The sequence below is a fragment of the Sturnus vulgaris genome, chromosome 21 (genome assembly GCF_052056855.1).
Source record: "Sturnus vulgaris isolate bStuVul1 chromosome 21, bStuVul1.hap1, whole genome shotgun sequence".
Classification (NCBI taxonomy): Eukaryota; Metazoa; Chordata; class Aves; order Passeriformes; family Sturnidae; genus Sturnus; species Sturnus vulgaris.
This window is the reverse complement of record NC_142263.1, coordinates 7714155-7848943: the sequence shown is the minus strand read 5'-3', so window position 1 is coordinate 7848943 and position 134789 is coordinate 7714155. Positions and strand designations below refer to the sequence as shown.

At 48.5% G+C, this 134789-nt stretch overlaps 5 protein-coding genes and 1 long non-coding RNA gene across 9 annotated transcripts; 3 read left to right on the top strand and 3 right to left on the bottom strand.

Annotated features, from left to right (window-relative positions):
• Positions 1-4368: 4368 nt before the first annotated feature.
• On the top strand, positions 4369-6153 carry LOC106862531 (fibrinogen-like protein 1-like protein). Of its 2 annotated transcripts, none has more exons than XM_088176943.1 (2): positions 4369-4447; positions 5420-6153. In XM_088176943.1, exons 1-2 carry the CDS (start codon positions 4390-4392, stop codon positions 6052-6054), a joined length of 693 nt encoding a protein of 230 aa, XP_088033069.1. In that variant the 5' UTR covers positions 4369-4389; the 3' UTR covers positions 6055-6153. The 2 variants fall into 2 exon arrangements, with proteins under 2 accessions (XP_088033069.1, XP_088033068.1); XM_088176942.1 differs by having other exon boundaries at positions 4375-4447; positions 5414-6153.
• A 16848-nt stretch (positions 6154-23001) lies between these two features.
• On the top strand, positions 23002-25846 carry LOC148221517 (glutamine-rich protein 2-like). The gene is made up of 8 exons (XM_088177241.1): positions 23002-23049; positions 23220-23426; positions 23673-23795; positions 24037-24111; positions 24417-24581; positions 24738-24853; positions 25449-25514; positions 25777-25846. The coding sequence occupies exons 1-8, from the start codon at positions 23002-23004 to the stop codon at positions 25844-25846; spliced, it is 870 nt and encodes a 289-aa protein (XP_088033367.1).
• Positions 25847-36354: 10508 nt separating this feature from the next.
• LOC148221516 (uncharacterized) lies at positions 36355-37457 on the top strand. Its single transcript, XR_015807937.1, has 3 exons — positions 36355-36469; positions 37080-37145; positions 37408-37457. It is a non-coding gene; the product is annotated as an uncharacterized LOC148221516 (long non-coding RNA).
• A 3943-nt stretch (positions 37458-41400) lies between these two features.
• On the bottom strand, positions 41401-44523 carry LOC148221515 (glutamine-rich protein 2-like). Its single transcript, XM_088176899.1, has 6 exons — positions 43773-44523; positions 43504-43616; positions 42828-42893; positions 42473-42538; positions 41938-42079; positions 41401-41768 (listed from the first exon to the last, which is right to left on the bottom strand). Exons 1-6 carry the CDS (start codon positions 43878-43880, stop codon positions 41646-41648), a joined length of 618 nt encoding a protein of 205 aa, XP_088033025.1. The 5' UTR covers positions 43881-44523; the 3' UTR covers positions 41401-41645.
• A 45-nt stretch (positions 44524-44568) lies between these two features.
• Positions 44569-55203, bottom strand: LOC106860238 (E3 ubiquitin-protein ligase RBBP6-like). The gene is made up of 10 exons (XM_088176900.1): positions 52404-55203; positions 52111-52180; positions 51013-51051; positions 50503-50539; positions 50338-50382; positions 49285-49373; positions 48993-49163; positions 46048-48482; positions 45861-45962; positions 44569-45611 (listed from the first exon to the last, which is right to left on the bottom strand). Exons 1-8 carry the CDS (start codon positions 52567-52569, stop codon positions 48401-48403), a joined length of 699 nt encoding a protein of 232 aa, XP_088033026.1. The 5' UTR covers positions 52570-55203; the 3' UTR covers positions 44569-45611; positions 45861-45962; positions 46048-48400.
• A 137-nt stretch (positions 55204-55340) lies between these two features.
• On the bottom strand, positions 55341-131339 carry CLIP2 (CAP-Gly domain containing linker protein 2). Of its 3 annotated transcripts, XM_088176898.1 has the most exons (17): positions 131237-131339; positions 114799-115019; positions 94777-95315; positions 84810-84934; positions 80272-80485; positions 79184-79381; positions 77931-78034; positions 76347-76407; positions 71972-72076; positions 69513-70457; positions 67036-67093; positions 65627-65710; positions 65066-65222; positions 64450-64609; positions 63418-63603; positions 59814-59876; positions 55341-59332 (listed from the first exon to the last, which is right to left on the bottom strand). In XM_088176898.1, the coding sequence occupies exons 2-17, from the start codon at positions 114908-114910 to the stop codon at positions 59321-59323; spliced, it is 3123 nt and encodes a 1040-aa protein (XP_088033024.1). In that variant the 5' UTR covers positions 114911-115019; positions 131237-131339; the 3' UTR covers positions 55341-59320. The 3 variants fall into 3 exon arrangements, 2 of the variants coding, with proteins under 2 accessions (XP_088033024.1, XP_014743498.2); XM_014888012.2 differs by lacking the exon at positions 71972-72076; XR_015807886.1 differs by lacking the exons at positions 55341-59332; positions 59814-59876; positions 63418-63603 and having other exon boundaries at positions 64472-64609; positions 65634-65710.
• Between the last annotated feature and the right edge of the window lie 3450 nt (positions 131340-134789).

Here is a 134789-nt window from a genome sequence, read left to right as displayed (position 1 = left end):
TTCAGAGGCAAAGCAAATAATTTGGTGCCAATAAGCAATTGCCTTAAAATAACCACAATTCACCGTGCAGTGTTTCCCCAGGGAATGACGTTCTTGGGGCATCTCCACAGAGCTCAACTGGTGAGTAAATACCCAGATGACTTTCACCTCCTGGATGGAAATCAAACACCAGGCATAAATCACTCTCTGCAGAGTGGACATTGAGCTCAGCAGCCCCTGGGAACCCCACAAACCCTTCAGGGAAGAGGTGCTCCAGTGTTCCTGGGAAACTGTGCCCTGAACTTCAGAAAGTTCCACTCCAGTGCCTCCTGGCACCCCTGCCACTGCCACTGCCACGCTGCCCTTTGTGCTGCCCCACGCCCTGTGCCCCCCCTGGCACCAGGGTGGCCCTTGCAGCAATCACAAGGGGGTTTTGGGCACCACGAAGTGCCACTGATGTAAAATGGTCTCACTTCAATCCCCTCTCTGCTCTAGGAGTACTTACACCATGAATGTCTACAGAACATGGCAGAGCTCCCTTTTCCCAGGGATGGATGCCTGCAGTATTCTGAATTGTGAGGGCTCAGCAGCCCAGCAGCCACCCTGGGCTGGACAGGCAGGGTTTTTGTCACAGACTGTGTCCCTGCAGTGTGGGCACCTGGTCATGGACCCTCCTGTGCCTGACCTGCTGTGCCTGAGGGCTCAGCTGGGCTTCTCCAGCAGCTTCCAGCCAGCTTTTAAAGGAGCTGTGGCCCCTGTGAAGATTGGGATGAGCAAAGCAGGCAGGGGAAAGGTCCCAGAGAGGATTTCTCCAAACACCCAGCTCTATCCTGGGCCCCCAGCTCCTGTTCAGTGTATTTCATAGAAACACAGAATCCTGGAAAGGTTTGTGTTGGAAGGTTTCTTCAAAGATCATCTTGTTCCATCCCCCTGCCATGGGCAGGGACACTTTCCAGGTGTCCATAGACCATGCTGCTCCAAGCCCTGTGCAACCTGGCCTTGATCAATGTTGGATTCTGGAAGAGCCACAGTTCTGTTTGCTGCTGCATGCCAGGCTGCATCTGCAAAAACGCAGCCAGGAGGGTGAGGGAAGGGATTATTCACTTCCACAGGTGAGACAGCAGGGTTGTGTGGGGGTCCCCTGTGCAGAGCAGCAGCTTCAGCTCCAGAAGGTTCCAGCTAAGAGCACCAGGACAGCTGGGGCAGGAGTACATGGAATATGTGGAGATGCTGAGAAAGATGGGATTGTCCAGCCAGGAGAGAAGGCTGAGATGGGATCCTGTGGCTGCCTGGAGCTATCTCGTGGAAGGGTGAGGAGTCAGGCTCCTCAGAGCACTGTGTCTTGCTTTGGATCCCTCATTGCAAGAAACAAACTGGAACAAGTCTGGAGGCCACTGGAGGCCACCAGGCTGGTTGGAGTCCTGGAGCTCAGGACATGTCAGGAGGATTGGAGAGGACTGGGCTTGCTCCACCTGGAGAAGAGCAGGCACAGAAGGGGTCCCATTGCTGACAGCAACCAACTCATGGGAGGACACAGAGAACATGGAGCCAGATTTTCAAGGAGGTCCATGATGGTGGGATGAGAAGCAATGGATCAAAGCTGGAACGTGGAAATTCAAGTTAGAAATAGAGCTTTGCTTTAACATGAGCTTGATCCAATGCTGGCACAGGTGTCCAGAGAGGGGCTGTGGGATTTCTCTTCTTACAGGTGTTCAAGACTTGACTGAACTTGACTTGCTTGAGCATGGTTTGGACCAGATGGCCTCCACAAGTCCCTCCTAAATTGTTCCATCACCCTGTGATTCTGTGACTCTCCTTGGAGGTGCACAGGGTCATGAGAGCCATCAGACACAAGGAGAAGGAATGGAAATTAGATTTTTAAAAAATCACCCTGAGTGTGTTCAAAGACAGGAAAAAAAAAAAAAGAGAAAAAAAAGAAGAGAAGCAATGGGTCTTCCATTCCCTAACATTCACAACTGACCCAGATATCCCTAAACAGCCCATTCAAGTTTTCACTGTTTTGGCACTGAGGCTAAGCCAGAGGCACCCAGAAGTCCTCCAGGTCTTGGATACCCTGTGTCTCCAATTCTCTGCAGACCCCCCTCCCCAGCCCTCACACCTTAGCACTGTCCCCACACAGCCAGCCCAGCTGGGGGGGATTTGTCCTTTCAGGGTTAACAGCTGTCGTGGCCCTTGTGGCTGGTGGTCTGTGCCACCTTGGGCCCCTGAGGTCAGTTTAAACTCAGCCCTAGACCTCCAGTCCTCATCTGAGCCACACTGGGAGCTCAATGGGGGTCTCCTCCCTCTCTGTCCACTTTTTCTGGATGGATTTAGACTTTGTGGATGGTTTGATTCCTGGATGGACTGCTCACATCCCTGCCATAGAATATTTCCAGCCCTGCCCTGTGTCTCTTCATCAAGGATCCTGTTTCCAGCTGACTGCCTCACATGGAGCCCACACTCAGCCCTTTCCACCCTGCTTGGACCTGGCAGGACAGACATCTCCTCCTCAGCTCACCCTTGGCTCCCAACCTCTCACCATGCTGGCAGAGGTGACATTGAAGGGTTCAGATGGAGCGTGATCATAGAATCACAGAATTGTTAAGGTTGGAAAAGACCTCTAGGATCAGTAAATCCAACTGTGAACCCAGCATCACTGTGTTCACCAACAAACCATGTCCTCAAGTGTCACATCTACGTCTTTTCTGAATGTTTCCAGGGATGGTGTCTCTGCCACTGCCCTGGGCAGCCTGTTCCAGTGCTTGGCAACATTTTCCATGAAGAAATGTTTCCTAATATCTAATATACAACTCCCCTGGTGCAACTTGAGGCTATTTTCTCTTGTCCTGTCAATCCAGGAATCCCTTACCAACGATCCATTATCTTGGAGAGGTCTGGATGCCACTGTCCATCAAGGAATGCAAATGGCACTGCTTGATTTTCACAGGATGGAAAGTTTGGTGGGAACCTCAGCTTGACCCTGGATTGCTGTGAACTGCAGGTGTGAAGCTGTGCCATGAAAAAAAAGTCTGATCAGAAACCAACACAGAAGAAGAAGGTAGAAGGGCCACATCTTTATCTTCTTAAATTTGACCTGAAAAGGTTATGGAGCTTCCTGCACCCTCTGGCAGGAAGAACAGCTCCCCCAAAGCATTTGTCTAGAGAGCATTTTGATCCAGAAGACGGAGAAACTCCTGGTCAACATTTCTGGGACTGAAGGTGGATCTGCAGGGACTCAGCAGGCCAAGGATAGGCATTGGGAAGGAGAGTGGCAAAGGGTCCCATAGACACCAGTTTGTTAACTGGAGCCCTTGCTCAGGGTATGCATGGGGTGCCAGGGGCACTGCAGCCCTGGCTGTGGGACACTGGCTCCAGCCCAGTGACTGACCCTAAAACCTGCCAGTGAAGAGTTAGTGAGCAGGCACCTCTCTTGAGGACCTGTCCTCAGCTTTCCAAGGTCGTGCTTGGGACTGGTCACATAGCCCTCTCCTCCTTGGCTATTTTCTGTATATCCTTAAAAAGCTGGGTCTCTCCACTTCACTTTGATCACAGCTCTCCAGATTTTGCTCCAAGTGTGCAATTCACATGTAGTGTTTATGTAGGGACAGTCAATAACTGAAATTTCTCAGCACGGAGGGGGTTATTCTGTACCTCTCTGGCTGGAAGGACACGTGTCCCTCCCCTCAGTTGTGCTGTCATGGGATCTGGAAACTGCTCGAGTCACAATCTGCAAGTGCCTCCTTGTGCCTCTACAAATGATGAGTGTGAGCACACATGGGTGTGTGCAGCGCCTATAAAGGCAGCAGGGACAGCTGGCCATGGGAGGGTGCACCCCTGGGTTCCTGCTCTGTGCAGCTGTGCTGTCGTGATGGGTGAGTTTCCTGCTCAGGTACACCTCACTCCGTGTGGTGCTGGGCTCAAATGAGACCTCACAGGTGAGTATGCAAAGGCACAGAGGATGATGAGCAGGACAGCAGCTGTGAGTTTCCCTGGGAGCAGGAGAGGTGCCAGAGCAAAGCACCAAACAGCACAGGCTTGGTGCCAGCCTGTGCCAGCCCCAGGCTGCCTGTGCCATGAGTTCCAACACCCTGTCAGGGGAGGTAATGTGGGGACCTAAGCTTCACCTTGGTCCTTTCCCTTCTTGAGCAATGCATGAGGCGTGTGTGGCTGCTCAGGGATCCTGTCCCAGGCGTGGTGGCATCTCCCCAGGAGCTGAGTGAGTGCAGGGTGTAGGGGGGTGCTGGTGGCCAGCACACAGGGTTTGGGCTTGTGTGGGTCAGGAAATTTCCTCCTGCCTGCTTGGGAGCAGTGCAGTAGGACCCATGGTGATGGGCACTTTCCTCCCCAGGACTCCAGGCTGGGACCCCCTGGCTCCAGCGGGACCTTGTCCTGCTGCCCACCCTGGTGGCAATGCTCCTGCTCTGTGCCAGCGCTGGCCCAGCCAAGCCCACTGCCAGCCCCCGGAGCGGTGAGTACGGGCACGGGGGGGGCACTGCCTGGGCACAGAGGGGCACAGAGGACACTCAGCTCTGCTCTGTGCCAGGGAGGGTGGGCAAACACCCACAGGGCTGCACAGCACAGGAATTCTTCACACACACAAGCCCTGGGCCATGGCTTTTACAGCCTGACTGCTGCCAGGTCACCTTCACCCCCTTGGTGGGTCCGTGCTCAAACCAACAGGTTTTTGCCAGAACGCCACAGCTTGGAAGGATTGCTGTGCCATGTTTGTGAGGCTCAGTTCTAGGAGAGGTCCTCCTAGCTATTTGGCTTTTTGTTTAGCTATTGTTGGGTTAGGAACATCCCCTTCCTCCCTTTAAGGGAGGATTACACTACCTGCAAGACCCCAGAGTTTCATGGGTTGAATTGGAATTACACCAAATTGTCTCCCATCAGATACAAACCAAGAAAAACAAAATAGATTGCAAATTAGTTTGGCTAGTAAGTGAGAGATAAATTATAACAAGCTGGGGGAAGAGACCCCTCTAAGACTAAGGCAGAACTAAGCCTTCTTATCCAATGCCAAGGAAAGGCCCCAAGAAAAACAAATTTTCATTACACATCATCATCCAGTGGAGCATTTTGGATACTTCTGGTCCCTGCAAGAGCTGCAGCTCAATATGGCAAGGGAATATGGGCCAGACATACTTAGAAGACATCATTGGCAATCCTGGAGATTTTATCACCCTTCTTTCATTGGCAAGATGTATTAGAAGGCTCCAAATTAAACAACAAATAATGAGAAATAGGTTCCAGAGCTCTTACAGAGGCTGCTGGCTCAGACACCTTCAGCTTCCCTGAGGATGAGCCAGTGGAAAAGCCACAGACAGAACCACTCCTTTTTGTCCTGAGTCCTCACTGATTTTCAGAAGCTCCTTGTTGTCTTGATAGACTCATGGACCTTGTCTCTCCCCCCACCCTGTGTTTGCTGCTGCAGCCTCAGGGTTCCCCCCAGACTGCAGCCACCTGCACAAGAACAGCCCCAGTGGTGTGTACGTGATCCAGCCAGCCCGCTCCCCGCCGCGCGTGGTCTGGTGCGACATGGACACCGAGGGCAAGGGCTGGACCGTGGTCCAGAGAAACTCTCATGACACTGAGCTCAACTGGAAGCAATCCTGGACCACCTACAAGTATGGCTTTGGGAACGTGCACAGCGATTACTGGCTGGGCACCGAGTACCTGCACCTGCTGACTCAGCAGGGCACCTACAAGGTGCGCTTCATAGTGCGGGACAAAACCAACGTCACCCACTACGCCGAGTACGACATCTTCAGAGTGGAGAGCGAGGCCAGCGGCTACCCCCTGAGGCTGGGCCGCCATTCTGGTGATGGGGATGACTACCTGACCCTCTACCACCCCAAGAAGGGGGGCATTCATGACAACATGAAGTTCAGCACGGTCGACAAGGACCAGGACCAGTACAGCGGGAACTGCGCCAAGAGCTACGGGGGGTGGTGGTACAACAGGTGCCAGAACGTCCTGCTCAATGCCAAGAACTACATCGTCTGGCCAGGGTTCTGTGACAGCGGGGACTGCGCATCCTCCCTCATCCTGGTCAAACCCACAGATGTGTGCTGACCACGCCCAGCCCCTGGGAGTGAGGGGGTGCCACCATCCCCAGCTCAGTGCCCCATTCCCATGCCAGTCCCAGTGCTCTGCTCTGCCCACAGCTCCTGTTCCCCCACCAGCCGAAGCACAGCAGCTCTGGGGCTCAGGAGCCATCGCCCAGAGCGCTGGGCCCACGGGCAGCTTTGTCCAGTGCCATGATGCTGGCTGGCACTGGGGCACAGGCACTGGTCTGGGGTGGGTGCACTCGCCCCCATCCTGGGGAGGGGGACACGGTGCCAGTTCCCTTCCCCTGCAGTCGGTGAACCCTGCTTTGCCCAGGCCCTGCTCCCTCCCTGGGCCCCGCACACCCCACAGCTCTGCTATCCATGGTGGGAGGAATCAGCTGCAATAAACCCTGGAGCCAGACTGTGCTGCCTCATGTCTACCTGCACACAGTGTGGGGGGATCACTCTGTGTCATCTTCAGGATGGCAGACTTAGGGGGAAGTAAGTGTGTTGGCAATATTCCTTTCAATGGCTTGTTTCTGCCACTGCACACTGGAGTGTGGCTCTAAGGCTACAATTAGCCAACAGGGCCAGCAAACCCTGATCAGGCAAAACCTCACTCAGAGTTTGCCCCTGTTCATGGCCGGGTGGTTGCTCTGTGCTGGGAAAGAGAAGAAACCACCACAACCTGGAGTGTGGAGAGAGCACACTCTCCCTGAGGGTGTGAGTGATGTGGGAGAGTCAGTCCCATCATTCCTGCTGCAGACAGGGAATGTGTCTATGAAGTTCCCTTGTGATGCAGGGAAGTTTGAACTTGGGGCTTGAAAGAACCCACAGCTCCTCTCCTCACTCTGTGGAAGGAAAGCTGAGCTCAGGGAAGGTTTGTGGCTCGAAATGCTGAACAACATGGGACTCTGGAGCCAAGGTCTGTGACCAGGGTCCCAGGGCACCCTGGACAGCCGTGGCAGGTGCATTGCTCCTGAGGAGCTCTCAAGGAGCATTCTTTGGCAGCCTTGGAGGCAGCACTGCTTCATGGGAAGAGGGAGGTACGAGGGTGCTGCTGGTTGAGAAAGGCTTCCCACTCTGAGGTGACTTAAGAGTAGCACATCTGGACTAAGAGATATGTCTGCTGGTTCAAAAAGGCCTTGGTGCTCCAGTCTGGATGCACAACCTAACAAAAGGGGAGAGACTGGACAAAGGCTTGGGGCTCCTGGTAAAGAGCATTCTACCCAGCAGCCAGCCCTGGGTGATGCTGAGCTGCATTCCTGGGTCTCTGTTGGAAAGAGAATAGTTGCACTCGACGATCCCTGTGGGTCCCTTCCAACTCAGAATATTCTGTGAACCTCCTGCTCTGTTCAGCACTGCTAGACCAACATCCTCCCTCTGCTCAGCATCGGGGACCACATCACAGGTACCGTGTCCACTGCTGAGCTCCCCAGTGCACAAAGTTATCACTGCACTGGAGCAATTTCATACAGACCCAAGCTGATTCAGAATCTTGAAATTCTGGGATCCCTGCCATGTCAGGCTGTCTCAGCCCTCACACACACCCCAACCATATGGTGCTGTGTGGCCTTGCAGTGCTGCTGTTCCTTTCCACTCTCTCAGGTCCCTCCCAGCATCCACAATGAGGCAGGATGACACTGCTCTGACTTTCCAGCTCATGGCTGGCAGGGTTGAACTGACCTGATGCTTCCCTCACACCCTCTGCTTGCTGGTGGCTGTGTGATGCTACATTCCCTTTTTGGAAGATCCCCACCTTGGAATGCAACCCTCTTCTTTGAGTGAAAGTTTTGTCTCTTATTCCTCATTTGAGTTTTATGAAAAAAAATTTCCTTTGAAAACCTTTTCTTACTGCACCAGAAGCCTCAGGTGTGCTTCTGGCAGGAAATAAGCAGCAGTTACAAGGCATTCCCAAATAAATGAAGGACACTATGCAGGTCTGAAAGTGATTTTATTCTGCAGGATGAACACAAACTGCAGCAGGGATGTCTTGTGGACATGGTCTACCCTGGGCTTCATATAGCTTAGGTTAGGTTAGCTGGTGATGATGGATATTTTTTCTGCTGAAAACATCTGTACCCACAAAGCAAAAAGAGCATAAGACCATGCTGATCAAGAGGATTTTAGGTTTCTGAGCACAGAGCTCTCTCTCCAGAAGAAACATGCTTGATACCACAGCGTTTATAAAGATGCATTCTAATAATATTCTCTCCCAAAACCCACCACAGGTGAATGGCCAGAGCCAGGAGCTTTGCTGCTTTTCAGGACAGGAGGAAAACAAAGCAGTTCTTGATATAGAGGAACAACCCTATTCTGGCCATGTGGACAGAAGGGGGCAGGAGCTCTAGTGGTATGAAGCTGGTTTGATGAGGATGGCCGAGGCTCTGCAGTTCCCCTTGCACAGGCTGCCCCATGTCAGGCCCCCCCTGACGTTCAGCTGCACAGAGTAACACGCCGAGTACCACCACCCACCCCCATAGCGTGAGGCACAGTTCCCTCTGTAAGTATCCTGATCCCGATCCTTTGTGGAGAACTTCATGTTGTTGTGCACTTTCCTGGGATTGTCTGAGTCCATGGCATCCTCTGCTGTCCCTGAGTGCACTCCCAGCCGGAGCCGGTAGCCCTGGGACTCATCATCCAGGCTGAACAGGTTGTAGTCTGCGAACTTCTTGTTGTTTGAGGCATCCCAGATGACAAACCTGACCCGGTAGATCTTCTGCCTGGTGATCTGGTGGATGTACTCGGTGCCCAGCCAGAACTCAGCGTGCACGTTCCCAAAGCCGTGTTTGTAGGTGCTCCAGGACTCAGCCCAGGTGATATCCGTGTCCTGCCGGTTCCTCTGGATGACGGTCCAGCCCCTGTCTGCCCCTCCCAGCTCGCAGTACACCATGATGGGGTGCAGTCCCGTGGGCTGGATGATGTAGACACCACTGGGGCTGTCAGCAGGGACCTCGCTGCAGTCCCTGGGCCAAGCTGGGGCAGGACAGAGGGGGATAGAACAAAAGCCTGGGCATCAGGACAAGACTTTGGGCAAGAGGGAGTTTCATCTGGCCAGAGTACATGGGGCATAACCAGCTCTCCCAGCCCAGAGAGGTCTGTAGGTGAGAGTGGATGGTCTCAACCCTCTGTTCCTTTTCCATGTGGAAGACCAACAGGAGTCAGCCCCACTGAAAGGTCCCAGACTGACTGAGCTATGCTGATATCAGTCCAAGAGACTGAATATGGGCACCAGTGGGTTCCTTTGGGTCTCCTGAAAAAGGGTTTGTGCCACTACAGCAGGGTCAAGCTGGGAGGAAGGTGAAGAGGACCTAGCCCCTACATGTGACTAAGGGAATGGGGAAAAATGATCCCTTCAAGCACAAAGCCCCTTCCCAGCCTGCACAGTGCACACACACACAGATACACACACAGAGAGCACTGCAGCCTGAGCTAAGCACACCTTCACCCTCCTCCAGCTGTGCCAGAGCTAGGGACAGTGCACAGTCCTGCCCTACCCAGACTGCCTGAACACGTGCACACAACACCAGATGCCCACAGGATGTTACCTACTGGTTCTCTTCAGAACACTCGAATTGTTGGAAGGAGATTTCTTGAAGGTGTTGAGAGTTTGTGTGTGCACAGATTGGCCTGGTGCAGCGAAGATGAGCAGGGAAGCAAGGAGCAGAAGACACTGAGCTGGTAGAAAGGGACAAGAAGAAAAGAGGAAACGTGACCATCCTTCCCATGGTGCCACCACTGCTGTTAACACGAGCCTGTGAGGTGCAGGAGGGCAGCGAGCACACTGGGCAGCACCAGGCTGCTCCCTGCAAACTGCAAAGCTTGCCAAAGGGGAAGACAACCTGCCCTTTTCCCCTTGATCTGCTGGGGACAAGTCAAACATGGGGTAGTTTTGGGCAGAGCAAAATACCCAACAGCTGCCTGAGCCAAGTTTCACTCCTGGTGCCTGGAGCAGGGGCCTGGCTGGGGTGAGCCAGGAAACAAGGGATGAGCAGCTGGTGCTCAAAGAGGTGGCAAGTTCTCAAGGGCACCAGTGCCACTGCTCCCAGAAGGGTACAAGAACCAGTGCATGGAGCCTCTCCCTCTTGCTGAGCTGCCCGAGCTTTGTTCTCCCCGTGGATAGCAAGGAGCACCCACTGCCCAGCCTGTACTCACCCATTGCTCCCTGTGGAAATGCCCTCTGGAGCTGTCTTGGTTTAGAGCTCTGCAGGCTGCTGGCACTGAGGCATTTGTAGTGCCCTCTGCACTGGGCGGGCTGAGTGGGTCCTACCCCCCTTTTCTGCTGGAAGAGATCAGGTTGGTTTCCTTTGTGCATCAGCTGAGTTGGAGGTGCCTGGAGGTGGTTCTGGATTGCAAAGAAAATAATTCTCGTGCCAGCAAGAATCCTTGGAATGGTCTCTTCTGTGAGTGCTTAGTGACTTGGATGGAATTTCCCCTGGGAACAGCATATTTGCAAACTTTGAAGAGTATTGCTCAGTAAACACTCAAATGCCACAGTCACCAGCCAGGTGGAGAGCAAACACAGGTCTGTCCCTGCCTCCCACCACTGCAGCTGGTGCTGCCAGGTCGAGGGGCTCTTGTTTAATCTGCTCCAGTCCAGCCCAGCCTGGCTTTGGGTGGGGCAGCAGAGCAGCCCCAAGATCCTTTTGTGGGGCAGTGTTTGGAGCAGCTGGTTCTGGTTCTGGGGCACATGACACGAGCAGAGGGTCGTGGTGGAGGGGTCTGTATCTGGGGGAAGCAGGAGAAGTCTTGACTCCCCAGTGGGACACAGTCCTATCCTGCAAGGAAGCAGCTGCAGGGCCTGATGAAAGGTTTCTGTAAGGCAGATGAGACAGTTGTGGCCTCTGGGCACTGGGTTTGGGATGCAGGATGAGAGGACAGCAAGTGTCAGCCCAGGAATGGAGTGAGAACAGGTGGATGGAGGGCAGCAACAGGGATGTGAGCATGTACAGAGATATACAGCATATCCTCTAAGCATGCGTGGAGGAAAACCAGAGGGGATTGAGTGTGCACAGAGGGGTGGTGAGGGATATCATGGTGGAACCCATAGGAACTGAGCACCCACAGAAGGGACAGTGGGATCTGAGCATCGATGGAGGTCAGCAGAGGGAATCTGTTGTGAAAAAGAAGGATGTGAGCTTGCCTCGGGGTAAAAAGTCAGCACTAAAGAGATGCTGAAAGGACCAAAGAAGATCTGAGTACTCGAGGAGGGGAACAGATGAGGTCTGGGTGCAGACAGAGGGAAATGGAGGGCACAAGTGTGTACAAGGGGAAAAATGGCAATGATCTGTTCATGCAAGGAGAACAATAGAGGAGTTCTAAGAGAGCACAACAAGGGGAGTGAAGAGGATATGAAAGCAGCTGGATAGGAATGGAGTGCATCTGAGAGTGGTTGGAAGTGTAGAGATTGAGTAAGAGGGGATCCAGAGAAGCACTCAGAGGGAACAGAGGGAATTTGGAAACATGCAAAGATAGAATGGTTTGGTTGGAAAACACTCAGAAAGAATAGCAGGGACAGGCAGTACACAAAAGAAGATCTGATACAATATCTGGCACGATAAATCTGGCTGTGTTCAGTGGGAACTTGTGAGATCACAGATTCCCTGTAGTGCAATTTGCCAACATGGTCTGGCCCAGTTGAATAAAAACTTATACAATCCAGGTTCACAAATAGTGTGGTTTAGGGAAGGAACAGGAAAGCAGATTCAGGACTCTTGGTGACAAATGCACTAACTATGGAGTGTTAATATGTATTATGACAGAAGGGATAGTAACAGGGATCTATTAGCTGTAAATATGTATTGACCCAGTTATATACACATAACTATTCCCAGGTCTGTTCCAATGCAGTTGGAGGTGTGAAGCTCAACCAGAGGCATCCCTTCAGGGGAGAAGGAGAGACATTGTCCATCTGCTGATCTCAAGCAAGCAGAGATGCTTCCCCACCTCTTTTTGCCCTGAGATCCCACTTCGATACCATCATTTTTGGCCAGCTTTGCTCCAGACATTGTTCCATTGTTGGCCCTTGCTGGAGTAAGAGGCAGCCAAGGGACCCATCTCTTCTATTTCTCCACCAGTCCCATTGATTCTTGACCAACTTAAGGCAGCTCTAAAGCAATTCTGTCAAGTTACTACCTTTCTCCCCCATCCTGCACTGTCACCATCACTGACAGCTCTGCAGCTCCAGCTGCAGCTGGAATGTCCACCCAGGGAAAGGAAATGCTGCCCAGTACCTGGTTTTAATGCCTGCAAGCCCAAGAACCCAATATTTCTATCACAAGCATAATCCAGCTTTTCAGAACTCTGTATTTCTGTTTCAAGACTATTCTCGTCCAAACACCCAGCTCAAGAAAAGTAATTGCAGAGACTTTGGTCCTCTAGGGTGGATCCATGTGATTAAGTCCCCCTGAATCCAGGGATCCGGAATCCTCTCTGGTACCCTGATGTCCACGTCTGTGGCTTGTGTGACGGACACAGAAGCGTTGCCAGATGGCCCTGGGAGACAGAAGAAGGAATGGAGAAAGGGGGAGCAGGGAGGACACCCTATTCCCATTAGGGTGTATGTGGGAAGGACAGGGACACATGGGGCATTTGGAGGGCTCAAGGGGCAAATGGGGGATCCTCAGAGCAGCTGATGGGCCTAAGGGTGAAGCTGTGGTATCCTGGGGTAACTGGGGTAACTGGTGCCCCCAAAGGGACAGCGAGGGTTCTAGGGAGAACAGGGGAAAGTTGCAGGGTTTCAGGGCAATTAGGGAATCTGGGGGAAGACAGCCTGGAGTGCTACTGGGTACAAGGGAGAGATTCTGGAACGGGCCAAAGGACAAAGGGAGTCCCAGGAGACATGGAGGGTCCTGTAAATTTAGGAGTCCTGGCAGTCTTTGGCCCACCCTTGGATACCTGGGTCCCCCTGTACTTGCAGGGAATCCCAAGGGACTGAGAATCCAGAGGGGATAGAGAGGACCATGCTGGTCTGTGAAGAGCTCCAGAAGCAAGGGAAATTTTAGAATACAGTTCACCAGGTCAGGAGTACTCACATCAGGAGCAGAATGAATGCTGTGGAGCCAGCAGCCACAGCCAGCCCCAAGACTGGAAAGGGGGGCCGGGTGTTCTCATCATTGAGCGAGTGCAGCACAGTGTTGAACACACTCTGGAGTTCTTTCTCTTCCTCCACACTTCCCTCTGACACTGTAGGGACCCAGGCCCCTCAGGTCATGGGGCCCTGCACCCAGGGATCAGCTATCCCTGCAGCTCTTGCTCCAGCCACAGACCTCCCTGTCCCCACCATCTGGGGGACCCTGCTCCACCCATATGCTCCCAGAGGAGTCACATGCTCTAATCCACCTGTCCACCACGAAGCCAGGTGTCCTGGCACCCTGCTCACCCCCCTCCCGTGCACCCAGGTGTCACAGGTGCCCCTGTGCTCCACACTGCTCCCTGCCCCAGGGCACTCAGGTGTCCGGGCTCACCATTCAGGTAGAAGAACTTGCGGATAATGGGCTTGGAAGGTTCCCCCAGGCTACAGGCAACGGTTCCTGGAGCAGGTTCCTCAATGGTCAGGCTGAAGGGCTTCTCTGGATTCCCCTTCAGCTCCTTGAACAGTGTCATGTCCTGTGTGCGCAGCTGGGGCAGGGGCACACATCAGCAGCAGGCACACGGGACTGTGCTCATGCACACAAAGGCACCTGTGTCCTGCACATCCTTGACATGTCCCCTTCATGCTTCTTGCAACCCTTGCTGGTGCAGGTGCACACACCTCCCATCCCACATGCACCAGGGGTGTACACAAAAGTCACTTCCTGCACATGCAGGAAGAACTTCCCTGTGAGTGTGGTGAGGCCCCGGGGAGCAGAGCATCTCATCCCACACAAAAGTTTATCTGCTGTTTGTTAGCCAGTCAGATGACTCCAGCAGGACAATCTGTCTTGTAATGAGTTATTTCTGCTCACTGGGTTAACACCAGTCTGGCATCTCCCAGCTGCCAGTAAAGATCTCACTGTCAAAGAGACGTGGAAGATAAGCTGGATTTCTGACTGACAGCAAGTCCCTTTACACTGTAAAAACCACAGCAAACTTCTGCAAAGTAGAAAGCTTCTATACATTTTCCTGGAAATGTGTGGAGTTTCTCCCATGAATAGGGACACCTATTTCCCAGCTAATCCCCCAGGGGCTGAGTGAAGGAATCTGTGTACATTATTGTTGTTTTGGTGGTAAGTTACATTTGGCTCCTATTCAATACTATTTCTTTTGCTAGCTTTAATATAGATACCTTGATAGTTCACTTTTCTATGTTATGCTGTAATCTACAAGTATTTATTTTAGTTTTATACTGTGCAATACGTAATTTTGATTAAGATCTTTCATCTATTATGCCTGTTCATTTGCTTATTATTCGCTTTTAGAAATATATCTGATTTGCCATCATTAGGACTTGTGGGCCAGAATAATTCCTAAGATTTAAACTGTTGCCAAATTCTGAGGCTAAGGAAGGATTTACCTTCATCTGAACCCATCTCTCTGAAAGAGTCTAAATACACAAAGGAATCCTTGTGTAGAATCCCAGCAACAGGGCTTCTTTAATAAACTTTGTCTGAAGCTTCCACTCTCCCCACGACCTGGGGAGACCTGTGCCTGGCACAGTTTGCACAGATAAGATGTGGCTGCCCCATCCCTGAAAGTGTCCAAGGCCAGGTTGGTTGGGGCTTGGAGCAGCCTGATCTTGTGGAAGGTGTCCCTGTACACCTTCCAGAGGATTGGAATGACATGAACTTTAAGGTCTTTTTCAACTCAAACCATCCTGTGATTTTATGATTCTACATGTGCACACATGGATCTGTGAACACACATCTGCCTGTTTCACATGAGCAAGCATCCTGCGTGTGCTTACACAGCTGCCACTTCTAGCACACACAGCTGCTGTGGCAGCAGTCACTACACCTGCAACAGCGCCCCTCAGAATGTCCACTCACCCCCTTGCAAGACCATGTGCAACTCACATTTGGGACAAACAGCCAGGTGACGGGCAGGCCAGCGGGGATGCTGAAAGGCACACTGCAGTGCAGCACAATGGTTTCATCTGTGTAGGTCAACAGGTCCTGCACTGGGAGCATTGACAGGCTCATGAGCTCACATCTGACATGCACTGACAGAGATGGTGGTGCTGCTGCGCTGGCTGCAGGGATGGGAGATGTACATTTGGGCAGGTGTGCTCAGTGTGGGACCATGGGTGAGAAATGCAGGGAGTCCCCAGAGATTTTTGTGGTGAAATCCTGTCTTTTGGATCAACTTTGCTCACTATAATTTAATTATAATATTGAACACACCTCCATCCCAAAAGCTGCCAGTGTATGACCACTCTTGCTGAGCACACATTCTGCATTTTTCTAGCCTACACCTTTAAAAGCAAAGTTAGACCATTTGACCTCAATCAGTACCAGAAGTATGACCGGAGTCACTCAAGTGCCACCAAACATAAAAAATAATACAGAAATAACCTAAGAATGGGGGGAAGTTGAGGAAGATTTCCTTACCCTCAACACAACAGTCTCTCATGGCCCCATACCTGGACAGTCCAGGGCAAACTGGCAGTCCTCGAAGCGGCAGGTTGCACACTGGAAGACACGGGCAGCTAGCTGGAATCCTGGGAAAGAGAGACTTGGTGGTCCCAGGGAAGTGGGAGATGTACTAGGAGACAGGGGAGGGCAAGACAGACTGACAGGCACTCACCACAGGGTGGGATGCAGGCTGGAACTGGTGGGGAGGAAGCAGCGTTAGACTGGGCATCACTGGGGACCCCCATCCTTGTAATGAGCTGTCAGGATTCAGCCTGCCCAGCCCAGATGGGGTCCCTGGGAGTTTCTCTAGGATAGGGGTTCCCAGGGTGGCCACATACCTTTCTCCAGCTGGCTCAGCTTCTTCCAGATTGTGTCGACAGCTTCCTTCAGAGACTCATTCAGGTATTCTGGTGTGTCCCAAATGTCCAGGTAAGACAATGTGCCCTCCCACTGGTCCCTATAAACCTTTCCCAGACCCCACAGATCCCTTACACAACTCACTTTGTCTCTATATATCCCGCCTGAAGTCAGATTCATTTCAGATTCATTCCCAAATATCCCCTCAAACTCCCCAAGAAGCTGTATACCTTGAAACCCATATGGTCTCGGGATGCCCCAAATATCCCTTTACAGCTCCCAGACTTTCATATATCCTATATTTCACCTCCACCCCATCCCTCCTCAAGGCCTCCCCATCCCACTCCCCTTGTCCCACGTCTCATGTCCCATGTCCAATGTCTCACATCCCTCATTCTGCTCACTCTTGTCCTTTTGGTCCTCTATAAGATGCATAGCATCTATGACGATTTCCCGAAGTTCCTCACGCTGTCCTGACCCTGGAACCAGTACAGGGACACAGGAATCAGTACAGGGACACAGGAATCAGTACAGGGTTAGGGTTGGAGTTTCAGGGATGGGAAGGTCCAGTTAAGTCTGGGGCTTTCTGGGGATTCCTGGAGTCCTGAACAAGATTTAAGGAATACCGGGAAAGGTCAGGTGTCCCTGTGGATTCCTAAGGTCCTAGGTAGGGCCAAGGAGTCCCCAGTGTGTCCTTGGTCACAGTTGGGTGATTCTCAGCGTTCCAGGCAGGTTTGGGATTCCCAAAGATCCCTGGGGGCCAAATCAGGACTGAGAAGACCTTGGCGTGGCTCTGAGTCCCAAGGATGCTTGTTTGGGATGGGTCCCTAGGGTCCCCAGCTTTCTGGGATCCTGCTCAGTGTCATTGTGAGGGCCTTGGTTGAAATGGGAAACCCCAGAGGGCTCTGGGGTGCTGTTCAGGGTGGGGATCCCCTTTGGGCTGGATGTCCCTGGTGGAAAGGAGGGATCAGTCAGGACGGACGTCCTTGGGCAGGATCTCTGTTGAGTTTGGTGTCCTTAGGGACTCATGACATACCTACAGTGATGGAGGCAAGTGATTTAGCAGCCTCAACAATGGCCTCATGGCATTTTTTATGTTTGGGGTGGTTGACATAGGCCCCAGTAATGTAACTGCAAAGCCGTGCCCGCTGAAGGGGGGGCCCAAAGCAGAGCAGGCAGGGGTGCACCTCAGGGAGGCAAAACATCAGGACCCACAGCCACAAGCCAGCGTTTCTAGGGTGCCAGGGGACTAACATCAGCATCAGGGCCACAAACCACCACTCCATGACCCTAAACCTAGCACCCAAGTGCTGGAGTTCCCAAGACAAAGGCAGAGTTCCAAGATGGAACCTGGGCTCCTGGGTCGCCAGGGAACCAGATAAGGGGGGAGGCCACACTCTCACCAGCCACACTGACCTCACACCAGCCAAAGGTGTGGGCAAAACCCAGCAAGGAATGTGTAAGGCTCACGTTTGAGCAGGAAGGGCTGAGCCAGCCCAAGGTTACAGCAGCACTGCTGCCAAACATGGCTGGGACTGTCTGCTGCTTGTATGTGTGTCCTGAGGAGATTCTTCTGCCTCTCTTCTATATTGAATTCTCGAGTAGAGGGATACAGACCTGATGTGATGTAAGGTATTAGATCATTCAGCTTTCCAAAACAGAGGGGGAGAGAAAGAGAGAAACTACAAAATATTATAATTAACTGCAAAGCAAAGGACTCAGAAAGAAGCTGTTGGTTTTACAGGGACAAGAGTCCCTTTGCAGGGGACTGATGCTTCCCCTGATGCAGGAAGCAACACATGAAAATGATTGTAGGTGAAAAACAAGCATGAGACTGAAGATTCGTGTGAAGCTCCAGTACCACTAGAAGGCAGAAGATGCTGTAAGAGCTGACTCAACATGTGCCAAAACATTTAATAAATGCAAGTTCCTATTTCCATCCAGCTTGCAAATGTTTGCTCTTGTCCCTCTCCTGTTAATGAGCACTGAGACAGTGACCCATGGCACTTGTAAGTTTAAAATGCATGTATGTTTTGATGCTATCCTGAAAAGAGAAGTTCCCAGGCTGAGAAGTGGGAAGGGGAGCACCTTATCAGCCCCAACATAATGTTGCAGCATTCAAGAACTCCTCTTCAAGACCCAAAGCAGCAGCACTTCAGCACCTGTTTCCCATTTTGTATCATCGGTTTTGCACTGGAAACTAACAGTTTGTGTTGTAGAAATGTGTACAGAAGAACTGAATTGGCTGTAAGCCATTGTCAGGAAAATTAATCCACCAACACCAGAAGTTTATGTCCAAAAAGGAGACAGAGGAATCCTGTAACTTTATTTGAATGAAGGGAGAGGCCATGGGGCATTCCCCTGAGATCTCTCAAATTTTTGGAGGACACAGCCTCCTTTTTATCCCAATTTCCCGGCCACATTCCCCTCTTTCTTTCCTCATTGGCTGAGGTACTTGAGAGGTAGAGACTTCCCAGAACACCTGATACCCCTCTAATGTATAACCCTCTTGTGATAAATATGATCCACGCTAATTCAATTGTAACTATATTAGCAAGATTGTATTTAGATCAATGGAAGACAATTGTTACAGAGGGGGGAGATGGGTGAGACAGGACAAAGGACATCCTCCAGATGTTGGGAGTCGATGAAGGAAGTTGGAAGGGAATAGTAGAAGGACGTAGGTCTGACAAGCAGCATCTAGAAATAGAAAGTTCCGACCTTGAAATGGGCCAAAATGGGATGATTCCAGGCATGGGACTCAATTAAAGCCTTGCTATGGAAAACATCTGCTCAGTCACACAGTGCACCTGCGCTACCTGCAGGTCACACCTCGGTCACTGACGAAGATGATGAGCCTTCACCGGAAATAAGACCCTTAAAAGGATGAGAGACCCCCTAACCCATTAGTAGAGCATGCGCCCTACGACACAGTGACGTAGATTTTAGGAATAGAAACTAGGAGGAGCTTTCTAGAAACTTCTGTAGCCTACAGTATATAAGTGGGATTGTTAGCCTGGATGCTTTGGTACGAGAGGAATGGGAGCCACTCCCCGTATCCCCGGCTGGGGGGGCCCTCCCAGGTCGATTTCGCTTGTGCTTTATACGAACCTCAATTATACTAAATTACTTACTGCCAAATTTTACTTATCCTAAATATATATGTATTCAATACTTTGACTGTATTCATATCCAATATTTTGATTGTATTCATCTCCAATACTTTAAATGTATCCATTTATAATTGTTACTATTAAAAATTTGCTGCTACATTTAATCTTGTTGCCTGATAAATTGGAAAAACAGAATATCATTCATAACACTCTTTTTACTTTTAATTCTTATGAAATGCATGTTTTTTCCCCACTGCTTCTTTCATCTTTCAATATCCAAATTCATTATCAGCAAACCTACAGCTTTTCTATAAAGGCTAATATCTTTTTTTCCATTCATCAATCAGTGGAATCCTTCCCATTGTTTCTTTTATCTCTCAGTGCTAGTCTTATTTACCAGCAGACCCACAGCTTGTTTGTAAAGACAAATCCTTCATTCCTCTCATTAAAGAACATTTCAGGGAGGTTTGCAGCAGCCAAAACACACATTGGTGCTGCTCGGTGGGGCCTGCGGGGCAGCTCTGCGGCTCCGGGCCTGCTGTGGAAGCGGCAGCAGCACCGCAGAGGCCGCGGCCCTGCCGGGCTGGGCAGCCACGGGCACATCCCCAGGGTGCCGGGCTGGCCCTGCCGGCGCTGCTGCTCTCGGTGCCGCTGAAATCCTCGCAGGCAGCCCCGAGCCCGACTCAGGAGCCGCCGGGAGCCGCTGTGCCTTCATCTGTGCTCGGCGAGATTGCCAGCTCATGTGTCAGCTCCCTCGTCCTCTTCCTCTCTCCAGGGGCAGCATCAGGGGCTGGCCCAGCGGCTTTCCTCCCGCACGGCTGCAGCCCCTTGCCCAGAGCTCCCTGTCAGAGCTGCTTTCCAGCCGGGCACCGCGGCTGTCCCGCACCCGCGGCTGATCCTGCCCAGCGCCGGCCAGGCCCTGGGGTGGGCCCGGCCATCCTGGGCAAGAGCAGCTCCCGAGGAGGGGAACACAGGGGGACATGGGGGACACTGGGGACATGGGGACACAGGGGAACATAGGGGGACACAGGGACATGGGGGACACAGCTAAGATGTGCCACAGAGGAGTTGCAGGAGCCTCCCATATTCACATCTGACAAAGAACAGCAGAAGGTGGCTGACACGGTCAGGATGCAGGAACTATATTCCCTTCCCATGTTGTCAGGTTTCCCAGTCCTTGAAAGGAGATTTGAGAGTCCTCTATGGTTTATTTCCTCCACTGGCTCATAAGTCAGCTCTCATCCCCTCAGCAAAACATCACTGCCATAGAGCTTTGAGGCAAGAAGGACTAAGGGTGAACAGAGCGTATTTTGAAAAGGGGCAGGTGGGGGTGGATGGCGGGTGTTGAAGGGAAGAACTTTGTTTGTGTTCCCCCACAGCCTTGGGGACACTGACAGGAGCAATTTCATTGTCTTCTTTATGGACTGTCCAGCTGACATAAAACCTGACTTGCAGGCAATGGTACAAAAGCTTCACCCACAGAGACTCTTTGCCCTGAACTCCAGAGGAGAAAGGAGTCTGTGCCTCAACAACCCTAGAGCTCAGCGAGGTGCTCATGGGGGTCCTCCTGCACCTCTGGCATGAGGAACAGCACCCCACTGCTTCCCTGGCAAAGGCTGATCCCAATGGATGCTCCAAAGCAAGCCTTGAGTTTGCTGTGCCAAACCACCGAGTCAAACAATGTCTGAAACCCAGGTGAAAGCAGCAGGTTTGGCAATTCTCTCACAGGGACTGAGCTCTGTGGGGCCGCTGGCCTCTGCCCATGGGCTGCTTTGGGGATCCTTTGGTGAGGAAACAAAATAAATGTACCCTTTGGACTTCATCTGGCGCTTTGTGGTTGTTCCAGTGCCCTGCCCATGGCAACTCACACTGACAGTTCTCCTGCACAGCAAAGCAAGGTTTATTGCCTACTCCACAACGCAAGAAGAAACTAAGCACATGACATACCACAGAACAGGACAGTGACACAGAAGATGAAGAACTGGCTCAGCTGTATCTCAACTCTTAAACTGATTCAAAGAAAAATAGTGAGGCTTCTACTGTCCTGCCAGCAAGTCTTTCAAGCACCTTTCAGTCACTAATGGGGCTCCAAAAGGGCTGGAGAGGGACTTGGCACAAGAGACTCCAATGACAGGACAAGGGGGAACAGCTTCCCACTGCGAGACTGCAGGCTTAGATCAGGTATCGGGAACAAAATCTTCCCAGCGAGCCTCATGATGCCTTGGTACAGGTTGCCCAAAGAAATTGTGTCTACCCCATTCCTGAAAGTGTCCAGGGCCAGGCTGGGTGGGACTTGGAGCAACCTGGCCTAGTGGAAGGTGTTCCTGCCTGTGGGAGGGGATTGGAAAGAGAGGATCTTTGAGGTCCCTTCCAGCCCAAGACATTCCATGACTCCATGACTTCATCAGTCGGTGACCCACTGCCTCCATGGTGGGGTGTGCTGCCTGGCAACGGGAGTTGTGATGAAGAGGGGCATGAGCAGTGCAGGCTCCAGTCCTTTGACTGGTGTTGAAGGCAGAAGGAGCCTGCTGGCTACCTATTCTTTTTATCGTTGCTTTTGCTCATCCCTGACAGCCCCAGCTGGGCAGGAAGGCTTGTGAGCAACCAGGGACAGAGTGTGTGCAGACATGGCAACATCACTGGACACACTCAGCCTCTCCCAGCTGTTGGATCTTGCCATTGGGGCACCCGAGCATGGGACCGTCCATTTTGCAGCCATGCGAAAACTGCTGGAGGCCGTGCTGGTGCACCTGGATGTGCAGTACCTGAGCACCCAGGAGCCGTGGCCAGGCCAGCTCACTGGCCCCTCACTTGCCAGTGTAGCTGCTGAAGTGAAAGAAATTAAGGAGAGGTCCGAGGTAAAGTCTCTTCCAGCCCTCTGAGCATTCCCTACCAAACAGCCCCTCCTGGCTCCCTCAGACAGCAGTGCTTGGCACTGCCCTCACTGCCCAGGCACAGGCTGAGCCACTGGCAGCAGCTCTTTGCCATCTGGATGGGCTTCAGCACTCTGGCACTGAGCCAGGCTGCAGCAGGTGGCACCGGGACTCTTCCTGCTGACCTGGCTGTGCCATGGGCTGCCCCGGGCAGGGTGGGACTCTTTGGGGTGTGGCTGCCTGGCCATCACCTCTGACATCCCTTTTTTCCCAGGTGGTCCCTCAGGGTACTGGAGTCATGGTAGAGGCCAAGAAGAAGTTCCCGGAGGAGCAGGACAAGGTGAGTGAGAGCAAGTCGTGGGTCTGAGACAGCAGCCAGTACCCTGGGCTCTGTCCTGGCAGGATGCATGGAGATTGCTGCCTGCAGAGCCCTGCCAGCCCCCACAGGCCCTCCCTAGGGACGGACTCCCACCACCCCTCTCTACTAGGACACTCTCTCCATGGATGTCCGTGAGGAGATTGAAAGGATAAAGTCAACACAGACACACACGGCACAGAGGATTAAGGAGTTGGCTGCCTTGGTGAGCTACGGGGTGGTGTCACCTTTGGGCACTCATGGAGGACTTCAGTGTGGCTCCATAAGCCCAGGGCTTGGAGTGAGGGGCTGGGGGAAGGATGGAGGGCCCTGGGGCTTTCTGTGCAGCTGATGTGTCTCCATGCTGGGACAACATGATGCCTGTGCCCTGACTCTACTGTCACTGGCCTTCCCAGGTGAAGAAGCTGGAAGCGGACGTTAAAAAGCTGAAGGAGGATATAGCCAAGTGGAAAGAAGAGATCAACAAGGAGATGTCTCAGCAACTTGAGTAAGAGGACAGAAGTGGGTTTCATACCCTGCAGGGCTCCCAGGGAGCCCAGGAGTCTGGGAGCATCCCAGACCATTTGTGGGCACGGGACAATGCCAGAGCAGCCCTGCAGGGATAACCCTGCCCTTGTCCCCATCTCACTGGCCAGGGCTATGCAACAGGAGATGATGCATGAGCTGCAGAAGATGGAGGAGCAGCAGGAGATGAAGAATACCATGCTGGAGCAGCTGCTGACTGAGACAGCCAACCAGCTGAATGAGCAGGTGAGGTCCTGTGGGAGGACTCCCAGCACCCACTGGCTTGGTGCAGAAATCCTGGTGGGGTTCCCAGCCACATTCCCCCAGTGGCTGGGACCACTGAGGCACACAGCACGCAGGACTGTTGGTTCCATTCATCCCATCTCTTGAGCCAATTCCCTCTGCTGTTCCTGCAGCTGGCTGAGATAGGGGAGATAGCGTGGACCGTGCAGGCGGAGCAGGAGAGGGTAAAGGCAGAGTGCTCCAGTTGCACCTTCGACATCAATGTGCAACTGGGGGAGCTCCTCCAGCGCTGTGAGAAACTCCAGGAGCAGGTGGACGCCCTGGAGTCACGGCAGATGGCCATGGGCAAGCCTGAGAAGATGAGGAGTAATTGGGACCAGGTAGGCAGCTGGCAGCATGGGGGAGGGAGGACATGCAGCAGCTGGATCTGCTGTAGTGTGGGGGAGACGCAAAGTGCCCCAAATGAGCCTGGACCATTCAGCTGCATGGGCAGAAATTAAAGCCTTGATGCAAACGTCCTGTTGACATTGAGGGCTCGTGGCCACAGGCTGAGAAATGTGGGTTTGCCCCTTTGGAGCACCCAGAGCCCTTTGGCCAGCATCAGATGTATTTCTTCCATGGAGCAGAACACAGAGCTGACGCAACCCAAGCGTGACACAGTTGTACAGATGCAAAAGGACTATGAGCAACTCAGCATCATCTCAGGGAATCTCCAGAAAGACTGTCAAGAAAAGCAGAAAGCAATCGAGGTGTGTGGCTGAAACTGCTGTGGTATCAGAGCATCCTCCAGGCTCTGCTTTTGACTCCAGGCAGGGATCACAAAGAATCTGTCTCCCTGCCCTCCTGCTCACAGCACTGTGCTGGTTCCAAGTGCCTTTCCTCAAGGTTTTCGGGTAGGGGGAGTGGAGTGTTCTCCTGCTTCCTGAGGTGTGCCCCAGGAGGCAGCTCCAACCCTGCTGTGGTGTCATGGGTTCCTTTCTGTGCTGAAAGATGCTGTTCCAGTCTCTGGAGAAGCTGCAGAAGGAGAAAGCAGATGAGCAGGACATGTTGGAAGCAATAGACGTGGTACAGTCTCGAGGGGCCTCTGTGGCAGCCCAGGGGTTCCTGGGCAGGGTGACAAATGCCCCTTGTCCCTTGGGGGCTGGGTGGCAGAACTGGCCCGGGGGAGGGAGGATTTCCTGAGCGTGTGGGGTCCCTCGCCCTTCAGATGGTGGGACCAACCTCACTGGGGTGATCAGGGGCCACAGCACCCTGAAAGGGGCATGATGGTCTGGAGGAAGCACTTCTCCCTCTGGCCCTCACACGTGCTGGCCCTGCCTGTTGTTCCTCAACCCTTTCCCCACTGCTCTCCTGCTGTTCCCCTGTGCTAGAAGGCAGACAAAGCTGCCTTGGGCAGCAAAGTCAATTGCAGCCAGTTTGAAGCAAACATGGAGCGACTGCATGAGAGAATGCAGGAGTTACAGAGCCAGATTTCAACCCAGGAGCAGCACTGGAACCAGGTGCAGCACAAGCTCAGCTTTGTGGAGGAGGAGAAGGTGAGGGGTACCTTGTCCCCCACCATGAGAAAGTGGCACCTTTGGGATTTGACAGCCTGAGGCAGCATCCCTCTGAGGATTCCCTCCAGGCTTTTCCCGGGAGACCTCCCCATTGCATCCCGGGGCAGTTGGCTGAGACTGTGCTCCTGTTCACAGCTGGACCGCCAGGAGCTGAAGGATTTCAGTAACCAGATGGTGGAGACCTGGAACAGGAGTATTGAGGAACTCAAGAATTATATGAAGGCGGATGATAGTGCTGCTGGGATTAAGAAGTGAGTGCAATGGAGATTCTGATGGCTTTGTGGACATCGATGGTCCTGCTCCCTCCAGCTGTCCCAGCCAATGCCATGGCACCAATTTCGCTGCTCAATGAGCCATGGGGAAGCTGATGAAGCAGCTACACCTACTCCTTCCAGCAGCAGCAGGTTCCACACAGCAAAGGAGGCACGAGGAGGGGGCACCTGCAGGACAGAGGTGTGGGTGCAAAGGCTCCCAGAAGCCAGGGTGGGAGATGACAACTCCTCCTCGCAGGCACGGGTGTGACACACACACACACACACACACACACACACACACACACACACACACACACACACACATGTGGCACTTTGGTGCCAGAGAGGGGCTGAAAGCACTGCAAGGGCTGGTTGGGATGGTGACAAGGGTTGCTGTGTCCTTCACCTGGCATCAGCCAGCCGGTTGGGGATGGGGAGAAACAGGCTCAGCAGCCCACGGCTCACTCTGCAAACGCCAGGACTCTGTGCAGTGATGGCCGGCAGCTGGCTGCTGCCAGCGAGCTGCTGCCTGTGTGCAGGCAGGGCTGTGGCCCCAGGAGCTCTCCCAGCCCTCTCCTCTCACCCTCCTCAGGCAGCTGCCAGTGCCTTTCTCGTGCCTGTCCTGTGACCGCATGCTCACCATGCAGGTTCCTGGCCCGTGAGTAGCACCAGTGCATCGGGGGCAGTGGGGCTGGGATGGGGGGAGATGGGTGCCAGCAGTGACCCGCTGTGCTGGGCACAGGGGTGACAGTGTCTGCTTGGGAGGGTCTGATGTGGGGAGCCCCCTCTGCAGCCCTGCCCATCAGCGGGGGGTGTGGGGACTCACCCCAAGGGCTCCAGGCAGCAGGATGCCATGGGCTACAATCCTATGGGTCTGGGAGTGCTGCCTGTCACTCACCTGTGTCTCCTGCCCTCCCCAGGCACCCCATGACACTCCCATGCTTGCAGCCACTGCCCCCCATCAAGGAGTCCCAGCACGGCCAAAGGTAGGGGCTTTGAGGACACATTCCCGGTTCTGGGAGTGCAGGGTAGCCCTGCCACAGCAAGGAGGGCTCCTCTTTGTCTGGGATAGGTTTTTTCATCCTGCAGCAGGTGGACAGGAGCTGGGAGGGACGTGCCCCTGCAGGCAGCACCCCAGTCCCCTCCCAGGCACAGCAGGGTGGAGCCTGGGTTATCACAGGGCTGGGCACTGAGGATGCTCTGCCCCTTTCCACAGGAAGCCAGTGATCCATGGCAGTGTCCCCCGTGTGCCACAGAGCCATGGAGACCATCAGAGCAGCACTTTCACAATGTCACCTGTTCAGGATTCTTTCCGGCGCAAGGCAATTCTGCAAGGACTTGAGCCCCTCCCCAACAAGGTAGCGATGGTGAAGGCAGGGACATGGCATGTGCAATGGGGGCTGGCAGGGTGATGCTGAGTGTCCAGGGTGAATTCGTACTTCCATTTTCCCCAGGGAGAGATGGCTTGGGAGGGTTGTTAGGGAATGCTGAATTGGGCCCCACATTGCAGCCAGCTGCTCTCTCCTTCCAGCCCAGAGTGACCCAGCTGCTGGACAGTGGTGGACACACCTCGAGGGGCCAGAATGACCAGCTTCCTGTGGGGATCAGGGCACAGGATGAGTCAGGTATGGCTCTGTTAGGGCATGGGGATCAGGGGCAAGAAGACACTGTTTGTCTGCTGGGTCTGCACCTGGTCCCTGGGGGTCTGTGGCCAAGCAGGTGACATTCCTGCTGATCCCTCTTGGGCTGGCAGAGCTGCCCCAGATGGGGACAGCCCCTGGCAAGTGGGGGCTCACTCACCGTTGCTCCTCAACCCTCAGGCCCTGCTGTCACACGGGATCACCGGCCGGGCACGGCCCCCCATCACATCTCCTGGGCACCTGGGCTGCTCCAGCCACTCCAGCCCCGCCGGGCAGCAACAGCCCTCAAATAGCTGGACAGGACTGGGAACCCAGTGCTCCACCAGGGACTCCTCCTCAGCAGAGAGGAAAGTCTGTGATAATGGCTGTCAGATAAATCACTTTTTCGTTTTGTTATGTTAATAAAAAAACCCTTCAAAAATAGTGGCAGAACCTCTTCCCACTGTCACTGAAACAATCAGGATAAATCAAACTGTCTTACACTATTTATAATATTAGGAATCAGGCATTCCTTTATTCCCAGCACTGGGTGCATGGGAACAGCTGCACTCAGCATGCACATTCACTCTAAACTTTTTGCAACATATTTTGAGAAAAGAAAACGAATGCTCATTGCCTATAAATCACATCATTCTCTTAATTATTAATATTCTATCTTCCATTTGTTATTGATTTCTCAATTCTCATGCTGTTGCCAGATGAAGAACTGCTTGCTCCTGGCTGGCTAATACTATGCTCATTTTGCCAAGTCATTGGTCTGTGGAACCACACCATCAAAAGTAGGATAAATATTTACTAAGGAAGGGAGTAAAACTACAGTTCATTGAGCTAAGGTTTTGCAAATTAAAGAAACAGGCCTGGTTCTTTACCAATTTTTCTCCTCATTTGCAAAGAAGCACCAGTTCACCAGGTGGTCAGATATGAGTGTGAATTCACCAACCATCCAGGACCACCAAAGAGAATCCCAGGGCAGAAGAATGCTTGTGCTAAGGGGAGGGAACGTATGTGAATTACTCTGGGGAAATTATCATCATATATATGTGTTTTCTGATAAAAATTCTGAATAAGATGTAAAATATATTTAAATATTATTTATGTTAAATATATTTAAACAATAAATTAAATAAATACAATAAATAAAATGTATTTAAACAGGGGCTTTTCCTGTACACAGCATGTATACCATGTGCAGCAATCTGTACATCTGGCATTGCAACAAAGAATGCCTAATCCCTAGTATTAAGATTAAAGTGTTCGTTTCTTACTGATTTTTGATAACAATGTTAATTAGTCCACTTTTTTGTCTTTTTATTATTTTTATTTTTTCCCAGATAGAGTTTTCAGTACATTAAAAGCTGAATTCTCTTTGTTAGTTTCTTCTTTATCTCTGGTTTCCACAGCTTGTCCTCATAATCTACAAATTCTGCATCCTTGCTGTCCAGTTCTCAGCACCATTTCTCTACCCCAGGCTTTGTTCATTGAAGTGCATCAAGGTTGTTTTAGCAAAACTTAAAAGTTTCAGTGATTTTCCCAAACAGTGTTCCACTAACAGCAGTTTGTGGAAAACCTTGCTACATGCTGCAGTGGAAAACTGCACTGCTTATGGTTAATTAAAGGAATTATTAAATGAGTTGATGAAAAATAATTGGAATAGTGAATTATCATTTCCAGCAACTCTCCCCTCTGAAAGTGATCTTAATTACTTCTTTTACGATTACTTCCACTTAAATTATTGAATATTCAGAAAGACTTAAGACACTAAAATGCAATAATTACTATTAAACTACCTAATAAAACTTTTTGGCAAAACTGACCATATTTTAAAGCTAGGGCGATTCGATTTTGCCAGCATTTTATCTTGGGCTTGGTATTCTGGGGTTACATTTGAAACGTGTTTTGGTGCAGCAACTATTAGGATGCTTTTCTCTGCCACCTCTTTAGCAACTTTATCTGCCAGTCAGTGTCCTGCATGAATTGAGGTATTTCCAAAGGGATGAGCTTTACAATACATGAGAGCCATTTTCGTTGGTAACTGAACACTTTCTAGTAGTTGTCTGATAATGTCTCCACCTCTGACAGGAGATCCTTGTGCTGAAAGGATCCCTCCTTTGTTCCAGAGAGTTCCATGGGAATTTAGAATTTACCCATTTAGAATTAACCCATATGTCCCCCTTCTTCCCCTGAGACAGTTCCAGGGTGCCACACAGTGAGGAGCTCAGCCTTGTGTGCAGAGGTGTGAGAAGTAATGGGATGGCTTTGATTGGGCCCTACTGCACACCCAAATTTCTGCTTTCCTTTGCTCACAAAATTGCTCCCATCTGTGAACAATTCCCAGCCCCAATCTTCTAGCAGAGTATCTCCTCTGCTTCAGTAAAGCTCCTCAACAGTTAGAAGACAGTCCTGTTGTAAGGCTTCTTGACTTTCTGGTACAGATTCCAGAAACATGGCTGGGTGCAAGGCAAAGTAGTTGTTTTCAGTTCCACATCATCCTGATCCAACAGGACAACTTGATACTTAAACATTTGACTTGGGGATAACCAGTTGCCTCTTTTATGTCCTAGAAGAGAGAGGATCATGGGTGGAACATCAACAGTTCTTTTCTGGCCCATTATCCATTCTGGGTTTCTTGTATTAAAAGGACAGTTGCTGCTAAAGGTCAAAGGCAGCCAGGACATGCCTTAACTTACATTGTCCAGTTCTTTGGAAATATATCCTATGGCTGTTTGCCATGTCCCCAACCTCTGAGCTAACACCTGTAGTGCAAGGTGTCAGTGTTCATGAACAAACAGCTCAAAAGGTTTGGCCAAGTCAGGTAATCCCTGTGCAGGGCTGGCGTTAGAGCTCTCTTGGAGTCTCTGAAAGCCTCTGGCATTCTGGAGTCCACTGTAGGACCCCCTTGGGGGGTGTAGCACCTCCTTGGGGTTTCTCAGGGCCTCATATAAAGGTCTTACCCATAGTGCAGAATTAAGAATGCACCAACCACCCATTCCTAGAAATGTTCTTGCAAGCAGGCCTTGGCTCTGGGATTTGGCAAATTATCTCTGTCCTTTTCGTTCCAAGGCTTTGCAGTCCCCAGGAAACGGTGACCCTCAGACACATTACACACTCTTTGGCAGTTTGGGCCTTCTTCTTGCATCCCCTGTAACTGGCTTGTCCCAAAAAGTTCAGCAAACTTAGAGTCATTTCCATGCATCCAGCTTGAGTTCCTGTAGCAATTAAAAGAGTACCTACATACAGTAGCAAAGTGCTGTCTTCATTCTCCTTTTCCCATACCTGCATCTCTTTTGCCAATTTGTTCTTGTCTTGGGGTGACAGTATGATGCTGTACCCCCTACTGTCTGCTTTATGCCCAGACATGGCTCCTCTAACTTTCAGCTAGGTCCGAGAGAGGGGAGGAAAGCTGGTGGAATTCTTTCGGTTTTCACACGATCCTCCCCCAGGTTTGCTCAGCTGTGCTTTGCAGCACAGACAGAGGGAGCACATCCCTGCTTTTAGCCAGCTTCTTGTTTGTTAGCTGAGGCAAGAAGTTTTCCCGAGGCTGTGGCTTCTTCTTCTGGAGCTGTTCAGCTTTGCCCCGGTCCAAAACACCCGAACACTGCCGGGAGCCCTGGGATGCTGCATCCCAGCTCCAGAGCTCAGGAGGGGCCGAGCCACACCTACAGAAACAACTCTGAACCCACCAGCTTTCTCCACAGCGAAAAGGTTTTACTATCCACCGTTATTCATTCTTCTTCCTGAGCCTGCATGCACACTGTGTGTTAAATAAACACTTTCCTCCAAGAAATTCCATTTTCTTGGGGAGGGAATGCCAAAACCTGTTTCTTTTAGAGCAGACGTTAATTTCAAGACATTTCCTCCTAACTTGTCTCAAATTGAGACAGTTCTCAAACAATGTGGGGCAATTTTTGAACCCTAGAGGAAGAATGATCCACTTTAATTGGGTTTCATGGCCCATCAATGAACTTTCCATTCAAAGGCAAACAGGAGTTGACTTTGAGTTTCAAGGCAATGCAGAAAAAAGTATCCTTAACATCCACAACTGTGGACTCATCAGGACTCATCAGATTCCTTAACTGGGGTTAAAAGGGTCTAAGGACTTGCTACCTCTAGGTCTAAGTCTCACACTATTTCATTGACAGCTCTGAGATCTTGTACCACCCTGTGTTCATTAGTACGTGGTTCCTTTACTGGCAGGAGGAGAGTTCTATATTGTGACCCACATTCCCTTCTTGCAAAATCTAGCAACTCATTCTTCTAACCCACTTCTAGCTTCTAATTTCAAAGAAAAATTTTTCTGCCTAACCAGTCTTCTGTCAGGCCTCAACTGAAGCCTTACTGGTTGCACTGGTTTTGATTTCCCTGCAATTTTGTTGCTCTATACCAACAGTGACAATGTTTTCCACCTCTTCTGGGATTCCCTCTATTGCATTTGGTTGCATTTTAGCAATATAAAAATATGAGCCTCCAGGGCTTTACTTTCAGAAATACAGAATTGTATTTGCTAATTTTCAAATGTTGTTTGTGAATTTGTTGTACTAAAAGTATCTCTTCCTAACAAAGGCATTGGTCATTCAGGCATATACAGAAACTGATGTGTTAACCACTGCCTACCTGTCTTGAATTTTAAGGGTTGGAAACATGACATATTTTCTGTCTTCCTGGGGGCAGCAATGACAATTACAATATCTTGGCTAAAGGTTCCTTTATGTGTATATAGTACAGAAGAAATTGCCCCTATATCCACCAATCTACCTGTTCACTCCCCAGTGTCAGGGTGACCAGGGTTTCAGCTGGGGATGACTCCCCTGCTTCCCTCCATTCTTCATCTAATGTTTAAAAGCCCTGTGGCCTGGTCAGGAGGTGCCTGTTTCTTCCTGGGCAGTTGCACTTCCAGTGGCCTTCTTGCTACCATCTCACACCCTGATTTCTACCCAGAAGCCTTCCTGGGTGCCCTCCATCTCTTGTTCTGTAACTCGCCCCTGGGGAAGGAGTTTTGGGCTCAGTAAAGCTGCTAGGAGTTTCCTAGTCCTGCTTTCCTTGATGTTCTCTATGTTACTGTATACTTTTCAAGCTGTTTCCAATAATCCATTTAGGTTCCTGGAATCTTCCCCCTCCAGTCTCATTCTAATATCTGAAGCAGATTGTCCCACAAATAACACTGCTAACTGTAAGGCATCTCCCTCCCTTTCAGGATGCAGATCCCTATACTTTCTGGCCACACCACAGTGAGTCACTGGTGAAAATCAGAAGGGGATTAATCTTTACTTTGAACTACTTGATATGAGTTTTGATGTATCTATGGCTTTCAGAATAGCATGTTTTATCCCAAACATAACTAATCTTTGATATCGAATCAATAATTGTCTCTGAGCTGGGTTATTTGGATCCCACCAGGGATGTGCAGGAGGGAAATATTGATCCACTATTCCCTGCTGAATGTTCTGAGCATGCCCTCTCTCAGCCTCTTCCCCCATTTTTGCCATTACCACGATTCCTCTACCTGCAGTAACAGGGCGTCTAAAACTACCTTAATAACATCCCTGGGGTCTTTCCCTTGAACTCACTGGATTAGGAGATCGAATCATTAGTTTAGCAAAACTAATTTTCCCAATCAAACACTAAAAATACCACCCTGTGAAAAGAAATTTAGCTGCCTAAGAGTTGAAATAAGACTGCTAAGAGTTGGGTGAGAGTTGAACTTACACTGGTAAAGACTAATTTTAAAAATTAATTAAAAGTTATAAAATTGCAACCCCTTAAACTGAACATCACTGCCATAGAGCTTTGAGGCAAGAAGGACTAAGGGTGAACAGAGCGTGTTTTGAAAAGGGGCAGGTGGGGGTGGACGGTGGGTATTGAAGGGAAGAACTTTGTTTGTGTTCCCCCACAGCCTTGGGGACACTGACAGGAGCAATTTCATTGTCTTCTTTATGGACTGTCCAGCTGACATAAAACCTGACTTGCAGGCAATGGTACAAAGGCTTCACCCACAGAGACTCTTTGCCCTGAACTCCAGAGGAGAAAGGAGTCTGTGCCTCAACAACCCTAGAGCTCAGCGAGGTGCTCATGGGGGTCCTCCTGCACCTCTGGCATGAGGAACAGCACCCCACTGCTTCCCTGGCAAAGGCTGATCCCAATGGATGCTCCAAAGCACGCCTTGGGTTTGCACCAGTGGAGGAACTGGCTTAGATGGAACACACATCTTAAACCAATTAAAAGAAGAACAATGAGGCCATACTCTCCTGGGAGACCCTGGAACACTTTTCAGCAAATGAAAGGACTACAAAAGGGCTAGAGGTGAACCTCACACTGAGAGAGGAGAGAGATAGGGAGATAGAGGAGAGAAGCTGTGTCTGCTGCACTCCTGGAAGTGTCCAGGACCAGGTTAGATGGGGCTTGGAGCAACCTGGTCTAGTGGAAAATGTTCCTTTACCTACCCCTGACAGGGGGTGAAATGAGATGATCTTTGAGGTCCCCTCCAGCCCGAGGCATTCCACGACTCCATTGACCCACGACTTCATGAGTTTGGTCCCACTGGTTCCCAGGAGTGGAGTGGGGTGTGTTGCCTGGCAACGGGAGTTGTGATGAAGAGGGGCACGAGCAGTGAAGGCTCCAGTCCTGCAAGGGATGAGGAAGGAGGAAGGAGCCTGCTGCTACTCATCCGTTTTCTTATTGCTTTTGCCCATCGCTTCTATCGGCCCTTTTGCACATCCCTTTTGCTCATCCCTGACAGCCCCAGCTGGGCAGGAAGGCTTGTGAGCAACCAGGGACGGAGTGTGTGCAGACATGGCAACATCCCTGGACACACTCAGCCTCTCCCAGCTGCTGGATCTTGCCATTGGGGCACCCGAGCATGGGACCGTCCATTTTGCAGCCATGCGAAAACTGCTGGAGGCCGTGCTGGTGCACCTGGATGTGCAGTACCTGAGCACCCAGGAGCCGTGGCCAGGCCAGCTCACTGGCCCCTCACTTGCCAATGTAGCTGCTGAAGTGAAAGAAATTAAGAAGAAGGTGGAAATCAAGTACAAAACCGAGGTAAAGTCTCTTCCAGCCCTCTGGGCATTCCCCACCAAACAGCCCCTCCTGGCTCCCTCAGACAGCAGTGCTTGGCACTGCCCTCACTGCCCAGCCACAGGCTGAGCCACTGGCAGCAGCTCTTTGCCATCTGGATGGGCTTCAGCACTCTGGCACTGAGCCAGGCTGCAGCAGGTGGCACCGGGACTCTTCCTGCTGACCTGGCTGTGCCATGGGCTGCCCCTGGCAGGGTGGGACTCTTTGGGGTGTGGCTGCCTGGCCATCACCTCTGACATCCCTTTTTTCCCAGGTGGTCCCTCAGGGTACTGGAGTCATGGTAGAGGCCAAGAAGAAGTTCCCGGAGGAGCAGGACAAGGTGAGTGAGAGCAAGTCGTCGGTCTGAGACAGCAGCCAGTACCCTGGGCTCTGTCCTGGCAGGATGCATGGAGATTGCTGCCTGCAGAGCCCTGCCAGCCCCCACAGGCCCTCCCTAGGGACTGACTCCCACCACCCCTCTCTACTAGGACACTCTCTCCATGGATGTCTGCGAAGAGATTGAAAGGATAAAGTCAACACAGACACGCACGGCACAGAGGATTAAGGAGTTGGCTGCCTTGGTGAGCTACGGGGTGGTGTCACCTTTGGGCACTCATGGAGGACTTCAGTGTGGCTCCATGAGCCCAGGGCTTGGAGTGAGGGGCTGGGGGAAGGATGGTGGGCCCTGGGGCTTTCTGTGCAGCTGATGTGTCTCCATGCTGGGACAACATGATGCCTGTGCCCTGACTCTACTGTCACTGGCCTTCCCAGGTGAAGAAGCTGGAAGCGGACGTTAAAAAGCTGAAGGAGGATATAGCCAAGTGGAAAGAAGAGATCAACAAGGAGATGTCTCAGCAACTTGAGTAAGAGGACAGAAGTGGGTTTCATACCCTGCAGGGCTCCCAGGGAGCCCAGGAGTCTGGGAGCATCCCAGACCATTTGTGGGCACGGGACAATGCCAGAGCAGCCCTGCAGGGATAACCCTGCCCTTGTCCCCATCTCACTGGCCAGGGCTATGCAACAGGAGATGATGCATGAGCTGCAGAAGATGGAGGAGCAGCAGGAGATGAAGAATACCATGCTGGAGCAGCTGCTGACTGAGACAGCCAACCAGCTGAATGAGCAGGTGAGGTCCTGTGGGAGGACTCCCAGCACCCACTGGCTTGGTGCAGAAATCCTGGTGGGGTTCCCAGCCACATTCCCCCAGTGGCTGGGACCACTGAGGCACACAGCACGCAGGACTGTTGGTTCCATTCATCCCATCTCTTGAGCCAATTCCCTCTGCTGTTCCTGCAGCTGGCTGAGATAGGGGAGATAGCGTGGACCGTGCAGGCGGAGCAGGAGAGGGTAAAGGCAGAGTGCTCCAGTTGCACCTTCGACATCAATGTGCAACTGGGGGAGCTCCTCCAGCGCTGTGAGAAACTCCAGGAGCAGGTGGACGCCCTGGAGTCACGGCAGATGGCCATGGGCAAGCCTGAGAAGATGAGGAGTAATTGGGACCAGGTAGGCAGCTGGCAGCATGGGGGAGGGAGGACATGCAGCAGCTGGATCTGCTGTAGTGTGGGGGAGACGCAAAGTGCCCCAAATGAGCCTGGACCATTCAGCTGCATGGGCAGAAATTAAAGCCTTGATGCAAACGTCCTGTTGACATTGAGGGCTCGTGGCCACAGGCTGAGAAATGTGGGTTTGCCCCTTTGGAGCACCCAGAGCCCCTCTTGCTCAGTACGACATTTTTTCTTCCCCGTAGAAGGACCAGAAATGGCTGCGTAACATGGAGTCCACGGTTGTAAAGATGCAAGGGGACTGTGATAAGTTCAGCTTTGTTTCTGAGACCCTCCAGAAAGACTGTGAAGAAAAGCAGAAAGCAATCGAGGTGTGTGGCTGAAACTGCTGTGGTATCAGAGCATCCCCCAGGCTCTGCTTTTGACTCCAGGCAGGGATCACAAAGAAACTGTCTCCCTAAAGAGACATCACTGAGCCTATTCCAAGTGCCTTTCCTCAGGGTGTTTGGGTAGGGGGAGTGGGGTGTGCTTCCTGCTTCCTGAGGTATGCCCCAGGAGGCACCTCCAACCCTGCTGTGGTGTCATGGGTTCCTTTCTGTGCTGAAAGATGCTGTTCCAGTCTCTGGAGAAGCTGCAGAAGGAGAAAGCAGATGAGCAGGACATGTTGGAAGCAATAGACGTGGTACAGTCTCGAGGGGCCTCTGTGGCAGCCCAGGGGTTCCTGGGCAGGGTGACAAATGCCCCTTGTCCCTTGGGGGCTGGGTGGCAGAACTGGCCCGGGGGAGGGAGGCTTTCCTGAGCGCATGGGGTCCCTCGGCCTTCAGATGGTGGGACCAACCTCACTGGGGTGATCAGGGGCCACAGCACCCTGAAAGGGGCATGATGGTCTGGAGGAAGCACTTCTCCCTCTGGCCCTCACACGTGCTGGCCCTGCCTGTTGTTCCTCAACCCTTTCCCCACTGCTCTCCTGCTGTTCCCCTGTGCTAGAAGGCAGACAAAGCTGCCTTGGGCAGCAAAGTCAATTGCAGCCAGTTTGAAGCAAACATGGAGCGACTGCATGAGAGAATGCAGGAGTTACAGAGCCAGATTTCAACCCAGGAGCGGCACTGGAATCAGATGCAGCACAAGCTCAGCTTTGTGGAGGAGGAGAAGGTGAGGGGTACCTTGTCCCCCACCATGAGAAAGTGGCACCTTTGGGATTTGACAGCCTGAGGCAGCATCCCTCTGAGGATTCCCTCCAGGCTTTTTCCGGGAGACCTCCCCATTGCATCCCGGGGCAGTTGGCTGAGGCTGTGCTCCTGTTCACAGCTGGACCGCCAGGAGCTGAAGGATTTCAGTAACCAGATGGTGGAGACCTGGAACAGGAGTATTGAGGAACTCGAGAATAGGTTGTCGCGTGACAAAGCTGCTGGGATTAAGAAGTGAGTGCAATGGAGATTCTGATGGCTTTGGGGAGAATGATTGACCCGCTCCCTCCAGCTGTCCCAGCCAATGCCATGGCACCAATGTCGCTGCTGAATGAGCCATGGGGATGCTGATGAAGCAGCTACACCTACTCCTTCCACCAGCAGCAGGTTCCATACAGCAAAGGAGGCACGAGGATGGGGCAACTGCAGGACAGAGGCCTCCCAAAGCAAAATGGGGATTTGGGTGCAAAGGCTCCCAGAAGGCAGGGTGGGAGATGGCAACTCCTCCTCGCAGGCACGGGTGTGACACGCAGTGTCCCAGAGCTGGGTGGTGCCCTGCCCTCCTGGCCGGGCACACGGGGCACTTTGGTGCCAGAGAGGGGCTGAAAGCACTGCAAGGGCTGGTTGGGATGGTGACAAGGGTTGCTGTGTCCTTCACCTGGCATCAGCCAGCCGGTTGGGGATGGGGAGAAACAGGCTCAGCAGCCCACGGATCACCCTGCAAACGCCGGGACTCTGTGCAGTGATGGCCGGCAGCTGGCTGCTGCCAGCGAGCTGCTGCCTGTGTGCAGGCAGGGCTGTGGCCCCAGGAGCTCTCCCAGCCCTCGCCTCTCACCCTCCTCAGGCAGCTGCCAGTGCCTTTCTCGTGCCTGTCCTGTGACCGCATGCTCACCATGCAGGTTCCTGGCCCGTGAGTAGCACCAGTGCATCGGGGGCAGTGGGGCTGGGATGGGGGGAGATGGGTGCCAGCAGTGACCCGCTGTGCTGGGCACAGGGGTGACAGTGTCTGCTTGGGAGGGTCTGATGTGGGGAGCCCCCTCTGCAGCCCTGCCCATCAGCGGGGGGTGTGGGGACTCACCCCAAGGGCTCCAGGCAGCAGGATGCCATGGGCTACAATCCTATGGGTCTGGGAGTGCTGCCTGTCACTCACCTGTGTCTCCTGCTCTCCCCAGGTACCCTGAGACACTCCCATATTTGCAGCCGCTGCCCCCCAGCAAGGAGTCCCAGCACGGCCAAAGGTAGGGGCTTTGAGGACACATCCCTGGCTCTGGGAGTGCAGGGTAACCCTGCCACAGCAAGGAGGGCTCCTCCCTGGGCCAGGACAGAGGAGACTGGGAGGGCTGGCCAGGGCAGGGGAGCAGAGAGCAGCTCTGAAGCGTTAGGGCTTGTACCAGGTCTGGGGGGTTTTGCAACCCTCACCTTGCACTGCCCTGTCTGGTCCTCATCGTCGTCCCAAGGTTGCTGAAAGCACATCTGATGAGTTATGTCTCTTCATTCTGAGCTCAGGCTTGGTGGGGACATCTGTGCCTCCTGTGAAAGGAGTTCCCAAAACCAAGGCCTGCAGCTTGGACAGCCCTGCTCCTGCCAGCTGGTGTCCTGTGCACAGGGACCTGCCATGGGCCTGGCCAGTGCACCTGGCCGTGGGGAAAGAGCCAGCAGATCCAGCCCGGTGGGATGGGCTTGTGGCTCCTGCAGCAGGTGGACAGGAGCTGGGAGGGACATGCCCCTGCAGGCAGCACCCCCAGTCCCCTCCCAGGTACAGCAGGGTGAAGCCTGGAATGCCTCAGGCCTGGGCACTGAGGATGCTCTGCCCCTTTCCACAGGAGGCCAGTGGTCCATGGCAGTGTCCCCCGTGTGCCACAGAGCTGTGGGGATCATCAGGCCAGCAGCTCCACGATGCAGCACATCACGGCTTTGCCACATACAAGTGCACATGTGCAGTGTCTCCCGGTACTCCAGCACAAGGTAGGGATGATGAAGGTGGGGACACAGAAGGGTGACTGGGGCTCCATGGCATTGCTGACTATCCAGGGGGAATATGTGCCTTCGGTCCCCAGGCAAAGCAGGGTTGGGTGGATTACTGGGGGATGCTGAATTGGGCCCCACATTGCAGCCAGCTGCTCTTTCCTTCCTAGCCTGGAGTGACCCAGCTGCTGGACAGTGATGGACACACCTCGAGGGGCCAGAATGACCAGCTTCCTGTGGGGATCAGGGCACAGGATGAGTCAGGTATGGCTCTGTTAGGGCGTGGGGGTCAGAGGGGAGAAGAGGCTGTCTGTGTGCTCGGTACAGTGTGCAGGACAAGCGGGGCTCTGTGTACAAGGCGGGCAGGTTGGGAATGGAGGTTTGGGCTCTGGACTGGGTTGGAAAGGCCAGAAGCAGAATGGAGCAGAGAACTGGCAAATGGGGCAACTGAGCTTGGATCTCTCAGGGTCTCTCACCTGCTAGGCAGGTGACACTCGTGCTGACCCCACTCGGGCTGGCAGAGCTGCTCCAGCCAGGGGCAGCCCCTGGGAAGTGGAGGCTCACTCACCCTTGATCCTCAACCCTCAGGCCCTGCTGCCTCACGGGTGCACCGGCCAGGCACAGCCCCCCGACACGTCTCCTGGGCACCTGGGCTGCTCCAGCCACTCCAGCCCCGCCGGGCAGCAACAGCTCCTCCCCAGCTGGATCGGACTCATCACCCAGTGCTCGACCTGGGACATCTTGTCAGAAGCCAGAAAAGTCTGTGAGGATGGCCATCAGAAACATGATGCTTTAGTTGTATTTAGTTAATAAAAAACGTTAAAATTGCTAGCAGAGCCTTGTCTCATCAGCCTCTCTCTCCCCTGGGTTCCCTGATGCTGCTTAAGCTCCTTCCCCCTCCTGCTGTGGCTCTGCCACCAGGCTGAGCAGATCGTGCCCTGGGGCCAGCCCTGAGGCTGGTGCTGCTCGGTGGGGCCTGCGGGGCAGCTCTGCGGCTCCGGGCCTGCTGTGGAAGCGGCAGCAGCACCGCAGAGGCCGCGGCCCTGCCGGGCTGGGCAGCCACGGGCACATCCCCAGGGTGCCGGGCTGGCCCTGCCGGCGCTGCTGCTCTCGGTGCCGCTGAAATCCTCGCAGGCAGCCCCGAGCCCGACTCAGGAGCCGCCGGGAGCCGCTGTGCCTTCATCTGTGCTCGGCGAGATTGCCAGCTCATGTGTCAGCTCCCTCGTCCTCTTCCTCTCTCCAGGGGCAGCATCAGGGGCTGGCCCAGCGGCTTTCCTCCCGCACGGCTGCAGCCCCTTGCCCAGAGCTCCCTGTCAGAGCTGCTTTCCAGCCGGGCACCGCGGCTGTCCCGCACCCGCGGCTGATCCTGCCCAGCGCCGGCCAGGCCCTGGGGTGGGCCCGGCCATCCTGGGCAAGAGCAGCTCCCGAGGAGGGGAACACAGGGGGACATGGGGGACACTGGGGACATGGGGACACAGGGGGACACATGGGAACATGGGGACAGACACCAGACACCGCTTCCCTGTGTCCCTGTTCCCACAGAGCAGCGACATGTCCAAGGGCTGTGATGGAACGGAGCACAGAGGAATGTCTGTGCTGGGACAGGAGAAAGGACACTGCAGGTGTGTGGAAGAATTTACAACGCCAGAGGTTTATGCCCGAAAAGGAGGCTGAGGAGTCCTGTAACTTTATTGAAATAAAGTGAGAGGCCATGGGGCAGTTCCCATGGAGACTCTCAAATTGTTGGGGGATGCAGCCCAATTTTAATCCTAATTTCCGAGATGCATCACTCTCTTCCTTCCCTCACTGGCTGAGGTACTCGTACAGACTTCCCAAATCACCTGCTCTGTGTTCCAGTCTTCTATGCACACTCGCCCTCCCCACTTTTATTTTTCTTTATATAACAAAACACTATTCATATTAAATCTTTGTTCTTTTTCTCTAAATTTGGCAATTTAACATAGCCTTGACTGAGGTAAAGTCCATGACAATTAGTAACATTTTCCAGAACTGAAAATTTCTTCCATTACTTCCCTGTCTCTAAATCGCTGTCCCTATCAACAAGCAGATTCACACAGTCTGTTTGTAAAGGCACACACATACCTTCCACAGGCATGCTCCTCACAGTGTTGTTTAGCTATAAAACCTTGCTGAAAGTGTTGCAAATTATGCAAAAGTGGCAGGTATGTAACAGTGAATGATACCTTCAGAGCTCAATAACATGGAAAAGTGGCCCAAGGCACTCTCTGGCCGACTAAAGTAGAATACTTATATCCCTGGCTAATAAATACTTTTGTACCATCTTGAGCCGTGCAGGATCAGCCGCGGTGCCCGGCTGGAAAGCAGCTCTGACAGGGAGCTCTGGGCAAGGGGCTGCAGCCGTGCGGGAGGAAAGCCGCTGGGCCAGCCCCTGATGCTGCCCCTGGAGAGAGGAAGAGGACGAGGGAGCTGACACATGAGCTGGCAATCTCGCCGAGCACAGATGAAGGCACAGCGGCTCCCGGCGGCTCCTGAGTCGGGCTCGGGGCTGCCTGCGAGGATTTCAGCGGCACCGAGAGCAGCAGCGGCGGCAGGGCCAGCCCGGCACCCTGGGGATGTGCCCGTGGCTGCCCAGCCCGGCAGGGCCGCGGCCTCTGCGGTGCTGCTGCCGCTTCCACAGCAGGCCCGGAGCCGCAGAGCTGCCCCGCAGGCCCCACCGAGCAGCACCAGCCTCAGGGCTGGCCCCAGGGCACGATCTGCTCAGCCTGGTGGCAGAGCCACAGCAGGAGGGGGAAGGAGCTTAAGCAGCATCAGGGAACCCAGGGGAGAGAGAGGCTGATGAGACAAGGCTCTGCCTGCAATTTTAACGTTTTTTATTAACTAAATACAACTAAAGCATCATGTTTCTGATGGCCGTCCTCACAGACTTTTCTGGTTTCTGACAAGATGTCCCAGGTCGAGCACTGGGCGCTGAGGCTGGTCCAGGTGGGTGGGGGTTGTTGTTGTCCGGCGGGGCTGGAATGGCTGGACCTGCCCTGATGCCCAGATATGTTGGGGGGCTGTGCCCGGGCAGTGCACCCGTGAGGCAGCAGGGCCTGAGGGTTGAGGATCAAGGGTGAGTGAGCCCCCACTTCCCAGGGGCTGCCCCTGGCTGGAGCAGCTCTGCCAGCCCAGAATGGCACCAGCACGAGTGTCACCTGCCCGGCCAGAGACCAGGAAGCACCAGGTGCTGGCCCCACCCGCCAGCACTCAAGCTCTTGTTCCACACTAGCCATGACCATTCCCCCACTTTACTCTAGCTCCAAGCTCAACTGCCCCATGTGCCAATCCTCTGGCTCAATTCTGCTTCTGCCCCTTCCTTTTTCCCCCAGACACAAATTACCCATGGCACATTGCCCAGCTTTGCACACTGAGCCCTACTCATCCCCTAGCCTCTACTCACCAGATAATCTGTCCCTTCTCATCCTTAACCCCCATACCCTAACAGAGCCATACCTGACCCATCCTGTGCCCTGATCCCCACAGGAAGCTGGTCATTACGGCCCCTCAAGATGTGTCCACCACTGTCCAGCAGCTGGGTCACTCCGGGCTGGAAGGAGAGAGCAGCTGGCTGCAATGTGGGGCCCAATTCAGCATCCCCCAGTAATCCACCCAACCCTGCTTTGCCTGGGGACTGAAGGCACATATTCCCCCTGGATAGTCAGCAATGCCATGGAGCCCCAGTCACCCTTCTGTGTCCCCACCTTCATCATCCCTACCTTGTGCTGGAGGACCAGAAAACGCTGCACCTGTGCACTTGTATGTGGTGAAGCCGTGATGTGCTGCATCGTGGAGCTGCTGCTCTGATGATCCCCACAGCTCTGTGGCACACGGGGAACACTGCCATGGACCACTGGCCTCCTGTGGGAAAGGGCAGAGCATCCTCAGTGCCCAGGCCTGAGGCATTCCAGGCTTCACCCTGCTGTGCCTGGGAGGGGACTGGGGGTGCTGCCTGCAGGGGCATGTCCCTCCCAGCTCCTGTCCACCTGCTGCAGGAGCACCAAGCCCATCCGACCAGGCTGGATCTGCTGGCTCTTTCCCCACGGCCAGGTGCACTGGCCAGGCCCATGGCAGGTCCCTGTGCAAAACCCCCCAGACCTGGTGCAAGCCCTGGCCCTTCACAGCTGCTCTCTGCTCCCCTGCCCTGGCCAGCCTTCCCAGTCTCCTCTGTCCTGGCCCAGGGAGGAGCCCTCCTTGCTGTGGCAGGGTTACCCTGCACTCCCAGAGCCAGGGATGTGTCCTCAAAGCCCCTACCTTTGGCCGTGCTGGGACTCCTTGCTGGGGGGCAGCGGCTGCAAATATGGGAGTGTCTCAGGGTACCTGGGGAGAGCAGGAGACACAGGTGAGTGACAGGGGACAAACAACCTGTGCCTGCTCCAGGCAGCACTCCCAGACCCATAGGATTGTAGCCCATGGCATCCTGCTGCCTGGAGCCCTTGGGGTGAGTCCCCTCACCCCCCGCTGATGGGCAGGGCTGCAGAGGGGGCTCCCCACATCAGACCCTCCCAAGCAGACACTGTCACCCCTGTGCCCAGCACAGCGGGTCACTGCTGGCACCCATCTCCCCCCATCCCAGCCCCACTGCCCCCGATGCACTGGTGCTACTCACGGGCCAGGAACCTGCATGGTGAGCATGCGGTCACAGGACAGGCACGAGAAAGGCACTGGCAGCTGCCTGAGGAGGGTGAGAGGAGAGGGCTGGGAGAGCTCCTGGGGCCACAGCCCTGCCTGCACACAGGCAGCAGCTCGCTGGCAGCAACCAGCTGCCGGCCATCACTGCACAGAGTCCTGGTGTTTGCAGGGTGAGCCGTGGGCTGCTGAGCCTGTTTCTCCCCATCCCCAACCGGCTGGCTGATGCCAGGTGAAGGACACAGCAACCCTTGTCACCATCCCAACCAGCCCTTGCAGTGCTTTCAGCCCCTCTCTGGCACCAAAGTGCCCCGTGTGCCCGGCCAGGAGGGCAGGGCACCACCCAGCTCTGGGACACTGCGTGTCACACCCGTGCCTGCGAGGAGGAGTTGCCATCTCCCACTCTGGCTTCTGGGAGCCTTTGCACCCAAATCTCCATTTTGCTTTGGGAGGGCTCTGTCCTGCAGGTGCCCCCTCCTCGTGCCTCCTTTGCTGTATGGAACCTGCTGCTGGTGGAAGGAGTAGGTGTAGCTGCTTCATCAGCATCCCCATGGCTCATTCAGCAGCGAAATTGGTGCCATGGAATTGGCTGGGACAGCTGGAGGGAGCAGGACCATTGCTCTCCCCAAAGCCATCAGAATCTCCATTGCACTCACTTCTTAATCCCAGCACCAGTGTCACTCGTCATTCTCTTTTCAAAATGCTCAATGCTTCTGTTCCAAGACTCCTCCAGGCGCTTACGGAAATTCTTCAGCTCCTGGCGGTCCAGCTGTGAACAGGAGCACAGCCTCAGCCAACTGCCCCGGGATGCAATGGGGAGGTCTCCCGGGAAAAGCCTGGAGGGAATCCTCAGAGGGATGCTGCCTCAGGCTGTCAAATCCCAAAGGTGCCACTTTCTCATGGTGGGGGACAAGGTACCTCTCACCTTCTCTTCAATTGCATCGCTGAACTGCTGCTGGACCTGGTTCCAGTGCTGCTCCTGGTCTGATATCTGGCTCTGTAACTCCTGCATCCTCTCATCCAGCTGCTCCATGTTTGCTTCAAACTGGCTGCAATCGACTTTGCTGCCCAAGGCAGCTTTGTCTGCCTTCTAGCACAGGGGAACAGCAGGAGAGCAGTGGGGAAAGGGTTGAGGAACAACAGGCAGGGCCAGCATGTGTGAGGGCCAGAGGGACAAGTGCTTCCTCCAGACCATCATGCCCCTTTCAGGGTGCTGTGGCCCCTGATCACCCCAGTGAGGTTGGTCCCACCATCTGAAGGCCGAGGGACCCCATGCGCTCAGGAAATCCTCCCTCCCCCGGGCCAGTTCTGCCACCCAGCCCCCAAGGGACAAGGGGCATTTGTCACCCTGCCCAGGAACCCCTGGGCTGCCACAGAGGCCCCTCGAGACTGTACCACGTCTATTGCTGCCAACATGTCCTGCTCATCTGCTTTCTCCTTCTGCAGCTTCTCCAGAGACTGGAACAGCATCTTTCAGCACAGAAAGGAACCCATGACACCACAGCAGGGTTGGAGCTGCCTCCTGGGGCATACCTCAGGAAGCAGGAGAACACTCCACTCCCCCTACCCGAAAACCTTGAGGAAAGGCTCTTGGAACCAGCACAGTGCAGTGAGCAGGAAGGCAGGGAGACAGATTCTTTGTGATCCCTGCCTGGGGTCAAAAGCAGAGCCTGGGGGATGCTGTGACCTATAAAAGGCATCAGCTGCTCACCTCAATTGCTTTCTGCTTTTGTTGAGAGTCCTTCTGCAGGCTCATTGAGGCAAAACTGAGCTTCTCAAAGTCCCTTTGAATCTGCAAAAACTTGGCTTCCATCTGTTGCGCCAGCTCCTGATCCTGCTCCAGGGATGGAATAACATAAGGTGCTGACCAAATAGGGTCTGACTGCTCCACAGGGACAGACCTGCTTTACTCAGCTAGTGGCCGTGAGTCCTCAATACCAACAGCATGCTTGCATCAAGACTTTAATTTCTGTCCGTGCTGCTGAATGATCCAGGCCAATCTTGAGCAGTTTGGGTCTCCCCCACATTACAGCAAAGCACAGCACACATGAGGATGGAGCGTGGACCTCCAACATAACTGAGCCAGTGGGTGCTGGGAGTCCTCCCACAGGACCTCACCTGCTCGCTCAGCTCATTGGCTGTCTCAGTCAGCAGCTGCTCCAGCATGGCATTCCTCATCTCCTGCTTCTCTTCCATCTTCCGCAGCTCGCGCTTTGTCTCCTGTTGCATAGCCCTGGCCAGTGAGATGGGGACAAGGGCAGGGTTATCCCTGCAGGGCTGCTCTGGCACTGTCCTGTGCCCACAAACCAGGATGCTCCCAGACCCCTGGGCTACCTTGCAGCCCTGCAGGGTATGAAACCCACTTCTGTCCTCTTACTCAAATTTCTGAGAGATCTCCTTGTTGATCTCTTCTTTCCACTTGACTGTATCCGCCCTCAGCTTTTTAATGTCCTCCTCTAGCTTCTTCACCTGGGAAGGCCAGTGACAGTAGAGTCAGGGCACAGGCATCATGTTGTCCCAGCATGGGGGCACATCAGCTGCATAGAAAGCCCCAGGGCCCACCCCACTCAGTCTCGAGACCTTGACCCCAAACCATGCTCGTGGAGCCATGTTGAAATTTCCCATGAGAGCCCAAAGATGAAACCACACAGCAGCTCACTAAGGCAAGGGCATCCTTTATCTTCTTTATTTCTTCTTCCATGACGGCCAGTGTTGCCTTTATCTTATCAATCTCCTCCCGGAGCTCCTGGACGGCAGCCATGTCCTAGGAGAGAGGAGCGGTGGCAGTGAGCCTCTGGGAGGGTCAACGGGGACCTGCAAGGCCTTGACTCCTGCCATGGTTTGCAGAGCACTGGGGGACAGTGCAGTGCATGGCTCAGCCAGGCTGTCAGGGCCCTGCAGGCAGCACTCTCCATGCATCTAGCAGGGCCAAGGGTGCTGAGCCTCCAGTTGGCAGAGCTGGGGGTACTGGCTGTTGTCTCAGACCCACAACTTGCTCCCAGCAGAAGTTCACCTCGTCCCGTGAGTTCTGGATCTTCTTCATGTCCTCTATCAGGCGACGTGAGGAAGTCTTTAAACTTTCCATCTCCTGAAGATGCTTGGAAGCAGCCATTGCCTAGGAGAAAGCATTGTCAGAGACAAGTCTCTGGACAGTGTGTGTGGGGAATATGAACTTCAGAACCACAGTGGTCTGCACAGACCTGTGCCTCCTGGATATTCTTGATCTCCTCAGATATGCGGGAATTTTCTGCCTTTATCCCACCAATCTCCTCATGATGACCCTGTGAAACAGTCCAAGAAACAGGGGTGTCAAAGTTCATGGCCAGGGCAGTAACACCCCAAAGAGTCCCACCCTGCCAGGGGCAGCCCATGGCACAGCCAGGTCAGCAGGAAGAGTCCCGGTGCCACCTGCTGCAGCCTGGCTCAGTGCCAGAGTGCTGAAGCCCATCCAGATGGCAAAGAGCTGCTGCCAGTGGCTCAGCCTGTGCCTGGGCAGTGAGGGCAGTGCCAAGCACTGCTGTCTGAGGGAGCCAGGAGGGGCTGTTTGCTGGGGAATGCCCAGAGGGCTGGAAGAGACTTTACCTTAGACTTTTTTTTGTTGTTTTGAATTTCCTTCTTCATCTCTTCCATGCGAGTGGACATGTCAGCAAGTGAGGGGCCAGTGAGCTGGCCTGGCCACGGCTCCTGGGTGCTCAGGTACTGCACATCCAGGTGCACCAGCACGGCCTCCAGCAGTTTTCGCATGGCTGCAAAATGGACGGTCCCATGCTCGGGTGCCCCAATGGCAAGATCCAGCAGCTGGGAGAGGCTGAGTGTGTCCAGGGATGTTGCCATGTCTGCACACACTCCGTCCCTGGTTGCTCACAAGCCTTCCTGCCCAGCTGGGGCTGTCAGGGAGGAGGAAAGGGATGAGCAAAAGGGCCGATAGAAGTGATGGGCAAAAGCAATAAGAAAAAGGATGAGTGGCAGCAGGCTCCTTCCTCCTTCCTCATCCCTTGCAGGACTGGAGCCTTCACTGCTCGTGCCCCTCTTCATCACAACTCCCGTTGCCAGGCAACACACCCCACTCCACTCCTGGGAACCAGTGGGACCAAACTCATGAAGTCGTGGGTCAATGGAGTCGTGGAATGCCTTGGGCTGGAAGGGACCTCAAAGATCATCTCATTTCACCCCCTGTCAGGGATAGGTAAAGGAACATTTTCCACTAGACCAGGTTGCTCCAAGCCCCATCTAACCTGGTCCTGGACACTTCCAGGAGTGCAGCAGACACAGCTTCTCTGGGCAAAGTGTGCCAGGGCATCACCACCCTCACAGGGAAGAATTTCTTCCCAATCTCCCACCTATCTCTCTCCTCTCTCAGTGTGAAGTTCATCTCCAGCCCTTTTGTAGTCCTTTCATTTGCTGAAAAGTGTTCCAGGGTCCCCCAGGAGAGTATGGCCTCATTGTTCTTCTTTTAATTGGTTTAAGATGTGTGTTCCATCTAAGCCAGTTCCTCCACTGGTGCAAACTCAAGGCGTGCTTTGGAGCATCCATTGGGATCAGCCTTTGCCAGGGAAGCAGTGGGGTGCTGTTCCTCATGCCAGAGGTGCAGGAGGACCCCCATGAGCACCTCGCTGAGCTCTAGGGTTGTTGAGGCACAGACTCCTTTCTCCTCTGGAGTTCAGGGCAAAGAGTCTCTGTGGGTGAAGCTTTTGTACCATTGCCTCCAAGTCAGGTTTTATGTCAGCTGGACAGTCCATAAAGAAGACAATGAAATTGCTCCTGTCAGTGTCCCCAAGGCTGTGGGGGAACACAAACAAAGTTCTTCCCTTCAACACCCGCCATCCACCCCCACCTGCCCCTTTTCAAAACACGCTCTGTTCACCCTTAGTCCTTCTTGCCTCAAAGCTCTATGGCAGTGATGTTTTGCTGAGGGGATGAGAGCTGACTTATGAGCCAGTGGAGGAAATAAACCATAGAGGACTCTCAAATCTCCTTTCAAGGATTGGGAAACCTGACAACATGGGAAGGGAATATAGTTCCTGCATCCTGACCATGTCAGCCACCTTCTGCTGTTCTTTGTCAGATGTGAATATGGGAGGCTCCTGCAACTCCTCTGTGGCACATCTTAGCTTTAATGTCTTTAATCACTATTGCCTCTGTTTCTTTTTTTTCATCTTTTAGGATGATTTTTTATCCCTGATTTCTTGAGCTTTTTGTTGCATACAGTATGAGAAAGAAGACCAGCATTAAAGGCAGCTCTCTGCAGTAGTGACCAATCAAGTTAATTTCCAGTGACACGACAAGGCTTGTAATAAGCAGCACATCTTGGGAAAAGTATAGCAAAGTAAGTTCCTTTTAATACTGTGTTGTTTATTGTCCAAATATGTCTTTCAAGAGATTGTAGGAAGATGAAATAAGAACAATGAAGAAGAACTAAGAACAGTAAGTGAACAATTAATTATGAACATGAAATAAGAGTAATAGAGAACAACAAAATCAGAATAGGAAGATAGAACAAGAAAGAAGAAATATTTGAGAACATTAATACAGAACATGAATGAAGAATGAGAATTAAACTGGCTTCTCTGCCTTCTTCACTTTTTTCATTGGAGGTTCCATTCCAGCTGGAGACTTTGGCTGTGAATGTTGTGTTCTGTATGGGGTGAAAGAAGGACACGATGGAGTTAATTCAAAACTGTCCCTCTGCCCAGTTGTTTTCCTTCGAAATTTGGTTTGGGTGTTTTCTTTCCTCTGCATATGCTCATATCAAAGCATCTCTCAGCTGCTGCCATGACACTGCTGCCCATGGAAGAAGTTGGTACTGTGGAAAAGCAGCTACTGTGTGAGTGCAAAAGCATCCAGGGGGTCCATCTCTGTCCCCTCTCCTGTGCCCAGTGAACTTCCAGAGCTACAGATGGATTTTGGACTCCCTGCATTGCTGCCTCAGGACAATAGATTTGTCCTGTTCTTGTCCTGCAGTTGTTATTTCCTTGCTTATGGAATCTGGGATTTTTAGATGACCTCTGGGATGGATCAGCTACAGTGGCAATGCTCTCTGCCCCACAAGGGCAGGTGGTGGCCAGTGTGGTGGCTTTGCCACTCAGATATTTCCACATAGCTTCTCTCGGCCACTTTTGGTCAGTGCAATGAATTCCATACTTACAAATTTATAATTGGGATGGCATATTTCCCACTGGGTGTAATCATTGCTCCCTTTGTGTTGGGGTCCTTCACCTCCACCATAAAACTCATGGGAATTCCTGAGCTCCTTTTAAGCCTGGGAACAGGGCTGGCAGATGATGATGGAACAGGACCCAAAGGTGTCTTCAGGTCACTGCAAGTTTTCAGGAGTGAAAAAAGAGGGTGGTAGCAATGTGTGTCCCTTGTTCAAACGAGGGATAAACGTTATTTTTCCATGTTCTTCCAAGACCACATTTGACCTTACCAACACTTACTTGAGGGGCTCATAGTAACAACAGGACTGGATCATCATGGCTTTGATCTTGTCCTCTTCTGCAGCATCAGCCTCAGCCAGATTGGGGGTCTGTGTGACAGGGAGGGTTGGACATACACATGAAGAACATGTTGGAGACTCCACAGCCAAAGACAACAGCCTCCATGCAGCCCAGGAGAGATCAACCTCTTGACGTTTTGCTTTCACAGATATTCCTTCACAAAAGCAACCAACTCAGAGATTTAATAAATGGGTGTTTCATTGACAAAGTGTTTTTCTGTACAGGAACATGATCCAGATCCACTGCTCTAGAATAATATCCATCAGCATTTACAGAAAAATTTACAGACACATAACCAATGTGCTTGAACCCAAATGGTTTACAAAACACAACCACAACCAAACCCCACCAAAACACGTGTAGGAATAGACCCAAATTCAAACATGGCACTTTTTACAAAGTAATAACAATACCAAAAACATTTACACTGTCTGCAATCAAACAAAGGAGAATGTGCTGTCCACTGTTCCCAGACCCCAATTTGTGAACAACCAAGGAATGGATCTATAGCTGTCATGGCCAGAAATTCAAAATTCAAACCTCACAAGTATTCTTGTTCCAGAAGTTTGATTTGGCTGCTGCAAACCTCCCTGAAATGTCCATAACTTACAGCCAGTTCAGTTCTTCTGTACACATTTCTACAACACAAACTGTTAGTTTCCAGTGCAAAACCGATGATACAAAATGGCAAACAGGTGCTGAAGTGCTGCTGCTTTGGGTCTTGAAGAAGAGTTCTTGAATGCTGCAACATTATGTTGGGGCTGATAAGGTGCTCCCCTTCCCACTTCCCAACCTGGGAACTTCTCTTTCCAGGATAGCATCAAAACATACATGCATTTTAAACCTACAATAATTACTTAATTACTAAAAAATTACTAAAAATACAGTTTTGATCACATTACCACAATTATTCAGCTGTAGATCACAGTGTAAGATTTTAAAAGACTAAGCAAAGGATATTTTTTACGTATTTGACAAAGAATATCTCTATACCTTAATGAGCTGGGCCAGAGAAAAAGAGGCAGAAGAGTCAGCAATCTGTTCACAAAAGCATTAAACCACATTCATGTCCAATATTCAGAAAATTAATACAAGGCTGCACTGTTTAGAATGAAGTGCGGTGTGTAGGAAGAAGTGTGAGGCTGGGGTGTTACATACTGCCTTGGATGCTCCCCTCACTGACTCCTTTTGGTTCCTGGCAGAAGAAATAGAGGTGATCAGAAATTCAAATGAAGCACTTGGACCCAGCATCAAGCAGTGAAAACCGACAAGAACATCTGAACATCAAACCATGATGTTCTGATAGTTGAGTGCATGTGGAAATTTATTTGTTTTTATGAACTCTTCTCTCTTGGTATCTTCAGTGCAACTAAAACAAGGCCCCAAAATCTCATTTCTACAATGTCACAGTTACACAGGAGTGTAGTTTCCTAGCCAGAACAGCGACAGTGTTGACACTCAGGAGTGCAGGTTTCTTTCAGTGAAAAATAATCCCTCCTTCTGCCAAAGCACTCCCAGAACTGTCAGCAGCTCCATCTCCAGAATGGTTTCTCTGTGGGAGTCCAAGCCCTGTGTTCAGATCTCTGCCATCCTTAAGCCAGGATGGGCCCAAAGTGCCCAGTGGGGTACAGATGCCACAGTGACTACAAATAGTGGTAGAAAGGTCACCTGGAAGCCCTTCCTAGGGGTTGGTGCAATTTAGGAGCTCTGTGGGGGGAAAAAAAGAGTCTTAATTGGCAGAATTTCCTTTCAGATGATCTTGAAATGCAACAATATTGTGGGAGCTATTTATTACATTTGCAAACTTGCTGAGATTCCACATCCTCAGTGACCTGTGTCCGATTCAGGTCCTCAGGAATCAGACACACAACCCCTGTGACATCAGATCCTCATCCCTCCCACACATCAGCTGCTCTGCCAGGTATTTGTGCCATGTTTCAGCTGGAGGGACAGAAAGCTCCTCTGCCTGGGTAATTGCCATGGCTGCATCTGCAGAGCCATTGCCTCGTGATGGTCACACACAGGAGCTGATGGGATCTGAATCCTGCCAGCATCCATCCTCTCAGTGCAGGGCAGCACCACACCACAGCTGAGGTGCCATCCAGCCTCAAAGGGAGCATGCTGGGACAGGGCAGCATGGAGCATCCATATTTCCATTCAGCCCAAACCAAAGCCATGTTTAAAAGCACAACACTGAGGTGTCCAGAATTCTTGGTCTCTCTTCTATGGACAGTGAGTAAAAGCCCCAAATTTGGGGTGCAAGATACCCACCAGATACCCCACAGTCCCCCAAACCCACCTTCCTCAGTGCTAGAAATAGTCAAATACTGACAACCCGACTCTTCTCAGATGAGAACACATTAAAATTTTATTTCTAATAATATGTAATTGTTACAGTGTGTACCTGTCATTACTGTAAAGCCAATAAAAGCAAACACACATGACCTGGAATCTCCTCATGCAGAGGAAACAGGATCTGTGACTTGGCTCTCAACCCAATAATCCCAAGAACACAACCAAGAGAATCATCCCAAGAACACAACCAAGAGAATCACCTTAGGATTTACTAGTTTTGGAGTTTGAACCTCACGTCCCTGCAAACCTATCTGCTTTGGAGCAGATACATTAAAATCTACTCCATGAAAAATGAAATTAACTGCAGCTTTGACCAGATACACTCCAAGTGCCTCTGTAAACCCATATCCATAAAAGAAGTTCACACCCTGACATCCCTCACAGGGAATCCAGTGTTCCATGGATACTCACGTAGCTCGAGCTGGGACTCTCCTGACAATCACTGAGACGTTCTTTGGGATCTGTGCATCATTGGAGTATTCTGAGAACAACACAAATGCAGAAAAAGTATGAGTCAGTTGGGAAGAATGGATATTGGCATGGAATTCCATAGCACGTTATAGAATCCCTCTAGAGCTGTCAAAGCCAGTTTTATATGCACCCTGTGCTTTCTCGCCCTGGCTTTTATCCCTGGGGCAGAGCCTGTGGCACTGCATGGCTGATCTGTGCTGCTGCCCCTGGGCCTGAGCCCAAACCCCACTCACCTTCTCTGGTCTCAGCTTTGAGGATCTGCAGGTCACAGTTGGCCACCTTCAGCCTCTCACGGGCCATGATCTGGCGCTTGAGGTCACCCAGGGAGATGCTGTGGCCATGAAATGTGACCACATCATAGCTCAGCTTGGAGGAGAACTTGTAGTGGACACCTGACATGGCCCTGCAGTCACAGCTCAGTCTCTGCTCCCTGGGCACACGCTGGGTCCCAGAGCTGGCCTGGCTGGGGGCACTCGGGCCCCTCTGCCTCGTGTGCAGCCCAAGGGGATCCAGGGCAAACCTGCACCTACTGCACGAGTGCTGACAGAGCACTGAGCACCCAGCACTGCACTGTGACCTCGTGGAGCCATGGAACCCCTGGAGCTCTCCTCAAAAGGACCATCTGAACATTCCATATCCACCTGCCAAGAGAGGCCCCTGCACTGGGGCTGTTTGATGGAGAAGGAGCTCAAACAGTGCTCCAGGCAAACAGCCGGGACACAGAGCCGAGAGCAGCTCTGGGAGTCCAAAGCAGCTGTGTCTACCCACTCTGGGAACAACATGCATGGTACAGAGTATTCCTCCTGGCCCAGATCACAAACCACTGGATTAAAACCAGTTCAGTCCCATTTGGGGGTGTCCGGTGTTTTTCTTGGAGTTTTTTTGTTGGTTTGGTTGTTTTTTTCCCCTGCTAAGCAGACTAGCTCGTTGTACAGGAGTCAGAATGTTACAGGGAAAGAAACATTCAAGAAAGGGAGTTCTGGAGTCTGCAATTTTTCCACAATGTTGTGAGAGCATCTATTTCAAAAGACAGGTCAAGAAATTCAGATCAAATAAAAGCATGCAAGTTTAAATCCTGAACTACTGGATTTTTTTGAAGGGAATTCTCTCTGTACAGAAGGTGCCTCTCTAGTAAGTACAGAAGAAGACACGCATTCCCTCATTTTAGAATAGGTCTCAACCATCCATTCTGCTTTCTCAGCATCATATAAAAACACCATTTTTACATCATTTTTTTTCTCTGCTAGTTACAATCCCAGCCTAGAGTACTGTGGGGCAGTACAGACCATGCTGCCTGCTCTGCCTCAGCAGTCAGGGCTGTGTTTCTGTCTGGAGTTTAACAGCCTCACTCATCCTTTGCACTCTGGTGCTCAGTGCTCAGGGCTGCTTTTCCATCCTCTGGTTTGCTCAGCAGGGCTGCACTGCGGGATGCTGGGGCAGCCGGGAAGGGCAGAGGCTTTAGGAAATCCCTTCCCAAGCCCAGCTGAAGCTCAGGAAGTTCTCTGCTAGGGGAGTGTTGTGGCACCTGGCGAGGTCTCCAACATTTCCTGCATTCACCTTAGTTTCTGCTCTGCAGGAGAGAGTTGGCGAGCGCCGGGTTTGAACAGTCCAGGCTGTTGGGGCATCTTGTCATTTTTGTCACATCGTGCCTTGTCAGACACCTGCACAGCACCCATGGCTGCAGGGACCATCACTGTCCCAGGGTTCATCATCGCTGCTGGTGGCACTGAGGAAGGCACCGCGCTGGTCCCCTGATGAAGGCTGGACGTCTTCATCACCGTGCCCTTGTCACCTTTCTCCTCTAGGCATGTGCAGTCTCTTCTTGGCTGTAACAGCGATTTCTTCACTGGTTTTAGCAAGCTTTCCTCCTCATTTTTGCAAGTTTTGTTCCCTATTTCTTGCCAAGTTTAATCTAGCTTTTATATTGCTTACAATTTTTGTAAGCATCTTATTATTGCCCAGGTATGCCTCGGCACAGTGCTTTTAACCCTTTCAATCCCAAGACCTCACACTGCACAGGCTCAGGGAACTGCTGGAGAGACAAGAGTGTCTTACCCACCTCGAAAAAAGAAAACAAGAGGATATCAGGGATACCTGCACAGACTCTATTACAGCTCTGGGATAAGGCTGCCTGGACAGTTTTCATGCTGTTGTCATCAGGTATCTGTAATTTTCTTGGGGCCTTGCTCTGGAACAAAACCAGCACCTGCAAACCTCAGCTGCTCTTGGAAAGAATTTAGAACTTTCAGGTAATCTTGGTGGTGGAGAATTTTAAATCCAGGAAAAGGAGGAGCTAGGAAGCAAGGGAGAAATGATTCCAGTTTTTCCCTATATCTCAAGCAGTTGGCAATACTTTCCTATAAAGGACCTGCAGTCCCTGGAGGCAGGAAAACACAGCAGGAAGAGATGGATGTTCCCTTGCTATATGGGCAGTGCTGAGCCAGACCACAGGCAGTCAAGGGAATTCCCAAATGAGATGCTGTACCATGAAAAAAGCACCAAACCCTGGCATAAATCTGTTCAGTCCTGCCTCATGAGTGACAGCACAACTCTGTGGTGCTCAGAGCATCCACATGGACACGTGGCAGGAACACAGGGACAAGAGAGGCAGCTCCTCCTGGACTGATTCACTGCCATCCCCATTTCCATGTGCTCTGAAGCTCTGTTCTAGAGGACCTGGAAGGAATGAGGATGACCCAAGCACAGTCCATGCAAAAATGAAGGTGGCACTGCTCAAACAAGCATGGATCAGTGCTGAGATGCAGGGAGGTGGGTCTGGCACAGCACCCTGCAACACTCAGGGCATTGTGGATATGTCAGTCAGGGACTGGGGAGACAATTAGATGGAAAATAATAATGGATTAATAAATAGCACAAGCACTCTGAGGCTTGGGAGATACTCAATGGCAGGAGCTGCCCAGCCAGGAGATGGTGCTGGGCTTGGCTGCCCTCACCTCTGGCATGGGATGCAGAAAAGCAAATGCCACTGTGCTCCTGCTCAGATCATCCCCAGGGCAGCTCTGCAGCCTCCCAGCCCTTGCAGAGCCCAAACACAGATGGCTCAAGGTCAGGGGGAGCGGTGCCACAGCCCTGTGCCCCCAGCCCCTTCCAGCTCATGAGAGTTTGTGCACTGCAGAACACCCTGAACACGCCCCAGCAGCCCCAGGATGTCCAACTTCAGCCACAGAGTTTATTGTTTAGTAGGAGCTCACCACACCAGCAAGCCAGGACAAGGGGGATGGTACATGAATACAGATGTGGAGGAGTTACACAGACAGATTTGTACAGAGGAAGAAAATGAATCAAATAACAAAATAGACATTAGCAGTCAAAATTTTGTCTCTTTTTTGTATCATACTAACAAAATCTGATAGCCAAAAAATGACTAAGCTACAAAATTGTAATACATACTGTATGGGTAAAAGGTTATTATCCATTTATACATCTAGTATCATCTTTTCTCTGGTAACTTACAGGAGGCCTATAGGATCTTAGTGTATTAATAACTCCCTACAGATAGTGCTGAGCTGCTAAAGCTGCTGAATAACAGAGTACTGGAATTTTCATTAAGACTTTTACAGTGTCATTTGCATCGTTTTGTTTAATGAAACCCTTATGCATCTCTACTGCAAGAGGAGCTGCTGGTGGCTGGGGGGAGGCAGGAGCTGTAAGGCCTTGGCTGGCAGCTTGGCACCTGTCATTCCAAGAGCTGTGACACCCAGACAGCTTGGTACCATCATTCCATAGGGCACCAGCATGGTGCTGCCCCTTGCTCCAGCTCTCTGGATGCTGCAGGAGGGACAAAGCTGACATTCCCAAGCAAGACTGATTCTTTTTCCTTTGGTCTTGAGAGTTAGAGAAGAAGTCACTCAATACTAAATAGTCTCCATTCCAAAGGCTGTTTTTTCACTGGATAAAGGCTCAGCTCTCAGCAGAAAAGCATCACTATCTGTCAGGGTAATGCCACTGGCTGTGGGTGCTGCTCCTTCCCCGAGCCCAGTGCTCCTGTCACCTCCTGCTCCCCGCCCTGCACCGCTGCTCTGGGGCAGGATGCTCAGGACCCATTTCCAGATGGAAAACCAGCACAGCATTCTCAGGCTGGGAGAAAGGCTGGGGAAAGCACAGCCCTCCCTTACCAGCTCTCAGGGATCGAGGTAAGAGCAAGGCTGAAGCCAAAGGGGGAGTGAAGGCACAAACAGGAACCAGCCTGGATCAACAGCAGGACAAGGGGACATCGCTGCTCCCGTGCCCCGAATTCTCTCCCAAAGAACCAAGCCAGTAAGACCAAGTATCATGAAGTACTTTATACACCACCACATAGGTAAAAATAGCACTTAAACTTACAAATAAATAGAGGGGCTGGGGAATCTCCCCCTTTGTCCTTTCCAAGTTTGTCCCTAGTGTGGTCTCTTACCACCTCAGAAGGGCAGCCAGAGGCTGGTGCCCTGGGGAAGCCTGGGGAAGTGCTAATTTTGGAGTGGGAGGAAGTGAGTCCAACCCTCCTGGCCCCTTACACAGGGATGAGCTGAAGCCCACATGAGCACACAACACATCCTGTTGGCATTGTGGATGGTCCTATTTGGGAGCAGCTCCCATGGACCTGCACCCCAATGGGTGGGGGGGCTTCAACCCTCAGCCCTTCAACACAGTGACCACACAGCCTGCAGAGAGCCAAGCAGTGCCAACAGCTGCTGGCTGATCCTCAGGGACCAGCAGAGTCATTTACAGCCAGAGAAGACAGCACTAACTCTGAACCTGGTCTGAACCCATCTGCTCCTGTTCTGCATTGTCTCCCAGGCTGAATGGGAAAAGCCACAGGTCTGAGCTGCTCTCAGGGGATGGTCCCTGGGAGGAGGCAGGAGCCAGAGACTCTTCCAGCCTCACAAGTTTAGATCTGATCAACAGAACCAAACACTTGGTCCTCATAACCACTCCCAGGGGATCCCACTCTGCACAGAGCCAAAGGGAGGTGGAAAACACAGTTATGTCTGCTGTAGTGAAGTCACTAGAAGACCCATAAGGGAAAATAAGTTACAAACCAGAATGGGGCCTCCCTCTTGCAGGTGCCCAGGGAAGGCCACGGGTTCTGCAGACATGACTTCAGAGACCATCCAGCCAACAGGAGCATTTTGGGAAACATCAGCTCTAAATTCTTAAAAACAGCAGTGAGGTATTCACTACTGAGGGTTGTAACAAACAAAAACTCCCTCTGGGACTTTCCAAAACCACTCAGAAGATGAATACTCAACCAGGAGGGTTTTGGATACCACTCCTACAATCCCCTGGGAAACTCCCAGAGCTAGGCAGAGATGTGGCAATCTTCCTGGTGATAAGTAAGAGCTGAAGAAACACTTCTACAAGGCAGGATGGAATCCTATGTCAATTATTTCCAGCAGTTTGATCCCACACTCTGCCTCCTGCTACCACATGCAGATTTTTGCTGTGATTTCTGACCTGCTTTACTTCCCTGAAATCCCCTTCCTCTCCCATCATCCTCTGAAGGACAGGAGATCACTAAACCTGCATCAGGTGAGAAGGGTCAAGTGTTCAATGTCATTCTCCTCATGGTAAAATTGCAGCCATGAAGCTCAAATCTTTCCCAGGTTGCTCCTGGCTGCCCATCCTTCAAAGAAGCAGAAGTCTGGCAACCCACTAAGAAAAAGTGACACAACTTTGTGGGAAATCAGGGCAAAAAGCAATGGAGCTGATGTGCCATCATGTTCACCTGCTGGGGGTCTGGCTCACATCTCCTCTCCCATCTTGTCCTTTCACAGATGCCCCATCATAGCACAGGAGTTCATGAAGACTGGAGGAGTTGGGCACTAACTGGGAAAAGCCTGGAAAAATATTGCTGTGACTGTGAGTGCTATTCACCAGTGACCCTGAGCTGGGCTCTTTCACACCTTTACCAGCATGTTGTCACCTTCCTCTGCCCTAATATTGCTTGGGAGCTGTGGTGTAAAGTCTTGGGAAGAAAGAACAAGATCCTCTGCTGGTACAGACACAAGAGCTGTGGGCTCTGGTCTGGATTGCCTCTGCTCCAAATACACTCAGGCCATGCACAGGGGATTGCTGAAGCCATCAAAGTCAGGCTCACAGCAGCACCTTCACCTCATCCATCCTGGTTAGCAGGGATGGGCGTCACACTGAAGAGCCCAGGACAGCTCTGGGAAGCACCAGGCAATCTGCAGTCAGCTTTTAAATTAAACAGGCAAGGAGGGAACCGTGTGCTCAATGCATCTCCTGCACTGAGTGCCCCCAGCATGGAGCTCCAAGGCCAGCGATGCTGAGATCCAGCATCTGTGGAGTTCTGAGCTCAAAACAGACCCAGTGAAGCCTTCAGGAGTGAGGGGCACCGAGCCGGAGAGCTGGCTATGGCACAGGACTCCAGCAGGCCTGCTCAGACATCTCACTGCAGGAAGAAAGGCCAACTACACCCACCAGGCAAGGTGTGCCTGACCCCAAACTCAGAGTCACCACAGCTCCTTCCCCAAATGGCAGGGAAGAAGAAACAAAATAAATATCCCTCTGAAACTGGATTATTTCCAACAACATGCTGTAATACAAGAACTAAGTGCAGCCTCTCCTCTGAAACAGTGATGTCTTCCACAAAGGGACAAGGAGAACATGTCCCCAGACCTCACATCATCAGCCCAGCAGGTTTCACTCACTTGTGCAGGTCCTCAGGACACCAGGGTGTGTGGGAGGGAAGGGACAGACCCCATGGGAAGGGTGCAGCCTATGGTGCTTTGAACACCAGAGGCAAATCCCTTTGCAGCTCCTGTGGGGTCACTGGGACCTGCTGACACTTCAGCCACAGGTCAAGGCAGCTGTCATCCAAACCATGTCAGCTGGTGGGACAAGGGCAGCTCAAACAATACAAATTCCACAGTCAAAACCAATACAAAGTAAGAAACCAAACCCAGAGAGGTCTTTCTGCTCCCTCCTGGAACAATGGCTGTCTTGGAAAACTGGACTCTGGGATTGTCCTCATTACATCAATTAGTACATTATAAACATTGTCCTGCTTTAAAGTGAAAATACTGTGTGTGGTCTTTTGGAGGTGCTAAAGCCAGATGTGGTGTTGTTTTTCCTGACTGTGCAGAGGAGCTGATACTGGCGTGAAATGATCCTTTCCACCTCTTCTCTATCAGAGCTTCTCCTAGAAGAAAAGAGATCTTGTTAAGCAAAATGAGGACAAGCACAGAGGCTTTTTTTGGAAGAGGCATGGAGTAGAATACCCACTGCTTTGCCCACTATGGGTAGATGAAGTCAGCTTTGGGAGGCCAGGACAGCAGGTCCCACAAATGCCACCCATGCAGAGGGGACAGCAGAGACGTGAGGCTGAGCAGGTTCTAGCAGGGGCTGCCAGAAGTGTCACACAGCACTGAGCCAGGAGACCGTGGGGAAAATCCCTTTGCACTGCACCCCTCACCACCACCTTCCCCATGGCTTCAAGTGAGGTTTCTAGTGAGGTTCCCACCACATTTGGGGGCTGGAGCTGTGCAAAGCCTCTGCTGTGAGAATGATACAGTCAAGCTGTGCTGGCAGAACTACCCCTAGCCAAGTGCTGTCCCCACACAGCAGGCAAGAAACCACATGAAGCAGATACTGTTTTAAACAACATTCTGCTCAGAACTCACCTCTTGCTTGTGGGATTTATCCTGTTGGTGAATCCCGTTAGCAGAGCCAGAATTTCCAACAGTCTGCAATGGAAAACAGACAACACTTTTTGAAGAGGGACACATCCTTGCTTACAAGCACTGACATTTGGGCGAGACTGCCCTGTCCTTCCTTAGCTGCCCACTTCACACAAGGAAAGGAGGATGCAAAACCCCCACCCCACTTCTGGCAATAATCTGCCTGCCCTCTGCACCCTGGCTCAATCCCCATGTACCTGACTGCATCCCTCTCAGCTGCCAAACATCCCCCAAGCTCCTTATGGACACAGACCCACTATTCACCCCAACTCTTAAATACCAAAAAACCAAATCCAGCCAAGGGCAGTGTTAGCTGCAGAGCACAGCATACTGAACATCCAGCACTGAAAAGGACATTTGTCATTCCCCATTTCCCATCTCTGGGGACACGTCTGGCAACCAGGACAGGCTGTTCTATCTTTAGAAAGCACAAGAACTTTTAAACATTTATAATATTTCTCTAACAGAGTAGAATGGAGCCCTTCAGCTTCCCAATGACAGTACAGCCAGCACAAGGAAGAGAAGAAAGCTGCAGCTTGAAGCCCCAGCCCTCCCAAATCTGGGTGCTCAGGCCTTGGCAATCAGAGTCACATCTGCTGGTGAACTGCTGATGGCATTATGGGGAGACAGGACTGCAGGGTTTAAGAGTCCCAGTTTCCATCCTCACTGGCACCACAAAGGTGCAGAATCAACCCTACAGGACACGAAAACCAGGCAGAAATTCAAACTAACCTCTGATAAGGCATTGAGCTGTTTGCTCAGTGGATCCTGCCTGGATGGCAAGAACATTGCTGCTGCCAGGGCTCAGCACCCCCCACCGCCTGCCTGCAGCTCACCCAATCTGAGCAATGACCAGACAGCTGATATCAAAAATCAAGCTTGAAGTCTGGTCCTGGAACATGGCCACAATAATGAACAAAGTGCTGCAATTTGCTTGAAATTAAATAAAAAGGCTCCCAGAGGAATCACTAAAACTCTTCAAGAAAACATCCAAGTGCCAAATCCTTGTTATTTCCTGCAAAGCTGTGGGTCAGGCATCTCCCAACACAAGGAGAAGGTGAAGATTTTCTTTCTGCCAAGGCAGATACCTGGGCAACAGCTGCTTCCATCAGAGAGGAGACAGAAGGTTGGAAGGTGGGGCAGAATGAGTTACAGTGGGCATATGGCTTCTGGAGAAGAACCATCAATTCCCTAATTATTGCAGCAGGATTTGTTTGGACCAGCAATGTCCGCAGCCTGAAAGCCCCTGGTAACAGTTCTCCTTCACAAGGGGAAGGGTGAACAGATTTCAAACTGAAACGTGGAAGCTTTGATCCAGACTTCCCTGTAAAGAGCACTTTAAAAATCTGACATCAGTAGAAATTTGAAGCCTTCCTTCCCACAGTAATCCTCTGCTTCTTTGCACCTTTGATTGCAGTTGAAGACATAGTGTTATTCTGTCATGTCTCTACAATTTCTTAAGAATGCATATATCAAACTAATAGCAGGGATATCTTAGCTGACCTCACAAGGTCTGTTCCAATTCACTTCAGGTAAGATTAGTTATTTTCTGGAACTGGGGAAGAAAGAATTACCACCTGCACAACTTCTGGAGATGGGAATGCAAAAGGGAAGATTTCCCTTTCTCAAGAGAACGTGCATTAAAGCAAACAGAGAATAACTTTTCCCTCCTGTAGCTGCCAAGAGATGAGGCTGTCATGATGCATTTGCATTTGATCCATAGCAATTTACAGCAGAAGTCACTCTGGAGGTACTGACAGGATTATGATACATCCTGGACTGCCACAAACATGTGATCACAACTCCATCAGTGCTGCCTGGTGCTGGCAGATGCTGCACTGCAGGATACAGAGACTTGTGTGCAACACTCAGATGTTCAGTGAGCCAGCAGATCTTTCAGGGTTGCAGTTTTTACCTTCCCAACCCCCTCCTCCATGCCCATACTGCAATGCAAACAGTGTTTGGTGTATCCAAAAGAAATTGTCATGGGAGGAGAAGGCTTGAAACCCCCCAGATTACCTAACACAGCACCTGCATCAGTGAAAAAAAGCTCTCTACCTATTCTGTGTCTATTTTTTTTTTTTTTTTAGTAAGAGTCACAGATAATATTGTAGCCCACCAAAAATTAAAAACTTAATTTTTATAGATTTTGCTGAAAACTCCTATTTCGTTTTGAATCTGTAGGTGTAAGCATTTATTTACGGAAAAGTTTTTGTTCTGCTCTACCCTAAGGTGTCTCCTTGAATGCCACTTGTAACTCATTATTGCAAGAGAAAGACATTTTTCACTTGAGAATTTAAATGAGCAAGTACAAGAGAAATAATGGTACATCTGAGCTCCAAAAGCCACTGCCTATTTGCAGAGCCAAGAGAAAATACAGCTAGAAGAACGTTCAAGGACAAAGTTTGGCACAAGGGGCAGGTCACTTTGCAGGAGCAATCAGTCAGGGCTGAGACTCCACAGGTATGAAATGGAAAAGTCAAAATCAAGCCATTTGTACCCTTCAGTTTCATAAAGAAGGATGTAAGACAGACAACAGAAGCAGCTTTTCTTTAGGCAGAAGAAACAAAGGGAGATCAGAGGAAGTTGGGGAAAGAAGACAAAAACTGCAGTGGGAACATTCACAGTCCATCAGCAAACTCACATAAGACACCAAGGTGGTAAGAGAGCTGGTAAGAGAAATGGAAAGCATTTTCCCAGAGTCACCTGCAAAGTTTCTGCTTAGGGATGCACAGATAAACCTCTCAAAGAAGAGGGATGTCAGAAAAACCTCAACCTCCATGTCAGGAACATGTGCGGCCAGACAATACTGGACACAGAAAGAACAGTTATTCACAGTGCAGCTTCTCCAAAACCCCACGTTAACAACCATTCTCTGGAGCACAGAGGGGTCTGTGATGAGCTAGCAGGGATTTTATAGCATTAAGCTACATCTGACATGTCACTGGCTGGGTTTTTGGGGTCCCTTTGAGATCCCTGAGGCTGCTCCTGCAGCCCTCAGTGACAGAGCACGTTCCCCAGCCTTGCCCAGATGGAATTTTGGCTCGTGGTGAGCTCTCAGACCAGCAGGGTAAAGAAACTGGGATATACAGAAAGGCACAAATCCATGGTTTATTCTATGAAGGCATCCTATCTACATATACCCATGGCTATTGTTTTACAGGGGTTTTTAGATCTTTTGAGGGTTTTACAGTTTGCACCAATTACCAAGGGAATTCTACTTTCTAACCAATCCCTGAGGGATTTTACATTCAAAGCTGGCCTATGGATACTAAAAGAGAATGAGCCACTAATATTGAAGATAGATAAGAGGGTCTACCAAGGGGGGAAAACTGGATTCCTTTTGTATTTGTCATTTCACAAGCCATTTCTTATCTCTAAGCTATGGTTTTCCAAGGAGCTTGTTCTGAGGATGCAGGGAGACTTTCTTCTCTATGAATGTTTCTGCTCCCTCCATACTGACAGAACAAGACTTTGTCAGGCTGCTGTAAAGAGGGGACCCCTGAGCACAGGGGATTGATGAGATCCCTGTTGGCTGATGCTGTACCTGTGTTTTCTCAGAGGAGAGTCTCATCGCTTCCATGAGTTTCTCCATCTGGTGTCCCTGTTCCAGGGCGTTTCGCAGCACGTCCTCGGTGCTGACGAGCCGGTGCTGCAGCCGGATCACCTCCGACTCGGAGGAGGGGTCGATGAGGGAGAACCGCCGCTGCTCCGTCACTGACTTCTCCTTGTCCTTAGAAAGGGAAAACAGGAGCTGTCATATCAACACCAATCGCTGCACAAACTCACGGGAGAAATCCACATCGTGCCTAGGAGCACGCTGTGATTTCAGCAGCACACTGGGGCACAGCACAGCTCGCATCAAGGACCAGGAGCAGCTCTGGTTTGCTCCCAGCAGCTCAAATCAATTATTCACATCTCAGCCACCGGAGGACGCCGAAGTACACGGGAATTTGGGGACACTGCTTATTCTTGGATCAGAGAATGTGTAAAACGCGTGGGGTAGCTGAACGACCTTCAGCTTCTCCCACAAATCGTAGCCCTATTTAGCCATGGATTTAAAACCTGTAGGAACAGAAGAACACTGGAGAAGGACACGGCAGGCTACAGCTTCCTCACGAGGGGGAGCAGGAGGCACACACTGATCCCTGCTCTCCGGGACCAGGGACAGGACCCAGGGAATGGCTGGAGCAGCGTCAGGGCAGAAAATCAGGGAAAGGTTCTTCCCCCAGAGGGTGCTGGCACTGCCCAGGCTCCCCAGGGAATGGTCATGGCCCCAAGGCTGCCAGAGCTCCGGGAGCACTTGGATAATGCTCCCAGGCAAATGTGATTATTGGGGTGTCCTGAGCCAGGCCAGGAACTGGACTGGATGATCCTTGTGGCCTTTCCAACTCGGGATATTCTGTGATTGTGTGACATACGGATATCTTTGCTGCTTTACGAGGTGCTGCTAAGCACAAAGAAAACACAAAGACCTGGAGCAAGAGTGGAGGGCTCAGACCCTCCCCCCCACTCCCCTCAGCAGTGCAGACCCCTCCAGCCTCTAGGCCATTCCCAGGCAGGGTTTTAGTGCCCTCACCAGCACAACCAGCTTCTCTCGGAGCCCCTTGATGTCGTCTTTGAGCTTCTGCTCCTTGAGGCGCCACTCAGCTTTGTGCACTTCCCGGCTGAGGTCCCGCTCCGGCCCCGGCGAGTGCCGGTTCGCCTCCAGTAACAGAGCCCGCAGCTCGTTCAGGCTCCTGCAAGCAGCAGCGGGCACACATCAAACACTCCCGAAATCCACACAGCACTGCGGTCCTGCTGTGCTCCCTCCCACCTTTGCCACAGATCCAAACAAACGTCACTGAGCAAATCCCACCCAGCTCTTTTCTTGTCGCCCTTTGGCGGCTCCGGGAGCCTCTCGGGCACTGCCCGGGAGCGGGGCAGCGGCTCGGCTGCCTCAGAGGTGACTTCATTCAGCTTCTACACGGGAACTGAGCTGTCTTGCAGCTCCTGGCAAGCAGTGAAAGGGCAGTGCCTTTTGAGAATTCACAGCCTCTAATTCTAACCGAATTCACTCATCAGCATCTCTAAAGAAGACGAAAGCTGTGGGCTGGATTTCAACAGTGCAGCCCTACATTTCTTCTGGTGGTCAAACATGAATATACCCAGAGCCCCTCTGTCTCCAGCTCTGTCCTCCAGACCTGCACACCAACCTTTCCTTCTTGAGCAGCTCCTGGCTGATCAGGACCAGTTGCCCTGAGGCATCATGTGTTTTCTTGGTCAAGGCTTCCAGTTCTCCTTCCAACCTCTTCTTTTCTTTGAACACCGTATCAGCCTTCTTTTCTGCTGTTTTGCATTTATTTTCCAGAGCTATGAGAAGAGAGGATTCAGGGGAAGAAAGGTCACTTAGTCCTTTACTTATATTCCTGCTTTTTGCCTTTTCCCAATTCCTACTCCTCAAAGCACAGACCTGATGAGCTCTTGACTGGCTGTAGTTAAGGGGAGATCTTGGAAAAAACACACCCAGCTCAACTGACTTCTGCCTCACTAGTTTTACACATAAACAAGTCCAAACTCTCCCTCACAGGACACAAATATCTTGTGCACTTTGTGCTCAATTCCTTAATTAATTTTCACCAGCAATAGCCATTCAAAAACCAGCAGCATTATGTTTTAATCAGCCTTTTTCAGCTCTGGGCTCTTGTTCAACACCAGTGCATAGGACAAGCAGGGAAACATTTCATTCCCACCAACACTGGATTAGGGAAACTTACCACTTACTTGGGCCCTTAGAGTTTCAGTCTGGGTCACCAGGGATGACACCTCTTTGTCTCTTTTACTCAGCTTGTCTTGGAGGTCTGTGGAGGAATGAAAAAGACAAGGATTAGAGGGTTGGGAAATGCTTTGTCCAAACTGGGAAGGTGCCGGGGCACAGCACGGGTCAGGGTGCAGGGGGCACCATGGTGGTACCCCCCTGTTGGCAGAGATGCAGCAGGAGACACTGCAGCTCACCATGCCTGGAGGTGGGAGGCACACTGGGAAAGTTCTATCAGACTGGGTTAAGAAAGCAACCACAAAGAAAGAGGGGGAAAAGGCAATAAAACATTAATTAAAAAAAAAAAAACAAAACAAAAGGAGCTTTTAGCACATTTCTTTGTGTCACCTCCTATAGTGGAAGGCAGAGACTGTTTCAAAAGTCATGTTTTCTGGAACTGATGTATTTCCATGCTCAGAGCTGTAGATCTGAAGTCTGATGGTTTTGTGGCTGAAATCTGACCTGTTTTCAGTCCATCTTTCCAGGGTTTATTCAGTGTGGAAACAATGCACACGTGGACTGAGTGGCCATTTGGAGCAGTGGCTGCTGGATCTAGCTAAGCTCTGCCATCACTAGGCAGGAATTACCTGCCAATCAGCAAACAATTTGGTGTAGAAACACAATAGCTTGGCTTGGAAAGGAACTTAGAGATCATCTTGTTCCACACCCCTGCTTTGGGCAGGGACATCTTCCACCACACCAGGCTGCTCCAAGCCCTGTCCAGCCTGGCCTTGGACACCTGCAAGGATGGGATACAACATGAGTGTGTTCTAAATAATCCCTTACCTGCAAAGGCAGGCAAGGCTGATGGACAATGCCTGGCTGCACTGAGGGCAATGGGAATAGGACAGAGTATCTCTGAATCCAGCTCTGCTATTGCTCAGACTCAGTGTTACAGCTCACACTTTATACAAGTTTCCTGAGTGTAGAAGTTTCACATTTTGTTAAAAGGATGGATTTGATTTATAGTAAGCTTAATAAAAAGTAACTATCATTATTTGAAGCCAGTCACATTAATATCTACCGTTATCACTCCTCTCCTCTGAGCAAATAACACTTAATGTCTGAATTTTTCCTGCTGTAAAAATCCGTGATGGAAGGGAAATGCACCTATTCCCCCAGATCTGTCTCCAATCTGCACCATCTGCATGGAGAATATCTAACAGAGGTAAAAACATCCACCCCTGCAAGTGCTCAGCTTGATTAGAAGGAAAAAACAAATCCAGACAACAAATGTCATCCAGCAAATTTTAACAGATGAAATTACTTCCTAAACCCCTGCCATGCAGCCATGCCTGCAAGAGCAGAAAGTTAGAAAAGGGAAAATGTATGAGTCACTAGAACAGGGTAAAAATAATAGTTTCATACCTTCCATAGTCTGCTTCATCTTTATCTTTTCTTCTGAAATATCATTAGTCTCAATCATCTGGAATAAATATAAAATATAAGACATAAACCAACTCTTTAGCCAAAGATTCAAACAAAAGCTAACAACCACAAAGCCCCATCCAAAGCAGAAGGTATCCCATGTCCAAGTTAGGATGTTTTACATCCTTCCCAAGAGGGAAATAAAGGACTTTTTGAAGAGCCACTTGTCCAGTTGGGTACTACTGAGGCTGACACACAACTCACAGCTGAGCACAACAACAACAGCAGGATTGCCTCAGGAGGGAGCAGAGCTCAGGATTTCCCCAAGTTCTGGTTCCAGCTCTGCACATGCAGAGGGGTGGAAGAGCTGCTGTTCCTCAGAGCAGGCACCTCTGGTCAATCACAGCAAATATTCAACTGCAAATGCTCTCCATTTGCATGGACAATCCAATTCCAGCATGCAGCTTGAGACCTACCATCAACGAGTTCCTCACCTTCTGCAGAGCCTAGCTGTGCCCCAAGTTATAAAAACACTGATAAAATAATAATTTATTAGAGAACTAATGCATTCATAAAAATAATAACAAGCAAATGCTAGGTCCATACAGGGGATTCTGCTTTTTCCCCACCTTCTTTTCTACATTGCAATGAAAAGCCAGAGACTACAGAGCTTTCAATGCCAACCTTTCTGTGGCAGAGGCCACAGCTGAGCCCTTCACACCCCTTCCCATCCAGCAGCCTTTGGTGGGACCTCAGCACATGCCCAGACCCAGCAGTTGCTGTGGCCACCACAGTCAAGAGCCCCAAGGTCAATTCTCTGAAGTCTGGGCTGTGGGACAAGTCAGACAGAAGCACAAGCACCTCCAGAGGAGAAGCATGGTTCCTGATGTACTTTTGGTAAGGAAAAATCTGTCTAACTACTCCTGGGAAGCACAGTTATGGTTCTTCCTTGGAAGTCTAGGAAAGATGGTCACAGGACATCTTTGCTCCTTTAAAATACTTGGACAGTGAATACTGGAGTTACTTTAAATTAACTAAGACAATTTTAAATAGAACTTTCCCCCATGATACTCAAAGGCTTTTACCCATGCATTTCTTCCCATATTCTGCTGATTTTAATTGACACATAGTTGAAATAATTACTTCAAGACTTCCCTGGTTCCAATCCAGTATCAATATCCCCCAGAACCCTTCCATTTATCTAAAGGGCTCTGGAACAAGCCTCCAGCTTCTTCTTTTCCATTCATTCCTGTTTGAATATTGGCTATAATGTGTTACATGTTGTAATGACAACTCCTTTTTCCCTGGCTGTACTTACTGTTCCCAACTGTCCTTACTAGATGAAATATCCTGGAGCAACCCTTCAAACACTGTTAATGCTGGAGATTTCCTTGGCCTTTGCCTCTATTGTCCTCAGTGTGCCTATTCCCAAGGTGTGATGTTCTGACTTAGACAACATGGAATTCATGGGCTTGACTTTGCCTGGAGGTGCAACTGATTTCAATGGGGCTGTTCATGTTGGGAAATTAAACACAGGCATTGATTTAATTTCATTGGCATCTCTGTCTGGAACAGAAACTACCTCACCAATGAAATTTCAACACAGTATTCTTAAAATGTGCACATTTCACAGCTTATTTTAATTTTCTGCATCCCCACAGCATGTAAATTGGGTTTTTCCTCATTTCTCATGCAAAATCAAACACAAATATGGCCCTGCCCAGAGCCATAAGTAGCAATCTCCTTCCCTGGGCCATGCACAAGGGCAGGATGATGCATCCTGTGGCAAATAGTCCAAAAAAAAAAAAAAAAAGAAAAGAAAAAAAGGGCCCGAAACTGTCCCCTTTATATTACTGCTCTTATTTCAGCCCTCCCTGGTCTCATATTCAATCAGGCATTTTATTCCCCCAGCCTGGTGCCATTCTGACCCTTGCTGGCTGCTTTTCCACTACAATCCCCAATGTCAGCATTTTCCTGTCTCCCATATGTGCTGGGAAACCCCTGCCCTGCTGTTGACACCCCCCTCCAATGCCACAGTTCAGCATTCACCAGGTGCTGAGCAAGGCTGACTCTCCCACCCTATCCCTCCTAGCACCCTAAAGGGTCTTGCCCAACAGCACACCAAGACTGCTGGGAGAAACACAACTGTGTGGTAGGAATGATGGTTTTCCTGCTCAGGACACTGCTTGCTCAGGATGGGAGCCCACCCTGACAAACCATGGCAGCTCCACTCTGCTGCCACAGCAGCCTCCAAAGCCAGATGTGGCCCCACTTGCTCCTTTTTCCCAACTGTCCCACTGTACTGGCTTTCTAGAGTGGAAAGACACCTTCAGCATGGAGATGAAGTGCAGAAAGAGCACTGTCAGTGCAAGGAAAAAAACATCCAGATATTTGAGGCCTCAGAAAACTGCACAAGGCAGCGACTGAGGAGTTACCAACAGTGAAAATAAACAAGCAAAATGACCCCAAAGTCATACATTTGCATGCTGAGAAGGATGCAGGGCCTCCATGGACTGCAGCTTGTTCTCTAAGACAAGCACTTTTTCCTGCAATCTTTGGATTTCCTGTTTGCTGTGGGCTTCTGCCTTCTGTAATGTTTCATAGTCCAACATCTTCTTCTCAGCCAAAGATATCTGCTCTTTCAAGAAAGCTATTGCTTCTGTCTGATCTGTATATTCACCATGAAGTTTCTCCAGTTCATGCACCCTCAGCTCAGCATCTCGACACTTGTCCTTCACATCTTGGAGCTCAAGAAGGTGCTGACTGCTTTTGGTTTCCAGTTGCATTTTCCAGTTGCTGTTGCTTTTTTCCACTTCATCCAAAGCCTCCTCCAGCTTCAGTTTGAGACTCTCTTTCTCCTTTATATGGACAGCTGTCTCAATGTCGTGCTTTGCTTTCAGGTTCTCCAACTCAAGCTGGTGCTCCAACTTTATACTCTCCACCACTGCCTTCAGCTCCACAATCTCCTTCTGCTGGGTGTCAGGGCCTGAGTTGAGTGTGGCTTTCAGGTCCTCCAGAGACTTCTGGTGGTCAGAAGCTAAAGTGTCCAACTTGGACTTCCAGTTGTCCATCAGCCCCATGTTCTCGTTAGTGGCTTGCTGAACTTTATGCTTTAGGTCCACAATCTCCTGCGAGTACTTCTCATTGACAGACTTCAGCTTCTCCATCTCCTGCTGGTACTTCTTTAGTGTCTTCTCATACTTCTCCTTCAGCTGGCTGCTCTCCTTCTGATGCTCCTTGTTGGCAGCCAGCAGCTGATCCCTGAGCCGAAGAGCCTCTGCCTGCAAGCCCAGGCTGTGCTGGGGGCTGTCGGGCTGCTGGCAGCTCTGCAGGCACTGCCTCAGCTCGTCCACCTCGCTGCGCCTGAGGCTCAGCTCCTCCTCCAGCTGCAGGATCCGGGACTGCTCTGCCACCGTGGTCAACTGCAACGTGACAGACAACACAAAGTCAGTGCACCCCTCGTGGCTGCATCCTAGCCCTTTAAGTAAGCATTCTCCAGTGGAAATAAATCCTAAGTGCATTATTCAAAGTTCAAATAAAGAGGTGAACACCCAGGACCCTCCAACCTGAGCAGAGTTTTGCACCAGGGTAACCAGCACTGACATCTCACAGTTATGTCTGTGCCAATTGCAATTTATTTTTCCTAATACAAACCTCTTGCTTTCCACAGAAAAACACCTTGGAAATAAACCTTGAAATTCACTAGGGAGCAACAGTGGTTTATGAAAAATAATGTCCTGGAAGGGCATTATGTTTCCAGACCAGGCATCTTGCCAGATGATGCACAGAGGAGATGTGACTGCACATGCAGGAATTTCACAAGCATCAAAACCAGCATTAAGCATATCATGTTTCCTTTATTGCTCAGCAATCCTCAGCCTGCAGACCTCTCTTCTGTAATGGAATTTGTTTACCCTGGTGTAAAAATGAAAAGGGATTTTTACATATGAGTACTTGTTAGGATTTATTAGCAAAGTCAAAATAACAAAGGGGGCTGGAGGATGCAAGACAATAAATCTGGCCATGGCACACATTGAGCATAAAGGCTATGGATCCATGTTTTGCCATCTGAATGTAACCTGGCAGGGCTGAACTCCCTGCAAGTCACAGGGAGTACAGGGTGCTGCCACTATGGATGGAGAAGAGGATGAAATATTAGAAAAAGGCAAAAGAAAGAAGGAAACTGAGCCCAACTCCAAGAGACCAATTTCACTCCATTTCAATTGCCATTTCCCCAGCAGCCCAGGAGGCTGGTGGTCATTGTTTTAGATGGGCACAGGGGGCTTCAAACCATCCAGACCTTTTGGAAACCCTCACATTTGTGTTTTCTACAACTCTCAAACCCATTGCTGCCCACTGCAGCAAGTTTGCTGCTTCCCACACCACCCCAGCATGAAAAAGCCCTTTCCACATCTGGCTGCTTTTAGGATTCCTCTGAGCAATCTGTCCTGCTGCAGGCATGGCCAAGGGTCAGAGCTGGCCCACCTGCATTCACCAGCACCTTCCACTTCAGATGGCAGCTCCCACAACTGGCAGGGGGGACTGGAATGTTGATTGCAATGTCATTTCCTCTTACAGCCTGGGGAGGCCTCAATGCAGAATGAATTGTGCAGGCTATTATTGGGATATGTTAATTGAAAAATGAATTGTAAGAGCTCGTGTGTCAGATGGTGGCGTGGGGCAGAGAAGCAAACTCAATCTGAGAAACGAGTTTCCCACAAGAGAAGCAAAGCTAGAAATCATATCATACTACTATTTCTGGGAAAAACAGCAAATAAAAAACAAACCAAAAAAAAAAAAATCAAGGAAGCTTAAGTTCAAGCCAAAAATCAATCAACCCCACAAAAACCAAAAGAAAGAAACCCAAAGCAAGGCATCATGAGCACCAGGGCAGTGCAAGCGCTGTCTGCAGGCAGGGCAGGTGAGGCTCCATTACCCTGGTGTCCTCTAATTCTCTGAGGAGTTTCTCAGCCTGTGCCTTCTCAAACAGCAGGCTCTGCTCGAGCTCCCGTATTCGGGCATGCTCCAACTGCGTCTGAGTCTGCTCACACAGAGGGAGAAAAGAACAGTGGAGATGGGAGATGGGGAAGGGAGGGAGAGAGAGGGAGAGAGAGAGAGAGAAGGCTGCAACATCATCTCCAGCACACAAGACAAGGAAAGGCAGTTCACAACAGGAAGAGAATAAAAACCCAAACAAGGAGGAAAAATCCAGCCAAACAGAAAATGGTCCCTGTGCGATTTTACGTGGTGCTCCCAGTGGCTCTTCATAAGAAAATTGAATTTGTGATGGGAAAACATCCTTCTGCATTAGAAACCTGCTTCAGTGTTTTCCTGCATCAACTGAAGACACTTCCTAAAAAGCAAAGCTCTCAGTACAAGGCCCTTGTGCACACAGAGAATGCAAAGACATTGCAAGGATTCTCCACATCTTTCCTCAAGAAGAATCACAAGGTAGATGAAAAGAGCTGGAAGTTCCCATCCTCTTTCTGCTCTGGAGACAGTGTGAACCTACCTGGAGAAAAAACCTCAGATCATACAGAACATAGCATGCTGCAAAACAAAAATACACTGCACTGAAGATCAGGGAACTGAGATACCAAACTGTTCTATAAAGCAGTGCTTTGAGTTTGAATAAGCCTGACATGAATTTCCAAGTGACTTTTGTACAGTAAGACTCTACTAATTTTGGCACAAGAAAACAGAACTTTTTTGGCTGGTTGGTTTTGGGATTTTTGGTTGGTTGGTTGGTTGTTTTCAAGGAATTTTTTTTTTCTTTTGACAAATGATTCAACTAAGCACAAGAAGTTCATGAAATCTCCCCAAATCCAGGAGCACTGGCTCTGGGCATTGCTTTAAAAGCTTTTAAATTGCTTTTAAAGCTGAAGCACCACAAAGCTGCACTTGGTGGCAAAGCTCAGCACCATCACCATAATATCATGTACAATTCCCTATAAATAAAAGAGGAGAGGAGACATGGGAAGGTGCATTCACACTGTGGCCTTCACATTTATTTTAGCTTACAAAAATCACATTTTCCTTAGAATTAATCTATCAAATTAAAAAAATTAATCTAGCAAAAAGCAAACAAACTTGCTCAGAACTATTTTTATCCCCATTTTTGCCCCTCATTTTCCATAAAATTATTTGCTTCCCCCTCTTTCTATTGGAGCCAGTTTTAAGGATTTTCTGCCCTTCCCTACAGTAAAGCAAGGCTTGGCTAGTTGTGTACAAGTGATAGAAACACAAGTTTAAAAAAATCCATGTTTTATGCTTGCAAAATATCACTGTACATGTATTCATAGATGGTGATGTAACTGCCATTTATATTCAGATGCCTCTGTATTTTATGTGCCTTATTTAACCCCTGAAGGAGGGGAAAAAAAAGATGTAGATTCAAGAGCCCAAGTATTATCAAAACTCCAAATTATTATTATATATATAAAAAGTTGCCTTATTGCATCCTAATTTTTAAAGAAGGCATTTAATTAATTAAATAAAATTAATTCTGCTCCCTTCACATCTTGAGAGGGAGCTCCAGGATTGATTTTACTAAGAGGAATAAATATTCCATTGATAGCAATTAATTAACTGTGGCAGCTCATCAGGTATTTGCTACCTGAAGATGCTGACCTCTTAGAAAACTCATCTCTGCACTTCCCAGAGAGATTCTGTCCAGGCTCCTGAGGTTAACACAAGTGCCCAGTCAAGCTCTCAGTCCCACCTGTTCATTATCTATTAATTCTGGTATTTTCAAATTCTGGAAAAACATATGAAAATAGAGGAAAAAAATCAACCAACCAACCAACAAACTATGGAAAAAAAATTAGATTAACTGTTTTACAGTCCTTAAATCTTAGATTTACAGTCAATCCTGTATTATTTTATTATTCATGGTTTTATTTTATTATTTTATTATTCATTGTTTTGCTAGTATTAGTATGAGTCAGAACCTCAAATCCTAAGTCTTCCTGCACTTTGAGAAAGCCTAGATATGAATTTCAGATTTACTTGTAGCTATTAGCTGTAAATTACTGTTCACAAATTACAAACTGACTTCCCACTGGCATTCAAGGCATGCTGCAGGATCCAGGAGATGAGGATAACATTTCCTGTAAACCATGATCTTCCACCACAAAAAGTCTTTCCTAAAAGCTTTTCCTACATTTGGTTTTCATCTTCCAAATCACTGCAGCATCAGCTGCCAGCCAGGATCAAAATGGGTTGAATTCAAAACTACATTTCAAGGCTAAACCCACAGCCCCTCTATCAGAGGGTCCAAAACCTTGATCTGCATCCTCAGGCCACCAACACATGGACTTTGGTCAGCTTGCTTCCAAGGATGCTGCCTGCTGTGCTCAACACCCCAGAGCTCTAGATTTGTCCAAAACACACAAATTGTTGGGACAAACATCAGGGGACTCAGCCAATCCTTCAGCAGAAATCCCAGAGCCAGGGGACACAGAGCAGAGAATCTGTTCTCCCCATTGGCCTCGTGTCTGTCACTGGCTGTCATTTCAAAACAAACACTCCCCTCTGAGCTTGGAAGGGCTGCTGGTATAGGAGAACTAACAACACCAGAGGAAAGCAGACAACTGGACTTTGGCTACTTCAGCTCCAGAGAGGGATGCCAAGGGCTGTGCTTGCAGCTACTGCATGACTTTGTTGTGATTTTACACAACAAATATCAAGAACAACCATTTCCCAGGAAACACTGCAACATGAAGGAACACTTATTCTCCTGATTTCCCATAAGAGGTATTGGGTTTTTTTTTTTCCTTAGTTAATCGCTTGCTTCTGGAAAGTTTAACTGTCTCTACAGAAAATCAAGAAGGTGAGAGTTAACTCTAGTGGGTCAATAATTCAGTCTGAGCATGCAAATTAGGCAGACAAGATGTAAAAACTGCCCCAGCCAAGCCCTCTGCCAATGCCTGTGCTGGGACTGATGGTGGCCTCATGGAGAGCATGCCAGTTCCCTGGATCAGAGGAAATCAAGCATTCCTAAATTATTTGTTCTTTTGTACAGACAAGCAAGGAAGTGAGGACAGGACCATAATCCTGCTGAAAGCTTGGCCACATCCCCATTGCAAAAAAAATTCCTTCCCAGTCCAAAGGAAAATTAAATCCAAGACTGTGAGTCCCAAACTGAGAATGGGAGCCCTTATCCACAGCATCTTATCATCTTGCTAAGAATGGTGGCTTTAAATAAAAATAAATCCAAATATACCATCTAGCCAACCCTGGTCCCATTGCCATAATTACACAGCCAGGCTTGAACACTTGGAGCTTACAAAGGGACAGTTCACTGCTCTCAAAGGGAATGATGCATGGATCAACCACCCTTCTCTAAAGCACTGTGGGAAAGCTGTCAGCTCAGGGATGAACAGAAATCTGATTTTGCACCCACACAACAGGCAGAAACTGCACTTGCTGTGCTTCTGCAAAGGTCTGCTATCAGGGCACTGCTAATTTATACCCTGTCAAACATCTCCTTCAGCTTCTGCATGAAGAAGACAGCTTTATGCCAACAGGATCACAGCCACAGCAACATATCCATTTCCTAGTTTTCTCATTTTCCTGGGCATTTATTGCTATGAGTGACAGTGAAACACAGGAGCAGGGCCCTTGACATTTTTGGCTGTTACTAACCTGGCACTCCAGCTAAAGAGATGGAAAACTCCCTTGATTTACATTTGGAGAGCAGACCTTGCTTTCACAGAGATTTTCTTTTCCTTTTTCCCCACGGAGAAGCCTCCTACTCGAGGGCCAACACCACTTCATCCAAACATCACTTCCAGTTTGCACAATGTTCACTGCAACAGCATCACTCTGAGCAACAGCCCTTCCCAGTGACAGGGTGTCAATCCTAGTGCCAAACCCACACTCAGGGGCAGTGAATTCCACATGAGGATACCTCAGGATAAACAGCATTTCAGCTGGAATTAAACAGCATTCCATCAGGACACTCTGTGTGCCCATTAGCTGCTAAGAGCAGGATACCACTGGGACAAGAACGGAACTGTCAATTCCTTTATAGAGTGGAAAAATATCTGTTCCAACACATTGAGACACAGATTTGAACACGGCTTGGCAACTCAAGAGGGACAGATTAACTCCAGGCAGCTCCAAGTGTGAACAGTATTGGGCACCACACCAAAGAACAATCCTCACAGCTCACACCATGCTGCTCACAGCAGGTCCAAAGCCATCAGTAAAGTATTGTTAGAGGGGAGCAAAAAGTGGCAAAGGTTACTCAAGTGAGGCCCCACATGCAACTCTGGACCCCACATTTTGGCAAGATCATAAGGAATTACCTCCAGATCCCCTTTGGTAATGGATTCTTCCTCCACACGGAACTGCAAGTCCTCCACTTTCCTGGGGAAGGGAAGGGACACAAAGAGCAATCAGGAGCACTCAGCTCAGCACTCTGTCTAAACAGCCATTGCCCATGAGCCTTTTCACTATTAATCAAGTTTTTTGGATTACTGCAACCATCAGTGGAGAGGTCATTACCAACAAATAGAAAAGTTGCCCAAAAACTACTGATAAGCTTTTTGTGTTGTAAAACCACCCACCCAATATTAAAAAATCATGTTGTGTCTGAGAGGAGAGGGATACAGACCACCTTTGGATCCAAACAGCTCAGCAGAAACTGAGCAGCAAGACCCATGGAGCAGGACAGTTGTAGGAGCTTTCCATACACAAACATGAGCTTTTTGCAAGGTACATCCTCTCAGACACACAACTACTGTTCTCTGATCCTGAAAACAAGCAAACCACAAGGTTTCACTGGATTATTTAAATCTTATTATCCTGCAGCTGAGCACTGGGATATTTTATATAATATATAATTCCTGTGCCAAATGCACAGGGTCCTTACAAAATATTCCAGGGGAATTGGATCCTCTGCCTCCTTGGCAGAGGGTGGGCAGTGTTTAATGTTTCCACAACGTGGAAAGTGTGAGCCACCCTGGCAGACAGAAGAGCCTTCCCCAGAGATTGTACAGGCCAGTCAGGCATAAATGCACATAAAACCCCACACATTAACACAGACATGCAGAGGAAATCCTTCTCTTTTGGAATAGAGAAGCCAGTAACAGTAGAAAATAATTCGATTTTCTGCTAGACTCATCCCTCTTTTTCTCTTTACTGATTAAAAAAAGGCTGAGGATGTTTAGCTAGTATCCAGATGTAAGGACTGTGATTCTGTTACAGATATAAATAGCTGTGAGTGTATACAACAAACTTCATAAACAAGCTTCCTTGTCTAAACCTCCTCTAATTAGAGGAGGGAGCCTCTGTTGATATTTAGAGGAAAACTCAGCTGTCTTGGGTTAAAGGGCCTGCTGGAGCTGGGAGTCAGCTGCCTACCAGGAGTATGGGGAGACTTATGCATGAAAGAACATTTCATCCACAGGAGGGCCATCAGTCAATTGAAATCAACACTGTTTGCAGTTATTTAATACACAGAAATGTTTTCCTATTGCCACTGAAGAGTGTAATTACATACATGGAGTATATAATCTGGACTCCAAGAATGACATGCACATCTTCACTGTTCTCCAGAGAGGAAATGTAGGCACCATTGTATCTGCACAGATGGGACCTCGGGGATGTGGGGAGATGCTGAAGCACACTACAGTAAAGCTGTACTCCAGTTTGGCTTCCCTTCCTCACAAAGAACATCCTCAAGATCAGCTCATCACAAATGGAGGGCAAGAAAGGTTCTTTAGCAAATCCAGGCTGTACAGGAGGGGCTGTGACGGCCCAAGGTGCACGTGCCTGTTCATGATCCAATTTTTATTCCATACTGTGTCCTTAAGCCAAAACCACCTGAAGGCTTTATCACTGTCCACACATGACTTCACCTCCCTCACACCCATCCACTCCTGCTTTACCTCTTCTCCTCTTCCAGCTGGTTCAACAGCTCAATTTTCTCCTTCTGCATCCCATCCACCAAGGCTCGTGCTCGCTGGAGGTTTCCTTCTGCCTCTGTGACATACTGGAGCAAAAAACAAGCCCAAGACATGAAATTTAGCCATGCCTGAAGTAGTGCAAAGCTGTTTAAGAAAGGGTCAGAACAAGGGAACAGAAAGTTTTGATGATCTGTTTTAGAGGATGGTGTGGTAAGAACACATTTTCCAAAGAGCTCAGAATTCAGGGATCAAGACAACAAAAACTGCTCCATCTCCAGTAGCTGTAAATGATCCATGCCTCAGTGCCTCTCTGACCTCACCCTTTTGGAGAATCCAGCTCTGATTAGAGTTAAGAACTTGAAGACTGAAAAGTTCTGAAAATCTGGTCAGAGGTTTCCAGTGCAATTCAGCCCCAGTAACAAAGCAAGAGATATTTCAGACTTCTGTTAATTCATTTCTTACTGATAATTACTGAAAAGCTGACACAAGAAAAATGTCAGTTTGCAGTTGATTTCTCAATTTCTCCTGCATTTCTGACAGGCAGGTGTGAGCCACCACCCAAACATACAGTGCCATCCCTGCTCCCAGGCAGCTCTCTTGGCTTTATAAGCACAAGTAAAGAATTCAGGAGAGCAGCAAATGTTGGAGAACCACACACTGACAAACAGCACAAACACAACTCTCTTTAAGCATTTTAATGCATAAAATAGCCTCTGTACAAATGCTTGTGCAAAAACCGAACATACACCAGCCTAATATGATCAGCCTGTTTTCCTTCCAGATTTCCTGCCTTTATTAATGTTATAAAATAATGTTATAAAGTTATAAAAACATCCTCTCTGGTGGGAAAGCAGTGGCATATGAACGGAGCTGACGTTCTCAGCACCATAAAACCACTGCAATGCAGTCACAGCCACAGCCAGATTCTGTGGATAAGGACACAAAATTGCCTTCCACTTGCATTTCAGCATTGAAATGTATTGATCCACCAGACACAAACCATCTACTGCCTCTGGCACAGCCCTGTTCCTGCTCCTGGCTCAGGGCAGAGATAGCACATGTGACACTGGGAGAGTGGAGAAAGAGCCTCAGCTTAACTCACCACATAAAAGGCAGGAATTCAGAGCCCAAGTTTCACACACAGTGGTAACGTTATGATCTGACACTTCCAAGGGATAGATATCAAATATTCAGCTATTTGAGAGCTAGTGATAAAAAGCCATATCACCTCCTACCTGCTCGTGCTGGGCCTTCATGATAGCAATCTCCTTCTCCACCTCACAGATGTGGCTGGTGGCTTTGGCAACCTCTGCCCTCTCCAGGTCACGCTCTGCCAGCAGCTGTTCAATGTGCTGCTGCTTCTCCTTCAGTGCCTCCTGCAGAGCTGTGGTGCCAGAGATCTTCCTGGCATATCGAGAAGAGGTCTCTGTCAGCTGGGAAGAGAGTTAAAAGCAGATGGGTAAAGCTGGATCCTTTCCAGTCTAGAACAGCTGAAGTCCCCTGTTAAGTCTGGAATGCTGCTCACCTAATGATCACTTATTCAGCTGAACAGAGCTGCAGTTCCAGCTCTGGGCCCTACAGGGGAGATTAAGTGTGAGAAACATCTGGACAGAGCTCACGAGCTCTACACACTGCACTGCAATGAAAGCACCATTTCCCAAAGGGCAGAACGTGGGGTGGGAACTGGGTCAGGAAAATTATCATGCATTGTATCATCTGCCTTCCTAGACCTATTTTATTGATGGCCTGCACTGATGAAATCCCAAGAAGTGAGCTCAGCTGGGCAGATTGATCTCAAGTGGAGACCAGTATGGGGTTATGTAATCCACTCCCAGGAATGACACTGCACCTTGAACCCAGCCAAGAGCAACACCACAGCAGAGCCAGAACTTTTAATAATATCACTGCTCTGCTTTCTGCCTGCTTGAGCAGCTGCCAAAACCCCAGGCGTGTGACCCAGGACATTGTCACCCTGCACAGCAAGACAGGCACAGCAGGAGCTTTGCACGGCTGGCCAGTGGAGCAGCATGACCATGTGAGACTGGAGATAGTGTCCTTTTCCTGCAGGGATCCCTTACAAACCTGCTCTTGACAGCAGAACTGAGATTAATCCCACTGCAAATTGCACTTCAGGCTCTTTGGTGGTCAGGGATGCTTGGAGCCATGGAAGGAGACAATGGTGGGTAACACCATCCCACACTCTACTCCCCTCACCCCCTGAATGGTGAAGGAGCAGCAGCACTGCAGGGAAACCCCAACCCTCCTGCTTTGCTGGGGGACAAAGGCAGACGGAGGCTGCAGGCAGCACACAGGGGTGACTCACCAGCCCACTGCGGCTGGGCCTGCCCCCCACCGAGGAGGCCACGGAGCTGACGGAGCTGATGGAGGAGCTGCTGGGGCTGTGGGTCAGCGCTGACACTCCCATGGCCATCCTCTTGCTCTTCTTGGCCTTGGCAGGGCTGGTTGATGGGAACCCGATCCGGATCACCTTGTGGATGGGAGCAAAGAGCCCGAACTTGGGTGGGCACTGAAAATACCTGGAATGCAGGAGATGCAGCGAGTGAGAAGGGGCAGAGCTGCCATCTCAGCCAAGCCTTGCAGAATGGCACTGCCAGGCAGTTCAGAACCCCAGCCCCCAGCTCATCTCCAGGGGCTTTGCTGGGGCATTGTTTCCTGTGTACAGGTAGTTGGATTATTCTCCTTTCCTACTCATAGTGCTGGCAATCCCCATGTTTGCATTTGTGGTGTTTTAGCAGGGAGACCTGAGGTAATTGCCAAGCACTAATTGCTGTGCACTTTGATAAGATGCCAGCAAAGCCACAGCTGGTGGCCTGGAGAGCACATATCCCTTATACCCCAGAACACAAACACAGCCACAGCACAAGCACTCCTTCCTTACCTGCCAACCTTCCCAACACCCGTGTGTGCTCTTTACCCTGCTCTGAAAATAGTGATGCACAGAAGTGTCTGCAGGGACATGGCAGAAGATGGACAAGGCTCTACCCCAGGGAGCTCAGCACTGAGACAAGAGGCCATGGGCAGCAAGTTCCAACTAAACACGAGGAAGAATTTCTTCCCTGTACAGTGACCAAGCCCTGAACTGGCTGCCCAGAGAAGGTGTGGAGTCTCCCACACTGGGGATATTCCAGAACATTCTGGACACAATCCTGTGCCATGTGCTCAGGGATAACCTGAGCAGGAAGGTTGGACTACATGACCAACTGTGGTCCCTTCCAGTGACTCTGTGATCCACCCAGTGACTCTGTCAAATAAAAAGATCTGAATCACACAGTTCTGTATGAATGTTCCACAGTGTAAAAATCTTTCCTACTGAAACAGGAGAAAACAACAGCTCAAACCTTTGAAGCTAAAAACACCATTACAGCAAACTCCAGCATGTGCCACCTCCTTTGGGTGGCAGAGAAACTGCTTCCTATGCAAACAAACTTGGAAAGATGAAAGCATGGAAAAGAGAGGACCAGATAATTACAGTGCATGGTCTCCACAACTGCAGTGAGCCCAATGATTCTGTCTCTCCAGAGCCCTCTTCCAGAATAAAAATGAGCCACAACTCAGGGTCAAACTCTGGAAACTCCTTCAGGGCCTTGGCTGACCAGCATAAACCAAGGTCCATCTGCTGCTGGCCAGCTGCACTGCAGCAAGATCACCTCCAGCATTGTGAACTCTATTTTCAGGGGAGCAGCCAACACAAAAAGCTCCTGTAAGAGCTTTCTCATAGGCTTCCCAGCAAGAGTGGGACTAAATACTGGGTCATAAAACAATTTGTTCTATGTTAATATAAAAAAAACAGGTTCTAATGACTAAATTACATAAATCCAGTTTTACTAGCACAAGTTTTCTCTCTCTCCAGATGTGAGCAGCTGTTTCCCCAACTGCCTTTTATTTTTAAGTGCTGGCAGCCATACAGCTGTGTCACAGGCAGACCCCCGTGTGCTTGGGAGGCCAGAGAACAGCCTGATCTCCAGCCAGATGAGAATAAAATTAATTTTTAAACATCAGCTCAGATCCGGGTTTTTTTCTGTAACAAACTTTAAACAACCCCAAATCTCTCAGCCTCCTCAACTTCCTGCCAACACAGGCCCTTGGGTTTGGAAAAGCAGCCATGGCACAGGCTGACCTCTTGCAAACCTGCCAAAGCCCTGCTCAGCATCATTTTCCCAAATTCCAGCAGGCAAACACAGCTCTGCCTGGTGTAAGCACAGACTGGTACTCATGGCTGCACAACAATCCCAAATGTTAATTTCCTTAAAAGCTTCTGACACCTCTTAGCAAGTTCAAACTTGCATCACTATGTCTGCCCATTTTCTTTCAGTCCAGATTGAAAGTGGTTGCAATTAACTTTTATAATTCAGAAGCAGGAATTGAGTCCAAACCACTTGGCAGAAAAAAAAAAAATCTACATGAAAACCAAGAGCTGCTCTGACTGAGTGTGGAGGAGCTCTGTACTCACATTACAGGGAGGAAACAGGGCAGAGAAGTGGTGGTGTGATGGCAATGCAAACTGCAGGTGGAAAACAGCACAGGAAATGTTGAAATAGATGGAAAAATCTTCAATGTCCAAGGCTGACAAACAATGCAAAAGTAAAAGGTCTGGGCACTTTAGAGAGCAAGGACTCTGACTGGAGCAGAGAAAGAAGGGAGAACAGTAAAATAAGCAGGAAACGTTTAAATTATTGGAGATGAGTGCATGGAACTTGCTTGGCTTTGTGGAACTGACACCAAACCAAACCACACCAGCACCTCTGCAGTCTCCTGAGCAGACAGGAAAGCAGGGGCAGCAAACCTCAGTGCAAATGAGCACCATTGATGCACAGAGGGGCTCCCCACAGTGTCCCCTGGGCCACTGCTGCTGATCCACAGCCTGCAGGCAGCTTCCACTGAAGAGCCAGAGCTGCTGGGAAAGCCCAGCCCCAGGGCCTTTCCCTGATGCACATGCACACCTGAACCTGCAGGAAAAGCAATGACCCACCACAGATTTCAGCCAATTCACCAGCTCAGGTGGAGCTGCCTATGACAGCCAGGGTGGGCAATGTCACCAAAGGCTCTGTGACATCCCTGCTGCTTCCAGCAGCCCCAGTGTCTTCAGCTGCAGTTCTGGCTTCACCCTCCTTCTGCAGCTGCAGTGCTGGGCTTGCTGGCCAGGCCAGGGATGCTCACTAGATGGCAACCATCACCAAAGCACAGACTCCAGAGTCCTGCCTCTGCCCAGGCTGATCCTGGCAGGACAGGATCAGCACAGCCTCAAGAATTCCATGCTGCCACAGGGGAAGACTGACTGCGAGGTGCCTGCATGCACCAAGGGAGCTGGTTTCACTATGTTAGCTTCTGCAAACCACTGCTGTTGAAATGGGCACAAAAGAATACAAGAAAATCAAAAAGCTGGATGAAGGACAGACATGGACAATGCTGCAGCCTTGCTCTAAACAGTGTGAAACAAAGGAAAACCTTTGCAGACCAGAACAGCCTCAGCCAAGATGCAGCAGTTGCAGAAGAAAGATGACTTCCAAAACACAGAAACACTATTAAGAGGATGAGAGGCAGACTACACTACACTCACATCTGCCTTTCACACCTTCCACATGCACAGACAAGAAATAAGTTCTGAGCACCCTGAAGATTAATCTACCAGATAGTTTGAATTGTATGATAAAGGAAGTAGGAACTTGCATTCATTCCATGATTTATTCTCTACCATCCTGGTTCTTTTATTTTGAGAACAGGCTGAAACTCAGCCATCTGCTGCCAATCATTTACTGCTTTCTTGCCCTGACATGGAACAAGACAGCTTTTCTCTTCATTTAAATGAAAGCCCGTGGCTGCTGGACACAACAAGGCTGACCCTACATAAGAAACCTTCACTACAGAACCTGAGATCTAACAAGGCTGGAACTCTCAGCTCCTCAGTTTCAAAGTTATAGGTTGGACTTGATGATATCTTTTCCAACCTAGTTAATTCTGTGAAAGATAAATCTCACCTCTAAAGCCAGACTGCCTTCAGAAGCTCCAAGAAACCAAGAGTATTCCCACTTAAGGAACTCGTGTAGGACAAGGAATCAGTTGCACCTCTATTTGAAGCACGATCCAAGAGCTGCTGTGTAATTCAGATTTAACACCACCAAGCTCAAGATCCAAGGCCTGGGTCATTCTGTTAACTAAATTCCATATGAACAGAAAGAGCTTTCCAGAAAGCCTGTGAGCTGTCCCTGCCTAGTTTTATAGGGACTAACAAAGTCTTTTTTGGAAAAGAAAAGAGTGGAGGTGCCTAAGGAGTCAGAGGTGCTAAGATCAATCAGCAGACACCTATCACACTACAGAATTAGTACAAGGACAGAAAACAACCACCAACTGTTCTTTCAGCTCTCTGGAAATTTGTTCCCAGAAAGAACAGAATGAAACATTAAGCTGAGGAGGAAAGAAAGTAAAATCTTTGTCTTTTGTAGTTCTTATAGTGACTTATAGTACAAGAAGGAAGTTTATGACAGCAATGTGTGGTAGAAAGTAGAGTTAACACAATTAACAGAATCAGTTTCTAGCAAAAATTAAATCCCACTGTAAGTTATCTTCTCTCCCTACTTTCTCCTGTTTCCTGAAGCCATTCAGGTTCCTCCTTCACAGAAGTTATCTGATCCTGCTTTAAAATGGCCCAGTGATGAGGTTTGTATTGATCTCCCTGCAAGGCAACCCAAAAGCCTAAGAGACTCAAAATTAGACTCATCCTCCCAGCCCACAACGTCCAACCAAACTCAGCCCTAACTCTGCTCCCAGGTGTGATGGCATTTGCCCCCCAGCCCCCCCAGCAGGTGTGCAGGACCTGGGCTGGGGGTTCAGAGCACACAGTACCTGGTACCAGCCACTGCCCCATCATTCTTGCCCAGGGGCTCATCCAGCTCCACTCCACACCACTCTCCTTTGGCAAAGTCCGTCTCTCCCACGTAGCGCACGACTCCTGTCTTTGTCCCACCGACCTGGCAGAGAGAAGATGAGCAGGATTAGAGATGGCAGCACTGGCACTGACACAAGGGGACTGAGGCTGGGACAGGTATTTAGAGAGGGGGGGACAAGACATCTGTATTTTCTGTTTCAGATCTGATGAAATCAGCGGATTTCACTCACACCAAGTTCTCCCAGCATTAAAGTTTGTCTTTCCAACAACTACAAAGTGATTTTGGGACTGCCTGCCTGGAAGATATCAGAGTAAATATAATGAAAACATATTTCAAGGTGTCAAGTAATTACACCAAGTTATTTGTGAGGCCACAAAGGAGTTTAAGCCCTGCAGGCACAGCTCATACCTGCCTTGCCTGAAGAACAATGACTTGCACTGACAGGTTTTCAGACCTGTGCTCATTCAGCCAACAGTTTTGGGCAATACTGGAACACGACAGCAAGAGGAAGCTGAGCCAGGAAAGCATTCATTGCTCCTCAGCTTGCTCCCAGGATGTAGAAACTGCTCAAAATAGAGTTGTTCCACTTTTATCTACACTTCCTACAGCAATTCACAGTGCTGACAAACTGCATGGGAGTGGGGCTCAGCTCACTGCCTCCAGCACAGGTTTCTTCCCCCACCATGGAGAAATAAGAATAAATCACACCTTTTTCTCCTGAATTTACACTTAAAAGTTCTTGAAGTTTGCAGTTTACTGAGGAGACTCAAGGAGAAAAGTCAGGAACCTCGGGAGCTGTGATCATTGCTCCAAGAGCAAGTGGCACTGAGCAGCAGCTGCCTCTGTGCTAAACACTCCCACTTAGACACTTGGGCTGAGAAAAGGAAGACAGAAAAGAAGGAAGGTGGTTCTAAAGGTTCATACTTCGAGTAAATCAGCATATGATCAAAGCCTTTTTAGCCTATCTCTGCTAATATCTAAATTCAAGCAAGAAAGCTTAAAAATAAATTTAAAATTAAATTTGCAGCTTCATCCTCAATGACTCACAGTTACTAATTTTCTTAATATTAAATTGAACATAAAAAGGTATCAACAGAGCATTATTTTCCTACAGAAAACAGTAAGAGTCAAATGTAGAAATCTCTGTGTTTGTGTATTCCAGGGTAGGAATGTTAGATTTACCAATTCTAAATCCCTAAAAAATTACTTATGCAAAGGAAAAAAGAGTTTTCCCAGACTAAAAATAACTGCACCTTTATGGACTAAACAGCACAGCTCTCGAAGTCTGGGTCCTACCTCAAGCCCTGGCAAGCTGCAGCATAGAGCTTGAGTTAATTCTGGAATTTCTCTCACTAGGGATTCAGAGCACTGCTGCTTATGGAAGAAAATCTCTGGGGATGTTCTCTTTGCTACAGGATAAAATATTTGTCGGCAGGAAAAGGATCATAAGAAAACTTTCTGGCCCTACACTGTGCCCAGGAATAAAAAGACAATTCCATTTCAGTATTAGATACTTGGCAGGTTACTGATTTGAACAGTTGCACTGAATTCTTTACTTAACACTCATAGTTAAATGCCAGTCCCTATTTTGATTTATTTGAGTTTATACAAATTTAGCCTCTTAATATTAATTCAATTATTTAATGCCACTCTAACACATTTCTTTAGCTGCAAGTTGAACTCAATATAAGTGTAATTAATCTTAATGTCTTAATGTCATTCACAGGAACTTACCACTGCTGATGTGTTCCCCCAATTTTATTTTTGTGTTTTAATTCCAGATGTTGAATCAGATATTTCCTTTACCAAGCCATATGACCCTGACAGAGTGTCATGCAAGCCTTAAAAAACCAATGAGCTCCCTCCATCAGTGTGACCATGGCATCCACTGCAGGGTCCCACTCTCCCAGCCACACAAAGGATCACTCAGTTATGTACCCAGCACTGGGAGCTATTTGAGAAAGCTGTTTCCAGCCAAGAGAGTAAAAAACTAACCCCACTGACCTGATGCACATATTATTTAAATCAGCACTAAAAGTGGGCAGTAAGACAGATTTGAGTGGTCATGGTCCCACCCAAAAGCCCCATGTCAGAGAAGACTCTGAGCACAAAGCAGGTCCAAAACTCCCCTGAATAACTGTGATTCCCTCCTTCCAGAGCAGTGTGCTCTATCTTCACTTTCCATTATTCTGCCATCCTCTCTGGGAGTTCTCTCTGTAGAGCACACCCTGCCATACAGCACCGTGTTCTCCCCAGGCCAGGGCAGACACATCTGCTCTCCAAGGGCCTGGGCAGTGCAGTCAGAGCCAAGATCAGGCTGGCACACTTGCACACCATTGCTTGAGCCTCTTGTTGAACTTCCCAGCTTCTGGCAGGCATGCAAAAATTCTGATGGATGGAGAGTCCAGAAAATTCACCCATCTCAGACATGCAGATTTGTTCAGCTAATGCTGCTAAAATAAATAATGCTTTGAAGAAGCCAGTCAGCAGGTTGTGCCTGTGTATGAAATGGTATCATCAGAACAGAATGCTTGATTCTATCAGACCCTTCAATAAATCAGAGGTATCACAAGGCAGCCAGGGAAGTTAGTAATGGCATGGCATAACTCAGGAGCTCAGAGCCATCCTTCTGCCCATGCCTGGCTTGGATACCACTGTCTATAACCCAGCAGCTGAGCATGGAGACCTGAGGATTTCAACCCAGAACATCCCAGCTTGATGGTGGCATCAGTGCCACTCCAAGTCATGAATTCCTCCACGGGGAACTTGTCTGCATCTCTCAGCCTGGCCCACTGTCAGTCACAGCCACATCTTCCACATGTCTGGTGTCTGGAGTGAAGCAAGGACAAGGTGCAGAGGGAAACCCCTCTCTTGCTAAAGCCTTGGGCAGCACAGAATTAACAGGGCTGCCACCAACCTCAGCTCAGATGTGTCACGGCTTTTAGAGTTGATAAGTTTCACTCAAAAATGAGCAAAACTCCCAAAGCTTTTCTGAGAAGCCTTTAATAGTTATCAAAACTATTGCTGAGATTATTCATGCCCAAGAGAATGGGATTTTTCCAAATATAATGTGTTACTGCTTTTATAGCTGTTTTGGGAAAAACAACAACAAAAAGCAAGTATAAAGCAGCTAAAAAGAGCTCTTTCTGGGAGTTCCAAAAAATTGAAACAATATTGACACAGTGATACTAGATTCTTTGTTTTGGAGATTATTTTGACCAGTATCAACATTCCAAGTTTCTCCACTTCAGGTGAAAACACTTATGGTTAAGTTTAAACAAGCTTGTGGTAGCCCTTCCTCTTCAGCTGGAATTGAGCAGCCTCTGGAGCTGCTGGAATATTCAGCTCCAGAGTGGAGGTCTCTGCCCCCTTTTTCATGCCTTTAAGCAAAGGCTATCATGCTGACTGGTCCCTTCCCCAATGAAACATCCCCAGTAGTTTAAGGGATGGTCTTGGGCTTTACCTTCACCACAAAATGAAGCCAAGGATATTTAACAGGTCGGTATCTACTGCTGAGTCAGCAACATGCAGGCATGGAAGGACATCTACACCTTCCTTGCTAATTGTAGTATCATTGACATCACATTTTAATATGCTTTTCCCATCAAAATGACAAAATGGGATCCAGAGCAGTATCCCAGGGCTGAAAAGACAACGATGCTAACCCTTCCTGACACTGCCTTCAACAGAGCTAACATATCATTTAAACTATTTATCAAATTACCAGCAGGACAGATCTCAGTCTGGCTGCTGTGAGTAACATCCCTCCAGCCCAGGTTTGCTCTTTGCTCTCATGGCCCTGCTCATCCCACAGCAGTTTCTTGCTCCAAGCAGGAATCTCTTGGGAGCTGCCCTCACCCTATGGCCTGTAGGCATTGCTTTGCTTACAATACACTCCAATACTGCTCAGGAAGAAGAGAAAAATAAAATTCTCTGTGTCTTTGAGGCCAACAGGGACTGTCCCTGACCATGTCACACACATTCAGGAGTCAGCAATGGCTGAGGCACCTGCTTGATCATATTCCCATGCAGAAATCCAGAGATAACACTGTCCTTTCTATGTAATTCTATTTTTTTTTCATTTAAATTGATTTTCAAAGCGTTTCCCCAAGACAGGGCTGCTGACCAGAGGGTGGAGGTGGGAACAGAAAGTGCCCAGCACACTCTGGTGTGTCCCAGCAGAGCCCTGAGAATCTCCTGCTGCTCCCCGTGGAAAGAGGAATGAAGGGGGCAGGGGAGAAGAGCACACACAGGATATTTTCTTCACACTCTGAGGACCTTCAAGTACTTTTTGTGTGCAGCACATCAGCTTATCCACTCTGTTACAGGATGATGCCAACAAGAACTTGGTAATCACCTTTACTGGCCAAGTGTGGCTTGTTCTGGTTTGAGCTGTACCTGCAGGCTCTATCTAAACTGGAGCAACCATCCTTTCCCTGGGGATAAATGGCTGGGTTTATTTCCCTCTCCCCATACTAATCTGCCCACTAATGGATTCTATTTCCACCCAAACTGAGAGAGGCAGGAGCTGGGCTTTCCCATCATACACAGTTTAGCTCTTCCAAGCATTGAAAGTCACTGTACAATAATATTTGATTTTAGCAAAGGCACAGGCCTTGGGTCCAGCTACTACAGATCACCTGAAATAACGACCAGATCACCTGAAATAATGACCTGTAAATGCAAGGGGGTAAATGTGTGAAGCTATGGGAGATGTAGCCATCACATACTGTGGCTGTGTCCCAGCTGCAGCCAGGGCCAGTGTACAGCAGTGGTGAAAGGTGGAGAACTGGTTTGTGGTCAGGTTTATCTGTAAATACAACTTAGCTCCATGTGCCATCAGCAGCTTTATCTGATCAGATAAATACCATGTCATCTGAGAATGCCAGAACTGGCTTTTAGGGTAAGGGGAGAGAGAGGCAGCCAGTAATTACAGGCCAGCCCTCTGTATGTGAAGCTACAGGAATTTTTATAGCTTCTTTTCATCCAACCACTTATCTTTGTGCCTACCCATCCCCACAGCACAAGTCAGCATTGCACAGCAATGAGTCTGACAGCACTGCTGATGCAAGACCATTTCTGTGCATTTATCTGTCAGGCACCAGTGAGAAAATAATATCCTAGGGAGGTGGTGTAAGAGGAAAGCCTGGAATTACAGCATCCCCTCCTGGGGCTGTCTCCAATACCAAGTCTGCCCATGTTAGTAACACAGTTTGCTCCATCACAGCCCACTTACAACTCCTATTTAACTACAGATACTGCACCCAGCAGACAAGGGCCAGCAGTGTCTCAGCCCAAATGAATGGGTAGGAGAGTGTGCACAAAGAGCCTCCAAGGATTAATGTGGCAGCAGGGCAGGGCAGCTGCTTTGGGCTATTTATTTCTCTCTTTATTTCACTGCATAGAAACAGGATGGTTTAGGTTAGAAGGGACCTTAAAGTTCATTTTGTTCCATCCCCTGCCATGGGCAGGAACACCTTCCACTACACCAGGTTGTTCCAAGCCCCATGCAACCTTGCCCTGAACACTTCCAGGGATGGAGCAGCCACAACTTCTCTGGACAACCTGTGCCAGGGCCTCACCAGGAAGAATATTTCCTAATACAAATCTAGCCCTACCCTGTCAGTTTGAAGCCATTCCCCCTTATCCTGACTCCACACACTCCTGTAAAAAGCCCCTTTCCAGCAACAATCTCCTATAGTGAGGAAAGAGCTCTGACTAGAAGTCCTAGAGGTTTCCTTGTCTCTTGAATCCTGCAAACAGCTGGAACACTGCACTTCCATTGCCTGTCACAAACTTCCATAGGGACAGGGATCCATCATTCCCACACTGCTACACTCTCTAGTCACAGCACAGCAATTGTGGTCTAAAGGATGGAGCTCTAAGCAAGCAGTGGAATACCAGGAATGCTGCCTTGATAAAACTGCAGAATGGGATCCTTCCTTCTTTTCTGCCTGATTAGCAATAAGGGAATGTGCCTGGTGATTGTTTGTCTGAAAAAGCCACACAGCAGCATTGCTGCACCTCTAGGACTCCACAAACTGGGAGAGTTCCAATGGTTAACCAGGAAAATAAAGAGCAGGAATCCTTCCTTCGTGACACCTTGCATGTCTTTCCAGCAACAAGGCTTCAGTCTCAGGCACTGAAATAGCTCAGGGACTTTGGCAGCAGAGCAGTGAGTTGTCTCTGCCCAGGGAGAAGGGCTTAGGCTGCAATTCTCCTGCCCAGGGAGCTTCTCAGGAAATTATTTCTCACTCAGGAGGTTCAATGCTTTCTGCAGCTCAGGGATGGCTGAGCTGGGCTGTGGCAGGGACATGTGGGGGGATACTGAAGAAAAAACTTGATTAGTTTATTCATGAGTGCTTTCCCTCATTTACCAGGAGCTGCAACACTCTGCAGGCAGGAACAGTTCTCGGCAGACAGACCAGATGATGAAAGCCACATGCTCAGGGGGAAGGCAGGATGCATTTCCAGCAGCCAGGCAGGCTCCACACGGCCCTGCCCAGCTGAAATGCTGCTGCATTGATGCTCCCTGAAATGCTGCTGCTCCAGCATTTGCACTGGCTTTGAAGATCTGCACGTTCCAGCAAAATCACAAACCTGGGATCCATCCAAAAGGTACCCGGGGCAATCCCCCCCAGCAACTGAACCAGCCACTGGGATATAACCTGGCCCTTAAACAGCCCTGTTTATTACTCCACTTCAGTGCTGAAGTGCACAATTCCAGTCAGGAAATACAAGTATGGCTGAAGGGCAGAGTGCCTATTCTAAGAGGGATTTTTTTGTTTAAATTATTTTTTATTTAGGCTGACATATAATAAAACCACCTACTTCCCCCACTTCTTCAGAAAGCAATTTAAGGGGAATGAGTTCAGTTGCTAAGAAGGCCTCTCCACAAAGAATGCAAAATACATTTTCTTAGGCAAAAAACCAAGCAGAAATTCCTCCCAGGCAGAAAATGCTCCACTGCTCTGTTTCCATCCCTTCTTTCCCTGCAGAAAGGCAATAAGCCAGCCTCACATTAACAGAACTTCAGCAATTATCCCATTTTGGGAGCTCCACTGTCACTAAAGCAAAGGTTAATTGTCCCATATTTATTTGCCAGACTTCAAGAGATGAGTTCCACAATATTAGGGTGGATTTTTCATCTCTTTAATGCATTTTTTACATCTCTGAGAAAAAGTGCCAAAGGCAAATATTATCTAACTCTTCTAATGGAAAGCTTCTAATGGAAAGCTGAAAATCACTTTCTGCAACTGCTGGAGAGTCAGAGAGGATCTTACAGCAAAGTAACTGAAAAGCAAAATCGCCTTCAAGCTATAATGGACTTTAATGAAGCTGAAGAAAGGCACCATCAGGAAATGGCCAGGCTGCAGAGCCAGGTGTCCATCTGGCCAACCTGGAAGGGTACCCTGCCACCTTGTGCTCCATCACAAGAAATCACTAAAAACATGTCCTCCCTCATCTGAAAAGCCTTTGGTGGATCCCATGCATCTAAAAGCCACTCTTAAATAAAAACACACTCTTTCAGAAAAGCAAACACTAAGAGCAATAAAGACAACTAAAACTGCACCAATCCATAGAGGATGAGCAAAGATTTGCTCAAGGAATTTAAGGGAACCCAGGTGAATTCAGAATTATTGTTTATGTATTCTAATACCCAACATGATTAACTGACACTTCCCATAAGTAAAATAAAAGCTGCCAAGCCAAGCACATGTGAATGAACCATAACAGCAAATTATTTCTTCTTGTTATTATCTGTTCTTTTCCTGCATCTCTATGACTGTGTGCAAACAATTCCTGATGTTTCTGTAAGCTGAGTGTTCCTGCTAGAACCAGTGAGAGACTAAGCTTAATCCAGGCTCACTCTTTTGGAGCTATTTATTACACTAACAAGTCACAAACTTTATCTAATAATATGTGAAATGGATAAATTAGCAGGCAGGGAAGGCAGGCTTTTAAGGATGCACCCTCATTAAAAACAAATTTAAAACCCAAACCGTTCTTAAAACACAACTCAACAGAAGCCTGGGGAGAGATGCTCCCAGGTTGGATGCTGTGGCTATGCCAAAATTCACTCTTGGGCCCCACTGGGGTGAGCAGAATGTTCAGGGAACAGGTCCTGTCTCAGAGACTTTATGGTGAGGAGAAGAAAGGGGTAAAACAAGTCTGGAGAACATAATTCCATTGCTTGCCTGGTTCAGTAAGAACAGAGCCAGGTTTACCATAGGTTTTATATTTTGCAGTTTGCCTTCTAATGACTGCTGCTTCTGAAGTCATAAGTTCTCACCTGAACACTCCCCACACTCTCTGCAAGAGGTAAAGGAGAAAATGGGAGCAAATAAACTCATGCAAAGAGGACAGATCCTCAGGTTCATTTTTCCCCCGTGCGCTGCTGTAACACCAACATGAACTTGTGCACACAGAGAATGGTGCTGGGTGCTGCCACCTCTCCCTGCCCTCCCTGTCCTGGGACTGCAGGGACAGCAGCAGCTTTGCTGCCAGTAGGGATGGGGAGGGATGAGAGGCCAACTCTACTGAAATCAGGAAGCAGACAGACCCCTGGGCAAGTCTCAGCTCCTGTGCACATTTTGGGGAAAATCTGGAAAAATAAAACTCTCTCAACTCTACACAGCTACAGATTCACACCAGGTTTACTAAGCATCACCCAGTGAGCACAAGCAGAACCAATCTTCTCTTTCACTCCTCTGAAAATAACCAACTTTACATTGTTTATATTTTATATAACTAAAATAAAAACTACTGGACAACCCAGTCGTCCCAAAAGGACATTTGAGATTGGCTCTGACAGTCCCTGCACACGCTCCTGGTTCACAGTGACTGTGGAGCCAAACTCCTGCCATTAAACACATGTCCAACCTGTCTGCCCTCCCCCACAACCACTGCTGCTACTGGAACCAGGTGAAACACTACATGGATAACTTTAAATGGGATTCAGATTATCGAGGATGTGCAAAGACTGCCATGGCTGTTGGTTAGAGCCACCTTTACCTTTTAGATGCAGAGATATTACTGGGGATACAACAGTCACAACAGATCTGTGCTCAAATGCCTGGCTCTTCCAATATTTGATATCACACCGTGTATCACACACACTAACAAATCTAAACTCTCTTACAGAGCTGCAGGACAGAACTCAGTCTTCCTGTCTTTGATATCATTCTTTCCCTTCTTCATCTCCTTTGCTACAGCACAAATGATGACAAACTAGGTGACAAACTTCCAGTAACCCATTCCTAGTACAAGTGTGGCGTTTTGGCTTAGTCATCAGGTAGTGTATTCCAAATGATGAAAATAGCAATAGAAATCAGATGTGGATAACTCATCCATCACAACAGTGACCTCTCCCAAAGTCCTGCCATCTTCTAAAAATTACTGGAAGTTCCTTTCTGTACAGGAAAGGACTTTGTGCCACATCTGACATAAGAAAACTGAACCACCAGAAAAAGTGACCAGCAGGAGAGATTCTTGCAAGTCCTTTTAGACTATGCACAGCCACAAGACTCTGCTGCAAATTCCTTGAAAGCCCAAATAATACATTCCATTATGGAGTACCACGAGATTAGAACATAATAAATAATTGTGCTTCTATTTCCCTCATATTTCAGTTGTTCTCTGACATCTTTCTATAGTTCAGGACTTGTCCAGTTAAAGAAGTACTTTGGAACACACACGTGTGTGTTCACACCAGTGTGAGAGAGAGACACGTGCAGCAGATGCAGCATCCTCAGTAACAGTGCACATGTTTGATGCCTGCTTGGCCCGGGCACCTCCCAAGACCACGCTCCATCCCACACCTCACCACCCACCCTGTCCTCCTTTTGTCTCGTCCTGCAGCTGACAGGAACACTCAGCAGGGGGACAAACCCTCGTCCTTTGCCGTTCCCAAATCGACTCACCAGCACACGGTCCCCAAGCCGTAGGTCCTTGTCCCCTTTTTTCACAGAGCCGCTGTCCGAGAGGTTTGACCCGGACTCGTTGCCCGTCTTCATGGCGCTGTTCAGGACGCTCTCCCTCAGCGGGATCACACGGGTGGACAGGGGTGGGGTGGCTGTTCCAGAGTGCAGTGACAAGTTCTGAGCTGTCAGGGAGTCCACGGAGGGGGCGTCGCTGCCCGAGCCCTCGGCCACGGGCTGCCGTGTCAGCTTGGACGGCCGCGTAAAAATGCCCTGCAGCGGCTGGCACTCGAAATACCGCACTCCTCCGACAGAGCCGTCATTCTTACCCACAGGGTCATCCAGAACGACCCCTGCCCACTGGCCTGGAGCAAATTGTGTTTCCCCAAGGTACTGGATCACACCTGGCTTCACTCCATTCACCCAGACACGTTCGCCCACCACAAAGTCTCCCAGGAAATCATCGCCCACCTCGGCAACCTTTGAACCCGACTTCTCGGCGCTGGTGGTGGACGTGGTACCCTGCTTGTGTAAAGGTGAGCCTGTGAATCAAGGAAAAAAGAGGGTTTTGGTATAAGGAGAAATCCTAGAAGGAAACCAAAACACCAGGAAAAGGTGTTTACAGAAAGGAAACATCTGGGACAAGAACTTAGATTGCAGGTGTACAGCCTGTGAAGATTAAACCTGAGTGACACCATCACTGACCTTCCTCAGCAGGAAAGCAGTCTGCACAGAATCTCATCTGCAGGTCTCACACAGAACATAAAGAAATGACCCCATATCTTCATTCCTTTTACAATACCTCAGCCCCCTGACAGCCCCAGAGGGGCTACACCAGTGTGGATAAGCTCAAAAGTACAGGAGTGGTGGTAAGTGCCTAAGGACCAAAGAGAACCCAGTGAACTGCTGCTCTGCAGAAAGAAGCCAAAGTCATCCTTTTACCCAAAAAAAAAAATTAAAAAAGAATATTTTTAAAGTGTGAGGCACTGATGTTTTAGTACTTGGCACTATGAGAACCCCATTGAGAGTCCTACCAATGGCACTAACAGCTCCTGTGGGACCACACAGCAGCCTCCACAAATTCCCCATTTTTCCCAGCTGCTGCTGTGCCCTTTGCTGGAGCAAATGCTGCAGCAAGCAGACACCTGGGATGTGTTCAGTCTGAACAGCATTTCTTTAAACAGGAAGCATCTACAAACCTTCATGCACATGCACAGCCTTCCAGGGCCACACAATGTGCATGGAACTCAATATAACCAGCAATAAAGAGTTCCCTTTTCCCAGCATCAACCCTTCAGCAATTCTCTGCTGCCTGGGGAAGGAACACTGCAGGTAATGCTGGTATTCTGTTCTGCCCACACTCTCCAGCAGAGTCTTGATCAGCCAAACTCTCCATAATACAAAAGGAGACCCTTAAACACATGACAGGTGCCTGAATGGGAACAGAATCAACCCAAGCAAATGAGACAGCAGTGACCCAACTCTTGCTGACCCCATGGCCAAAGCCTCCTATCACAAACTTTGGGCTTTCAGCCTGGGTCCCAGGCAACAAATGACAAGGACACATGAACTTCATTAAAACTCTGAGAGTGAAAGCAGGAGGCTGAGTAAAGCCCTAAAAGAAACCACAACAGAAACTGAGGAAATAAGCCAGCAAGTCACATTCCATGGACCTTCAGCCATCCTCAGCTCTCATCAGCCCTGATGTCCCAAGTGTGCTTCTCCCACACAGCTGGTGTAGGGGGTGTTTGCAGGAGATGTGTCCCACATTTCCTGTGCTCAATGAAAGCTCCCTGGACTCTTCACCTGAACTTTCAGCTGAAGTTTCTGGCTGCCATCAACCAGAAAAGTCTAAAGCACATGCAGGGAAAAAAAAATTTATTTGCTACCAGAGAAGGCTGACAGAGGACACCCTGAGCAGCTGCAGAGACAAGCCAAACTTGAGTGCTTATGTGTAATGAACTGTGGAACTTGTTCAGCCTCAGCCATCACTGTGGCTCAGTCTGCAACACTTCTACAGCTCTTCCACAAGTAATGGGCCTGACAGATCAGGATCAGCTCCTAGAAAGAATGAAAAACATAAAAGCTCTCAAAGCAAGATACTTCAAAGCTTTGCTGGAGGTCTAGGAAAGACAAGAGCACCAGAGCAATAGCATAAAGAACTCAGTTTCTGCTAAATCATGTGTGTTACAAGGATCAGTTTTGACACTTTGGTTCTTAATAGACTCCAGAGTCAACACTTGACAAATTTCTATGGGTACCAGTTTGGGGCCCCTGGAAGCAGTACCCCTGTCTGGTCTGAACCTTATCTGAACAAGAAGAGAGCAGCAATTAAGGTGTGATTGTACAAACTCCTCTCATGGACAGAAGTATTTCCAACCAGCTCACTGGGCTCAGTGGGCTGGAGCAAGTCGAGATCAGCCAAAGGGGACATGCATAACACAGGGGAAATGTTCAAGAAAATCCCATGATGGGCATAGGAAGGACAGTAAATACTGTCCCAAACTGTGTGAATACTGTTCCCAAATGAAAATGTTGGTGGCAATGGAGACCATGAAGCTCCCAGCAGAGCTCTGTCAGCTCCCAGGGAGAACGTTCTCCTGGCTTCTGGACCCTTTCTTGGAAGTTTTCTCAACCTCATGTATTCATCAAGAAGTTTTGGGGGCTTTTGGGCAAATTTCTGGTTTTCAAGCTTGTATCACTCTCAATTTTGTAGGACAGTATACCAAGATGAGCTCCATTCGATGGACATTACATCCAAGAACCAGTTTCACCTTAAAAAAATTAAACCCAAAGACTACAAGGATGCTTAGAACTTTTGCTCTTTACAAAAGACTTTAAATAAAAAGAAGTGTGAAGGAAGCAGGGTTCCATCCATCTGAACTATAAAAACAATCATAGGCAGAAAATAAGGCCACTGTTGTCATTTCAATGCTTAATAACACAAGACAGTAAAGCAGTCAGATTAGGAAGTTACATTTTAAGAAGACTCTAAGTTAAATAACCAAAGCTGGCTACTGGGCTTTATCACCAACAAGGTCTGTGATAGGCAGGAGAATAAATTAAATTAGAAACACAGCTTACACCTTGGTTTCATGTTTGGCAGAGCACCCTAGCACACAAAGATCACATCACTGATGTGTTTGTGCACATGTATGCACCATGTCAAGAGCAGCCAAACTCAACCTACTGTACAGGGAACTATAAGCACATAAAATTTGAGAGGCTCTGCTACTTTATTGAGAAGAGATCAAAACTGTTTTTCCAGTCTTACTGGAGCCTCAGTTTCAGCATAGTTCTAGATTTTGGGTGTTAGTTAATGGTCAAGATACAGGTCACATTAACTCTCACAAGCACCTCTGCAATGTGGCTGGGATAAGCAAACCCTTCAGCAGCAAAGCTCAGGCAAAGAAAGGCAGGAAGGCTGCCCAAGGCTGAACAAACATTACAGCAGGATTTAAAATTGCATTTAGACTCACTGCATTTCACTGCCAGAGCAAACAACTTCAAAACTGACTTAGACCAGGAAAAAAATAAAGAACAGCTCATTGGATTCCTGGTGCAACACTCTCTTCCCCCAAAAGCCAAAATTTTAGTGCAACTTTGCACACTCTTGTTCATTTTAGGTGCCTGTCTGATAGGCAGGTATGCTGAACTACAGTAATTACATCTCAGGGAAACAATCTCATTCCAGGCTCCTGAGCAGTGCAGGCAGAACCATCATTATTCTTGAGCATAAGGTGAATTATTCAAAAGCACAGGATGTAAATAAGGAACTGTCTGAAGCTTCACCTTGTTTATTATGGCCACAATGTAGAAACTTGTGTTTTACATGGCTTTCATTACCCACATATGAAATAATAACCACAGAGCAGCTAATGGGCTTTTGTGCAGCAGGTTTTCAGAGAAGCCAAGAGTAACCATGATCAAGTTGAACTCCCTTCTCTTGGCTTTTACTAACCCATGAACCAGATGATCAGACAGCATCCAGAGCACTCCAAGCAGACTAAGCTCTGATCCTCTCAGCTATCTGGTCATCAGCCTTTCAGAAGGTAAATGGCAGCAATGAGTAACTTGACTTCAATCCCATGAATATCTCAGGATAGCCCAAAAAGAGAAAGCAGCTATGGCACTGCTCTCAGAGACCTGACTGGCATTGCCACTCTCCAAGTACCTCCTACAGCTGAAGGAAAGCCATCCAAGAGGATTACCATGAAAGATTTCTGAGCTTTTCCAGCCTACAGGCACCTAAGGAGTTGGTCTATTGGTCTGTGTCACTTGGATTTGCTGTTTTGAAGAAGAAAAATCTTCTTGTTCTAGTCAGACTCCCCAGATCAAAAAAACTCACTAAGAAAAGAGTTCCAAGAAACAGCAAAACAAAGCAAAACAAGATTTCAAGTATGAAATTGATAAGAGTTATGCAAGAGAAACACAGCAAGCAGAACAAACTGGGTACACTCTACTCCAAGCCTGCCAGTACCTGCTGATGCCAGTCAAGGAGCCACAGGACCACTCTGAATGTCACTGCTGGGCCTCAACCCAGCAGCTCACCTGGAAGCCAGTGATGAGGGAGGCTCTTCCTGCTTGATCCAAGAGGATTTACCTGTGCTGCTCTGTCCAGCACAGACCTCACCTGCTCAGGACTCAGGATTTTGACAGCAGTGTCTGCCTTCCCCCTCTCACCGGGACCAGGCTCCAAGACACAACAAGCAGTGAGCAGGATCTCTTCCACTCAGGCTTTCCAACTTTCCAATCCTATTGTGTTCATTAGCTGGCTCATTCATTTAGGATTAAATGGGCTTCCTGCAGGTCACAGCTTCCAGGGCTGAACAACAACAACTAGTAAATCGAAGGCACACAGAGCATCCACTAAACACACATCTTATCCAGCTCCAAACCTCTGCTTTCCCTTTGGCCTTCACAAAGCCTACACATTAACCACACCACTACAGCAAACCTGGTGCTCAGAGCCCTTTCTGCAAACTCATCCCATCAGTTTCAGGGACCCACACTGACAAATTCCTACCAGCCAAGAGCTGGAGAGGTTAAAAGTTTAACCAAAGTTTCAGCCTGTTCATTGGGCTCTGTGTCCAAACTCCCTTGAAGCACAGGGACTTCTGCAAAAAGGGCATGGATTCTTCCAGCTCTTGGAAACTGCTGTAGGAAGGAGTAAACAGGAGCTTTGTACAGTACAGAAGCAAGAAAACCCCCCCTGAAGAAAGCTCTGGAGACTGAAGTGGGAGGAAGAGAGCACTTGCTGTGCAGCATCAGCAGGAATAGCTTTTTCTGCAGGATCCCTGACAACATGCTCAGCCTTATGCTATGCTTAAGTCACATACACTGAACCCAGCCATCCCCTCACTCTCTCCACATCTTTTGACCTCTCACAGCACTCCAGTTGGTCATTTCTTAATACCAGGCAACTGAAACAAAAGGGAAAGGAAACTTGGATCTAAAGGGGAGGAGGGAGAGGAAGGGAAGAGCAGTTTAGTGTGAGAAGCAGTGCACAGGGAGTGTTGCCCATGTATTTCCTACTCCCTGCAGAACCCTTTTGTAGTCTGGCTGCTCCCAAGACACATGCCAGGCACCACAACTGCCAAAGGACTCAGAAATGCAACAGCCTGTTGTGTTGCCATGGGAATCAGGAGACAAGCAGTTAATTGATAAAATGGAGGCACACTAGATTTAAAAGAAAGAGGAAAGAAAAAAACAGCAACAAAACAAAAAACCCCCACAAAACCACACACACACAAAAACCCCAACCAACCAACAAAAAACCCCCAAAACCACAACCAAGGAAAAAGAGATTCCACAGTAGCATCTTGTGTCAGGACAGAGGGAGAAATAAACACAAACATTATATTTATAGAAAAGCTTTACAGTGCCCCTAAAAGAGGTCTTCTTCCTTTTCTATTTTAATTTTCAGAGGTTTTTACCCTCAAACATTTACACATCACAAGATAGCCTGACATGCAGCAGAGTTGCCCATCCACTCCTGGCTGCATTCCCTCTCCATGGTAATCAAAAATCTCATCCCCTGCCTGGCACCAAAGGGTGCCCAGCAGAACTGCCAAAGTCACAAGACTGAAGACACTTCACCCTTATGTCACTGGCCCCTGCTGTAGACACCACTAAGCTGTGGTGGGGCAGCAAGTGCTGCAGTCTGTGAGCATCTCAAAGTGCAGCCTTAAAACCAGACTGGTCAAAAAAACTTTTGGTACCAGCTCTGCTCCTCCCAGCCTGGGCAGGACTTCAGGACAGTTCTCAGACCAGGGGACTGCAATGCCCATTTGAAGCCAAGGTTTTGCCAGTTGGAAAACCCTACTGCTGGCCACAGGGGTGCCAGCTAAAAGGGGCAAGGTCTGGTTTTACTGCCCCAGGGATTATGCAAGAGCCTTGGAGGCATTAGAGCAGCCTGGCTCACTGGCTCAATGCTCAGATGATGAGGTGGGGATGACAGTCAGACACTATCCCTGCTCAGGGCACCCAACATCTGTGGTGGGTGATACTGTCCCATCCAACAGCCCACCACCCTCCACTGTGAGCTGGAGGGCAGCATGGGCTTTCCTTACAGGCACAGAAGTGTCAGCTCCTGCTGCAGGGGTTTTTACTCATCATTACACTGGAGTTAGTTACTGTAAGCCTCTCTAGGTCTGTAATGCCATTTCATCTCCAAGCAGAGCTCTGCTGAACTTCACTGATGGAGAACAGAGCTCAGAGCTTCCCCTGCTCCCTGCCACCTACAGCAGCTGCTCTAGAGAGAAGGATGCACAACCTGCTGCACCTCCAGGAGCTGCCAGCTGTGCAGGGAGACAGGGATTCCTCCCCTGGCACAGCAGCAGCAGCCACACAGGCACAGACAAAGCACCTCCTGTGGGAGAGGTGTCTGCTGCCTCCACAGCACTCACTGATGGTGAGGCCTTGCCACATGGAATTTCTGGGTTCCCACAAGGGGATTTGAGCCTCTCAAAGCAACCTGGATTACATAAACATGACACTGTTAGCAATCAAGTGAAAGCCAGCCCATTGCCACATCGAAATTCAAATTATGGAGCACAGCAATGAAGTAGATGTTTTCTGCAAGATTTATCACAGCCCTTTCAAACTGCAGGATGAGGCAGAAACAGAGAGGGAAGAGGTGCCTGAGAGAAAAAGCAAAACTTCGCAGACAATAGCCAACTGCCTGGCAGCACATTGTGGGAGGAAGGAGCCCCAGAGATTTATGGCTGACTTGGAAACAACGACTGAAAGCTCTGCAAGTTCAAAGCTGAAAAGTTGGGGCCGTGATCTGGCACAGAAGCAAGCTCTGCATCTGGCACCCTGAAAATCTATTGCCCCTGCTGCTCCCAGGAATAACTCCAATGGTGTGGATATTAAGATCTGATACAACTTCAGCATCCCTGAGTTTAGCTGCTTTGAAGAGAGGAGGCACATCTAGAAATAAAACTGCAATGAGGAGGAAGATAATAAGAATTATGAACGAGAAGTAAAACCGAGTAAGGACCATTGCAAAGATGTCCTGCACTGAATGGAAGGAGATGCCCATTGAGACAAATATTTGCTTCCAGAGAGGCAGCTGGGAAGGGCAGTGAACCTCAAACAGACATCCCAAACAAAGGCTGTCTTATAAAGGTCTCATTCAAGATGCTGACTGGTACAAAATCTGCTCTGCCACAGGCCAGACACATTCTTGGTGCCTGCTAGAGATAGGAGGGATGGAGGAGCTGGGGGGGTTACCAGCTATGCTAGATCAAATCCAGTATAATTCTCAAAAGAAGCAAACAGCAAAACTATATAATTATATGTGAGGATTTAAAGCTTTTTTCAAATATCAACAGTATTCAACGAAATATGCAAAGCAGATTGGTTTTGGCAGTACAAGGGAGGCAAATGACTAGTAGAAAATGCACAAGATTTCTTTCACTGAGGGATAATTACCTTGCAGCATATGGAGGATCTATTCATTTCAAGATTGCAGTCTTAATTTTTATGTAATTATTATTTTTAAAATCATCTTCTTTCAACATTCACTTTTCAATACTCTATTTAACATTTTTCAGCCTTAAAACAGGGCCTATATATCACACCTCTGGAGAAGCACTCTATTTTCACCAAAAATAATGAAAACAAAAATCCCACAATTTTAACAGCTTCACAAGTTTAACAAAGATTGGAGCACCCATATCTTCTTCCTCATCATGTGCCACCCCTCATCTCTGCAAATATACAAAACTAGAATTTAATAAATGCCAGGTTAGTATAGTAAAGCAACCCAGGGTGTGTTACAAAATAACAGTCTCCATTCTTCCTCAAATAAACAATAACATCACTTCAACTAAAGAATATTCCACATAGAAACATTACTCACTTTATTCACCATAAGTTATTCTGACAAGAAAACACAGTTTTCCATTCAAGCAAGCCCTTAGCTCTAAAGACTCACTAAGTTTTGTCCCATAACCAAGCTGGGTTACCTCACACAGACCACTGCAGGTAATGAGAGACTTAAGGGCAGAAAGAAGTGTTAGAAAGCAACCCAGGGTAACCCGTGAGATGGCCCCAAGAGCAAAAACACCAACGGGGAGGGGGAGATACTCACAGGAGAGGCTCCTGCCCAGCACAGGGATTTTCCTTCCAGCAGCCCGGGTGTCACACGAGCCCCTGTGAACGCCCAGCTCACACTCACAGGCTTGGCTGCAGAGCTGCAGTCACACTGTATGCTCAGCTCTCTATAAAACCAGCACCAAGCTCATTTCTTGGAGCTTTTTCTTTTCAGAGAAGCCTGGAGAAGCCGGAGGAGCTCAGCCTAAACCTGCCGTGCCCACAAAGGCCAGCACACACACACGGGCACAGCTGTCTGCCGTGGGAATCTGGAAGGCACAAGTGTGGTTTGGGGGCTGCTGTGATGGAAGTGAAGACAGCTGCTCTCAGTGAGCTGATCCAATGACAAAAAGAAAGAAAAGGAGGCAGACACAGGTCTTTAATAAGACATTTATAAACGATTTCCCAGGCAGAACACTGGCACTGAGAGTGCAACAGTCTTGGGACTGTTCTGAACTGGAGAAATTTATCACTGTAAAGAGCAGTCAAGTAAAGCATAGTACTTTCCCTCCACCTGAAGAAATAATTGAGCAGGAGGGTTCTGAAATTTCACAGCCTTCTTACGTATTGGAATTTTGCTCAGGCATCATTCCCACACAAAACCCCACCTGGATGGACTCTGGGACCATTCCTACAGCACCAACTGAGATGAGCCAAGCAGGGCATTGCTCAAGCAGGTGCACACAGAAAGGCCACTGACTTATTCATTCAGAAATTATAGCATTAGTTCAGTCCCAATCAAATCTAGAATAGAAGGCATCAACAAAAGAGCCTGGCTTTGTCCAGAGGGCAATTATTACTTTCTGATCAGACTGGAGCCAGTTTAGGGGATCCCAGCAGCTCCCTGAACTGGGAACAAGATGCAGGAGAAGTTGCTGTGTGTGCATAACTCAGGGTATTTACTGACAGGGCATAACCTGAGCTGCCATGCACAAGCAGATTGACTGCACCTCTAACAATGCATGGGAAAGAAAAGTTAAATGACAGGAGACAGTCTAGTTCGACTCCAGCTTTGGCACACACTGCCTGTGGGCACAGCATTTACTGCAGCTATGTAACAAGCATTATAACCTCTCATATATCCTCAGAGTGCTCAGTGACCTGGCTACCCCAGTGCAGTGCAGTATCTTCCCTGGTGTGACAGATGATGAGCTGTGCCACTCACACTGTGCTCCCACTGCACAGGCCCCCATGGCCAGCTCAGGCTTAAAGCATCCTTTATTTGGTACATTTGTCCAGCTGGAAGCTACAAGCTCAGGCAGTGAGTGTTCTGCTGGCACCATGTAGCAATGCAGCACAGCAGTCAGATCTTCCTCATTCCTACTCTCTTGACAGATAACCACTTCTCATTTCTACCTGCTGAACATCAGAAATATTTCTTTGGTACAACCACAAGCTTTTCTCTGACTTCCTAATTTTACTTTGCTCTGCTTCCCTGTGGCAGGAGTTGGGATAGTTTTCACAGCAATTGTTCTTGAACAAGCTGCCAGCCTGCAGCCACAAAAGATATTTCCTCATGCCCTGTCTGCAGCTACTCCTGAGGGGAGAAGTAGAAAAATTTAACACCTGATATATTAGAATGAAGGAGAATGCTTTTTTAGCTCCTTATCTTCATGCTGACAGATTGGTTTTCTGTGTGACCAGCTATGCTGGGAAACAACAGGGTTTAAACCACTGGGATGGTACCAGCAGACACACCAGCACGAGGCTTTCTCCCTTGGTGCAATTGTATTAATGTCATATTTCTACCATCTCTGAGTCATCCACCTGAAAGAGGGAGATTCCAGGGGACATCTGCAGCACCCCAGGATCCCAGAGGAACTATAGCAGAGATAAAGACAATCACCTCATACCTGCCAAACAAACCTGGGCACAATCCTGGGGCTGCACTGTCCCAAACACAGCTCGGACTCATCACTCCATCAGCCATTTATTCCTACAGCCATACATCCATGCTCAGAGCAGGCTAACAGCACACAATGGATTGATTGTACACAGCCCCATGCCATGCAGAATGCAGTTTGCTGGGCTGGCTTTGCTTTGCCTAATCTAATAAAAAGGATATTTGAGAGCAGATTAACACTGAGTCATCTACTTTATTCCAAATATCTGGTATAAACAGCTAAGTATCCAATTCAAAAGGCAATGAGCTGTACATGAACAGGCATCATTTGCAGAAAAACCAAGACACCTATTTGCAGTGGATGCCTTTTTTTTTTTAAAGTAAGCATGACCATGATCCAGATCTGATCCTAAAACACATGAGCTATGATACAAGCATCGACTCCCACAGCAAGTGCTCTCAAATCCAACACATCTCAGTCTCACTGACCACCAGAAATGACATCTTACACCATTCCAGCAGGGGTGGTGGGGAAAGTGAGCAGCCACCATGGTGGTGGGGAAATTGATGGTGTGAAGTGAGAGATCACAGAAAAAGCTTGGGAGCTGATGAGTTGAGCTGCACTGAAGACTGAGCACAGGGCCCCACCCAGAGCACACACTGTGCTCCCATTCTAGTACACCTTAGAGTATGAAACACTCACAGGTGGACTGTGACTCTCTCATGCCACTTCTTCAGCACTTAATCAGATGATCAGTTTCAGGCTTTTATCTTCTGAACACCCAGCCAGGATAGAGCCATATCACTGAGGATGATGCCCTCAAGTCCTTTTTAGGGTTCAGAATTTTCTCAACATCATACCATCTTTACCTGAAATCCTTCTGTTCAAATCTCCACCAAGCCCTTCTAATGTCTGGCAAGATTTTTTTTTTCTCTGAGCAAATACCTCCAAATAAAATACTCTGTAGAAAGTATTTCTGTGGTATAAGTTATATAAAAGGCTCCTGTTATCTTCAGGGACATGGATCCTAAAGAATTGTGCAGATTTAAGTGTGAAATAAGCATGTGCAGGACAGAAACTTATCCTATAGCTCAATGACTGCACACCCTCAGCCAAATTCCAAAGGCACTAATGTTTACAGACACAACACTTCAGTCAATGGAAAGGATGAGGGGAAGCAGCATCAGAGCTGGCAGCTGCTGCTCCTGTGCCAGGACTGGGAGGGCAAAAGGCCAGAAAAATCTGCTGGCCAAGATAACTTCCACTTTCATGTCTGACTTGCAGGAAGACATGGGCAAGACCTACTTCTTTAAGTTGTCTTAATACTGACCTTCATCACAGCCTTCCAGCTTTACAGGAGGTGGTGAGGCATTCAGAGCCTCCAACAGAGGAGTTTCATGTGTGCATAGGAGGCTTAAAATTACAGAAAGTGAGAATGACTTGCAGCTTCTGCTTGGTGGGAATTCCTCAAGCAGATTGGGAACACTCCTGTAGCAGAGTGAACTCCTGCATAACACTGCCCTACAACTGGAGCACTGGCAGTGCTCTACATCACACCAATTTACTCCTGAGCCTTGGTGCACGTTCAGCTTTTCATGGCTAAGTTCATCACTGCCTTCCTCTGAGACCATTTAAAAATCCCCATTCACAAACATTTCCTTTCTCACAAAGAATTCTGCAAACACATCCATGGAGTGCAGTGCTCTGCTGCATCCTCCAGTCCATAACCCAGATGTAGCACACAGGACACACATTTACTGTGCTGGAAAACAGCATTGCCAAATACATTTTGTAGCAGAGAGACCATCAACTGTATTTTGAATAGAGCTGCTGAAGTCACAGATAGCTCAGTTTTTTACAACTCTTATTATTTTAGAGTGAGTGTTGTGATAAACAGTGTTTTCTTACAGATCTCACTCCTGCATAAAAACCAGTTTCTCTCTTTTATGGGAACAGGATATTAATTTGCTTACTAGAATCTTAACTACTGAACTTAAAAAATAGAGAATAATATTTATATTCTAAATGTTTTAAGGCTTTTGTGGAGATCAAGTCACCTACTTGACTGCTTGCAAGGAAGATGCTCACATGGAGTGTCAGTGTGGGATGGTTAATTCCAATCTATAGCAAATATTATGTACCAACAGTCTGATGCCACTTTAATCCTGCAGACTTCTCATCCCAAATCCAGCTATGCCAAAGGGAATCTTTCCTTTAATTTCAATGAACATTGGTTCAGGCCTTTAATGATTAATCTGCTCTTGCAGGATTAGTGCAATTGTTGGAGGCAGAACACGCAGGAGCAGATCCTGCCCCAAAGCTGCATCCCTACTTTGATGGGCATAACCACAACCACAGTGATGCTACTGCACACTCACACCAGCCCAGCTGAACAGGATTTGGTTCATTATATTCCAACCTCCATAAGCTGAACATCTGTGGGAAGCAGATTTTCTTTCCCTGCTGTTCTGTGCAGAGCTACAGAGAGAGCAGGAGGGTGTCTGACCTCCATATGTCTTTGGGGTGTGCTCATGCCTCATCCACAATGAACGAGCTGAATATTAAGGATTAACTACATCAAATCCTTCTAAGAGTATCTAATCATTAAGACAATTAAAATCAGACTCATAGTTATCTCTGTATGTTACCTGTAAAGCTGATTAAACTAAGATTAATTCAATGCCCTTTTATATTGCTTGGAATGCACTGAATCACTTCTAGGGAGAGGAATGCCACCAGAGGTGCTTCTTCTCTTCAGGAGGGGAACCAGAAAGGGTGGAGGAACCAGCACCTTCAGAAACCCCAGCACAAAAGGTATTTCAGAGTGCAGGATGGCAGGCAGAGGAGCACATGAAAGGCACGTGTGAGCTGAATACAAACCCACAGCCAAGCCAGGAAACTCTGGCAGAGGATATACCGTGAGGATGAGAACAAATATGCAGGGTCTCACGACAGCATCTGTGTCCATGAGTGACTGGATTTGTATGGAGGGACAAAACCTGCACACAGGGCACTTCAGCCAAACCCTCAGAGCAGTGAGGGCTCACTCAGGCTCCAGTGATCCCTCAGCAGAGCCGAGTGCAGCTCCCACTCCCCACTGCACCTCAGCCCTGGGTTAGCACAACAGCAACTCTCCTTTGCAGTTATTCCTGTTCAGCCCTTGAAAACAATCTTGTTTTATTTCAGATACCTGGCAACTCCTTGACCAGGTGGCTGCCTGTGCAGACCTGGATCCTGCAGCTCTGCCTGCTAATGGAGCTGACACTGTGACAGAGGCATTGATCCCCAAACACCTCACTGGCACCTCAATCACCTAATTCCCCAAGGAACTGAAGACTCTGTGTATACAGAGCCATTAACAGGAGCTAATCAAACTTCACCAACACCAAGGACATTTCCAGCAGCATCACTAATCCCACGGCAGGGTTGCAGCAGGGATTTAACTGAGGACAGCACTCAGATGGGAGCTGACAATACTGATCACTCACAGCAAAACCAAATGTTTCCTAGAAATAATAGCAGCCTCTGGCCCTGTGATGTGGGGTCTTGTCTCTCAATTCACCAGCCCACAACACCCCAAGTTAATATTAATCAAGAGGCACAAAGCGTTTGAACAGACAAGAATTAGGTCCCTATGTCTGTGCCAGTCAATCAGCTGCTCTGGACATTACAATCCTATTTCTTTTGTTGCAGGCAAAACAGTGGTTTAGTGTCTTTAATATTTATTTGGGAATTAGAATTACTAGATTGATAGAAAATCAGAGAGCCTCAGCAGTTTCTTGCAGCTTTATAAAAAAAAGCCAGTGTTAAGACCCACCAAACCATCGATATTTACCTGAGAGCAACCTCCCCAAGTTCTCTCTTATTACTGAGGGATAAATTCTCCAGGAAGGACCCCATCCCTCCCTCTGTTTTTTACCACAGAAAATTCTAGAAGCAACAGAAATTGCTTCTTACCACTCTGCATCCAGCCAATCTAACTTTAAAAACACCCTGAGAAACTCAAGGGGTGAACAACTGATTTCCAAGTTAATTTACCAAGATGTTGCTGTTAACACTGTGGCAGATAAATAAAAAGGAATGAAGATTTTGCACTGGGAAAGGCAAGAGCAGGGCAGTGAATGCACAAGAGAGCTAAGGTGGTGGTGAGATTTAGGGTCCTCCAGCAGAATTGAGGCAGGTACAGATTAAAAGAGATTTGGCCACAGAATTGCTGAGTATCAAACTAGAAGCAGCCCTAAGAACACAATCACATTTCTAGAAAACAATTTTTTTAAAAAAAGTTAACCCCCTCATGCAAACTCAACCTTGGGGCACAGCAGTAACTGTCCCCCAAAATGGGGCCCAGAACTCAAAAAACTCAACTCATCAGTACTCAAAACCCAAATGCTACTAACTAGGACCTGATAGCCAGCTCAGCCTTATCAAACCCTCATTACAGCATATTTTAGTTAAATTACCCTATGGACCTAGTCATCCCATTCTCTTTAATGGCCCTGGGAACGTTCCAGTCTGCTTCACTTTTATTTTTAGTGAACAAAAGCAACACACAGTTGCCATTATGCCAACATTAATTAGCCTTGTGCATTTATTCTTCATCAAAAATAATGCATGCACACTTATATGAAAACAAGAAGGCATTGCCAGGCTCCCAGCAATATGCTGTATAGTTTAGTTATCAAAGCATAGTTTTTGGCAATAAAACTAGGTAACTGCTGAAAAACAGTTTTGATATTGTTAGCCATGCCTAAATATGAAATTCATGTGACAGATACTTGCACTTGCCCGTTCAGAAAGACAGGATCCATCTGTAAAATCCAAGGTCTATGCTGGATTCTGACTGGATGAACATAAGTCTCACAGAAAGCTTAATAAGTTTGGGCTTTTTTGCCTCCAGCACTGAAGTCTCAATGTTGCTCAGTTCCACTGCAAACACAAATATTTCTTTTGTCCTCTGTCTTTTGCTAGATTTTTTAAGCCGAACAAGAGATATAAGAACTATAAACAAACACTAGAGCCAGCTGACAGCCAAATGAAGTATGAAAAGCAAATTTCTCCTCCAACCACGTTACTCTAACACTGCTCTGAGCAGACAAAACCCACTCTGAAATGTGAATGCTTCTCTTCCCAGCAGCTTTCACCTGTTCCACCAGCTGGAAGGGCTCTGTGGGCCCATTCATGACAGCTTCCATTCTCTCAGGCTTTTCCAGGAGGAGGGTGGGAAAGAAACCAAGACATGAGATTTGTAACAAGAAATCCAAATATTATATCGATCCCTTTATCCTTTTTTTTTAGCACAGAAACCTCTCTTGAATGTGGAGTAAAGAGCAGTGACTTTCTTCACTTGAAACATGGGAAATAAGCCAACACATTTGTGGGAAATCCTCTTCTAAGGCAGTTAGAGGTAAATTTTCAGTCTGGTTAAGGAAAATAATTACTGCAAAGCAGCAGAACTTATTTCTTCCATTGTTCCAGCTTTATAGGAGAGAAGGGAGGGGGACAGCCAGCACAGACACCCCTCAATTTCTTCCAGGAGTCCATGTCAGCTGCCAGGTCCCCACTGACTTTCAGCAGAAATGGCAATTTCCATTTTTTTAAAAAAGCCCACAACCACAGCATTCCAATGTACCTAACCCAGACCACCACCACAAAAGCTCTTAAACCTAATGGCTCTGTGAAAGCACCAGCTCAGGTAAGGAGACACAACAACTCTCCACTCAAGGAAAGTTCAAAGAGGACATAGGACATTCCATGAGCACAATGGACTCTGAATAAGCTTTCAGGAAAAATAACTCTGATAAAGGATGTGTGGCAAGCTGGCTCAGGGGGACTACAGCACATTTGGTCTCTATAGAAACCCACAGCCACGAATTGTGAAATTTTATAAACATGCATACAGAGCATCTCCCTTCTGCATCAGGCCTCTTTCTGGTACATAAATGTGAGTTGTCAAGAATACATGGAAATGGAAAAATTGAAAAGGAATCTTCATGCCTGGGAAAAGAAGAGAGAAATAAGAGACAGATAAGAGACACTTGACCTTCAACAAAAGAATATGAACAGAACACTGGGGAAAAGAGAAAGGAGAAATCAAAGCAACTTTGTGTATTCTAGGGTAAGAATAAAGGGAAGTACCTCCACTTGCACTTGTGCAGACAAGATTGATAAACTTATGGCAGGGAAAGAGGATCAAAGTGTGAAGCATTTAAAGAATTCATTTGCCTCTAATGGCTCTGACATATCTTAGGTACAACTGGAGAAGAGTCATCTTCTCTTAAGGTGCAATCTGAAAGACATCATCCCCCTGTGGGGTCTGTCTGAGCCAGCCCCAAGCTCCCAGAGCCAAGGAACATTTCAGAGGCAACAGACTGGGCACTGCTGCAGTTTAATTCTGTGCTTTTTTAGATTTTTGGTTCTCTTCTGCAATTACATTTAAGGATTTTGAGATTTCTATCTTCCACCAAGATAGCAAATTCACATAGATCAGTGCTGCAGCTCTGTATTTTGCAACCCAAACCACTCTGGTTTTCTTCCATCAAGCTCCAGAAAATGCAGACATCTCCTCTGGCTTTTCTGGCAAGAGGCAGGTAGGTGCAGAGGCAAGGAGTGAGGCACGAGTTCAGGGACGTGCAATGAGTTTTTGTGAATCAGGAAAACCTTGTCAGCCTCCCAGGCAGCACTTCCAGTGCACAGACACAGCTCATGGAGTTCATGGTTTCTGCAGGGCTTCTCAAACACCTCACGCAGAGACTCCTTCATACAACTTTAAGACCTCTTATATAGTGGCCCAGATCTGATTAATCCCAGGAAATGTCATGAAATCCATTTTCCATGGCCATCTACCACCACATTCTTTGGCTGCAGGCATCCCCAAAATTCACATCAGTGCCTGCTGTGGTTAGGATTTCAGTGACGTGGATACTTGGCTCTGGAATAGAATTAAACCACTTTAACACACACACACAAAAAAAAAAGTATTTTCTCTTGTAGTTTTCCCCTAGCAAAGGCTGAATCCCATGACTGTGCTGTGGCTGGGCCCTGCAGCCAACAGATGCTGCCGCTCTCAGAGAAGAGCAGGATTTTGGGATGTATATTTTGCTCACAGATCATCTTTGGAAAGGAGAGGAGGCAGAGGCAGCTGGCCAGACTTTTGGAGAGATTTGCAGGAGGAAGAGCAGGCACAGGCCATGCAGGGACACAGCAGTAGCTCCTGAGCAGGACACAGAGGGAGAAGGGAAACACTACAAGCCCAACCACTGTTACACACCCAGCCCACATTGTTTAAGTAACCCCACAGTGCTCAGTTCTCACCTCCCAGGTAGGAATGGCTCAGTGCTGTGACTGCTCCAGCAGCTCCACAATCTCCAAAAGCCTCCTGCACCATCCTGAGAGGCAGAGGAGCAGCAGTACATCTGTCACACAGCACCAACCCACCATCACAAGACTTCTCCCCTTCTCCATGCCCACCTTTTTCCAGGAATAAAACTTAGAACTTCTCAGACTCCATTTGGAGCTGCACAGGGTGCTTGGCTGCACATCCCTTGGTGACAGATGGCTGGAGCTGAACAAGGCACAAAGAACTCCAGCAAACAGGCACTGCATTCAGCCCAGAGGTTGCCTTGACCCTGCCACTGACTGACCCTTTCATACCACAGGACACACACCAACTGTGCCTGCTGAGATGCCACCACAAAGCCTCTGGGGGGAAGAGAGGCCTCAGATCTTTCCCCTCATTTTGGTGTTTTTCATGTGATTAAAATCAACTGAAAGCAGCTCCATGACACGTGGCAATTATAAATCCAGACCAAAGCACCTTGAGAGAGCCACAGTGGGGAGTTATACTGGCACAACACTGGAGTTCACGTTCATTTCCCAACCACAGCTGAGGGCGTGGAGAAACAAGGGGGAAATTCAGAAATACAGGGTCAGAATAATAACTTCAAAACACACAGCCAAACCTATCAAACTCTTCCTTTGTCAGTTTATGCTTCCCTCTAGCAAACAAATTAAAGGATACTTCAGTATCTTAGATTTGGGCACAAAATAAAGAAATCAGGCTAATATTAAAATCCATTCACACAAAACTGCAATCCAAACATTTGTCAATATCCAGACACGGGGCCAAGTTCTCAGCAAGGGAAAAGCAGCACTTTTCCAATCCCTATAGTGCTGTTATCACACCAAAGGGTCTGGAACTCTGCACATGACCACAAGCAGTGATGGGCCCCTCCAACAGGACCTTGCAGATGTGCAAAAAGCCAAGTTAGACCTGTGGCTTTTACAATACTGCTCGGGGAAAGAATTTACAGTGGCAGGGGTTATACAAACACTAGTGGTCACTGCAGGAAGAGAGAGCTCAGCTCAAAGAGCCCACGAGCACAGCACAGCCCTGCTGTGTAACAAGGGAGCAGAGTCAGCAGCAAGGAGAGTCTGTGGGTGAACATCCTGTGCAGAGGCTGTGCCTGAATCACCATCCCACTGTGCCCAAGCAAAACAGGAACCTCAGAGATGGGTATTATTTTGTTTTGATGAAATAATTTACACTTCTGCATGACTTTGGTAAGAGACAGCATTGTCTTGTGATCTTCATTTTGCAGCATCATAGTCCCAGACTAATTTGTCTGAGTATGCTAAAACAAATTTTGATCAATATTATCTCCTTGAGTAAAAACACTGTCTGAGAGGTAAAAGGCTTTCCTGGTTCTGCTAAATGTTCCATATTTTGGAGACTGAAACACAAAGCAAAGCAACCAGGCATGTAGGAAGTGGCCTGAATTATAAGGACAAGAGGTTGACAGATCTAAAGAAGCAACCATTGACCTTCTCAAATGAAAGTGTAATATAGTGAAAGCACAAGTTTTGACAGGATATACATCATCCTGATGTGTTCCCCCAGAAGCAAGAAGAAAGCCTTTTTTAACAAAATGAAATTAAAAACATGACACACAAAATTCCCATCTTGAATACATTTACTAAATTATATATGATTAAAAAAACCCACCAGCCAATAAGCCAGAAAAATTAATCCTAAGCAAAACACACCCTCAAGTGCTTTCCAAGGGTTAATTATACTGATAATGGCAGTCTGCATAGCTTATGTATACACTGGATAGAGATCAACAACAGCAAGCATGTGTAGGTATGTGAAGGTAAGTCGTTATTCAAATCCTAGGGCTTCAAATGTTCCTGTTTAAACAAAGGCATTAATTTGATGTAAAGAGCACAGGCTAAATCACCTTAAGTGCTCAGTTATTACTCCTATATCCTCACAATGGCTACAGGGCAGTGTTTAAGGTCATGAGGGAGGTTCCCATCTGCCTAATTATAGCCTTGGCCATGTGTGTACAGGTACCTCTGCCAGCCCCAAACATCAGCAGATCCATCTGCCTCCCACCCACTGCACCACTTGCCTGTTTTGTGCGTTATTTGGGAGAGGGAGCCCATTCATCCACCCTGTTACACTTGTTTTGATCCATCAACCCACACACAGATGGGGAATTTCACATCCCAAGGAACGCTGGCTCCACTAATCCACTGCCTCCCAAGCCAGGCAATCACCTGGCTCAGCTCATGCCCTTACCTTCCTTTGAGCCAGTGGTGACAGCAGCTGCAGTGGTCCCTGATGCTCGTCCCACGGGGCTGGAGTGCTTCCCAGCCCTGCCTGGGATTTTAAGTCCACTTGGTTTCAGCATGGTTCCTGTCTCCTGGATCTCAGGCTCCTTCTGCCAGTGTCTCAAGAGCTGTCCCAGTGCCACTGTTCAGGCTTCTTGATGCTGCACCTCTTCTTCCATTGTCACACACCTGGGAGGGAAGAGCACAAAAAAATCAGATTGAGAATGAGTGGGACAGCATGGACCAGGCTCCCAGAGAGCAGTGCCCAGCCCTGTCCTCACAGCTCTAGAAGAGTCAGAACCTCTCATTTCTTCTCCTATAAAACAAGGGTGACTATTTCCCTCATCTCCCATCTTCATGTTACTTTTTTTTCACCAATCTCAATGTCCTGGGCCAAAGCTGAAACTTCCCAGAACCATTAAACAAAAATTTAAATACAGTTTGGGATCTGAGTAACTGAAATGGTTTTGACTGGTTTCAAATTCTAAAGCCTCAGCTCAGCATCTGCCAAGCCTCAGTTGTGCTGTCAGAACCCTGACAAAGGCAGCACCTTTCATGCACAGCCCTGAGTCTCACCAGCCTTCAGAGCAGCCTCTCCAAACTGGCAGGGAAAGGAAGGGTGAAGCCAATGTCTGAGATGGGATTTTCAGCTCCTTTCCTTACAGACAAATCCAAAAAATTACCACAGAAAATAAAGGGTATTTGACCCTATGGATTTACAAGAAATTTTGAAATAAAAACCCCAGAACTTCCTGAAACTCAAGCATAACTCTACCAACTATTCATTAGTGAAGTCACAACCTTTCCTTATGTCATTCTCTTCCCAGTAGGCAAATGGAATAAAACCTCCAAATTCCTTACAAGGATGTTGCATCAACACATCAACAACCACAACTTCATGACAAGAAAGGAAAAATAAAGGAAATGACTAAGTTGTAGTTAAAAAAAAAAAAAAAAAAAAAGGCAGTAACATTTCTAATGGATAAAGAAAAAGAATTTAAAAATTGAGCCTATCAGCCAAAGGGAAGCTGAGGCTGGGAGTCAGCAGGCTGGGATGTGGAGGAAAAAAAGGTGGCAGCAGAGTAAGTCAGGCACAATGCAAACCTAACAGCAAGGAGAGCAATCCAAGGAGCAGCCAGAAACTGGAGACACTGCCTCGTGGGCAAATCAGGGAGGCAGCAGCCCTGAGAATCAGTGCAGCAAAGATTTACAGATGGTACGAGGAGGGAATTGCAATAATGGGATGGGAAATGATTAAGGCATGAGTAAGGACTTCAACACAGGCCGGGTCAGAGTGAGCACAGGGCTGGCAGGGCTCCAGGAAAAGCTGCAAGCAGACACAGAGGACAGAAAACCACAAGGAGAATTCCAAAACTGTGTTCCCAAGGGCTCACAAATATCTAAAAGTGCAGTAGGAGTCAGTCATCCTACATCAGCTTAAAGACACAAAGAAAGGAAGGATCAGCAGAGACATCCTGGGGAGGGAGCCTGAGCAAAAACCTGAGGGATCAAGGTCTTTTACCCATGTGCCCACAAAGTTCAGTCCCTGGGGTGGATTCAGACACCTGCACAAATGAACATCACACAGAGACCAGGCTGGCTAAGAGAGGCAGGATGCTCCAATCACATCACCCACAGCAGAAATAACAGACAAGAGCAAGAAATTCTTGTTAAAGAAGAGAAAGAACAGCTTTCCTGCAACAGAGCTGGTGAGGAACAGCTGTCAGAATTGACAGGAGGATGCAGCTTCCAGCTCTGTTCAGCATAAAATAGGGAGCAAAGGAATTGAATCTGGAGGTGAGAAACAGTGATCAGCCACGTTCCTTTTATGTGCCAAGCCATCAGATGTGGCATCTCCTGCCCACTCTGTCTCACAGGACATCTTTTGTCCAGGGCTGGCTTTGGTTTTATAGACCAACTTGATTTCTAGCTCTTCTGCTGGCAGGTGATGTTTTCTACCTGAGATCTCAATCCATCACCTTCAGCTGAAACTTTGCCCTCTTCACAAAATGACCTCACTCCTGAATTTACTCATTATCTGGCCTTACATTTTGGTTCCAAGGTTTGATGTTGTACTCAGGGTTAAGCAACCTGGGGCTGCTGGTGCTTCCACACAGCTGGTTGAATTAACCAGGAATGTGGATAAGAAGATAAAAAGACACAGAGAATGAAAAAACAGTAGTAGAGAAGAATTTAAGTAGGGAAGGGTGCCAGAAGAATAAAAGGATTTTACAGTTTTTCAATCTTCTGTTAGCATCTCTGGATCCTTAACTTTACAGCCAGAACCACATAAACTTTATGGAACAGTGAGTTTAGTGTGTTCCTCTATTTTGCTGCCCATCTTTGAAGAGACAGGAACTTCAGTTCATTCTCTCTCCACATCTCATTATCCCTACAGATCAGCTGTCCACTCCCATCACAGGATATTGTGATTTTCTGCTTCTTCTCAGGACAACTGGATATTTTTACACTGGGGAAAGAAACAAGAGGAAGTGTATTCCCACCACATAAATATTTCTGCCAGAAATCTTTTTTACACAAACACATTTGCTTTCAACACACTAATGCTAAAACCAAATGAACTCCACAGGCTGCTAATCATGCTCCCCTAGAACAGATAGATGCTGTTCTGCTTTTTAACCACCACAACCAGTTCATGGCCACATAAAACAGAGTCAAAAACTTCTCAAGTGCCAGTGGGAATCACAGCAGATCCCCTGCCTGGCTGTGCCCATTGCATGCCATTTTATGGGGAGGGTCTGGCAGGGGACACTCACCCACTAAAGTGTCCCTGTCAGAGGCTGCAGGCTGACCACAGCCAGGGCCAGCTGCCTCAGCACACCCTGCACATTCATCACCTCACAGGGAAACGAGGATGAACTGCAGTCAATTTTACTATAAGTGCAGTTTGCCTGTACTACACAGATAAAAATAAATGTCTGGGATGTTTTTAAAGAAGTCTGTGCCTGCTGCTAGGGACAGATACTCCTCTGTCACCAGTTTCTCCCCCACTTCAACACAAATACATATGAGCAGATTTTTAGGAAACTCTGAACACCGAGCATGGAGCTCTTCCAAATGATGCCATTAGGTCATTTTCACCACCCAGAGCAATGCTGCCTGAGCCAGCCTAGTCCCACTTCAGTTCCTGACTGAGTGATGCAGCTTTTATGCTGCAGAAATATCCTTGGCCTGGGACACAGGCCAGTATCTCCACAGGGCACTGTCCTACTCCATTAGAGATAACAACCTGCTCTGTGCTCCCATACAGAACCCTCAGCTTCCCAACAGGCTCTATTAGCAGAGCCCTCCTGAAAAACTTATTTCCAGCTCTTCTAAAAAATCTGCTTCCAGCAGTAGAGGCTGAACACAGGCAAATATGTGGTGTAAGAAATACATGAGCCATCTCTCTTCCCTGATACTGAAAGCCAGAATAGTCTTTAAGCTCTTTCCAGAAACTTCAGGGGAACTGAAAATTTTTATTCTCTACGTTATTTCTCATTCCTATTCCCCATATTACCTGCACAAGCTGTACACTTTGCCTTCCTGTTAAACTCCATGGAAATGTGACTTTCTCCAGATACACTGTAAAGAAAACCCCATCTGCTCTTCTGGATACTCCAGTGCCACCAGCTCTACTTATTTTGTTTTTATTTCTTTTACAAGATATGACCGACAAGAAGCATTTTCTAGATGTCTGCTAGATTCTCCCTGCAGTCTTTCCATACTGGGATGAATGGCTCTGTCTGTTCCCACAACCAAGAAAAGCATCCCAGGAATGCATAAATGACCAAAATATTCATTTCCCCATCTTTCCACCAGAAAAAGGGACAGCTGAATGTGAGTCACACAGGCTCAGGCAGGGGAACAGTCTCGGGTGATGCAATGATGGTTCTTTATTCCCTGCTGGTGCGGTTTACGGGCAGAGATTCCCGCGGTGTCTTTAAGAGGAAGCAGGGGCGGGCTCGGAGCTCCGTTCAATGTTCAATATTCAATATTCAATGTTCAATCTCTGCGGTGTGCTCCGGGAACCTGCACCGTTCCTCCCGTTCAGGTGGGGTTTTTGCTACCTTGAAACAAGAGGGTTTTTTCCCTTTCTTTCCCCTAGCCCGGAGGCTGGACCGGGAATCCTCGGCGGCTTTTTGTCTTCGGCTCGTCCGGCGGGACCGCCCCGAACCGGAGAGCTCCGCGGAGCCGAACCAACACGAGAAAGGACCTCAAAATCCACCAAGGACCCTCCAAAATCCACCAAGGACCCTCCAAACCCCACCAACCTCGGCTGCTGCGAGGAGGAGACCCACGCCAGAAATTCAGCAATTTCCCATCCGCTCCGGGCTGGTACATGAACTCTTCCCGGACTCAAAGGGACCCGTCACCATTTCGCTTTCCCAGGCATTTGTATTTTTCTTCCCAAGGCATTTTTGAGTTGTTTTGTTCTGCTCTGGGTGTGGGTGGAGGGTAAGTTTCTTGGAGTTCATATCTAGCGTTTATTCAGTCCTTCTCTGTGCCTCGCGGGCACCCCTCTTTTTATTAAAAAAACCCCACAATAACAACAAAAAACAAACAAAAAAAAACCCAAATAGTTTTTGGGGTAGGGAGTTTCTACTTTGACCCAATAATACCAGTTTCATTAGCAGAAGAAAAGGGAGTTACCGAAGCCCTTTTCTCTTTAGAGGAAACACTCATTCTAGAGTGTATTCTCCTGAAATTTGTCTCCAAAGCTGAGACAGGAACTGTTCTCAATTAAGTACAGATGTACAGCCAAGAAATCCCTTTCACCAGGAGCAATATATGTGGATATGCCTGGCCAGCATCATGGATAATTGCATCAGAGCAGCACACGTTAAAAACAAACAATTGAAGGTGCTTAGAGTCAATTATTTCATAAACGTGGTAGAGAAATAACACAAACCAAGGACTGGGAGAAAGTCTTTGGCAGTAGAGCTCATCCACAGCTTCTCTGCTTCATCCATCCCTCTTACCCAGGATAACATCCCAGCCAGGACGGGCAAAAATAACAGAGCAGACACCCGGACCCAGCACAGTGCCCACAGGAAAGCCCTTAGGGGGACCCACAAAATAAGGAACTTTTCACCTCGACTTAACTGAGTGCAACAATTGCAAGACACAGGAACATGCTGCCAGACACCAGACTGAGCTGGCCGGGATCCCATCCTGTGCCTGGTGCTTCCTTCTGGCTGGGTCTGGATGGAAGAAGTGTTTACCCAACATGACACCCTGGGCAAGGCACGGGGATTTCACCATCAGAGCAGACTCGTGTCAAATTCCAACCAGCTGGATCTGAATACTAATCTGACAGATTTAGGTTTCTAATTTTCTAAATTTGAAAATTCACATGTAAGAAATTAAATTTGAATTTTTCGGTCAGAGATGCACACACCTTTTCAGGGATGAGGCCCATAGGAAAAAAAGGTAAAGAAAAGCATTTCATTACCAGACTGAGGGAAATCAACATTATCATGTTGTCCAAAAGGTTAACGATAAAAATGCAGAAAAGCAGGACAACACTTTTTAAAAATAATTTTGACTTATGCAAATAATCAGTGACTTCAAAGACAAGTATTTGGATAGGGAAAGGTTAGCAGAAGAAAGTCTGTTTTTACCTATTCCCATCTAAGACAACTTTTTGAGACTCAATTGCTTGTGCCATTATTTAAACACTATTCCATCTTTTCTCATGTCCATGCTATAGATGAGGAAGACCAGGGTCTGGGACGCAGCACATTTGCAAATGGAATTTCAGCCTTTTTCAGAGTTATCATATGGCTCAATCTACACAAAGACTCTTGCATTAGCCTCCAAGATTTCTGGGTTTCATCCCCTGCTCTCTGTCATTCTCCTCACAATCACCGTGTTTCTTCTCCTGGCTTCTGTCAGAGCCCCTGGCACTCTGAACGAGAGCAAACCTGCCTGAGAGCCACCCCTGCTTCCCCTCTGAAAACACCACTACTGAGGGCAGGAACCTTCAGCATCAGGAACTGTAAACGTTCAGAACAGGATGTGAAGCTCAACATCTCCCTGAAAATAAAATGCTAGAGAAGAATTTGATCCCCTGATCACTGGAGGAGTTCTGCACTCACTTCAATAAGCACATAGAATAAAGGCAAAATAAGCACACAGAATAAAGGCAAAAAGCTTTCAGAGCCAAATCTGGTATTCTTTCATTAGGCCTTACATAAAACCTTTACTGGCCTAAAGATACTGATTTTTTTAAGTTATTTTATTTCTTCTTTCTGAGTATTTGGTTGCATCCACTCCATATTTCCAAACTGTTCTGCATCTTCCCCACTTCCAGGGAAATGAGATTTTCATCTCCTGGAGTTCTCACTCCTGGATATATTTATTACTGCCAAGTCTCCCATGCTAGGGACAAAAGCAAGTAAAGATTTGGTGCCCCAGACTCACAACACTGACCATGCTGCAGAGATGGGTTAGGGATTTCAAGAACAGGATTTTGCCTTGAAATCCAAATCCAAGGGCCAGACTTGAGGCTTGTGTGAAAGGGACAGGAAATGAATCCCATCAGGGACAGGATATGATAACGCCAAACTGCAGCTTTGCTAATAAAGACAGATTATGCTGGGAAGAAAAGGCAATTTTATCTTTTAATTCCTTAAGATGCTCCATCTGATCCAAGGTAATTGTGCCTCACTTCTCTGATGAGTTGCTCTTGACAAGCCACCAGAAACCCATTTCTGAAGCACGTGGCAGATTAGGAGTAAATCCTTGCACTTAACTGAGGTACAGAGGAAATGAGAGACACTCATTTTTAATTGAGGTCAAACTCCTCTTCCACGAAAACCTTTCCTTCTCCCATAGAGAGAATGGAGACAGAACTGCAGGAATGAAAGGAGTTTTCATACTTCTCATACTGCTTCCAGTTACATGTAGGGAAAAACAGGGAATACCCTCTGTCAGCTCTCAGTTTTTTCTCTTGCAGTTGGAGAATTCAAATAGGTTTTCAGCCATAAAGCTCTGTTGTCACTACATAGTTTCCCTGACAAGTGGGAAGTGCTGTTAACCTCTAGAGAAGGTGTGTTTAGTATTCTTGCTCACTCAAGTTTTGTAATAATTAGCACAGAATGCCAAGGGAAAGCCTAGAGGACTTTTATTTAAAAGCTCAGGTATTTTTAAAACTAATTCTAACCTCTATGATAGACTAAATATCCTGTGATTTACTTCTAAAACAAGATTTTTTTAAAGGAACAATGTGAAGAACCCTCCTTCTGCACTCTAAAAAACCACAGTGCAAATCCTGAGGCAAAATGCAGAGAGAAAAAGGCAAAGTACATTCAAGGAAGTAATTACATAACCTGTGGAGTAATTTATGGGCTGGATGAGCTTGTGCTGCTCACACTGGCAAAATGCTACTGAGGGCTGATACACTAGATAACAATTCTGTACTAATTGCAGAGCAAAACTATGTCCAATTTGTGGGAAAAATCCTGGACATGGTCTTGGTTCTGCATGAGTTTCTGCTCCCTAGAGTTGAGCCCTGGGGGCAGGGGACAATGTCCCTGCAGAGATTTATTAGGGCCATGACACCAAAGTTGCAGGCTCACACGGGAAGGGAACAGAATGTACACACAAGTTTCACAGCTGGTGTCCTGCAGGTCAGACTTGATTTATCCCCACTCAATTCCATTAGAGATTTCTCTACAATTCATGAGGCTTTGATAAAATCCAAGTTCCCTATTCACAGGAAGTCTTATTTGTCCAATAAGGAAAATAAGCATCTGGAAGAGAAACACGAGGAGAGCAAGCCAAGTGCAGGGAACACAATGATACATGACAGATATATTCCATTATAATGGTTTGGTATTTTCCCACTGGAGAAACAATTTAATTAATTAAATATGAACTATACAATAACCCGGCCATGCTATGCATGCTGTGCAGAGCTGCAGAAGGATCTGAACTTTTGCAATTTCCTAGCTTTTGACTGCTGATTTAGCATAGCACCAAAGTTCACCCTGGCACTTCATCTGTTTCTAACTGGAGTTCAGATTAATACATGTATTTTAATTTGTGTGATTCTGTAATCTAATTCTCTGTCCTGAACTTTGATTATGAAACAAAACCAGGACCTGGGTCCCTTCTGCCCTGATTTTTCCCCCCTTTTAACAAGGTAGGCTCAGCCTTTCTGGTGGCACTGCAATGACTGCCACTTTAATCTTGCAGATGATTTGATTAATAAAAACACTGGGATACCACAAGTTTCTGGTGCACCTTGGGACAATCCTCACTGTGCTCCAGTAATGCTGTACAGTGTTTACACACACTCTCAAGGAAAAGGCACCATGTCAATGCAGTTCTTTTTGGGATGGAGACCTGGTGATCCCAGCAGGAACCAAACACAAGCCTTGCCCTGGGCCACTGCAGGTGTTGCATCTTCCACAGAATCTCCTCAGAACATCCCCAGTGCAACACCAAGGGAAACCTGACCCTGCCTCTCCACAAGCTGCCAAAACCTCAGGCAGGGATGCAGGATAGGAATACATCACCCTGCCCCTGCTGCAGCCCCTTCCCATTAGTTATGAAACCACTGTACAAGATATTTCATTCCAAGCAGTTTCAGCCTGTGCTGCCCAGGAAACCCCCCACCAGTTGCCAGTCCAGATTTATCCAAGCCAACCTTCTGCCCACATTGCTCCTGTGCCCTTTGCACAACTCTGACACCCTCCCATTGTGCCCAGCTCCCAGGGGACAGCTTTGCCCTTTGTCAGCCTTCCCTGTGCCATTCTGAGCAAGCAATGCTCTCCTTTGAGAAGTTCTTAGATCTGAGAGTCACCAGTTCCCAGGTCATCTCAGCTGACCTCCAAGCCTCCTCACTGGAATTCAGTCTGTCCTAGACGTGGGCAGCCCGAGGTGCCTGCTGCATGCCACGATGTCTCACCAGGCCAGGGACAAACTTTATGTCAAATACTATGAGCTAACATCATCTCATTCCTTCAAACAAAGCAACTGTTCCCAAAAGTTTAAAGAGTAACTAACCCACCTTCACACTCTGGGTGTTAAGATACAACAGGAGGGAAGCTAAAAAGTAAATACAGGTTGGGTAGACCCAGTAGGGTTGGAAGGCAGCTCTAAAGATCCAAGCTCTAATGACCCCAGAGCTAAGATACAGCACTGACAGCCAGGGCTCCTGCTTCCTTCTTCCACAGAGGTCACTCATCGTGGGAAATGGAATTGTAGAGATTTTTTAGGGCTTGACAGAAGTATGCATTTGTATGTAAACTTGGAGATAAGAAATGTTGATTTAGAAATGTTATGGAATAGGACAGATATTGCTGAGAGAGAAATGGAGCTGGAAAAAAGTTTCAAAGGATGGCTTTGCAAATAAGACTAGATGATTTGGAGAAATAGAACTATGAAAGGTGTATTATAATAGAACCCACAAGGGGTGATTTTAGATGATTGGCTTTAAGGCATTTTACAGCATGATATGACAAAAGCTGATAGGCCAAGAAACACTTATAATGTATTGTAATTAGGAAATAGTTGGCTTCTGATTGTGATGGCATAAATTACAACATCTGTATTTTCTCACCCTTCATATAAGACTAAAAATAGAATAAAAAATTTTTAAAGCGCCTCTCAGTTGCCCCATCTCTGTGTCAGAAAAGGGCAAAATCCAACAACTCATTTCCTTGCTACATACAGAGGGATGGTAACAGCACCAGTCTGTCAGCTGGGGCAGCAGAGCAGCAGGTTCCACCTCTTGAAAGATCCGAGGTCACCAAACCAAAGACACCCAGCAGCAGCAAACCCACTCTCCCTCTGGGACACCGAGTGCAAACCCCAATCCCCTCTGCCCACACAAGCATCCTGCTGCTGCACTGATGGCAACAGAGCAGTGCTGGACACAGTTGTTCCCAGGAGCACCCTCCTCCTCCTCCTCCCTGCTGCCTCACCAGCCCCAGCTCAGCCCTCCATTTCAGCAGATGACCTCTGGGCTATGTGCATTAATTGCTGCTTTCTCCTGAGCCTCTCTACAAGCACTGCCAGCCCTCACTCACACTGACATATCCACACAGCTCCACCACAACCAGCAGTGCAGACAAGGAGAACAATAATCTGGAGAGTTTAGTTTGCTTTCAGTCAGTGTGTGTTAATCGTGGGGTTTCTTAATTTACCACCTGTAACCTCACTCACCTCACACACTCCTCACACAACAGGATTTTGGATAGCTCATGGACCTTAAAGTACAAGAAAGAACATGTCTTATTCAAATTACACCCCTATCATTCAAATTACATCCCTATCAATGACCAAAATCATAATTTTGGCAAGTTATAATATTGACAGATAGGATCTCCTGTGGCAGGAGGAGATACCATATCAAATTGGACCTTTTCTCCCCACACCTCACACCCTGCCTTGCAAAAGCCAATGTTTATTTTGGATCACACCACATGGACCCCAGCTCAAAGCCTCTGGGCACTAAAGCCACAGCAGCACCAGAGGATGGTCTGTCACACATGGGGAGGTCGGGGATTGCAGTTTAGGGGAGTGAGAAGATAAAACCCCACCCTCTGCAGTCAGATTGCACAGCAGGTGTGCAGACCGAACACACCCAATCCAGCAGGACGTGTTGGGCTGGCAGGAATAGGAGAGGTTGCCACATCTGGGCCAGGCTGCCAATCCCAGCCTCTTTCCACAGCAGCAGAGAGCCAGCAGGAGCTGGAGTCTCAATCTGGGTTTCAATCAGCATCTCCATCCAGACACTGCCATGCATTGAGGAGCACACACAGCAGTCCATGATGTGCAGATGCCAAGAGCCAAGGATCCGGATAGACAGAGCAGGGCTAAAAATACAATTTAATTGTTCGTGTCTCTGGAGATAGGAGTGATGAACTCAGCCTGCAAGCAGGTAGGCAGGACAGATGGATCAGCCCACCATGCTCCTGGAGTACCACAGCACTACGTGTTCCAGCTGGAGTTTTAGAGTCACCATGAGTCCCTGGCTGCTCCTTCACTCCTCACAGAAACTGGCTGTTTCTATACCACTAATGCAGGCAAGCCACAATCATGATTCTGTACAGAGATCAAGATATAATCTCATCTAGCTAAGCAAGTATAGCACCCTTATAAAAAAGCAGCTCCCTACACCACAATGCAGAGCAGTGGCACAACATCTCCAACACATGTTTCAACCAAAAAGGAAGAGCAAAAACTGATTTGTCACTTCTAACAATGGCAGTCAAAGTTGCCAGCACCCTAAGATAGAATGTATCATAGCAGTCCATAAACCTGAATCATATGATCACCAAAAAGTATTGTTTGACTTTGACATTTCTGTGTAAGTGTGCTGGAAGTGCTCCTACACCTTCCCAGTGTGCTTTGGGGAGATTCAGAGATAAATAAAGCAATAGTGCTTGCAGATGTTTCAGAGACATTAAGATTAAGCTTGCACGAGGAATTGACATTGCCAGCATTATTTATTAGAAATACACATAAATATATGTACACATATAAACAAAGTCTTCCTATGGATGAGACTCAGCAAGTTCAAAAGCTGCTACATAGGCCCCAGAAAAAGCCCACATAAACAGACACACAAAAGATGAACAGTGAAAGGCAAAACATCCTTCCTCCAACAGGCATCTTCTATCTCACCAGCATATTCCACACAGGCCTGCCTTTTTGTGCCATATTTTCCATCATTAAATCTCCATTAGGGATGGCTGGTGGATGGGTCAGCAGCTAAATAATGCCAAACTTACCAGCTGGGAAACAAAAGTCCAGAGGGGGGGAAAGAAAAAAAAAAAAAAGGGCACTTATCCAAGGTTGCAGACTGACCTGCTCCAATTTGCATAGTAAGGATTTCAGTTATAAAACAAATAGCTAAATGCTAAATATAGCCAAGAAGGAGGCTTTATTCACCAGAGCCAACTTCATGCTGATAGGAGCCACAGAGGTAGCACAGTGCACAATACACAACAGCTACAAAGCCCATTAAACAAACACAACTGGAGAGGCCTCTTTTTCCAGGGAGGTTTGTTCCACAGCCAGGACAGTCCCTGCATCCAGGGAAGCACTTGCAGGTCGTGAATGTGAGTGTTCACAAAGGATGGGAGAGTGCTGTTTGTTTCAACAGGCAGCTGCTTTTTGTGCCTGTCAGGCTACTGAAAAGTTTCCAGTACTAATTACAGGACACAGAAGTTGTCAAAGCATGATGCAACAGATAAATAAGGGGGGAATATGCCAAAGGAAGAAAAAGAACAGATCAGCCAGAGAAATCCTTTGTCAGTGACTATGTCCTCAGGCTGGAAGCCTTCCCTGCCCCACCAGAGCATGTGCTGCAAAAGAACTTCACACTGCAAAAGAAACGGCTTTGATTTTTGTCAGTGAAACACCTTTGTACTTTGTACAGAAACATGTAGATAGGCAAAGTGACAATGACAACAATAAAACAAAGGGGAAGGCATGCACTACAGAAAAGAGTTCAAACTGAGCCAGACTGCCCAGAGAGGCTGTGCAAATTCCTTCATTGCTACATTATTCTTGGAAAAATAAATATCTTCAAACCTCTGTCTTGAATGACAAGTGAAGACAGATCCAATCTGGAACAGACAGATGGATCAGATGATTTCTTGAAGTTTCTGTGAAATCTTTCCAGTGTAACCAATATCCACGTGGTCTTTACTACACTAGGCAAGTTATTCAGTAAAATAAAATAGAATTAATTTCGACCAAGAGCTCTGGCACAGGCAAGACAATTTAATTTGCATCACCTTTTTATAGGAAGCATGTGTGAAAGCACAGAAAAGGGGTTTATAAGGAGCAAAAAGGGATTTAAAAGTTCCAAGATGCACATACTCAACATCCCCAGAGCATTTCATTCACAAACCTCGAAGGAGGTCAGCATTACAACACCCTTTTTGTACCTGGGATAAACAGATAGAAAGAAACTATTTTTCTCAAGACTTCTGAAAAAACAGTGGCAGAGATGGCACCACTATCTCCTTGAATATCTAAGCCATCAAAGCACTCAGGAAGTCCTTCTGAAGTGTTTATTTTATAGACACACAGGATAAATATTTTCAAAAATAATAATTTGGCTTTCACAGGCACAGAGTTATCAAGGGAGTTAACAGAAGAATTTGGAGCATAAACTCTCAAAATAAACCAAAGTTTAGATTCCCTTTGTGCTACAGCAGACTGGGATGAGGAGATGAAGACTCCACGACAGGCTCAGAAACTGCAACATGGAATTTTGCCAGTCTGTGCCACATTCCTCTGCAACTATGCAGGTAAGTAAACATTAGCTCAGTATATAAATGAAATGAAAATATCAATTAATTTCAGAATTTCAGTGCCAGTTCAAGTCAGCATCATATTTAATTCCATCATTCTGAAGAAAAAAAAAAAAAAGGCAACAAAAATATGACAAAGCTGGCTTTATTTCTTCACATATCTTTGCTTATGCTGCCTCTGAACCAACCATGGCTGTTTTATAGACACAGTTTCACTTATTTAGAATGGGATAATAAAAAAACTGTGCCAGTGTACGGGAATGATTTCCCAAAACTCTGATGCAGAAACATTGTCAGTTTGCTGTAGGTTTTATTTAAAAGGGATTTCAACAAGATATTTTTTTTTTGGGGGGGGAATAGCAGAAAGTATCAGTCACATGCAACAAAGTAATTTTTCCACAACAAGAGCTACTGCACAATCATGTAAGAGCAAGAAATTAAATCCAGCTATGAGGGCAATGATTTTGCTTTGTCCTGTTTAGCATCAACACTCAACAGAGCACACAGACTGCTCTCAGCAGAACAGGGAAAGGCTCCAAGAGCACGGGGGTGCTGCAGAAAGAGACTTTGTACAATGATACACTGAGAATTCGGTCTCCATCACTGTCAGCCATGGAAACAAGAGCTTCCACGTGGGATAAGATAGGAAGGACCCACATGGAGAAGACAGGAATAGAGTAGGACACAAGAAAGGCCAAGGCCAATTCCTTACTCTAACCTGGGCTTCTGGAGTGAGCACGGACAGTTCATCTTTATTCAGTAACTTAATGTGGTTGTTTTAAACAAGTGACCAGTAAAACAAAGCCCAAGTCAGGCTGGAGTCTCACATCAGCAGTACTGTCATCCAAGGTGCTCTCCCTGGCTAACAAGACCTGAAATTCTACCATAAATATCACAAGAACAGTGATAAAAGAATAACAGCCAGAGACTGATTACTGGGGGCATTTCAGTCTGCAACAGAGAAAAAAAAAAAAGTGCTCTCAACCCCAATGTCAGCAACTTCCTTGGTCATTCTTGAGCCTTTGGAAGATGGAGAGGAAAAGAGTCATCCATGAAAAAATAGATCTCTCTATAAATATCTACAGATATCTCTATAGATAAGTGCACACCAGTGTCTAACACAGGCTAGCAACAAGTCACATTCAGGTCTAGCTACCCATACCTGGCCTTTCCTAGAGCTTTAAAAGTATCTAAAACTTGCCATGCATTGTGTACTCTGCAAAGTGGTATCAACACTGGGGTATGGAACTTGCTTTATATATTGTCTCCTGTCCTCACAAGAAGTATAAAACACCCTCTCAAAAAAAAAAATTAATTTCCCCAAGTATCATGGACAGAGAGAGCATTTTGATAAATAAAACCAACAGCCTCAATCAGGAGGTGGAACACATGGCTTGATCCATTTTAACCACCCAGTAACACAACAGAAGAATCAGCCTGGATGTCCTTACAGAGCCACATCCCTCGGTAGCAGAAAACCCCCTCTGCGTTCTCCATCACTTCTTCTGCCAAACCAAGAAACACAAGTGGGGATAAAGAGCAAACACACCAGGAAGAGCTCCTTGCCAGAGTAGATTATGGCAGCCTCCAAGGCTAGAGGAGCACATAGCCTTGGCCCAGTAGATAACCCCACCTATACTGATCCTAAGAGCATCTCCTGAAAAAACACACGAGGTTTCCCTTCACTGAAGGCAGCCCCACACAAGTGCTCCTGAGATGACAGACAGGCTCCAGCACAGCTTCTCTCTGCTGTGCTGCAGTGGCTGGTGCTAATGTTGTCACTTGTGCCACGTCTCAGAGCTGAGCCTTTGAAGTCCTGTACTCCCGGAGATTTCTGGTAGGCAGTGACAACTTTTGTGAGGACACAGTCATTTGATGCAGACTCCCTCCTTCCTAATCCCTGGCAGGCTCTGACAGCAGGCAGGTAATTTCTTAAAATGCTGTATCTCAGACCTAACTTTAAGATCAGGAGCTGCACTATGTTCAAAAGCATCACCACACCAGCAGTGACAGACCTGTGCTGATTAACGGGGCTCTCTTGGAGCACTTGTGGGGAGAGGAATGGTGTTAGCAGGCAGCTGGGCAGAGGTTAAAGCCAACAAGCCCAGCCAGGCACCCCAAATGTATCTCTGTCCACATGCTGACCAGGTCTTGAGTTGCAAGTCACCCTCAGGGAAACACTTTTAGCCAGCAGTAATGGATGGACTGGTAAAACTTGACATCCATTCCAGCAGAATGAGTTTCTGAGACAAGGTTTGGAGGCCTGTGAGACTGATGCTCAACAGAGCAGCAAATAACACTCGGTGCTGACACAGTGCTTTGTCTCCCAGTGCTTCCAAAACGCCACTGCAGAACACTGTAGAGATAACAACTCCTGCCTCTGCCTCCACCCCTGGATGCTGCCCCAAACATCCTTTGCTGCTCCGTGTCAGGAGATGCAAGGGGCAGAACCCTCCTGTATCTGCCTGGGTGCTCATAACCTGAGCACTGTGCCAATGCCAGCAGCTCAGCCCGGGCCTTCCTCAGCAGCACATCTTCAACAGACAAAAACCCCACATCAGACCCTGCAGGATGTGGTTAATGTCCATATCTGGATCCTTAGACAAGAAAACCCGAGCGAGGACACTGAGCTCAGCAAACAGTCAAGCTTCCCAAAGACAAAAGACAATTTCCCACCCATTTCAAACCCAAAACTCGCTCGGAACCGAGACATGGATGCTGACACCCACTCCCACCTCCGTCTCCATGGCATCAGGCCGCTGCCTCCCCGGCCGCTCCAGCCGCGCGTTCCCCGTGCCCCAGGAGCGGCGGCGAGCCCGCCCCGCACCCTGCCGGGCTGCTCGGGGGGTGCTCGCCCCCGGCAGGCCCGCACCCCCCAAACCCCTCCCGCCCCGGCGGCTGCCGGTGCTGCCCGGCCGAGGGAGGCAGCCGGGATGCCGGCCCGCCGAGGATGCTCGCTGCCTTTCGCAGCCCAAGGACAATGCGCGGCGGCGGCCGAGCCGCCCATCGGTACCGAGCGGCGCATCCCCGCTGCCAGCGCTCCTCCCGCACCTTCTCCGTTCATCCCTCCTTTGTTGTGGCGCGGGCTGGCCGGGCGCTGCCGTCCCCTCCCGCTGTCCCACTTACCCCGGAGCTGCCCTGCGGAGCGGGGCAGGGGGCTCGGTGCCACCGCAGGATGCGAGCCCGGCCGGCAGCCGCCCTGCCACTCCCTGCGCGGCCGAGCCCAGGGCCGGGAGGAGGGATCTGGGCGGCGGCTCGGAGCGGCGGGGGCGGAGGAGGATGCGGGGCCGGCACCGCCACTCCCTCCGTCCCTCCCGGCTCACGGCCGGGCCCACGCGAACAAAGGGGCCGGTCCGGGGCTGCACCGCGCCGAAATCCTCCTGGTTGCCGGGCCCTGGCGTCTCCCGAAACCGGGTGGGAGGGTGGAAAGGCAGCGCCGAGGCTGCTCCTGGCTGCCCGCAGCCCCGAGTGTTCCTGCCCTAAAACCCAAAATAATCGTAAAATCGCCTTTTGCTCGCTGGAGCCGCCGCCTTCTCTCCCCGCGGCTCTGGGAAGGAGGAGTTCTCTAGGCACACCTGAATTTAGGTGATAGCGGTTTTGATTGATACAAGAAGGGAAGGGCTGGCGGTGCTTCCTGTAAAAAAGGAGAGACCCCTAATTAGCCGAATTAGGCTTTAACGGGGAGCGCAGCAAAGAGAACACACCTGCAGCCTTGGGAACTCGTTCATTCAAAGCAGGGATGGCCGGGCTGAGGTGGCGATCATCATTTGACCTTCAGCACTTCCTGCTGTTCCCTCGCAGAGCCGCTCCTGGGCTGATACTGCACAGAGATACAACGGAGCAGGGCCATAAAATCATTTCGGTTGGAAAACCCTTTAAGCTGATCGAGTCCAACCATTCACCCAGCACTGACACGGCCACCACTAATCCATGTCCCCAAGTGCTAATTCTACACATCTGTTAAACCCTTCCACCACTGCCCCAGGCAGCCTGTGCCAGGGCTTCGCAGCCCTTTTGATAAAGAAATTTTCTACAATATCCAATCTAAACCTCCCCGGGTGCTACTAGAGGCCGTTTGCTCTTGTCCTGTCCCTTGTTCCCTGGGAGCAGAGCCTGACCTCCACCTGGCTGTCCCCTCCTGTCAGGGAGTTGTGGGGAGTGAGAAGGTCCCCCCTGAACCTCCTTTTCTCCAGAAAAAGGAGCACCCCCAGATGCCTCAGCCACTCCTCATCAGACTTGTGCACCAGCCCCTTTCCAGCTCTGCTGCCTTTCTCTGTACACGTTCCAGCACCTGTCTAGTGCCTGTGCCCTGAAACTGCACCCCTAATTTATACAGGAGTGGAAGTGCTTTGCACAAGGGCTGTAACTCTACTCAGTGTATTTCAGCACCTCCATAGACACCCCACATCACCCAAGGGGCAGCCCAGGATATTTTGCACATCAGATGCTATGGTGGGAGGCCCCAGGGTATACAGAAACAGAGTGGGCTTCCATCCACCAGCAATCCTGAGGTTTGTTGCTGTGACGCTGTTTTATTTTGCCTGCAGAAGCCCAAAAAAGCAGAGGGGAGATAGAAATGAAGGAGGTGCAGACGCTAAAGCAGAGAAGAATAGAGCTGAGGTCAACTGAACATCATCCAGAATATGAGATTTGACAGTCCTGGCTTTAGCAAGATGATCCAGTCTCAGGAGGCAGCCATAGGCATCCTCATTTTTCATCTTGCAGAGGAGAAGCCAAAGTAAGAAGTGAAATGGCTGGTCCAAGCCAAAAATAGAACCTGAAGCACCTGACTTCAACGCCTCTGCTTCAACTGCTAGTTCACTGTGTTTCCCTGACATTTTTCTACATCCAAGCTCAAGTCATTGCTTTTGGATCTGTATACAAGAATTTTTGTCTCCTCTCTAATCTATAGTTGCCTAGGGAGACAGTATGGTGCCAGGAGAAGAGCAAGATGAGAAGGTGGCTATTGACTCCAACAGAACTTCTTGCTTCTCCATCCAGCTCCACACCTGATTTGCCAGCTCAGTCAGCCCCTACCCTTAGGTCCAAGACTCTTTCCTTATCCAAATGGTGGTAGAGCAATGATGGTGACCTCCCTTTGTCAGACTGACAAGAAGCATTACATGCAGACATGCATTTTGTAAGGAAGAGTATAAATTTAAAGAGGTTCTGGAAAAAAAAAATCCTCTTTAATATTTTTAGCTGCTTTAGGGTAGCATTTCAAATCAGGAATTGCTTAGAAGTTAAACCCCATTTTTGATCAATTGTACAATTTTATGCTTAATCTCATATACACTAATTTGTTCTTAGTACAAATAACTTCCACATAAAAGTTTAAATTACAGTCCCACGTCTACATGGTGAAAAAGGTCAGCAGGTCTGGGAGGAGAATCAAGCCCACTGGCTTCAATACAATGAAGCTAGAAAAAAGTTCACAGCTCTTGTAGTCATTTCCTTGAATCATTTTGACAAATCTGCCTATCTGAGTAAACTTTCTCAGGGGAATTTCCAGGGAGAGCAAGAAAGATCATCCAGGGACAGAGCTCTGGCAGTGATGTGGCTGAAGTCCTGTAGACTTGAATTTATGTCTTCTATTAAGTGCTCTCCCACAAAGCTGTTGCTCAGCTTTTGTTGTACCTGCTTCAGGATGACTATAAATGTTGAAATGCCATCATCCCAAATACACTACTATTTCCCAACAACCATTTATTTATTCACAGGGGCTTGTGTGCAGGCAAAGAACCCTGCACTGATGTCCCAGACATGGGAGAGCACAGGAGACACTGAAGTTTCAGCCTAGGAAGATGTGAGGACTTGTTAATTTTAGACAGGTGAGCAGAATAATGACTTTAATTAAACCATTATGTGTAGAGAGCTGGTGTGTGATCTCTGACATCTCTGGGCTATCACATTTGCCTGATAGTACCCTCTAATGCCCTCTTGTTTTCTGTGATATCGTATATATCTTGTTTTGAAAAGTGGCTTCTCACAGATAGGCAAAACTGTCTCCACTTGACTGATCCATTACTGTGATTTAATGAGTATTTGCATTAGCTGTTGGGATCTCTAAAAAACTTCACTGTTGTTGTCTTTTAAATTATTCTGACAAACAGAAGCATTACAGACAATGTTAATGTAAAAACCAAGGGAATAATCATGCCTGCATCTAGGGAAACAAAAAAAGCAAACATTTTGTGTTTTGCTGTTATCTGTATTGTTTAAGTAAACACAACCAAATTGTTCAAGTACCTTTCCATTTTATTCACCAGCATCAGGAGATGAAGCACCTCTCTGCAAAGAGACACTCAACTTGTCACATACCAGTAATACCCACCCTAATGCCCCAATCCTTCACTTGTTCCCCAAAGGCAGCAACATTTTAAAGGTGACAGTTCACACAAAGGCCACCTGAAGGGGTGACATCAAGACCCCAGATGCCAACAAGGTTTTCAGAGTTGAATCCCTTCATTCGTTTCCTTACAACAGGCCTAGAAATCCCTGCCTATGTACTGTGGGAACTGAGTGGTGGCAGAAATTATATTTGAAAATATTGCACAACTTCATTACTGTCAACCTTCAGTTATGTGATTTCCAATGCCTCAAAGGTGCAGCTCCAATGACAGCATAAGCTCCTGCTGTTCATTCAGGCTGACACTATAAAGAGCCTTCTGCATCTGGG

Excerpts from the sequence above, each read along its gene's own strand:
- CLIP2 (XM_088176898.1), bottom strand. The coding sequence starts at position 114,910 with ATGCTGAAACCAAGTGGACTTAAAATCCCAGGCAGGGCTGGGAAGCAC. Across the intron at positions 67,094-69,512 it reads ATCCTTCTCAGCATGCAAAT|ATGATTGAGACTAATGATAT; the intron begins GTATGACTTTGG and ends TATTTATTCCAG. Across the intron at positions 59,877-63,417 it reads TCTCCTCTGAGAAAACACAG|ACTGTTGGAAATTCTGGCTC; the intron begins GTACAGCATCAG and ends TTTCCATTGCAG.
- LOC148221515 (XM_088176899.1), bottom strand. The coding sequence starts at position 43,880 with ATGGAGCAGCTGGATGAGAGGATGCAGGAGTTACAGAGCCAGATATCA. Across the intron at positions 43,617-43,772 it reads GCGATGCAATTGAAGAGAAG|CTGGACCGCCAGGAGCTGAA; the intron begins GTGAGAGGTACC and ends TCCTGTTCACAG. Across the intron at positions 41,769-41,937 it reads TTCTGGTCCTCCAGCACAAG|CCCGGAGTGACCCAGCTGCT; the intron begins GTAGGGATGATG and ends CTCTCCTTCCAG.
- LOC106860238 (XM_088176900.1), bottom strand. The coding sequence starts at position 52,569 with ATGTCAGGTGTCCACTACAAGTTCTCCTCCAAGCTGAGCTATGATGTG. Across the intron at positions 52,181-52,403 it reads CAAAGCTGAGACCAGAGAAG|AATACTCCAATGATGCACAG; the intron begins GTGAGTGGGGTT and ends TGTTGTTCTCAG. Across the intron at positions 50,540-51,012 it reads CCCCTAGGAAGGGCTTCCAG|GAACCAAAAGGAGTCAGTGA; the intron begins GTGACCTTTCTA and ends TTCTTCTGCCAG.
- LOC148221517 (XM_088177241.1), top strand. The coding sequence starts at position 23,002 with ATGCTGGAGCAGCTGCTGACTGAGACAGCCAACCAGCTGAATGAGCAG. Across the intron at positions 23,050-23,219 it reads CCAACCAGCTGAATGAGCAG|CTGGCTGAGATAGGGGAGAT; the intron begins GTGAGGTCCTGT and ends CTGTTCCTGCAG. Across the intron at positions 24,582-24,737 it reads GCTTTGTGGAGGAGGAGAAG|CTGGACCGCCAGGAGCTGAA; the intron begins GTGAGGGGTACC and ends TCCTGTTCACAG.
- LOC106862531 (XM_088176942.1), top strand. The coding sequence starts at position 4,390 with ATGCTCCTGCTCTGTGCCAGCGCTGGCCCAGCCAAGCCCACTGCCAGC. Across the intron at positions 4,448-5,413 it reads CACTGCCAGCCCCCGGAGCG|CCTCAGGGTTCCCCCCAGAC; the intron begins GTGAGTACGGGC and ends TTGCTGCTGCAG.